The following is a 114900-nucleotide window of genomic DNA, read 5'->3' on the forward strand; positions in this document are numbered from 1 at the left end:
TGCCTCTGTATAGGGTCTAGATCTAAACTGTGAATTCTCCTCACATGCTGTATGGCAATTAAAAAGAGAGTGCTGCCCTCTAGTGAGAGAAAAAAGTATTGTATCATGTCAAACCAAAAGCTGGTTTGACAAGCAATCATCAACTACTCACACTTTGCAGCTTTCCTGCAGTTTTTGAATCCTTTCATCAAATATTTTGAAAACAAGCAGGGTATTAAAAGTAAGTCTAAGGCTCAGTTCACACTACTGTTTCTAGTTTCCTCTTTAAAAAGTTAATAATGGAAATGGAGAGAATTTGTTTTAACCCCTTATCACCGACACTAGTTTTCAGCTCAATGACCAAATGTCAGTTCAAATCTGACATGTCTCACGATAATTGGTTATAACTTCGGAACGCTTTAACATATCCTGGTGATTTTGAGAATGTTTTCTCGTGACACATTGTACTTCCTGTTAGTTATAAAATTTAAGTGATAAGTTTTGCGTTTCGTTCTGAAAAAAAGTGAAAATTTGGCAAAAGTTTGTAAAAATTCTTCATTTTCCAAGTTTGAAATGTTCTGGTTTCAAGACAGGAAGTAAAACTACCCAAAAAGTTTGATAATTAACATTTACAGAATATCTGCTTTATGTTGGGATGATATTTTATGCTTCCGGTCATTTTTCTAGTATGTTATGAGGCGCAGAACTTTAGGTGCGATTTTTCTTATTTTCATGAAAATTGCCATAACTCACATTTTGAGGGACAACTCAGCTTTCAAGTGACTTTGAGAGGCCTAAATAATAGTAAAACCCCATAAATTACCCCACTATAGAAAGTTCACCCCTCAACATATGTAAAACAACTTCTATTAAGTCCATTAACCCTTTAAGTGTTTTACATGGGTTAAAAAATATGGACCTGCGATTTAGAAACTAGAATTTTTTTGGAAAATACATTCATTTAGGCCAAAACTGACATTTTCAGAATAAATTAAATGATGAAACGCACTGCAATGCTTGATGCCCAATTCCTCCCGAGTGTACTGATACCCCATAAGTGGTGGTAAACTGCTGTACGGGCGCACGGCCGAGTATAGAATGAATGGAGGCGCCATTCACAGCAGATTTGTATTGTCACATTGTACGACCTATAAATTTTTATTTTTTTTGGTAATGCAATCATATGAGGGCTTATTTTTTATGGGATGAGATACAATGTATAAATAATTTATTTTGGGAGTCTAAAGCTTATTCATGAGATTTTTTTAACTATTTCAAGGGGGACACAAACAAAATCATCAATTTTTATTTTGGATTGTTAGCATTTTTTTCCCCCCGCTCACCGTAGCGTAAAAATAATATTTTATCTTTATTCTCTGGTTCACTACGATTGCGGTGATACCTCATTTATATAGTTTTTCTTATTTTTGCTCAATTTTCCTGAGCAAAACCAATATTGGAGAAAATCGCATTGTTTTTACTATTGACAACTTTTCAGGGCCATAACTTCTGTATTTTTCTGTTGTCAGATCTGGTTGAGGGCTTATTTTTTGCGAAAACAGTTGTTCTTTTCAGTTGTATCATATTAGGTAACGTAACTTTTTTTGATCACTTTTTAGAACATTTTTTGTGATGGTGTTTGATGAAAAATTGTATATTATGGGAAGTTTTTCGAGTTTTTTTTTACGTAGTTCACCGAGCGGGTTCAATATTGATTTAGATTTATTGTACAGATTAATACGGACGCGGTGATACCAAATATGTACGTGTTTTTGTGTTTTATTTACTTTATTTGCATTTTATGTGTTACGGGGAGATTATGGGACTTTTATTTTATTTATTTAATTATATTATAAAAAGATTTCATTTTTTTTTTTTACTTTTTTACATTTTCTCCTTCTTGGCTTGAATAAGCGATCATCCGATCGCTTATTCAAGCCTTTACACTGCAATACACTTGTATTGCAGTGTATAGTGAAAGTAACTGAGCATGCTGAGCATGCTCAGTTACATACAGCCGGGTCCTGCCAGGAAGGCAGGACCCGGTGAGAAGAGGAGCCGACAGCCCCGGGTCACTCGTCGGAACCCGGGGCAGCGGCAGGAGGGATCGGATCCCCCGGTAAGCACACCGGGGGGGTCCGATCCACGGGGGACACACTTGCACGCCGCGGTCATGCTTGACCGCGGCGTGCAAGGGGTTAAACACCCGGGATCGGAGTTTTTCCGATCCCGGGTGTTAGTGCCGGGTCTGGGCTGTGATATCACAGCCCGACACCGGCACCAGCGAGACCCGGTGTCCCGAAAACTTCTTCTGATGCGCCGCCGTAGAAAGGCGTCGCATCAGAAGAAGTACCCTTAATGACCGCCGTAAAAACCCGATAGGGCGGTCATTAAGGGGTTAAATCCCGTTGAAATCAATGTAAATGTTTATGTTATCCATTGTCATCAGTTGTACAGTTGCCTCCCCATATCCCTACACTTTAACATATAAAACCAGATCATACTTGATAAAGGTCGTGATGACCTAAACGTTGTAAACTACTTCTGATCTGTATAACATATATTTTTCTTATATTCATATATCTCGATGAAGGCTATGCTATGTGATATGTTTTCTGTACAGTTGTACAGTTATTCGTTAATCTTCTGTTTTATTTACGGAAAAATTACAAACTTGCAGTACTTTTTTTCCGTTTAAAAAAAAAACAGATTCAAAACAGATGATGCCAAACTGACCACAACGGATAACATTAAGTTATTTTTTTTTAGATGAAAGAATAGACAGATATAGATAGAGTGCAATAGTTAACCCCTTATCACCGACACTAGTTTTCAGCTCAATGACCAGACTCGATTTTTCAAATCTGACAAGTCTCACGATAATTGGTTATAACTTCGGAACGCTTTAACATATCCTGGTGATTTTGAGAATGTTTTCTCGTGACACATTGTACTTCATGTTAGTTATAAAATTTAAGTGATAAGTTTTGCATTTCGTTCTGAAAAAAAGTGAAAATTTTTCCAAGTTTGAAATGTTCTGGTTTCCAGACAAGATGTAAAACTACCCAAAAAGTTTGATAATTAACATTTACAGAATATCTGCTTTATGTTGGGATGATAATTTATGCTTCCGGTCATTTTTCTAGGATGTTATGAGGTGCAGAACTTTAGGTGCGATTTTTCTTATTTTCATGAAAATTGCCAAAACTCACATTTTGAGGGACAACTCAGCTTTCAAGTGACTATGTAAGGCCTAAATAATAGTAAAACCCCATAAATTACCTCACTATAGAAACTTCACCCCTCAACGTATGTAAAACAACTTCTATTGTTGAAGTTGGTAGATAGGTAGGTAGATACATCAATAGATAGGTAGATAGATAAAAAAGAGAGATACATAGACAGATAAAAAAGCGAGATCAATAGGTAGATAGATATACAGGCGGTCCCCTACTTAAGGACACCCGACTTACAGACAACCCATAGTTACAGACACACCCCTCTGACCTCGGGGTAAAGCTTTTTGAATGCTTTACTATAGTCCCAGACTGCAATGATCAGCTGTAAGGTGTCTGTAATGAAGCTTTATTAATAATCCTTGGTCCCATTACAGCAAAAAATGTTTAAACTCCAATTGTCACTGGGGCCATTTTTTTTTTTTTGTCTGGATCTACAATTATAAAATATACAGTTTCGACTTACATACAGATTCAACTTAAGAACAAACCTTCGGACCCTATCTTGTACGTTACCCGGGGACTGCCTGTATATCATATAGTGGGCTCTGAGTGCCACCTCTGGCACCCGTGCCATAGGTTCGCCACCACTGCCCTATGGTCAGTTTTGTTACTGTTTATTTACCATCTGTTATCTTTTTGAAAAGGAGGTAAATAAACGGAAATCCTGACAGTAGTGTGAACTTAGCCTAATATGGACTTCTTCTGTGAAGGCTAATTTTGCATAATGTAAAGGCAGGGCCGATTGTAGCCTTTTTGCTGCCTGAAGCGAAACTTGAAAATGCTGCCCCCGCACGCCTGATAATGCTACCTCACACACTAGTAGTCAGTCAGTGACACAGAAGTCCCCCCTGTAGCCTCCAACAGCCCCCCGCTCTATGCAACCTCAATAGCCCATGTATACAGCCTCCAGCAGCCCCCCCCCTGTATGCAACCTCCAGCAGCCCCCCTGTATACAGCCTTCAGTAGCCCCTCTGTATACAGGCTCCAGCCCCCTTGTATACAGCCTTGACACTCCAAGAAAATAAAACCTTTTACTCACCTTTGGGCTCAAACCCCAGCGCTCCCCCAGCGCTCCTCGTCCTCTTCTCCTGGCGCCAGCAGCCGAGCCGTACACGCACGCGCGATGTGCTGCACTGCTCTGCCTAGCACTTACATCAGTGCCTCCCTGTGCCCCTGGAGCCAGCCTGCATGCTCACTTCCCTGGCTCCAGCGGCGGTCTCCGCGGTCCCTCCGCTCCAGCACTCGCGTCCCCGTTTCATCGGGCGTGCCTTCGCCAGCTCTGTAAGATTTAAATGGCCATTGCGCTGATAATTGGCGCTGGCTGGCTTTCTGCCCTGATAAATTCCTACCCCTCCCTGTGTCCCCTGCCGGATCTTTGTGCTTCTATGCCTGAGAGAAAGCTGTGTCCCTTGCCCTGTGTGTTTATCCTGATTTCCTATTGTGACCTTGATTCCGTTCCTGACTTTTCTCCTGTGCTGCCTGTCCTAACCTACCACTAAGTCCCCGACTCTGATCCTCTGCTGTCTGTTTCAAACTTCTGCCTATATTTGATCAGGGTTTTGCCTTACGCCTTGGCCACCGCGGACAAAGTTGCACCTGTGGAGTGACCTGGTGGTACCACGCCGCTGCAAGTCCAACCCGCTTTGCTTAGGGCTCTGGTGAAAAGCAGGTACGACTTAGACTCTGCTCCCGCATCCAGCTGGATTAGAATGAGGCCGCCTTCAAGCTACTTTTAAAAAAGGACTGTCTGGTCAGATCAAAGATGCCCTCTCTGCACGGGACCTGCCATCAACCCTGAGAAGGCTGATATCACCCTGGTGACGCATAATCCTATGGCTCTCGTGCCTTCTCCTCCAAGGCTCTGGTGGTGGGTCTCCCAGCTGCTTATATGGACTTTGCTGATGTCTTCTCAAAGAAACAAGCAGAGATGCTGACACCGCACTGTCCCTACGACTTTTATATTCACCTGCTGCCGGGCACATCTCCACGGGGTCGGGTATACCCACTGTCTGTACCAGAAACCACATCGATGTCGGCCTACATCAAGGAGAATTTGCAGAGAGGGTTCATTCGCAAGTCTTCTTCTCCCGCCAGTTCTGGTTTCTTTTTTGTGGCCAAGAAACCATGCATCGACTAATGTAGACTTAATAAGGTTACAGTTATGAATCGGTACCCACTACCCCTGATCACAGAACTCTTTGACTACCTCTGTGGAGCCAAGGTCTTCACAAAATTGGACCTATGGAGGCCATATAATCTTATTTGTATCTGTCAGGGTGTTGAGTGGAAGACTGCCTTTAACATTTAGAACGGTCACTTCTAGTAACTGATCATGTCCTTTGGACTGTGCAATGCGTCTGCAGTTTTCAAGAATTCGTCAATGACATCTTTAGAGACCTACTGTACACTTGTGTTGTTGTCTACTTGGACGATATCCTCCTGTTCTTTTCTGACCTAGACTCTTATCAGGTCCACGTGCAACAAGCCCCAGGCGTCTAAAGGCTAACCGCCTATATGCCAAACTTGAAAAATGCCAGTACCACCAGAAAAGTCTACCGTTCCTCGGATACATCAACTTTGACAAGGGATCACAGATGGATCCTGCCAAGTTGTCTGGGGTACTACAGTGGCCTCGTCCAGTTGGACTTTACGCTATCCAAAGATTCCTGGGCTTCGCTAATTACTACAGGCATTTCATTCCGCATTCCTTCTCCCTCGTGTCTCCCATTTTTTCCACTTTTCTCTTCAAGCTTTCTCCCCTTTGACGAAATTTATTTTTAATCACCGCAACTTCTTTAATATATTTTTCTTTTACCACTATCCCACTGCTTTACCTGACCCATATATCCCTGGTTCTCCTCAAACCTATCTTTAATTTCTGCTTCTATTCTAGTGTGGCAATCGATCTTGTTTAACCAAAAGCTATTTATTTTTCACCTATACTGCTCTTGTTTCTTTTCAGCTCTAATTTGTATAATCATTGGGGAATGATCTGAGAAGCCCTGAAACCCGTATTTCAAATCCTGAATATGTTGGTACATCCATTCATTCCCAGTGCTAGATCCATTCTGGAAAAGCTTATGAATGTCTTAGAATATATTCTGCTTCCCGGATACCTAAATCTCCACAGATCTAGCCACCCTAACTCCTCACACCATTTGCTCAAATTTGTCTTCCTATCCCTACCAATTTTTTGTATCTTTGGGTTGAAACAATCCTTTTCAGGATCAAATACCCCATTTTATAATCCCCTACAAAAAGGAAGGGCAAATCATCCAAGTTATTTCTTTGGACTGTCTCATGAATTTTTTCACACGCTCCGTATTCAAACGGTGGCAGTACATAAATTGATGCATTAACCCCTTAAGGACGGAGGGTTTTTCGCCTCATTTCTCGCTCTCCAACTTCAAAAATCCATAACTTTTTCATTTTTCCGTGTACAGACCTGTGAGAGGGCTTATTTTGTGCGTAACAAATTTTACTTTCCCGTAATGTTATTTATTTTAACATGCCGTGTACTGCGAAGCTGAAAAAAAATTCCAAATGTGGAAAAATTGAAAAAAAACCGCATGTGCGTCACGTTCTTGTGGGCTCAGTTTTTACGACTTTCACTCTTCGCTCCAAATAACACACCTACTTTATTCTTTGGTTCGGTGCGATCGCGGTGATACCAAATTTATACAGGTTTTATTGTGTTTTAATACATTTTCAAAAATTAAACGAATGTGTACAAAAAAGAAAAAAAAATTTTTGCCATCTTCTGACGCTAATAACTTTTTCATACTTTGGTGCACGGAGATGTGTGAGGGGTCATTTTTTGCGAAATGAGGCGACGTTTTCATTGCTACCATTTTGAGGTCTGTGCGACATTTTGATCATTTTTTATGTTATGTAAAAAGGTGTAAAAGTCGCATTTCGGACATTTGGGCGCCATTTCCCGCCTCGGAGGTCACCGCCGGCCGTAACCGTTTTTATATTTTGATAGATCGGGCATTTTGGGACATGGCGATACCTAATATGTCTGTGATTTTTACTGTTTGTTATGTTTTATATCCGTTCTAGGGAAAGGGGGGTGATTTGAACTTTTAATATTTTATTAAATTTTTTTATTTTTTAAACTTTTTTTTTTCTTTTTTTTTTCACTATCTTTTAGACCATCTAGGGTACATTAACCCTAGATGGTCAGATCGCTGCTACCATATACTGCAATACTTCTGTATTGCAATATATGGCATTTTTGCAGCACATTCATTACAATGAGCCACTGGCTCATTGTAACGAATATGCAGCTGCCAGATAGCCTCGTGTCAAAAGAAGACACGAGGCTACCATGGCAACCGATCGCCGCCCCCCGATGACGTTCGGGGGCGTGGCGATCGAAAAAAAGATGACGGCGCCCGCGCGCCGCCGTCTTTTAAACGCCGCCGGCGACTTTGCCGGCGGCGTTTAGGGGGTTAATAGCCGCGATCGGTGCAAGCACCGACCGCGGTTATTAGCGGTGGGGGTTTTGTGCAAAATGCAAAAACCCCCACCTCTGTATGAAGAGGACTCAGCCCGTGAGCCCTCTTCATACATCCCTTATACCTCTGCGCCGTAGAGCTACGGCGCAGAGCGTTAAGGGGTTAAGGCATTCCACCTCCTGGAGTATGCAATGTAAAAGCACAAATCTTCTCTCTCTATCTATCCACTTATCACAACATATAAATTTGAAAGTATTTTTTATCAATATACAAACCCCCCTAGAATATACAGAATATCATGTCATGTAAATCTCCTCAACCCATTTCTCTTTAAGCCAACTCTCTTCTTCTGCTAAAATATGGGTTTCCTGCAGACATAAAATATCTGCATTGTAACAGGCTAGAGCACTAAATACTGCCAGCCTCTTAACCCTATCTCTTAATCCTCTCACGTTCCAAGACACAATTTTAACCATTTACATCTGGTGAGAAGAAGAAGAGAGAGGGAAAGATTGAGGAAGGAGAAAAAAAAACATGCACTTGCCCTGCCTACCCACCCCCCATGCCTCCAATAGTTTAGCCCAATAGTTACCTCATCCTGTAACATGGACTCCCACTCTGACCAGCCCCCTCCCTTCTACTCCGTACTAAAGTTTCCCTATCTATCAGGTGGAAGGTTCATGTCCATCCAACTGTGGACTTCTTCTGCACTAAAGAAGAAATGTGTTTTCTCCTTAAAGATCACCCACAATTTTGGCGGAAACAACAGTGTATATTGCACATTATTTTCTCTCAATCGTCTTTTACAGTCTCTGAAACTACCCCGCTCCTTTCTTGTTTGGGCAGCATAATCTGGAAAAAACCTAATCTCTCCATTATTCCACCTTAACTCTGATGCTTTTCTACTTGCCTGCATCACACAGTCTCTATCCCTAGAGGACATAAATTTAATCAGGATTGGCCGAGGCGGGCTACCTGGAGGAGGGGGTTTAGCCGGAATCCTGTGGGCTCTTTCAATAAACTGCTTACCCCAAAAGAATTCTTTGCCAAGCCATTTTTAAACCAACCTTTGAGGAAACTAATCCCCTCTTTCCCTTCTGTACCTTCAGGAAAGCCCAAACATTTAATATTTGCTCTCCTTGATCTATTCTCCATATCTACCAATTTCTCCTTAAACAATTTGTTGTCCTGCTTCAATTCCTTAATCTCTGACTGCATTTTACCATGGTTTCCTCCACTCCTTTTACCTGCTTTTCAGCTGACTTAAGCATTTCTTTCACCTTATGCATATCATCTCTAATGGTGTAATTTAATTTTTAACCCTCCAACCTCTCCTACCAAGTCCACAATGGACTTATTACAGGTGTCAATTGCTGCCAATATCTTGTCCACTGTGGATATGGACAGCTTCTCTCCCTCCTCTTGCCTCACCTCTTGTGTACTCTCCCCTTCCTTCCCCATAGATCCTACCTCCCTCCCTTCCACCTCTGAGGGGGAAGATACCCCACACCATTTTTCATAAACTTTGTATGACTTTTTTATCCTCTTTAGGGTTCTTCCCCTTAGGTGAGATATTTTTCAATGTGAAAGATCCCAATTTGCAGGCCATCTCTTTCTGGGAATTATTTCCTTTAGGTGTGTTAGCTCCCCACGTCATCATTCCAACATTGACAACCAATATGGAAAAAGAGAGATATTCTCAATATTGGAAAGGAGGGGAGCTACCCTGTGGGAGGGAAGATTACAAGCAAATTTCAGATTTAAATACATAGCCCTTGGAAGAACCCTTAAAAAAACAGGTTATAATTTCCAAAATATGGACTGAAAGCCCAGTTCACCAGACTAACAATTTATAGTTTTCACATTTATAAGCATGGTCCTAGAATAGAAGTGTCCTCTAAAAATAGATTATCTATTACCAAGCTCATACACACAGTCCAAAAAGGACCCGTTCCCCAGCAAGTTATACTTTTCCAAGTCTATGCGTATAGTCCAGAAGAGCATCACACATCCAGAAGTTATACTGTCCAGCTTTATGAATACAGTCCTGAAGAACACAGTTCACATACAGCTTTATGCTTGACACCCGTTATGGCATTGTCCCAACCAAGCAGTTGGTAATCCTTATGCTTGATGTACATAAAACCCTGTTTCACCCAACGATTTTTAACAAAGTCATGGAGGCCACAATTATAGGGGGCACCCCCCAGTGCTAGATACACTCATATGCCCTGTCCTAAATCTGGAGTCCGCGTCACCACCGTTGGCTTACTCAAGTGTCACCTCTAAGGTTAAGCAATCTCCACTCTCTAAAGTGGTCTCCCACCTCTCACATGGGGAGCACAAACCTCTAGTTGCAGGCGGTTATACCTCCCGGGGTGCGTCCGGAGTCGTAGCCCTCTCACTGCATTTTGGGCTCCACCGAGTCCTCTCACGACTCCAGTGTCACCCATGTCTCCTTCACTGTCTGCTCCGGACTCCCGGGGCTTCAGCACACACCGCCTGGGCTCCTGCCACAACGGCCGACATGCACAAAGGAAGGGGGTGTGGCTGCGGCACTCGACTTCCGCTACGCCGCTCTCATGCTCCCACAATTCATATATATACTGCAATACTAATGTATTGCAGCATACTACATACTATGCGTTCTTCATAGGTTGACATTAGCACTGTTAATCTATCCTAACAGGCTGCTACTTATTTGACCTCAGGGTTGCCATGGCAACGATCGGCACCCTCCATGCCCTGCACGAAGGGTGCCGATCGTTGCGGCAATGCACTATAGATGCTTCGGTGACTATGATTTTCACTTGGGCATTAAACCAAGGGGTATTAAAAGAGCAATACATCCTCTGCCCACAAAAGACCACATACCGGGTCTCCTTTAGTACATGTCAAATGGCCGAACGTCGGCCTGAACTATACACACGGGGAGATTTATCAGAAGTGTCTGAGGTAAAGTTCTAGTTGTTCATGGTAACCAATCAGAGCTCAGCTTTAATTTTATAACAACAGCTGTGGGAAAATAAAAGCTGAGTTCTGAATGGTTGCCATGGGCATCTAGAACAGTTCTGCTCTCAGACACTTCAGACTGTATCTGCCATGTTTGATAAAGTCACAGTGATTGATGACTAATACAGTAGAACCTCCACTATGAATGATGACTTTATAGCTACAACCAGTATGGAGCCAGACAATCAGAAGTGAGATAGAGCTGACCACACCCATCGGCTAGGCTATTAAGCCTATTGGGGAGTAGGGAGACAGCGAGTAGCATGTCGTGTGCTATACAGATCCCTGCCTTGGAGGAACATCCTCTAATCCTGGAGGTGCTTCACAGCTCGGACCCCTGTCTCCCCCCGGAGCAGGACCACCAACAGCAGGGAGACCCAGGAGGGAAAACACAGACCCCTAAGAGAAGAGACAGAACACTCTTAGCATGGCTGCGGAAGCCCTTCAAGTGGATTTCCAGTATCCACCATGGAGGGACCTAGTAAATCACAGAGGACCCTGATACCCCAGGTAAGAGAACCTTTACATTTATGAGGACATAGAATCTGTCCTGGTTACCTTAGCAACCCATCAAAGTTCCACTTACATTAACCCAAAGCACTATTCAAAATCAGAGCTGAGCTATGGGGTAATTAGTTTCACCTTTAACCCCTTCCTGCCTAAGTCCTTTTTCATTTTTGGGTTCCCCTCTCTTTGTGCTCCCCTTCTTTAAAAATCCCAATTTTTTTTTATGTTTCATGTACGGAGCTCTAAGGTTAAGCAATCTCCACTCTCTAAAGTGGTCTCCCACCTCTCACATGGGGAGCACAAACCTCTAGTTGCAGGCGGTTATACCTCCCGGGGTGCGTCCGGAGTCGTAGCCCTCTCACTGCATTTTGGGCTCCACCGAGTCCTCTCACGACTCCAGTGTCACCCATGTCTCCTTCACTGTCTGCTCCGGACTCCCGGGGCTTCAGCACACACCGCCTGGGCTCCTGCCACAACGGCCGACATGCACAAAGGAAGGGGGTGTGGCTGCGGCACTCGACTTCCGCTACGCCGCTCTCATGCTCCCACAATTCATATATATACTGCAATACTAATGTATTGCAGCATACTACATACTATGCGTTCTTCATAGGTTGACATTAGCACTGTTAATCTATCCTAACAGGCTGCTACTTATTTGACCTCAGGGTTGCCATGGCAACGATCGGCACCCTCCATGCCCTGCACGAAGGGTGCCGATCGTTGCGGCAATGCACTATAGATGCTTCGGTGACTATGATTTTCACTTGGGCATTAAACCAAGGGGTATTAAAAGAGCAATACATCCTCTGCCCACAAAAGACCACATACCGGGTCTCCTTTAGTACATGTCAAATGGCCGAACGTCGGCCTGAACTATACACACGGGGAGATTTATCAGAAGTGTCTGAGGTAAAGTTCTAGTTGTTCATGGTAACCAATCAGAGCTCAGCTTTAATTTTATAACAACAGCTGTGGGAAAATAAAAGCTGAGTTCTGAATGGTTGCCATGGGCATCTAGAACAGTTCTGCTCTCAGACACTTCAGACTGTATCTGCCATGTTTGATAAAGTCACAGTGATTGATGACTAATACAGTAGAACCTCCACTATGAATGATGACTTTATAGCTACAACCAGTATGGAGCCAGACAATCAGAAGTGAGATAGAGCTGACCACACCCATCGGCTAGGCTATTAAGCCTATTGGGGAGTAGGGAGACAGCGAGTAGCATGTCGTGTGCTATACAGATCCCTGCCTTGGAGGAACATCCTCTAATCCTGGAGGTGCTTCACAGCTCGGACCCCTGTCTCCCCCCGGAGCAGGACCACCAACAGCAGGGAGACCCAGGAGGGAAAACACAGACCCCTAAGAGAAGAGACAGAACACTCTTAGCATGGCTGCGGAAGCCCTTCAAGTGGATTTCCAGTATCCACCATGGAGGGACCTAGTAAATCACAGAGGACCCTGATACCCCAGGTAAGAGAACCTTTACATTTATGAGGACATAGAATCTGTCCTGGTTACCTTAGCAACCCATCAAAGTTCCACTTACATTAACCCAAAGCACTATTCAAAATCAGAGCTGAGCTATGGGGTAATTAGTTTCACCTTTAACCCCTTCCTGCCTAAGTCCTTTTTCATTTTTGGGTTCCCCTCTCTTTGTGCTCCCCTTCTTTAAAAATCCCAATTTTTTTTTATGTTTCATGTACGGAGCTTTATAAGGGCTTATTTTCTGTGTAACAAATTGTACTTTCTTGTGGTCATATTTAATTTTCCATGCTGTGCACTGAAAAGCAGGGGAAAAAATTCTGAATACAGTGACCTCAAAACGCTTTTGTGCCATTTTCTGGTGCGCTCTACTTAAATGGCTCTGTTTTTTTACGCTGCACTCCAGATGGCACCTCCCCTTTATTCTTTGGGTTGGTGCAATTATGAATAAACCAAATTTATAAAGGTTGTATTATGTTTTAAGAAATTGAAACTTTTTGTACAAACAAGTGTCTTAATATTCTGATTAACTTTTTCATACCGTATAGAGCTGTGTAAGGTGTCATTTTTTTGCAGGATGTGATGTCGTTTTTGGCACTGTATGACCTTTTAATCACTTTTTATTACATTTTTAATGTGTTGCAAAGTGGACATTTGTGTGCTATTTTTCTCTACAGGGTTCACCGCTGGGAATAACAACTTTTATATATACTGATAGATCAAGATTTTTGGGATGCAGTGGTACCTTACTGGTTTATGCTTTTTACTGTTTATTTTAGAATAGAATAGAATAGAATGCTTTATTGTCCCCATAGGGGAAATTGACTTTGTCACAACGACAACAGCAACACCTCCATTCATGATCACAATTACACATATATACAAAACAGTAAGATACAACGTACATATACATATAAATAATAACAATTATCATAAAAGAGTCAATAAAAAGTTAAAAAGGAGAAAAACACAATGGTTACAGATATTAATTACTAATTACTTGCCCATGTTAACTAATACAATTGCCCTAGGTATAAAGGAGTTTTTAAAACGATTCGTTCTACATTTAATATGCAGAAACCGGTCACTAAATGTGCTACGTTGACCCATCAATGTGTTATGTAATGGGTTTTTCTCATTACATACAATGGACTTAAATTTGGAGAGCATACGTGCACACAAGATTGACTCCCAATCCTCTGTCCTAGTGCCAACAATTGAGTTCACCTTCCTAATCAGTTTCTTAAATTTGTTTAAGTCAGTCGTGCGAGCATTGTTTCCCCAACATACCACCGCATAGAATAAAACACTTCCAATTACAGACTGATAAAAGGACAACAACATCCTACGGTGATTTTTATATCACTTCTAGGGAAATGGGAGCAAGTTAAACTTTTAGGATTCAGGTAACTTTTATTAAAGCATATACTTATTACAGCAGTAATATACAGTAGTCATAACAGTAACTGTACAAACATATAACATTTCTGAATCATATAATTATTCCCCCCTCCCTCCACCCTAGGTCTGGCCGTTTTACTCCCCTCAGGAAGTACCCCTTATTCCAGTGCCCTACAAATTATCTACTGCAACACCTATTTTTCTTTCCCTTACAATTCTAGCCGTCCTTCAGAGCAAACCCTCTGCCATCTCCATATCAGATCTTCTGTCCCTACACCATTGTTTCTCAAACTTCTTGACCGCGTTTCTCTTCAGCTATATCCCCAACTCCATCTCAATAGTATTATTCAGTAATCTTTTCATTTTTGACATCCTTGGTGGGTCAGCGTCCAACCAGTGCCTTGCAATAGTCTTTTGCACATGGTACAGCAATTTTGCCAGCGCCATCTGTTCTGCCCTAGGGATCTAGTGTTACCACTACAGGCTCGTTTTCAGAAAGGTTCAGAAAAGGTGGAGGTTTATTGCTGTTGACTTAGAGGGGATAAACCCAGACTGATCCCGATGCACCACCGTCCCTACCACTGTCCCCAGTCTGTTAGCCAGTACCTTCGCTAATAGCTTGATATCTGCCGTTAAAAGAGACACTGGTCTGTATGATTCCAGTAGCTAGACATCCTTCCTTTCTTTAAGGAGCACCACATCTGATATCGTCCTTTCCGTGCCTAATATCATATCTATTCGAGATAACGAGCCAAATGTGGAGGACACACACGAATACTGGTGCGTTTCTTCATTGCGTTTCTGCCAGAAGTCATGAAGGCCTATCTCCATACACCACCTCCCCAAAGAAGTCAAAATATTCACCCCTCCACCTCCTCCAATGGTGAACTTGATCTCCCCTCACATAGTACCTTATTGAAGTCCCCCATTATTATCCAGAGCACATCTGGCAATACCGCCAATTTCCCTAGCAACACTTCAGCCTGTCTCCGCAGACAAGCCTTATGAGCGTCCAGCCATTGTAACGCTGCTCTTGGGGTGTCAAAGAAATGAGTGGTGCCAAGAGCCACCACCCTAAGCCGTGCTGGATACAATACAGAATATGAGACCTCCAAGGCCCTCAGGCATCGCTTAATGTCCAAGAATTGCATCCACTTTTTTTGGACTTCGTTTTGAGAAAAGGCAACTCTCACTCCATTTACAGTGACATCACTTTGATCCCAGGCCATACGTACTATCCGGTCATGGTCCTTGTAGTGCAGCAGCTTAATGAGCTCAAGTCGTGCCGGTCTGCCTGGTTGCACTGGTCTTGTGGGTAACCAGTGAGCCTGTTCTACCGCAAATAGTGGAGTTAGGTTCTCTCGCCCAAAGGTTTCCCCTAGCCATTTTCTCAAAATAATCATCCAGATTCTGACCTTCCATCTTCTCCGGCATTCCAACAATTCTCGCATTATTGCGACACAGCCGATTTTCCAGGTCATCAGCCTTCGCCTGAAGGGCTAACACTGCCTGCAACTGCTCTCGGAATTCATGCTGCTGGGGAAGGGGGGGGGGGGGGTAGCAGCTCTTCCAGCTCATGTATTCTATTCTCAACTTCAGTTGTTCTTTCTGCCACTTTATGTATATCATGAGGCATAAGCAGAATGTCCTATTTCAGGCTATCCAAACGGCTTGCTAACTTGAGCAATGTGGATGTATTATGTTGCACTGCTCTGAGAATATCTGCCAGTGTAGTTGCAGCCTCAGGGTCTCAGGGGTTTTCTCTCCACCTTCTGGTGCCTCTGTGACTTCTTCAACTATTTCCTCCTCCTTCCCCGACATTGGCGCTCATTTACTAAGGGTCCGAATCACGCAATTCCGTTGTGTATCCTGCCGATTTCCGATTTGCGCCGAATTCCGACGGGATTTTGGTGCTCGTGATCGGATTTTGGTGCAATCGCGGCGGGTTGCATGGCACGGAAATTGTGGGGCGTGGATGTCGGAAAACCCAACGGTTCGGAAAAACCGCTGTATTTTTAAAAAAAAGAGTTGCTTGACACGCACTTACCTGCACCAAGAAATAGAAGGTGAACTTTGGTGGACCTCGGCGTAGCAGCGACACCAAGTGGATATCGGAGCACGGACCTTAGTGAATCCCGGCCGGTCCCGAATCAGCGTTGGAGAACCCGCCGCTGGATCGCGACTGGACCAGGTAAGTAAATGTGCCCCATTGTGTCTTGCTGCACTGCTTATCTGGAGCCCGGGGACTTACTCGGGGTGTTCCAGACTGTGTGCTGCAACTGCCCCGCCTCCTGACATGTACCGGGCGCTCTCCCTGCTTCTCCACTGGCTTGCTGCGCTTATTGCCGGGCATTTGCGTGTTGGAAGGCTCCCCTGTTCTGCTGCCACAGCTCATCGGAGCTTCTACCCCATTTTCCTTGATCCTGTCACTGCCAGGTGGTTTCCACAGGATCAATAAGGTATTCGTGTAGTGGAGCTCAGGCCCGCTAGGCCACGCCCCCTCCCCCTTGTGTACTTTAACCCTAGGTTGTCTAATTGATCCGACCATATGCTGCTATACTACAGTACTGCAGTGTATGTGGATTTTGAACATGATCTGGGGTACATTGCAACTGATATGCATAAATGACACAGCCTTGGGTCTTATAAAGACATGGGGGCACATTTACTTAACCATCCCGTCACGATCCCCGAGGTACATTGTCTGACGAGGATTCGGTGCTGCCGCAATTCACTAAGATCGTGCTTCCAATTTCCTGCATGTGTCGCTTCCCCACTCAGGTCCCCCGGAGTTCACCATCTTCTTCACAGTGAATGTAAGTGCATGGCTTGTGACACAATTTTGAATGTTAAATCCCGCACTAAGTCCGAATCAGTCGGGTTGTCCGACGGCCAGGCCCCTGATTTGTGTTGCATGAAAGTCGGCGCGATTGTGCCAAAATCTGATCGCGTGCGCCAAAACCCCCAGTTAAATGCGGTGTAACACGGAAAAAGTCAGGAAACATGAGGAAAATGCGGTCCATGGACCCTTAGTAAATGTGCCCCATCTTGTCATAGTGATGCGCTGTAGCTCCCTAATGACATCACAGGAAGCAACAATCACAGCCTGTCCATGCATGTAGTATGTAAAAGTTGTTGATGATGGGTGCAGCAAATATCCAGTCTGTATGGACATGGGCTGAGCCCTCTCCATACACCCATTGCCGTTGTATTATTACGTTGGTTTATTTATCATTGACATTATATTTATCGGCTTCTCAATAGGCGAATCCTCATCTGTCAACAACAGCAAAGTTTCAGAGCTCTGCCCAATACCAAGCACCAGTCAGATGACCGAGACCCCCACTGCAGGAACGTCCACCATTACAATGCCGCTAAATCTCTCCTGCTTTGTGTTCCACCGCACCTTGGGATCTGGAGGCTTTGCTTAAGTCTACCTGGCAACCGACACTATCGGAAGGGAGCAGGTGGCCATTAAAGTAGTGGACAAGAGAAACCATACAGAAAATAGAGAGAGCCTTGTAGAGCGCAACATCCTGATTTCACACAGGAGCCCATTCCTGATCCAGGGCCTGGCAGCCTTCCATAGTCTGAATTATATTTACTGTGTGCTGGAGCTGGCTACCAGATGGGATTTGCTGGACCTTCTGACAAAGACCTTTCCTCTGGACATCGCAGGCATAAGAATGAATTCTGCATTGAGATCTCAAGCCACAGAACCTGTGGCCTAGCTGTGGAAGGAGTCTCTGTGAGCACCAAAGATATGCAAGGGAAAAACCGGCTATGCCGCTCTTGAAATGCTCTTAGGTTTGTCCCACGGAAGAGTTGTGGACTATTTCTCCATTCAAGTCATGGAGCTGTACTATCTATAAGCTGTTTCTGTTCCAGAGTACATTCCCTGGAAAAACCCCAAAAGAATGTGACCAGTCAATCCTTCAGTACACACCAGTCTACCCGGACTCCCTCACTCCAGACACCGTCAGCGTCCTACAAGGCCTTCTTTGCAAAGATCCATTCAAGTGCCTTGGAGTACGGCAGAACATCAGGACACACCAGTCCTTTGCTGAGGTTAACTGGAAAGAGGTTGAAGCCAGGAGAACAGCACCACTGGCCATTCTGACTAGACCTCAAAGTGGAAGAGACCCTGAAGTACACTGAGTCATCATTGCAGCACATCAAGTCTGAACACCAGACAATGTTTAAAGATGTCAGTTTTGTGTCTCCTGAATGGTCTCAGGATTATCATCCAGAAGTCCACAAGGTCAGCAAGGTCACCAAGCACTAGAGATGGCTGAATTTGTGGCACAATGATATAGTGTGGAGGTGGCATCAGTATCAGCAGGAGACCACAAGTGCCACAGCAGAGGATGCCACATTGTGGCACAACAATGAAGTTTGAAATGAATTTGAATTCCAAATATTCAATGTAAATTTTAATTTGTAGATTCAAGACGCCACATCCATAATACATTACAGTTTTCCGGAAAATATCAGGTCTTTGACAAAAAAGAACTGCAAAGGTGGCACCAGCAGCAGCATGAGGTCAGAGGTGTGGAGGTGGCAGCAACATGGTGGCAGCAACATGGAAAGCCACAGAGTGGCACAATGATAGTGTGGAGGTGGCATCAGTATCAGCAGGAGCTCGCAAGGTGGCACAATGATATAGTGTGGAGGTGGCATCAGTATCAGCAGGAGCTCGCAGGGTGGCACAATGATATAGTGTGGAGGTGGCATCAGCAGTAGCAGGAGCCCGCAGGGTGGCACAATTATATAGTGTGGAGGTGGTGTCAGTAGCAGCAGCAGCAGAAGGAGCCTGCAGAGTGGCACAATGATACAGTGTGAAGGTGGCATCAGCAGCAGAAGGAGCCCGCAGAGTGCACAACTCGGCTCCTCTGGTGTCTTTACAAAAAACTGCCACACCGCTGAGGTTGTAATTTTACCACCAACACTCTGCACTAAGCGACTACTACCGCTGCTACCTCGCTGAGCCCCTGTGCCACTACTTACTTGGACCTGCGAATCGGGATTTGTACCCCACAGACGTTTGGCTCCCATCCTCACACTGCTGCCACCCTGCTGACTCACGGCCACAGTAGCGACTTGCTGCCTACTCCGCTGCCTGACGCGCAAGCTGACACGCAAGCTTTCCCTTTAAACTATTTAACCCTGCCTCTTCCTGTTACCCTTGCCGGATCTTTGTGCCTTGCGCCCTAGAGAAAGCTGTATTTGATGCCTTGTGCTGTTCTTGAGATTTCCTGTTGTGACCCCAGTTCCGTTTCTGACTACGCTCCTTTGCCGCCTGCCCTGACCTGTTGCTACGACTCTGACTACGAACCTGTGCTGCCCGTCCTGACCTTCGACCTTGGCTGCCACTGCGGACAAGTCACGCCTGTGGAACGACCTGGTGGTACCACGCCGCAGCAAGTCCAACCCGCTTTGCGGCGGGCTCTGGTGAAAACCGGGTGCCACTTAGACTCCGGTCCCAGGTAGTGGCTCGTGCCATCGTCCGCAGTGGTTCAGAGGATCCACAACCTCTAAGCCTGACACCCGGTCACTGCTACTCTCCTCACTGGTGTCATTATGCAAAGCCTGCCTACTGCAGGAAGCAGCGGAAGTCTTCCCCACCTCTTCACTGCCAAGCAGCTGCTGACTCCTCAAACACTGCGCCCTTTGGGTTGTTGATCAACACACTGCCGCTACATGACAACGGCAGTTCTGGCCTCACACAGTCACCCCTGCTGCGATGTCCCCTTACTGTGCTGCCACCTCTGCCTGCTCCACTTGCCACCTTTCAGTCTGACATAGTGGTTTATAAACTACATGGATTTGACACGTAAATATGGCAATTTGCCTTATACTGTACAGATACACCACAACTGACACTGTAATTTCAGTGAAAATCACTGTATGAACTACGTGGATTTGACACGTAAATCTGGCTGTAAACTATAGCACCAAAAAGGTATGGCGATTTGCGTTATACAGATACCCCACAACGGACAATGTAATTTCAGCGAAAATCACTGTATAAACTATGTGGTTTTGAAAGGTAAATCTGGCTGTAAACTATAGCCCCAAAAAGGTACGGCAATGTGCGTTATACAGATACCCCACAACTGACACTGTAATTTCAGCGAAAATCACTGTGTAAACTACATGGATTTGAAAGGTAAATCTGGCTGTAAACTATATCCCCAAAAAGGTATGGCAATGTGCGTTACCGTTTCGATCCGGCCCCCGACACTTGGCGCGCTAGCGCCGGGCCCCCGCGGCCTTCGACAGAAGGGCAGGAGCCTCCGTCCATCCGGACAGGAAGCTCCTGCCCGTCACTGTATAGTGCTCGGTGTGGCCGGAAACGGCCGCTCGAGCACTATTACAGGAGCGATGTGGCCGGAATACAACCCCGGCGCACATCGCTCCATGAACTAGGATGCGCGGCCGCGTGATGACATCATCACGCGGCCGCGCACCCCTTCCTGCCCGGAAGCGGCAAGAAGATAGAAGACTTAGGTGAGTACAGGGTTTTTATTTTTTTTATTAAAGGGCAGTAAAAAGATTGTGGCGACTGGGGGCTTGTATCTTGTATAGTTAGTTATGAGGGGCAGCTTAGGAAATAATTAATTATGAGGGGCAGCATAGGAAATAATTAATTATAAGGGGCAGCATAGGAAATAATTAATTATGAGGGGCAGCATAGGAAATAATTAATTATGAGGGGTGTAATAGGAAATAATTAATTATAAGGGGCAGCATAGGAAATAATTAATTATGAGGGGTGTAATAGGAAATAATTAATTATAAGGGGCAGCATAGGAAATAATTAATTATGAGGGGCAGCATAGGAAATAATTAATTATGAGGGGTATAATAGGAAATAATTACTTATGAGTGGCAGTATAGGAATAATTAATTATGAGGGGTATAATAGGAAATAATTAATTATGAGGGGCAGTATAGGAATAATTAATTATGAGGGGCAGCATAAAAAATAATTAATGGTGTGGGTATAGGAAATAATTAATTATGAGAGGCAGTTTAGTAATTAATGGGGGGGGAGGCATATTCAATAATTAATGGAGAGAGGTCCCAGTATATTAATTAATTAATTGGGCCAATATATAAAATAGTTCACAAGGGGGTGCAGTACCGGTATATTAAATAATTAATTGAGGGGGGTACCAGTGTATTATGGATGCGGTCACATGTACCGCTATTTATTTTTAGACTTTAGTCCGGCCCTCCAACGGTCTGAGGAGGACAGTGAGCGGCCCCCTAAGTAAAAAGTTTGGGGACCCCTGGTATAAACTATGTGGATTTCACAGGTAAATCTGGCTGTAAACTATAGCCCCCAAAAGGTATGGCAATGTGCGTTATACAGATACCCCACAACTTACATCGTAATTTCAGCAAAAATCACTGTATAAACTATGTGGATTTGAAAGGTACTGTATATTCCGGCGTATAAGACGACTTTTGAAGACTGAAAAATCTTCTGTCTTGTCTGGGGTCGTCTTATACGCTGGTAATTGACCGCCCGCCGTGTATTCACGGTAAGTCTTTGCTGCATATTGCTAGCACCGATCGCGGGTGTTTTCACAGCGATGGCTGCCGGCAAAGCATCTTACCTGGGATTGTCGCTCCCCGTGACGTCATCGGGGGCGGCGATCCGTCTCCATGGTAGCCTCGGGTCTTAACCCCTTCATTACAATGTGCTGACAGCACATTGTAATGAATGAGGAGGAAAATCCCCATATACTGCCATACTGCAGTATATGATAGGATCGATCAGACAGCCTACGGTTAAAGTACCCTAGGGAGTCTGAAAAATAGTATAAATAAAAATAAAAAAAGTTAAAAAAAAAAATTATAATAAAAAAACCTAAAATTTCAAATCACCCCCCTTTCCCTAGAACTGACATAAATATAAATAAACAGTAAAAATCATAAACACATCAGGTATCGACGCGTCCGAAAATGCCCGATCTATCAAAATATGATAATGGTTTTTCAATACGTTTAACCCAGTAACGGAAAATAGCGCCCAAAGTCGAAAATGGCACTTTTTTGCCATTTTGAAAAATATAAAAAAATCTATAAAAAGTGATCAAAAGGTCGTACAGTCCTAAAAATAATATTATTGAAAATATTATCAAATTTCGCAAAAAATGACACCACCCACAGCTCCGTACACCAAAGTATAAAAAGTTTTTAGCGCCAGAAGTTGGCAAAATCAAAAAAATTATTTTTGTACAGGAGGTTTTCATTTTTGTAAATGTATGAAAACATTATAAAACCTATACAAATTTGGTATCCCCTTAATCGTACCGACCCAAAGAATAAAGTAGACATGTCATTTGGGGCGCTCAGTGAAATACGTAATATCCAAGCCCACAAGAAAATGGCGCAAATGCGTTTTTTCACCATTTTCATTGCATTTGGAATTTTTTTCCCGCTTCTGAGTACATGGCATGGAATATTTAATAAAATAAAAATTTAAGGTACAGTATGGTAACATTTACAGTAAAATGGACGATGGTAATGTTGTTGTTGTATGCCTTATGTTTATGAGCGACAGTTTTCCTGCTAAATACCTGCAAGTCATAAGAATTTAAATTAAAAAAAGGACCATGTTAAATTCGAATCTGTTTTTTTTAAAATTTTTACCGGTGTTTTGTATGCGTTGGAAAAGGGGTAGTCTTATACGGCGAATATATCTTAAACTCTATATTTTAACAGGAAAGTAGGGGGGTCGTCTTATACACCAGGTCGTCTTATACGCCGGAATATACGGTAAATCTGGCTGTAAACTATAGCCCCAAAAAGGTATGGCAATTTGTGTTATACAAATACCCCACAACTGACAGTGTAATTTCAGCAAAAATCACTGTATAAACTACGTGGATTTCACACATAAATCTGGCTGTAAACTATAGCCACAAAAAGGTATGTTATACAGATACCCCACAACTGACACCCAGTGAGAGGTCCACAAATCACTACTGCAGATGCATGAATGTGAAATAGATTTCTTCCTATTCGATTTTGTCACTAAATAAAACTGCTATTTGGGGTATATAGATCCCCCTTGAAGAACATCCAGAGATTGTTGCAAGAATCGCGGCTGCACAGTACAGTAGCAGCAGCTAGACGCTACAGACAGCACATCCAGTGTAAAATGCCGGGATTGCAAATGGCCTACAGTTTTATAGGGCTGTGAGCCTGTGTGACATCACATAAGCCTGCCGGTCGCTGATTGGCTTACAGGTCTCTAGATGTCATCGGGGTTGTTCCCTTCTCTTTCCCAGAGTTCTCTGCTCCATGTTACACGCTGTGCTCGCGCCCATTTAGCTGAAAAAGAAGGGGGGAAAAAAATTTGTTCCCGCGAATGAGCGTAAACTTCGGCTTTGTGACGTATCAAATTTTTTGTGAAATTGGTAAAGAATTCTACTTCGTTAGAATCGATTTGCCCATCTCTACCAAGCTGGATATCCAGGATCTTCTCCAGGTGGTCATCACGGAAGTAGAGTAGAGTAGACTTTTTCCCGCATGTGCGCCCAAATACGAACTAGGCGCTTCTCTATACAGCGCTTTTTAAGCGTGCGCATAAAAATATTTTTTGGCGCTGCCTGTGCGCCCAAATTTGAATCAGGCGCTCCTGTATACAGCGCGTGCGCATAAAAATATTTCTGGCGCTATTTGTGTCGCACACGTAATCACAACATCTGACACTTCCGGTGCAGTAACCGGATGTGAACTGAGCAGCCCGCAGGTAAGGGGACTCCCACTGCTGTTATAAAAGCCGCCACACCGACTCAGCTGATTGCTCTCCCCTGATGAAGTCACCTTAGGTGACGGAAAGTGTGGGGCATCACGACCCCCTGGCTGTCTCTGGTGTTGTTTGGTAAACTACCATGATTTTGTATATACACGGGTGATACACAGTGCCTTATTTCTTATGATCATTGTTATGTAGGAAAAGTTTACTATACTGTTGTGTTACCATGTACTTTATGTAGCTGATTCCCTTTGGGAGCTCTTATTGTATATTCATCAACACCAGATAAGATTTGTTGTAGCCAGGGTGGTTTTCTTGGGATGACTTGGACACTTTCTCATCCCATTGAGTCCTGTTTGTGTACTTGTTACACGTTTTAAGTGTTTTTAAATTGGTCAGTGTTTGTCAAAAAATTGCATATGTGTAAATAAAGTTTGATATTTTGTTTATAGTTTGGTTGTCTTGACACGCTTTCTTCTTGTATACAATTATCATGTCAATATGGACCAAAATCTCTGAGGAATGCTTCCAGCACCTTGTTGAATCTATGCCACGAAGAATTGAGGCAGTTCTGAAGGCAAAAGGGGGTCCAACCCGTTACTAGCATGGTGTACCTAATAAAGTGGCCGGTGAGTGTATATCATATGATGTGTATCCGCCCCTTCTGTATGATGTATATCATATGATGTGTGTATCCGCCTCTTCTGTATGATATATATCATATGATGTGTATCCGCCCCTTTTGTATGATGTATTATATGATGTGTGTACTGCCCCTTCAAGATCATGTAAATCATATGATATGTGTACCACCCCTTCTGTATTATGTATATCAGGGGCGTCGCCAGGTCAAAAGATTCGGGGCTCGTGCCCCGGATCTTTTGGCCGGTGCCCCGATCTCCCCGGATCAGCAGGTCACCGGTCCCGCTGTCCAGGGAGATTTTTTCCATTCTCATCTTTATCTGTGTCATCAGGACACAGATAGAAATGAATAGTGTAATGGTGCACAGGACTGTCAGCTCCCCGCAGCACTACACGGAGCAGGAGACATCATTATATGAATACATCGCGTCTCCTGCTTCCTGCAACTCAACACAGCAGCCGGGAGCAGGAGACGCAATGTGATGACGTCACCGCCGATCGTCCTGCACAGAAGACAGGATAAGCAGGGAAGACAGAGGTGAGGACTAGAGGTTTTTTTTGTTTATTAGTTAATAAATTAGTGTGGGCATTACTTTATAAAAGGCATTTCTGTGAACAAGGGGCATTATGTGGACTAGGGGCATTATGTGAACTGGGGGCATTACTATCAACAAGGGGCATTATGTGGACTGTGGGCATTACTTTATATGGGGGCAGTACTGTGAGCAGGGGGCATAATGTGAACAGGGGGCATTATGTGAACAGGGGGCATTATGTGAACAGGGGGCATTATAGTGAACAGGGGGCATTATGTGGACTAAGGGCATTATGTGGACTGTGGGCATTACTTTATATGGGGGCAATACTGTGAACAGGGGGCATTATGTGAACAGGGGGCATTATAGTGAACAGGGGGCATTATGTGGACTAAGGGTATTATGTGGACTGGGGGGATTATAGTGAACAAGGGGCATTATGTGGACTGGGGGCATTATAGTGGACAGGGGCATTATAGTGGACAGGGGGATTTATGTGAACTGGGGGCATTATGTGAACTGGGGGAATTATGTGAACTGGGGGCATTACTTTATATGGGGGCATTATTGTGAACAGGGGGCATTACTGTGAACAGGGGGCATTATGTGGACTGGGGGATTATAGTGAACCAGGGGCATTATGTGGACTGGGGGCATTACTGTGAACAGGGGGCATTATGTGGACAGGGGGCATTAGAGTGGACAGGGGGCATTATGTGAACTGGGGGCATTATGTGAACAGGGGGCATTACTTTATATGGGGGGATTATTATGGACTAGGAACATTACTTTATAAAGGGAGCATTTCTATATAAAGGGGGTATTACTGTGGACTGGGGGCATTACTTTATTAGGGGAGCATTTCTATATAGAGTGGGCATTTCTAAATATAGGGGGCATTTCTATATAGAGGGGGCATTATTGGACTGGGGGGCATTAATGTAGAGTGTGGGTAATACTGTAGCCTCCGGGGAATTACTGTGGGCATTTTACATTGACTGTGGGCAATAAACCGGTCATTACTGAGGAGTTTGGGGGCAACACTAAGGAATGTGGACTAAAGAATGAGGCACTTTTAGGTAGGAGTTCCTTTCAGTGGGCAATGTTAGGACAGGAGCCACAATCGGGGAAGGGGATTATTAGGAAGGAGAAACCACTTGGGGAGGGGGCCACAATTATGGGGCGTAAAGTGTAGGGTCTTTGAGGGGGCATTTGTTAGTGTTAGGAGTCACAGTGAGAGGGAATTAGGTGGGGTATACAAGAATTAAGTGGGTGGCATTATAGCACATAGGCCAAATGTATGTAACATTTATTGGGTAGGTGGCACAATGGGTGTAAGTGACACAAGAGAGAGGCATAATGCAATGTATGGGACCATATACTAGGACGGGTAATTAGATGGTTCATTATAAAATGTGGCTAATGTACAGTGTCTAAAAGTGAATGTGGAGTTAAAGACGACCAGTCACCAGATTTTAACCCCTCTGACTAACAATGCCTGCTGATAAAGGGTTACAAGTCCTCTTCATATCACCTAAAATTACCTGCCAGTGGGTTCCTGTACCATAATTACAGTAATTTTTCTGATATGCAAATTAGCTTTTCTGATTCATCTGTGGCAGCCTTAGAGAGAAGAGTCAGAGATACCAGTGAGCCACGCCCCATGAGCAGGACACACCCCTCTGATGCCAGGTAATATAATATATAAGGTGATTTGAGTGGATGTAAGCCAAACAATGTTTAGCTAAAAAAGGGCCTAAGTCAGTCATTAGAGCTCTATAGGAACCTGTCACTGGCAGTATATGTGCAAATGTGGTGACAGGTTCCCTTTAATGCGCGTGGGTCATTACTAAGTTTGGGAGCCAAATTCAGGACAGTACAGGCGGTCCCCTACTTAAGAACACCTGACTTACAGACGACCTCTAGTTACAAACGGACCTCTGGAATTTGGTAATTTGCTGTACTTTAGTCCTAAGCTACAATAAACAGATTTAATATTTATCACAGGTATCTGTAATTAAGATTTAGTGTTATTCTTGGTTCTTATGACAATCCAACATTTTTAAAATCCAATTGTTACAGAGACCAAAAATATTCTGTCTGGGGTTACAATTATAAAATGCATAGTTCCAACTTACATATAAACTCAACTTAAGAACAAACCTACAGAACCTATCTTATACGTAACCCGGGGACTGCCTGTATACTGCTACAATGTCCCACATTATAAATTGTGGGGGCCACACTGAGGGGGGGGGGGGGGGTGTTATACAGCTCAGGATTTGTAAAGAGGGCTTTTTATGGTGTAGGGCCTGGAATGGGGGGAATTTTACTAGGAAGCATTATTTGTATACTGACACTGGTGCTTAAAAATACTGTTACAGAGTTTTAGGGGTAGCAGCAGGATGACACTGTGGGGGGGCGGGATGTAGGGACAAGAGGAAACTGAATAACATAAGATGTGTTTGTGGTAAACAACACAGGTACAACGCGTTGCTGAAAGAGGATACATGGTGACGCCTAATGCAGAAGATATAGAACAGGTACAATAACCATGATCAAATGGCTGATGACTTATCTGCGCTGCAGACCACAGAGGGTTAGGTTGGGTGACATATGGTCTGATGAGGTGGTGTGCAGTACGGGGGCCCCTCAGGGTACTGTGTTAGCGCCTTTTTTGTTTATTTTATACACTTCGGACTTTAGGAAAAATGATTCGGCCTGTTTTCTACAGAAATACTCGGATGATTCGGTAATGGTGGGCTGTATCACAGAGGGGGACGACGGTGAATACCGAGAGTCAGTGAATACGCTTACCGAATGGTGCAGCTCAAATGGTCTCGTTTTAAACGTAAACAAGACGAAAGAATTGGTTATAGATTTTTCAAGAAAAAAGGGCGTTATGCCCAAACCACTTAATATAGCAGGGACTGAAGTGGAGCAGGTTGGTAGCTATAAATATCTGGGCGTGATCATTGACAATAAATTAAGCTGGCATGAGCATATAGAAAAGGTTTCCAGACGTGCTAATAGTAATCTATTCTTTTTACGTAGACTAAGGGCATTTGACATCCCGAGGACCATGTTGGTCGGTTTTTATAATACGGTTATGGTGAGTGCATTTGCATTTGCCCTAGTGGCTTGGGGCAACTGTATTTCTAGTAGGGATTGTCAAAAGATGGATAAAATAATTAAGAAAGCCTCCTCGATAGTAGGTCTGCAATTTGATAGATGGGAGAAACTTGTACAATGCAGGATAATAAGGAAATTGGAAAAAATTATAAATAACAGTGATCATCCAATGCATGGCGTGCTGCAGGCACAGATTAGTGGTTTTAGCTCCCGTTTTATTCTCTTGCGGTGCAGGTCGGAGAGATTTAAAAAGACGTTTATACCGGCTGCTCTCGTGCTGTCAAATGCCGCAATTGGGGGGAAAATAGGAATGTTTTAGAAAATAAGACTGTTGGAAAAATGGGTTCTATTTTATTACTTTTATAATTTATTTAAGTAACTATTTATTGAATATTGGGTGAAATTTACTTATGTGTATTGGTGTTTTTTACTCTGTTTTATTGTATATGTGTTCTTTTCATGTGAGTTCTTTTTATATATGTGATGTTCTGTCAATTTGATGTATTGCAGAGGTGACACTTTAAGTTCCCGCTTGGGATAATAAAGTATTATTATTATTATTATTATTCAGTGAATGGAATAGGTAGGGATTTCGCCTGTGTTTCCTGTAACTGTATAGGTACAGTTATTGTTGGTGCAAGAACATTTAAGGGGGTTATGCACAGGAGTGGACAGTTCAGAAAATGTGGTACATATGCATTGGGGCCCGTGCCCCGGATCTTTTGCTACCCTAGCAACGCCCCTGATGTATATCATATGATGTGTATACCACCCCTTCTGGATGATGTAAATCATATGATGTGTATCTAGTCGCAGTTTCAGCTCCCCGTGCTGGGAATAGTGTGACGTAGAGTTGCTTTGATATAGATAGACAAGTGACATTACATGAACCTCGTTCTCCATATAGAAGCTAAGCCTTTCCTATGGCTGATGAAGTGCAGCTCAATTCAGCAGTGAAAGGGTTAGCATGCGGGCTGCCCCGCCCCCTCCTGTGCACACGGAAGTGCTGGTCAGCTGTGGAGCAGTGCAGGACGTGTGTGCTCTGTGCCCGGTCTGTGCTATGATGCATGCTGCGGGGCTCCTCTGGAAGTGCTGGCTAGTGACTGGGCTGTGTATGGGCACACAATGGCTACTGGACGACACACAAGGGGCTGCAGATTCTGAGCTGATACCCAGGGCCCTATGGGCAGAGCAGCTTTCTCTATCCCTGCTGCCAGCTTACTCCTTGGCACCGGATCCCACCCCGGATCCGTCCCAGTGCATCCCACTGTTACATGAATTCGCTAACAACAGTGCCATCCTCAGTAACTGCTTGGTGAGCATGGCAAGGCCGGTGCGCCTGTGCCAGCACTGTTACAAGGAATATGCCCAGCTCCAGGCTACCATGCGCAAGATTGGAAGTCCTGTCCAGGTGTGTAGAAAATGGGGCGTCTTGTGATTTCTCTATTCATGCATATATGTGTAATGCACATGGCCCACAAATAAGTTTGGTCCCATAAACTTGTGCATGTGGGATTTACCGGACCGAACGTGACCCAAACATGCTAGCCGAGATCCGATCAGTGGCTGCAGTAAGTGCTACAAGCATACAGTGCAGCATTCAGACCACTTCACATTTTATACCCTTTGTTTCATTACAGCCAATTAGTTAGATCAAAAAAATTATTTGTTTTGCTCATTAATGTACAGTCTGCCCCCATCTTCACAGAACAAAAACAGAAGTGTTTAATAAATTAGTAAAAAAAAATCTACAAGAAAGCCTGAAATATCACATGGTCATAAGTATTCAGCCCTTTTGCTAAGTATTAGGTAGAAGCAGCTTTTGATCTAGTACAGTCATGAGTCTTCTTGGCTATTTTCAAGTCTCTCCAGAGATAGTCAATTTGGTTTAGGTCCGGGCTTTAGCTGTGCCAGTCAAGAATGGTCAGAGGTGTTCTGAAGCCACCGCTTTGGTATTTTAGCTTTGTGCTTGGGGTCATTGTCTTGTTGAAAGGTGAACCTTTGGCCAGTCCAGAGCACTCTGGAAGAGTTTTTAATCTCGGATATCTCTGTACTTGGATGCATTCCTCTTTCCTTTAATTGCAACCGGTCCTCCTGTCCCTGCAGCTGAAAAACACCCCTGTAGCATGATGCTGCCCCCACCTTGTGTCAGTGTTAGGATTGTATTTTGCAGGTGATGAGCAGTGCCTGGTTTTCCCCACACATACCGCTAAGACCGGTGCTACACGCACCACTTTGTCTGCGTTTGAAAACGCAAACACAGTCAAAGCCGCGGCCCGATCGCATTGGCGTTTCTATGGAAATGCCTGCGATCGGGAACGAGCCGCCGGTGTTTTGCGTTAATTTAATGCAAAACACCGGCGGCTTGTTCCCGATCTCAGGCATTTCCGGTAGGCACGGCTTTGTTTGCGTTTTCAAACGCAAAAAACCCCATTTTTGGGCCGTTTTTAAGCAGTCCGTTAAAAACGAATGTGTTTTTGATGGACTGCTTAAAAACGGGTTCAAGAACCCACGTGTGCCGCTGGCCATAGAATTAACACTAAAAAGTTCAATCTTCATCTCATCAGACCAGAGAATCTTATTTCTCTCAGTCTGGGAATACTTCATGTGGGTTTTTTTTTTGCCAAGTGTATGCAGGCGTTCATTGCAAGTCTTGCACTAATCTTGGGGTGGTCTTTACCTCTCTCAACAAGACTCTTCTCCCACGATTGTTTAGTTTAGCTGGACAGCCAGGTCGTGGAAGAGTTGACATCCCAAACTTCTTCCATTTAAGGTATCGTTCACACTTTGTGTTTCGTTTGCGTTATCGCATGCATTTTCCAACATGTTATAACAGCTGAGAAGAGATTTACCTAATTACGTTGCTTTTACAGAATGCATGTGTTAATGCAATGTTAACGTCCATGTTTGTTAAACACAATATACACAGCAATTAGGCAAATGTCAACTTCTCTGCTGCTCTGATAAGTTTAAAAAAAGTTTGAAAATGTGTGAATTCAGCCTAAGGCCGGTGCCGCATGCAGACAAAGCCGCACCCACTGGGGCGGCATGCAGACACCGGGTGCCACACGCAGACAAAGCGGTGCGCGTGGCACCGACCTAAGCTGGCCAGGGCCCGGTGTTTTGCATTTAAACAATGCAAAACTCTGGGTGCTGGTTGCTGATCACATACGTTTCACTGTAAACACCTATGCGATGGGGCTGAGGCCCGCCCCCGAGCACTAGCATTGGGTTTGTAAATTGGGGAACGTTATGGTGAGCAGCTATTTGCGTTGTGGAACGTCACATGGATTGCACAGGCTCAGAAGAAGAGCCTGTGCGATCTGTGCAGGAGGCTGGCTGTACGTGACAGCTGACCCTCTGCATAAGCAGCCGGGATTGCAATAGTCGCGTTTCTGGCTTTTAGGTGTCACGGTAAAACGTGACAGCAGCATCTAAAGGGGTTGCCCACCTCTCCTCCCTGCGAATTGCCCCCCCCCCCCGTCCTCAGTATGGGGGTACCAATCGTCTCCATGGCAGCACTGGGGTCCGATGAAGGACCATACAGCTGCCTTAGGCTGGTGCCACACGCACCGTGGCCCGATCGCATCAACGTTTCTATGGAAACGCCTGCGATCGGGAATGAGCGCTGGTGTTTTGCATTAAATTAACGCAAAACACTGGCGGCTCGTTCCCGATCGCAGGCGTTTCTCCTGTTAGTGATCCTGAACACATAGGGGGACATTTACATCTACAGTGTCGGTGTCTGCATTGGCTTTGTTACCGACCTGCTCTCGGTAAGAAGACACACATTTAATATTGTGGAGCTGTGCAGATAAATTTCTGGCGCCAAGACCATTTTCTGTCCCTGGGACCAAAATCTGTCCCGAGAACCAGAAATGTGTCCTGCTAGGCCAGTTTACAGCGTCCAAAAATGGCTGTGACACATATTAGTTGTGTCTGAGTTTCCACTCTGCCAAAGCCACGCCCCTTTTCAGAGAAGAGTTGGGGCAGGCGGAAAAAGTCATTGGGGGACATTTACTATGGCGTTTCCGCCAGTTTTGTGGCGCTCTCACCACATGTTCTGCTCTCCGACCTATTTATTAGCTGTCGGGGACAGAAAAAATGCCTTTTTCCGTCTGCTCCGACTCTTCTCTGAAAAGGGGCGTGGCTTTGGCGGAGTGGAAACTCAGACACAATTAATGTGTCGCAGCCATTTTTGGGTGGTGTAAACTGACGGAAAGTAGACCAAAAGAAAACTGGTCTAGCAGGGACTGTTGGACACATTTCTGGTGCTCGGGACAGATTTTGTCCCAGGGACAGAAAATAGTCTCGGCGCCAGAAATGTCTCTGCACAGCTCCACAATATTAAATGTGTGTCTTCTTACCGAGAGCAGGTCGGTAACAAAGCCAATGCAGACACCGACACTGTAAGTAAATGTCCCCCATTTTTTCTGTCCCTGACAGCTAATAAATAGGTCAGAGAGCAGAAGATGCGGTGAAAGCACCACAAAACTGGCGGAAACACCATAGTAAATGTCCCCCATAGATTTCTTGGTCAGTATGATTATTGGTGCAGCTCTCATCGGTCATGTTGCCCCTTTATGAACCCGTCCTTGAGCAATGGTAGAACTCCCCACTTTGGGTTAACATTTAACTGTCGGCCTATAGGGATTAGGAATACAAATATGCTCAGTGAGGTAAAGGACTATATAGTATAACTCGACTCACAAGTTGTTGGATACTTCTTGGATTCTGAAGGCCTGTTTCACATTTTCTATCAGTATTTGTTCATCATTATCAGGAGTTGATCCTATACAGAGGAGCTATATTGTAAAGATGTTTTGGAACCATTGCTGATCTTGTTTTTCCAATAGTATTCAAGAATACTGCTATGTTGAACTGACCTTATACTGACTGGTTTTACTATTTCGGTAGATGATACAGCCAGCTATCCAAAATGATGAAATGTGGTTTATAAATAGTTTCTTTAAATTAGTCTCCACCTCTTCGCAACATATTGTATAAAAAATTTTAAAACATTACCATATCCACAAATTTCAGAGGTCAACCTACCATCAAATAAGTATGGGACCTTCTAAATTTCCTTCGATGGTAAATGCTTGGGCACAAGATCCCTGAGGGCGCGTTCACACGTTGCACTTTGTTCGCGTTTTCATTGCTTTTTAAAATGCATTATAACGGCTGAGGAGAGGTGGTTTGCCTAATTACATTACTTTTTACATTTGTTAATGCTATGTTAACACATGTGTTAACATTGCATTTACAGTGTGTTTTGTAAACGGAAACGTTAACAGTAATAAAATTAGGCAAATCACCTCATTCCAGCTGTTGTAATGCGTTTTAAAATGCAATGAAAACGCAACCAAAGCGCAACGTGTGAACGCGCCCTGAGGGTCAGTTCACATGTGGTGTTATGATGCATGCAGGTTAACATTACCATGTGCTTGGCTTCATTGAAGCATGCGTTAGAACGCCACGTGTTCACATGTGGTGTATTGGGGATGCATTTTTAAACATGTGCTTCTGAATGCATCCGTTTTACATTTTAACATGCATTTTGTTGTTTCTTCTTCATTTCTTGAAGTGTAAGCAGCTGTGAATGTGAATACAGCAGCTTACACTTCCAGCAATGAAGAAAAACACTTTAAACGCAGCCAAACGCATGGTAACATGTAAAATGCATCCCCAAAATGTCATGTGTGAACTCGCCCTTGAGTGACTGGCAGCAGAGGTTGGCTTTTAATAGATTATGCGGCATCCTGCGTTTGCTTTTATGTATCGGAACTATGAAATGTAGCTTTCTAGGCCCCACGTTTTTTTTTTTTCTTAGAACAATATTTTCCTGTGAGGCAGATGAATAACACAAGCAGCTATTTATGTTGTGCAATATTCCAGTAGATCACACGGAACATTGTGACATGGACGCTGGGCATTCCTGCTGTTAAAGAGGAAGTCTGCTTTGGGAGAGTATTCTATAATACAGCTGCACACCAATAGTTCAATAGAAAAATGTGAGGGTAAAAAGGCAACGTTTCAGTTCCTATCCAGGAACCTTCGTCAAACAATGTGATGGTTACAGAGTGATCTCATCCGTACAGTGTTTTACATCATTCAAATTTTATACAAAACCAAATTATCAACACAGAGCGCAAATCCGGCAGTGATTCCGCACCGCTTTTTCTCAATCGAACCCACTCCATAAACTACATCTCAATCCAAAAAAGCATGTATGGAAACATCTGCAATGTGTTCTTCACACACATATATAGTGTTCTTCACATACTATTTTGTTCACACCGTTCCGCGTGTATCTCCCGACAAGTAAGCAAAACGCTAACGTATCTCCCGACAAAACGCTAATGACTCCAAGGAAAAATGGAACAAAAACGCAGCCAAAAACATCAGTTTTTCACGCATTGCACCCTGACGTGAAATGCAACGCTACTGTGGAAGGGGCCTTAAAGTGTTCTGAAGTTATAACCAATTATTGTGACAAATGTCAGATTAGAAAAATCAAGTCTGGTCACTAAGCTAAAAACAAGTGTCGATGTTAATCACTGAGCTATACTACTGCGGTCATTATATTAATTGTACACAAATCACTTTTGCTACTATAAAATTTGAATCTCAATCCAAAAAAGCACAAGAGTGAAAACTGGTTCCTACCAATCAAGTCTCACAAAAATTTATCTTAAAATATTCAATTTTTTATTGAAAAATATTTAAAACAGACAAATAATTTACAACATTTTGTGAATATCTGCAGATTATTAGTTTAAATTGTTCCTGAAGGTCCAAAAAAAAAAAAAAAAAAGTCCATCACTACAATGCCAGTATTTGTAATTACATGAGACACATATCTATATATGTAATGTATTGGCTGCCAGTCTTAAGTCAGATGCAAGGAGTGCTAATGAGGAAGCGGTGGCACGCGAAACGCGCGTCGGGGTTTTCCACGCTACATACCATATATCATGGGTAAGTGATTGCACACCTGATCCCTTCTTTGGATACATAATTATTGCAACTTTGCACCTTTACTATACCCACTGATATATATAGAATCCCTTTTTTTACATGAGCACTTTTTGTTACTTGGGCTAAGCAATAATTGATATTAGCACTCCTTGCATCTGACTTAAGACTGGCAGCCAATACATTACATATATAGATATGTGTCTCATGTAATTACAAATACTGGCATTGTAGTGATGGACTTTTTTTTTTTTTTTTTTTTTTTGGACCTTCAGGAACAATTTAAACTAATAATCTGCAGATATTCACAAAATGTTGTAAATTATTTGTCTGTTTTAAATATTTTTCAATAAAAAATTTAATATTTTAAGATAAATTTTTGTGAGACTTGATTGGTAGGAACCAGTTTTCACTCTTGTGCTTTTTTGGATTGAGATTCAAATTTTATAGTAGCAAAAGTGATTTGTGTACAATTAATATAATGACCGCAGTAGTATAGCTCAGTAATTAACATCGACACTTGTTTTTAGCTTAGTGACCAGACTTGATTTTTCTAATCTGACATTTGTCACAATAATTGGTTATAACTTCAGAACACTTTAAGGCCCCTTCCACAGTAGCGTTGCATTTCACGTCAGGGTGCAATGCGTGAAAAACTGATGTTTTTGGCTGCGTTTTTGTTCCATTTTTCCTTGGAGTCATTAGCGTTTTGTCGGGAGATACGTTAGCGTTTTGCTTACTTGTCGGGAGATACACGCGGAACGGTGTGAACAAAATAGTATGTGAAGAACACTATATATGTGTGTGAAGAACACATTGCAGATGTTTCCATACATCTGCAATGTGTTCTTCACACATATATATTGTTCTTCACATACAATTTTGTTCGCACCGTTCCACGCGTATCTCCCGACAAGTAAGCAGATGTGCCGAACATCTGCAATCTATTCTTCACTGTGTTTTTCACTTAAATGATCCTGTGTTCACTGGTTTTATTCTATTCTTCACTGTTCTTCACTGTGTTTTTTTTAATTAAATGCTCAATCTCGAGCAGGGGAAATACTCGTCCGAGCAAATACTCGCTCATCTCTATTCATTACTTTTATTCATCTCACCTAGCAACCCATCCGTTTAAAATGCATTGCACTCGCAATGCTTGCGAGGGCAATGCGTTTTTGATGCGTCTCCATAGACTTGAATGGGGCAGTAAAAAACGTGCGTGAAACGCAAAAGTAGAGCATGTTGCGATTTTGACGCGCATCAAAACAAATGCACGTGTGGAAAAAAAACGCAAATGAGGAAAGGCCCATTGGAAACAATGGGACAGAGTGCAATGCAAGTTCTGCGCGTCAAAAACACGCTAGTGTGGAAGGGGCCTAACACATCCAGGTGATTTTGAGATTATTTTCTCGTAACACATTGTACTTCATGTTAGTTTTCTAAAATTTTTGTTACAGCCGAGTCCTGCCAGGAAGTCCACGGTGTGCACCCACTGTGATTGCTGCTGCTTAATACCTTTCGACAATAAATTGTATGATAAAAAATACAACTTGCTAAATATCTGATGATTCTTGTATCAATTGCTCTTTCTTTTTGTCATTTTCTTGAATCTGCAGAATGGCACAGTCAGCTGTTCGACGATTCTCTTGCGATCTGACCGGGTCCAGGTCATTGTTGAGCTAAGTGATTTCTTTGATGATATGTGGAGTTATTCCAAATGTGAAAGTAAGTACAGTCTGAAGTGTCATTTACTATTAGGTTTATAGCAATTGCTGAATAAATAAACTACTTAAAATTTCAGTTTAGTTAAGGGGGGGAAGGGCTTATTTGATATCATTTTAGAATATAAAAAGGTTTTAATGTACTGATCCTTTTATTTTTGGTTGACTACAGGGTATCCATTGGAATGGATATTTGGGTGCAGGATACTAATGTTAGTGTGCATGATTGAAACAAAGCTGCGATTGTCTGCACAGCTGCTACTTCTAGACAGTGTACACCTAAACAAATAAGAGGAAACTGCTGAAGTGTCCCTGCAAACAGCCAGGGTGTTCCTCCTGGGTCAATCTTGCCCCGAGATAAACTGCCTGAGAATAAATCGTTATCCTTAGGGTGCTGTCAAGCGGTGCATTCTTGGTCAGTTTGGGGTGCGTTTTTAAATCCATGTGTTTTTTCTATGTTGTTTTACCAAACATTTAGCTGGTTTGAATGTTTGAAGTATTCTTAATTTTTGGAGGTTCTTCTTTTAACTTATGTCTTGTGTATATATACACTCACCGGCCACTTTATTAGGTACACCATGCTAGTAACGGGTTGGACCCCCTTTTGCCTTCAGAACTGCCTCAATTCTTCGTGGCATAGATTCAACAAGGTGCTGGAAGCATTCCTCAGATTTTGGTCCATATTGACATGATGGCATCACACAGTTGCTGCAGATTTGTCGGCTGCACATCCATGATGCGAATCTCCCGTTCCACCACATCCCAAAGATGCTCTATTGGATTGAGATCTGGTGACTTTGGAGGCCATTTGAGTACAGTGAACTCATTGTCATGTTCAAGAAACCAGTCTGAGATGATTCCAGCTTTATGACATGGCGCATTATCCTGCTGAAAGTAGCCATCAGATGTTGGGTACATTGTGGTCATAAAGGGATGGACATGGTCAGCAACAATACTCAGGTAGGCTGTGGCGTTGCAACGATGCTCAATTGGTACCAAGGGGCCCAAAGAGTGCCAATAAAATATTCCCCACACCATGACACCACCACCACCAGCCTGAACCGTTGATACAAGGCAGGATGGATCCATGCTTTCATGTTGTTGACACCAAATTCTGACCCTACCATCCGAATGTCAACTCAAATCACCTTTCTTCCCCATACTGATGCTCGGTTTGAACTGCAGGAGATTGTCTTGACCATGTCTACATGCCTAAATGCACTGAGTTGCCGCCATGTGATTGGTGATTAGAAATTAAGTGTTAACGAGCAGTTGGACAGGTGTACCTAATAAAGTGGCCGGTGAGTGTATATAATTTATTTATATATATATAAATGTGTGTGTGTGTGTGTGTGTGTGAACCCTCAGGCTCATTTGCATAATTTTAAAGCCTTTTTATCTTAAAACAAGGGCATAGGAAGATTAAGGAACAGTGGATCCTGCCACAGGGGGCACACACCTGTATGTCCGTGTGCTTAGCTTACAATCCTTCAACCTGATAGTAGATGTCCTTTAAGCAGCTGTGAAAAAGTAACTACAGCTGCTTAAACTTCCAGAAACAAAGAAAAACAAATTCAAGCAGCCAAGCTCACATGCAAAAAAGTTCCAAGGAGGGACCAAGGACTGACCTGACGTGCGTTTAAGGGTGCTATCACACAGTGAGTTCTTGCACAGTTCCTGGTGCATTATAAAACACATGCTGTTTTGCATGTTTACCATGCAGCTGTTAAATTGTTAATACAGCTGCTTCCATTTACAGAACTGAAGTAAAACAGATATAGACCAGCCAAACAGGTGGTAAACATTTAAAAAACACTTGCGTTTTCAGTGTGTTTTACAACTCGCAAAGAACAGACCAAGAACGCACCGTGTGACAGCACCTTAACGCTTGCATTTCAAAACTCCTGCTTTCTCGCCATGTGTGAATGCATCCACTTTTAAGGTGTTGTCCCAAGTTTGTTATCTTTTGAGAATAGGGGATAAAGATCTATTTGGGGATAGTCCAACTGCTTAGAGCCACATGTTTATGAGAACAGGGGTACTATTCCCCCAATAGTGGAGTATTATGTTTGACTGTTTGTGGCAGTCTTATAGACTTAAATGGTGGTCCATGAATCAGGAGAAATAAAACCAACGTCCTTGTAGGGGTGGGACCAGTTGTACTCCCACTGTTGAGGTAATCCCCCTATGGGTAGGTATAGCTATGAATAGAGATGAGCGGGCTGGAAGTTTGGGTTTGGCGTTCAGAACCCCTGGCCAATCACTTCCATGGCTAGTTGCCAGGGGCATTAATTTGCCGGGTTGGCTGTTTGGCCTGAAACCTGTAAGCAAGCCTTGTTCGTAGCTAGATATGAGAAGACACAATCAGGATGTTGGACTTGTTTTAGGCACAGAAACACACTATACATTTTGTAAAACCTACTGTAGAAAGCTATGTTGTTTCTCCATACTGTAATAACATGTGACTCACTTTAACAGATTGCTTGGAGAAGAACAATACAGGGATATTAAACAGCACATCTAAATTCATGGATTCATTTGACAGCTTGATCCAGTGCTTCAATAACACAATGAGGGTAACTTGTTTTCTATAGTTTTAAATTAGTTGGTTTCATATGATAAACAGTTTTTTTTTTTTTTAATATCTGTCTCTCTCCACTGTTTATAGCTTTTGATTAAATACAAGATCAAGAATTCAGTGGTATTCTTGTGATTACCACATTCTTCTGATTTATTTCAGGAGCCACCTATCCTGTCACCACAAGGCAATTATTCACGTGTGTGCCACAGTTGTAATGAGAGTTACCGACAACTGAATGATTTGTACAATGAGTTGGAGCATAAAGACGCCTTGTGTATTGATTTAGAAGATGCAGTAAGTTTGTATGAAATGATTTATAAACTTTCAGTCTGCAGTCACTTTGAAGGAGAATGGAGCTTGTGGGTGCATGGGAACACTTATCTTCTCAATAAAGGGTTGGGGATACGAGTAGGAAGAGTTGTGTATGTGTGTATATATAGATAGATATATCGTTACGTGCTCTTCACAAGGAAACCTGTCTGGGACTACTTCAGTATTCAGTAGCAGCCGTTATTTCACTGCTAAGTAAATTATTTATTTGTTATTTCAGATGAACAGTACTCGCAAACTTTGGAGCAAAACCTTCAACTGCACATTACCGTGTACTGACACCGTCCCGGTGATTGCAGTGTCAGCATTCATACTCTTTCTACCGGTAGTTTTTTATCTTAGCAGCTTCCTTCACTCAGAGCAAAAGAAGCGAAAACTCATATTGCGTAAGTATTCAGTACAACTGGCATGGAAATGGCAATAAATCCAAGATAAAGATTCCAACTGTCCTATGAAAGCTGATCTCAGTTGTAGTCTTTTCTGATCTCACTTCCTCATCCTGTGTAGAATTATCTAGCGATAAGGCGTACCAGACCCTTCTTGGGTGCTCTTGCTGCCTGTACAGTGATTCAGTGAAGCTGAAGTACTACACCCCGGCTTCTTTGCCACTACACACCCCACCCAGGACATTAAGACCTTAACCCCTTTATGACTAAGAGTCATTGATGCCTGAATGTCAAGGTCAATTTTTACAGTTCTTGCCTGCGCTTCTTTAAATAACAATATCTTTGGAAAAACTTCACATACCATAAGAATTTTTACTTGTTTTTTTTTTAAATGACACGTGAGACTTTGACTTTATAGAATCATTTTATTTATAACTTTTTTGTTTATAAAATAAGCTTTTTTTGTAATTTAATTATTTTTTTTGTACATAAACATTTTCTTACATATTTTTTAAATATGTACAATATCAATCCATCAACATTTTAGAGGGTGTATGTACTTCTGCAAAGTGTCTTTTGCAGCTCCTTATGCTATCTGCCGTCTGCTGACAGGTTGGAGGATGTGTCACTTCAAATGGTCATATCTTCTAGACTGTGCCGCACAGAAACACAAAGGGGAGAGTATGTTCATTAAAAGAATAGATTTGTGTTTCTACGTGCCACAGTTCAGGAGATATGATCGTTTTAAGCTGGGAAATTGTCTTGTATATATATGGGCTATATGGGTCATGTGCAAATAGGAAGTGTATGGCAGTCATGAAGAGGTTAATGACAAGGAATTTAAAGCCTTTATCAAAAATTATTAGCATTTTTGCTGCTGTAATGGATCAATGGACGTAACTTTTTTAAAAATCTGTTATACTTACTCCTTTTTAATAATGTTGTTTTTTGTTGTAACACATAGGGCTAACGTTATAATTAACACTTAACATAATTTACAGCGGGGGGTGGGGGTGTCATTGTTTTCACTATATACAGGCAAAATGTTGTGATATTTTTTTTATTTTTTTTTTAATTGGAGAGAAAGCATGCAATGATAAGTGTAAGGGGAGGAGGATGGCAATCAAAAGAGAAACAAAGGCACAGAACAGACATCTTACAGCAGTGATTTTTTTTTTCTTAAAAATAAGGGATCAGTGTCTTTTCTCTTTTCCATCTGTCATGTGTTGGGGCTCACAGAAATAGCCCAGTATAGAAATGTCTCCAACGGCAATGCATTTTGTGGTGGTAGTGGTAGAGGGCAGCCTCGTACCCATAATTTTTTTGATCAACAGGTTTAGATTAGACACCAATAATTATGGCGGGGACTGAATGAATATTCATGCAATACCATGTATTTCTTTATTTATACTACTAAATCTTTTACTAAATGTGTAAGCAGTAGTGTAGTTACAGGAGGTAAAATAGATGCCATTGTTTCTTTAGTCCCTATTGCTGCTCAGTGATGATCTGTTGTATTGGAGGGTAAAAGGGGGTGTGTGGGATACCAGGAGTGTAACTACAGCGGTAATAACAATCTTTATATAGTGCCGTCAAATTCCGTAGTGCTTTACAAATCATAGGGGACAAATATAATATTATATTACAGAGTACAGACAGTCATATGGAACAATAGGAGTGAGGACCCTGCTCGCCAGAGCTTATACTCTATGAGGATGAAGGGGTTGACACAAGAGATAAAAAGAGATTGTATAATGGTCCAGCCATTCTTTATAAGTGAACAATATAAAATTTAATAAATAAAAATTCTTCTGCTTGAACCAGCCATCAGCTGCCATCGTATAGACATAGTCCAAGGTGAAAGTGACTGCAGAGAAGCTTGGAGTTTGGTAACAGACAGGAGAAAGGACATAGGATGGATAAGTAAAGGGAGAGTTGACATTTCATGCAGTTAGCGAGTATGATAGGCTTGCAGTCATAGCAGCTGCAATGGGGCCTGCAGTGTCATGGGGCCCTTGCATCTTGGGAGTGTATTTGCTGTATGTTTGTATATGGTATTGTATGTTTGTGCATATGCAGCATGGGTGGATATGGCACAGTAGTTGTGTATGTGTTGTATGCATGTCGCTAGCAGAACCAAACTGGCCTCAGTCATAGGCCATAGTGAGTCTGTGATGTTGACAGCACTGCAGAGCCTCTGTATACCAATAGAAACCAGCGGGAGGCGTTGTGCTGCACCTCAGGTGAACGCATGGACAAGTACAGATTCTTTTGTTGTCTTATACCAGCCTCTGCTAGTTATACAATAAATGTATCCTGGACAAAACATTTAATGATTAAACCCACAAATAGTGTTGATCAGACTGTAATACGCTGTGTACATTCAGTGCAGTTAGTTTTTTATGTTCAATCAATTTTATTTAACAAAGATACATTTACAAGCAAAATAACAATAACAAACCATAGTTGTACAATTTCAAATCAGTATTGGATCAGTTCCGCAAGCCATAGAAGGAGCAGTATGTGGTATAATGATGGAAATCTCTGAAGGCAAGTCAGTAAGACAGTCCCAGAAGGATGCCATCGATTCCAGGGGGACTTGTGGATATGAATTTTGCGAGCACTAGTGTTTGTGTTCCTGTAATCCCAAGGTTGAGGGGAGGATCAGGAGGTAAATATGTAAACTGTAGGTAGATGCTTGTTCCATTCCTTCCCATGTGTGGTGCGTTTTGTCAGCATAACCTGAGAAGTGGACAAGAGTTGATGGAGCTCATCTGGCTTATATTACTGTCTATACCCTTATTGAGTGAATGAATCCCTGGGTATATCTGTGGCTACCCTAGTGGTCGAATATGAAACGGTAATCATGGAGACCGGTAAAGGAAAACATATTTGCAGTTGTACAACAAACTGGACACAGAAGGGGACATGGGAGGGGTTACTGATTGGGCAGGGGAGGGGAAAGACATAAGATATGGTACGGTGGGGTGATAGTGACATGTCATTATAAGGAAACGAAAAAGGGGGCAGACTGAGCCCGGCTCCTACCTCTCCTACAGCAAATATCGGAAGGCCTCTGTGTCTTGAAACAAGAAGCACGGCTGCCATAGCTTAAGGAACTTTTCAGAGGAATTATGGATATCCGCCATCGATTCTTCCATGAGGAAGATCTGGATTAACTCTTGCAGCCATTCTGACCTGGGGGGTGATCTGGCTGCGATCAGGCAGAACCTGAGCAGGCTGGGTTTCTGAGCTCCTATCGACCCTGATAGAATCGAGAGGAGTGACATTTCTGGATTGCATGAGACATGAGTACCTGTTATTGATTGGAATGCCCTTAACACGCTATCCCAGAAAGGTTTAATTTAAGTTTCTTTAAATGAGATGCGTGTTGCCAACTGCTATGTTTCACTCATTTTGATTTTATATTAGAAGTGAGTTAATGGATTTCTGCTGTATAGAGGCTGCCGAAGCCAAAGGGAATCTACCACCTCGCAAATATAGAGCACTTTACAAGATTTATCATATTAGAAAATGTAATTTTTTTTTTTATGTGCTTCTTTGTGCACCAGGGAAGATGCTTTGCCTGCTTCTGCACATGTTTTCTGCTTTCTAAAACTACTACAAGGTCTATATTTTTAAATCGTTGGTTCAATACGCTGCAGTAGGAATGGAAAGTTTTTGTCAGTGTCGTGGCACACATATATTTCCATTAAACATTATGACCCAATCATGTAAAGAACATAATCGAAAGCTGTGTCACCAATAGTAAATTTCCCTTATCAGAACGAAGGAATGTATAGTCTGAAGAACATGTATAGTGCCCTACACCATGCTATTGGGAGGTGGTAGTGGACTAAACTACATGGCTTTCACTAAAAGATCATCCATATATATTATAATCATAGGTATTCTGATATCAGATTTTATACAAGATATCAAGATTTTCAGGTAGCTAACCTTGGTAGAACTAAATTCTTGGAAATTAAATGTCTGTTTATTTTCCCTTTATTAAAAAGCCATTACTAAAATTATGAAATCCATTACACAATATAGGCACTATCCAACTGAGCATCAGAATTGTATGATCCTATGATGAATTTACTACAGTGCCTTGTGAAAGTAGTCGGCCCCTTTAACTTTTTTGACCTTTTGCCACATTCCAGGCTTCAAACATAAAGATATAATTGTAATTTTTTGAAGAATCAACAACTCGTGGAACACAATTATGTAGTGGAAAGTTTTTTAAACTTTTATTAAAAAAAATAATAAACTGGAAAGTGGGGCTTACAATATTATTGGGTCCTCCTAAGTTAATACTTTGTAGGATCACCTTTTGTTGCAAACGACTTGGGATATGTCTGTTTTGCATATCGAGGGACTGAAATTTTTGCCCATTCTTCCTTGGTAAACAGCTCAAGCTTTTGTGAGGTTGGATGGAGAATGTTTGTGAAAAGCAGTTTTCAGCTCTTTCCACAGATTCTCGATTGGATTCAGGTCTGGAATTGGCCATTCTAACACCTGGACACATTTATTTGTACCACTCCATTGTACATTTTGCTTTATGTTTGGGATCATTGTCTTGTTGGAAGATAAATCTCCGTCCCAGTCTCAGGTCTTTAATAGATTCCATCAGGTTTGCTTCCAGAATAATCCTGCATTTGGCTCCATCCGTCTTCCCATCAATTATAACAGTCTTCCCTGTCCCTGCTGAAGAAAAGAAGGCCCAAATCATGATGCTGCCACCACCATGTTTGTAGTGGTGATTTGTTCCACTTCACAATTGTGTCCCACTTGTTGTTGATTCTTCACCAAAAAATTTACAATTTTATATCTTTATGTTTGAAGCAAGAAATGTGGCAAAAGGTAGGGAAGCTCAAGGAGCCGAATACTTTTGCAAGGCACTGTATATTTACTTTTTGTTATTTACAAGCATAATGTGTCTGTTATGTTGTCTAAATTTTCTGGACACGTTGTAATATTTATGAAAATATTTTATTTTTTATATATTTCAGCCAAAAGATTTAAGTCTACTGCCAGCATATCAAACATACAAGACAAGTGTAACTGAAGTATTACCAGCGAAGAAAGGAAGATTTGCACTTGATGATACATAAACAGTTTTTTTTTACTGTAAACTGATTTATTCTATGCAAGACCAAAATATTTTGTTTTTAATCATGAGTGTTTCAAATACAGTGGGTCTTTTATTGCTGAAGGAAGAAAGGTTACTTCATTTGTGTTTTCATGATGTTACGTATTGTATTTTCTTTGAAAGGCACAGGGACATGTATTTTACATGTATTTTGTTGGGAAAAAATGGCAACAATTCAAAATCTTTGAGTTGGCCTGGCTGTTCTTCAATGTGTGCTGCTGGGAGAGACCGGAAATGATCACGTACAATGTAACCCATCCATTTCATTTTCCCCAAAAATATCCATCTGCCATGTATATGACTAGCTTCACTTTCCATATACAGGCGGTCCCCTACTTAAGAACACTCGACTTACATACGACCCCTAGTTACAAACGGACCACTGGATATTGGTAATTTATTGTACTTTAGTACAATACATACAACTTACATACAAATTCAACTCAAGAACAAACCTACAGACCCTATCTTGTATGTAACCCGGGGACTGCCTGTACTTGGGCTTTACCATATCTGTTGGTACATTCTTAGGCTTCTGGTGTCGCGCTTCTCACCCCTCTCCATAGCAAGGCATGGCGCCGTCCCGCTAACATAGAGCATGCACTATATTTTCCTATCTTTTTCCTGCGTACGGTAGCGTGTGTGTGTGTGCGCGCCAACCGTACCATGGCCGGGTGCCATAGGCATTTATGGGGGCATATATCTATACATCCCCACCTTGTCCATGTGAAAGGGGCCTTAGAGTAATCTCATTATAACAGTAAAGATGGTTATAGCATATTATTGTACCTTGCTAGCAAGAATTTGAAACCAGATCATTGCAAGGTCTGGAGTTACTGTGTTGACATCCACTGTGCTCCAATTTCAGCTCTCCTGGATTAGCCAGGCTGCTGCCTACCAGTATTACCTTGATTTGGTGAATCATATGATTGAGAGCTGTTCAAAGCAATCTTTCATTTATGCTAATAAAAGCCGGTTTACATCTGCCAAGTTACAGAATGACAGCTTTGATTCCGTAATCAGTGGCTTTTTGAGCACATTCATGCTAAGTAGGGCTGAAAGTCATTACTACAGGATAGGGCAGTTAAGAGCTTTAGTGGTGAAGCAGCTTTCATTTACTTTCCTGGCTTTGCAGCCAATTAAAATCATTCAAAAAGATTTTTGAGATTTTTTACATAAAGAAATTTTCCAGTATTTTGTAGAAATAGTTATTTAGTTAAACTATTGTTATCTGCAGTGTTAGGTTATTATATGCTTTTATTGTGATGTGATTTTCATTTTTGCATGTACAAAATAAATATTTGTAGCCACTAAGAACATTTTACAGCTATTATTCATAACCAGAATTGATTTAACAGTGTATAGAATATATCCCACATAGTAAGAATGGCATAATCAGTGGTTTCTGTGATGGCTTTTTCTTATGAGCTGGATCAATAGTGGGGAGGATATATCTAGCCCTGCATTCCACACATCTGGATCCAAAAAGTCACAAATTTGGGTTTAGGACTTGTTGCCATACATGAGGATAAAGTTGAAGCCACTCATTCCTCTTTAACAACCTCTTTAAACATCAGATTTACTAAATCAACTTTTTTGTTGCAAAAATTATTGAAATTACAGATTTGCACCATTTCATACATTTGCTACTGCATTTCTTCTTGATATATTGCCCACAGTAAGCTAAAATTGTGGCCATTTTATTTTATTTCTAGTTTGCACTGATCATATGTTGTCATGGTCTTGAATTGACAAATGAGAGCTTGATGCCCCTGGACCAAGTAGCACTTGCCCATGGGTCTTTGTACTTGAATTCTGAACCTGTTTTAATGTGTATGATAAAGAGACTATCTTTTTTTTTGTATAGTCTAATATGTTTCTTATATTTGTAACATACTTTATGCTACTAGGAGTTATAATAAACATTTTAAATCCACTCATTTGTTGACTTGGTTTTTTTTTATCTATGCAACCCAAAATCAAGGATTGGAAAAACACATACAAATATTGATGTTAATTACTTACCGACATGTGACTTATTGCAGCAAACACCCACTGGTAACACCCGTGGTCAGATATTAACCCTGTAAATGCCTCTGCCAAAGCTCAAGGGGTCACCTGGCTGTCTGGTTTTCATCTAATCGCACTTTGTAACGAATCATGAGGAAAATCCCCATATACTGCCATATAGTAGTATGGCAGGATCAATCAGACAACCTAGGTTAAAGTACCCTAGGGGGGGTCTGAAAAATGGTAAAAAAGAAAATAAAAAAAAAATTATTTTTTAGGTTTTTAAAATCTCCCCCTTTCCCTATAACTCATCTAAATATAAATAAACTGTAAAAATCCCAAAATGTCCAATCTATTAAAATATAATAACGGTCATTCCTGACGTTTAACCCTGTAATAGAAAATAGCACCTACGGTGCTATCCCTGTTATCGCACCGAACCAAAGAATAAAGTAGACGTGTAATTTGGGGCACAGAGTGAAAGCCGTATAAAAACATGCCCACAAGAAAATGGTACAAATGCGTTTATTCAACATTTTTCACTGCATGTGGAATTTTTTTTTTTTTCCTGCTTCCCAGTACATGACATGGAATAATAAATACCATCAGTTGTCCAATTTGTTATGCAGAAAACAAGTCATCACACAGCTATTTAAATGGAAAAATAAAAAAAGTTATAGATTTTTGAAGGTGGGGAGTAAATAATTTAAATGCAAAAACAAAAAAGGGTGGGAAGGAGGTAGAGAGGCACTACATTTTGCAAGGATCAGATATTGAAAGAACACACCATGTTGACTGTAAAAGCCATTTTTTTATGTATCCATTGATTTCCAGGAGGAATAACCTAACATATAAATATAAGAAATTATTACATTTTTACTGGAATTTTAACCAATTCAACTATCAAAACTGAAAAGGAATTTTTTTTTCACGTTCTGTCTTATAAAAGCCATTCCTTATAGAACCATAAAAGGCCTTCTGTTCTGCTGGACAAATTGTGCTTCCTATTGGTACCATTTATTATTGAGCACCGTGTACTAGGAGGCTGTAGAAAATCCAAATCCAATGGAATTAACAAAATGCAATGTTTCCTCATTTGCATACACTATTTTTTCTTTCCTTTTAATTCAGCTTTGGCTGTGCAATCCAAATTACACATTCACTTTGTTTTTTGGGTTGGTACAATCATGGAGATACCAAACCATTAACCCCTTAAGGACGCAGCCTGTTTGCGGGTTAAGGCTCGCAACTTTTTTTTTGAAATTTGACCTGCGTCTCTTTATATGGTTATAACTTTTGAAGACTGTTACTTATCAAAACGATACTGAGATTGTTTTTTCCCCACATGTTGTACTTCATTTTAGTGGTAAATTTTGGCTGATAAGTTTTGCGTTTATTTACAAAAAAAAGAAAAAAATGATGAATTTTTAGAAAAATTTGCCATTTTCGAAATTCAAAATCACCGCGTTTTCAGGCAGATAAATTTACCACCTAAATAACTTGCAGAATAACATTTCCCATTTGTCTACTTTACATTTTCATAATTTTTGAAATGTTTGGATAATTTATTTTGACGTCACGCGGCCTACAAATCGAATAGCGATTTTCCGTATTTTCGGAATTGACTAGTTTGAAATCAAATTTTACATATTTAGCAACAAAACCCCCTATATAACCAACCCATTTTCAAATCTGCACCCCTCAAACTATCAGAAACCGCATTTACAAAGATTGTTAACCCCTTGAGATCTTCATAGTAATTGAATCAAAATGGCGGTGAAATTTAGAATGGTCAAATTTTGTCGGTTATACGTTCATTTAGCCCTAAAATTTACACATTTCCAAAAGATAAAAAGAGAAAACTCACCATAAAATTTGTTCTACAATTTCTTCTGAGTGCAGAGGCCCCCCACATGTGGACATTACTTGTGTTATGGGGGCACAGAAAGGCGCAGAAGGGAAGGAGCACCCTGCAGCTGCCAGGATTTTAGTTTTCTGGTTGCCCCCTTTTGAAGGCTATAACATTTTCGCTTTTCCGTTATTTGGGCCATGTGACGGCATTTTTTTTGCGGGACGAGATGCTTTTTCCAGTGTTACCATTTTGGGGTTGGTATCACCTATTGTTGAAAATTTTGGAACTTTTTTTTGAGGTCATGAGTAGAAAAGCATCAATTCTGTACTGGATTTTTTACTTTTTTTTTTTTTTTTGTGTTCACCGTATAGCCTAATAATCCTGTTATCTTTATTCTATGAGTCGATACGATTACGGGGATACCAGACATGAATATTTTTTCTTATGTTTTACTAAATTTGCCAAATAAAACCCTAATGTGGGGAAAAATCTATCATTTTTGCATCGCTGTCTTCCAAGTGGCATAACATTGTTACGTTTTTGGCTACAGAGCTGGTTGATGGCTTGTTTTTTGCGGGACATGTTGTTCTTTGCAACAATATCATTCTGGAGTACATATGTTTTGTTGATCACTTTTTTATTGCCTTTTTAGTGGGATATAATAGGTAAAAATCATAATTTTTGGCAGGTTTTTAACTTTTTTTTTTTACGGCGTTCATCATATGGGTTCAATAGTTATTTAGTTTTATTCTATGGATTGTTACGGACGCGGTGATACTATATATGTGGGGTTTGTGTTATGATTTAGACTTTTTTGAGTGTTATATGTCTCTTTATATGTTTTATATGTTATTTTTAGTGATTTATAAAGTAATTTTTTATTGAAAAACATTTTTTTTTACATTTTTTTACATGATCCACCATGGGATATGAACAAGCAATCATCTGATTGCTTGTTCTTGATAATACTCTTCAATACTAATGTATTGCAGGGTATTATCACTGCCAGCCTATGCAGATGCATAGGCTGACACTTTGCCTTTAAGATGACGTCACAGACGCCATCTTAAAGGTAAACCCTCCAGGTTTCTCTGGGGTCCCGATCGGACCCCAGAGGTGCCAAAACAGCGATCGGCCCCCCCGAAAACGGTGCGGGGGGGCCGATCGTGGGGTAAAGACCCCCAGAAGGCATGTTAAATGCAGCGGTCGCGTTGACCGCGGCATTTAACGGGTTAAACACCCGCGATCGGAGCCCACTCCGACCGCGGGTGTTAGCCGGGGATGTCAACGGTAGATTACCGTTGAAATCCCGCGGCTAACGATGCCGGTTCGGCTGAACCGGCATCGTCTCTGCGCAGTAGCTGTACTGCGCTGAGCGCTATTCGCGGGACTCAGCGCAGTACAGCTACGGCGCAGAGCGCTAAGGGGTTAAAACTATTTTAAATCTTTCCAAAAACAATAATAATAACATATCGCCACAACTTTTTATATCTCAGTGTATGGACATGTGTACGGTGTCTCTTTTTTAACAATTCGGGGGACTTCTGACTTTTGTTCAAGGAGGAAGTGGTAAAAAAAAGGTAGATTTTGGTATTAACTCATTTGGGCATTCACAATATGGGATAATTAATGTTATATTTTACTACATTCAGAATTTTTGGATGCAGAAATACCGTATGTTGATTTTGGGGAAAGGGGGTTCTCTGAGTTTATACATATGATTTTCAAGTGGATGTCAAAAGATTATGCTCCCTTATTGGATAAGTTATACAAATTACCGTATATATATTAATAAACGGTATAGTGGTGATATAAAGGGGATAAATGCCGGAGGTTCTATACAGCAGAAAAAATGGTGGTCCCTCTGCTTTCAGAAAAATATGAAAGCTTGTTATGCTAGAATAATTATGTAAGAGAAAGTTCTGGAGATGGTTGGGGGGCAGGGGAGGTGGTAAGAGCGGGGCACAGATATCCAGTTTATTTACGGTATTTTTTTCTGATTGGGTGGGAGGGGCTAGTTTGTTGGGGATAAATTAGAAAATAGGAATTGATTGTCATGCACTTGGAAAACTGGAAAGCATATTAAGATTTATCCTGTGTGATTCTACTTTTGGAAACAAAAGTTTGTATTTGTAATCTATTATATATAATTGTTTTAACTTGCAAATATACAATAAAATTCTTTTACATGCTCTGTTTCTAATTTGCAGTTGTCTCTTAGCTGGAGGGTGGAGCTGTGCCCTGCAAAATCACTGTAGGCAGGGCCCCCGGGCAACAGTCTTAGATGCCCCATTCCAGTGACCTCATGTGTCAATATGCAAATGCAGAAATTAAAGACGTATATGGCTGTTTCCTTAAAGCAGACGGAGTGTCGGTAGTAAGAAAATGGGGTCAGGCTGCAGCAGGCCAATGTAAAATATGGGACTATGGGGTACAGCAGTCCTATATATAGAAATGCTGCAGCAAGCAGGGCAGTTTTAATCATTGGGCGACTGGCCAAAAGCAACAGGATTCATGGTCAGCAGGTTTTTGCTGGCAATGGTAAGCCATTGTAAAGTTCTATCTATATTCTAACATCTATTTGTGCATTCTTGTCTATTTTCAACCTGTCCAAATAGGTAATTTGTTTCAGAAACCTTTTCTTAAAATTCTGTTAAAAAACAACAAATCACACCACTTGTGGCTTGTGAAGAGCCGTCTTCTCCAGCTGTTGATGTTTGTCCAGCCTGTCTCTCTATCAGGCGGATGTTTTATAGAGCGGGTCAGATGGAGCACAAGTGCCTTGCTTGTTACTTTGATTAGTAAAAGTGATGGCTACCCACGGATTCCAAATTTGATTCATTTTGTGCTGTGAGCTCTGCAGGCTTTGCATGGGCTGATTGTCGCTGAAGAGCTTTGGCTGGAACAAAGACATAAGTCATATAGAAAAGGTTTTGACATGTGATCTTAAAGAGTTGATGTCACTAACAGCTGACCTATCATAAGACCAGCGGACGGATGCCAGAGAGAGTCTTATTTGTTCCTATTCTCCCCGCTATTTTCCACTAACTCACATAATGGATTGATTTTGTAATCTCTTATAATACCATAAGCTTTTGATCCAGAGACTTTGACCCCTCACAGGTATAATGACCCTTTTATTTATTTGCATAGGGTCTTTAGCTATAGTTTGAAGACTAGACAATTTCTTGTGGTCTATCTAAGGGTCACTTTAAAGATATTGCCATTAAAACCACATTTTTGAAAACATTTGATTTATAAAAAAGAATCCTATCATTTATATATTAACCCCTTGCTGACTGAATACCTGAATTTCCCGGTCAATTTTTGCATTTGTTACACGCTTATTTAAATTACGATACAAAAAAGAAACAATGTTCTCTAAAACATGAAAAGTAAAAACAGAGCTTTTATTGAAGCATATTAAAAATGTGGTGTAAATCCACATACAAAAATCTGTGGAAAAGCTTTATATATCGTGACAATTTTTCCTTTTTTTTTTTTTTTTTTTTGAGACCTGTTTTTTTTTCAAAAAGTAGTAAAACTGAATAATCTTTTACCAAAAATGTTATAAATCTGTACAGTGTCACAGTTCGGAGGGGACAAACTGTCTTAGGGTCTCTTAGGCAAGGGTTTGTGGACCCTCTGGACCACCACGGGAGGTGATGGAGCTAGCCGTAACCCAGGACCAGAGTCTAAGTGGCTTTGCCTGAGCAAACTGGGTGCCACTAGGTCATTCCACGGGTGTGACTAGGCCTGCGGTGGCAGCCAAGGTAGTACGGCAGGAAACAGTCCAAACCAAGGATCGCGGGTGCATCTGTGACATACAGCATCATTCCATCACTCTTTCCCAGGTTAAGAGTTTCAGAGTGTGCATTTACTTCTGCAAACTGTAAGCTCGGGCCGCAGTCGCACACTAATGCTAGTGCACAGTGGGCGGGCCTCAGTTCGATCACATATGCATTTCCAGGGAAATAAATGCAATTGTTAAAAAGACCCTGGTTAAAGAGTTATTATTACATCGCCTCCCTGTTGTCTGGTCCATCTGCACCTTAGCATCATCAAGGGCCATCTTGCCAGAGAGAAGTATAATGGTATGGCCCGGGGGAACTACAGGTCCAAACTGCTGATTGCCACAAACATTAGTGCAGCCCCCGAACAGAAGAGACCGAGATTGCAGGGAAGCGTCAGAGTGATTTGTTCCTGTGGAAGCCCTCGTTCTGACCTGAGACTACGACACAACCGTGTATATGATTATACAAAAGGCTTGCTCTGAGAGTTTCGGATTGGTCAGTCAGGCAGCATGCGCATAGGGCCATTGAAATGTGTATAATTAGCACTAATTAGAGGAGCAGCCAAGAGGTGCGGGGGTCCTCTGGAGGAGCTCCCCATATCTACTGACTTTTTTTTATAAAGATTCCTGAAATTTGTTTTTATATTTTCAAATTGTTTTTATATTATTTTTTTTTGTATTTACTTTTACCCTATTCTTCATTTTACATTATGTACAATTACATTTTTAATTCACATGAATCAAGATTATAATATTTTATAAACAAACTCAGGTCATAGCAGAAGAAGATTGAAGCAATTGAGGGTCAAGTGCCAGAAAGACCATTTATACTACCAAATCCTAGTATTTTCAGCCTCAAGATACAAAGGCTCATGAGTAGCACTCACTATTCTCAATAAGTTCTGCCCAGCTGATAAGGTGAAACCCTGTAACTGGCATTGCTGAGTTTCTGAATCCTTTGACCCACTGTTCACATACATATACTACAGTCAATGGTTGGGGTTACATGTTTTTATGTCTGAAAAATGCACTTTGCAATCATCCCAGAGAAATATATAGGATTCATTGTTTGAGCTATTGTAATCAATTATTGACAAAATTAAACTGTGAACACCAGTGTGAACTTTGCCAGAAATAATGCACGAGTCCATTGAAGTGACAAGAGAACAAACATTTCTAATTATGTAAAATATGTTAGACTTTGTTCATGTAGGGGGTGTTGGTAGGTCCGACTTTCATATGATCTACTATTGCCCTCTACTGGCTAAAATGGTAAATCACATTGGAAAATGTGTGTTAATGGGAAACTGTCTCCAGGAACCTCATTTTCACTAAAGACAGATTGTAAAAGCCCATGACACCTGCAGTGCAAAAATGCCTCTCTGCCTTCTCTAAGCATTTTCATTACAATATAATTGTGTGTTATAGCTTACTCTTGAATCCTGACAAAATCCTCTGAAGTCACAGGGACTAGGCTTTGGTTTGGATGCATTACAAAAAGCAACATGTGACTTGTCTGAGCTACAGGCTGCCTCCATCTTTGTGCTCCTGTACAGCTCTGTCCCTCCCCCACTGATGTCATCTCACCAGGCTGTGACCTCTGAGAAGGAGCAGGAGGTGGAGCTATATAGGAGCACAAAAGGTGGGGGCTAAGCTCTGAGGAGGGATTAACACAGACAAGGCACATGTTTTTTTAAATCCATCCAAACCAAAGCCCAGCCCCTGGGACTACCACAGAATTTTGTCAGGGTGCAAGGTAATTTATAACACACAATTATATTGTTATGCAAATGCTCAGAAAAGGCAAAAAGGCAGATTTGCAATGCAGGTGTAATGGGCTTCTGCAACCTGTCTTTAGTGAAAATGATTCAGCAAATTTTGTGGTTGTGGGCACGCTCAAAAAACGGTTTCAGAAATGAATTATATACAATTTTAATTTCTAACGAAATAACAGACAGTTAGTTCTTTTAAAATACAAGAAACAGTTAGTTTAAAATTGTGACAGACAGTGTAGCGTTATCCACAAATGTATATTGTGTACACCTTGGTGTCTTAATTGTGGGGTGCAGGGACTTAGTTGGTCCTTTTCTTATAATACCCTTCCTCGTGGAAACATATGTACTGTGTAAACCTATACAATATAAATCTAAACTTATACAATATAATGTCCCAAATGTCTTTCTATTATTTTGTAAGCGATGATTGTGGTAGGTCTGGTTCTATAGGAGTGTTCAGATTCTGTAAGAGTGTTAGGATTCTTGCAGCTAGACGCGTTTCGAAGCGCAATGCTTCTTCCTCAGTAGATTTTTTGTTGTGAAAACCTCCTCAATGTTGCACTTTGTTAAATACCCATTTTGGGCTAAAAGTTGCCTGACCTGGATCAGTACAGGCTGGATCGGGCTGTGGAAAACCTGACCTGGACCAATTTACTTAAGTTCTTTGTAAGATGGTGTTTCGCATTTATGATGTATGTGTCACAATAAATCATGACTGCAAACGATAATCTGGGTTGGTAAAAGATATATGAAATATATAAAAATTTATAAAAAAGGTCAACGGTGAAATGAAAGTGTGACTAAACTATAGACTCATATTATTCAAATTGATAAACATATTCCACTATGTAAAATGGCAGACATGTTTCAGACATATGTACAGAAAACCAGAAGTATGAGTACAAAAATGAGTACAAAAGTAGGCATAATCCGATACATATTTCCTCGACAATAGGGAAAGAATGGGATTTTCTTTCCAACAATAGGGGGCATTTATTCAGGTAGCAAATTAATTTGTATATGTATAAATTATATCTAAAGAGGTTGACCCCACAACAACATACATACAAGACATCTTATTCTTATATTTATATAGATTTTGGGTGGGGGGGACCGGAAGGTAGCCACATGTGCTGGTATACAGCCGGACGAATGTGGTCAGTGTTACAGTGTTACGGTTGTTGGGTGAAAAATGTAATACAACAACAATACATTTAATCTACATTTTTCACCCAACATAAGTAAAATAAGGGTAGAAATTTTGGCTGGGGTTACAATTATTGCAGTTATACAGTTCAGACTTGCATACAAATTCAACTTAAGAACAAACCTACAGAACATATTGTGTACCTAACCCGGAGACTGTCTGTACAGCCTTGAGCCTTCTTGGGAATGATGCATCAAGTTTTTCACACCTGGATTTGGGGATCCTCTCCAGTTATCTCAGGTTGCATGGTGATTGTTAGTGGAAGCCATTTTCAAGTCTTTCCAGAGATGTTCAATTTGGGTCTAGGTCAGGGCTCTGGCTTGGCCAGTCAAGAATGGTCACAGACTTGTTCTAGAGTCACTGCTTTGTTATTTTAGCTGTGTGCTTAGGTTCATTGGGGCACATTTACTAAGGGCCATGTGCCAGTTTTCTGGCGGGCTTCGCATGTTCTTTTAGGTGCAAAATGCCAGGTATTTAAAAAGTGCCTGTGCCACATTTGTGTTGCATGCAACTGTTTTGTGGCGCGACTGCACTATTCTTCATGCGACACAACTTTCTGCACTAAAATCAGCGTTCCGGTACTCAGTCGGACCGTGCCAGATTTAACATGCATAGTCCGACAGAAGTGTGTTGCATGACCAATGTTAAAGATGGCGCCAGATTCATGAAGACCGTGCACCATAAAACATGAATCTGGCCCACTCTGTTTGCACTGTTCTTGATAAATGTGCCCCATTGTCTTGTTGGAAGGTGAACCTTCAGCCCAGGAGGTCCAGAGCACTCCTGACGAGGTTTTCATCCAGGATATCTCTGTACTTGGCTGCATTCATCTTTCCTTCAATTGCAACCAGTCGTCCTCTCCTTGCAGCTGAAAAACACCCTCATAGCATGATGCTGCCACCACGTTTCACTATTAGGATTGTATTTGGCAGGTGAAGAGCAGTGCCTGGTTTTCTCCATACATACCATTTAGAATAAACACCAAAAACTTGTTTCTCATAGTTTGGGAGTCCTTTATGTAACGTTAGCAAACTGTATGCAGAATTTCACATGTCTTGCATAAAAGAAAAGTCGGCACACTCTTCCAAAAAGCTCTGACTGGTAAAGGGCTGCAATGATAGTTGACTTTGGAACTATCTCCCACCTGCCTACTGCACCTCTGGAGCTCAGCAACAATGATCTTGGTGTTCTCCCTTATCTCTGTCACCAAGGCTCTTCTCCCACAATTGCTTAGTTTGGCTGGATGGCCAGGTCGAGAAAGAGTTTTAAGGACTATGGAGGCCACTGTGCTCTTAGAAACCTTGAGTGCTGCAGAAATTCTTTTGTAACATTGGCTAGATCTGTGCCTTGCCACAATTCTGTCTCTTTGTGCTCCCTGGGCAGTTCCTTAGACCTCATGATTATAATGTGCTTCAACATGCGCTGTGAGGTCTTATATAGACAGGTGTGTGGCTTTCCTAATCGATTTGAATCCATTTAATTAAACACACCTGGACTCCAATGAAGGAATAGAACCATCACAAGGAGGATCATAAGGAAATGGAAAGCATGTGAGTTAAATAAATGTGAGTGGCACAGAAAAGCGTCTGAATACTTATGACCATGTAATATTTCAGTTGTTTAATAAATTAGAAAAATATCTACATTTTCAGTTTTTTTCTGTCAAGATGGGGTGCAGAGTGTACATTAATGAGCAAAAAAAAAAACTAAGAGTGAAAAATTTAAAAGGGTCTGAATGCTTTCCGTAACCACTGTGTGTAGTAAGAGGATTCTGGACTTGTAGGGACTATAATTCATACAGCTCCAGGGCCCATGGCACTCACTCTTAATTCGCCTATGCTTACATGCAGTGATGGATAAAGTAGACCAGGGTCCCCAACCCCCTTCTTCCTAGCGTCACCCTGACACACTACCTATCTATAGACAATGTCAACTTTCTGTGCTCAGAAGTAAGTCAGGAGTTGTCTGTTGCGGTGCACATACAGGTTGATAATCTCGGATCACAGCGCGTTTCAGAGTAGCGAAGACTTTTCTCAAATGGTGTGAGACTAAAGCGTGGGAAGTAAGGATTCTGTCCCAGTAGCTAGATGTCTGTGGGACAGAATACTTACTTCCCACGCTTTAGTCTCGCACCACTTGAGAAAAGAGTCTTCGCTACTCTGAAACGCGTTGTGATTCGAGATTATCAATAAATGTTATCCTTAATATGACGTATCCTTTCTGAACCTGTGTGTGCGCCGCAACAAACAACTCCTGACTTACTTCTGCATATCCCGATCGTGACCGTCCTGGCAACAGTGTTTCGATATCCACTGTCTGAATGCAGCACCTCTACACTCACCGACGTCCAAGCAAACGTTAATTAGTGTTGTGCCTAACATAGCACAACCTTATCTGGTGAGCCTCAGTGCAATTGTTTTCATCTATCAACACCACCCATGTTCGAATAAGAATACTATTCTATGAGCGCTATTCGGTCTCTGCTTGTTTGCCTTTCTATCCTCTCGAACTTTCTGTACTCAGTAGTTTACTTTTAAATAGCTTCAGTCCAAACTAACTTTAGGTCACAGTTTTACTTTGGAATCTATGGGGGGGGGGGGCAGTATTTTATTTCACTGATGTGCAGACTATGTGAGAAAAATTGTAGCATGTGTGAGAAGGATATTTCTCTACAGACGCCATTTTGGTCTAAACAGACGCCATCTTGTCAAGCCATGTCATGATTCAAACATCATTTTGTGTGAACTGTTTAGAAATCACTGTGTCCTTGCTGTTGTCTTTCTGTAGCTTCTCCGCTTGAAGGCCATGTTGTGACTTATACAAAGCTAACACAAGGACAATTAGTATAAACATTCTGTTTATATGAGAACAAGGCCTATGGAGGAAATGGTAAGACATTTTGGAATAATGGAAAGATTTTTATCCCAGCTCACCTCCTGGATCACATGGATGTCGGCACGGAACCCGCCTTGTTTGCAAAGGCAAAAACACTTTGAGTAATAAAGTTGATGGTCCAGCCAGCAAAAGTGATCTTTTTAGACTTTTATTTCGTCAATCATTCATTTGTCCATAGTGTTACTCCAAAATTCCTACGCGTTTCAAGCGAACTGGACTAAGAGCGACCAGTTCGCTTGAAACGCGTAGGAATTTTGGAGTAACACTATGGACAAATGAATGATTGACGAAATAAAAGTCTAAAAAGATCACTTTTGCTGGCTGGACCATCAACTTTATTACTCATTTTGGAATAATACCTTAAATGGGAGGTTTTGATATATTCAAATTGACCTATACCATTGCACTATTTTATCACCCTTTCACGCCCCTATGCAGATGATTTTCTGTGTTTTATAGCACACTAATAAAGATTGTGAATCTGCATTTTCTAAGAGACTGCTGTGTCTTAGTGTCTGCTCTCATAACGGTACCAGTAGCCATTTTTGGCTAAAAAGAGTTCAATCGAAAGTCACCTTACAACTGATAAGGGCGATAACGATCTTCTACACATGTATCATTTTTTTCTCACATACATTCCATGGACCTTAATAAATTGACAAAAAAACGGCACACAGATGACGACCGTATGGTTGTAAAAAAAAACATTGCCATTCGGATATGAACAAAAAACAGATGCTGATACAATACAGCCTGTACATGGATATCACACATCCAAATTTTTTGCAGACATGCCACAGACAGGCCTGTCTGAATGGGCCCTTGTACAGAAATCACCCACCTCTGTGGTGTAGATGCTGTGACATGAGCAGCCCAGATAAGAGAGTAACCCTGCTGACCATCAGTCAGTACCAAGAGCGTCTACTGTGTTCCTTTCCCTAATAGCTTTTCCCAATTGTCTACTGTGTGTGCAGAATAATAGACGAAGCTTTATAAATTCGTTTATCATTTTACAAATCGTCAACTGTTTGTCCACGTGACTGTTACACATAAAGTTTCTTGAAATGTCCTGGCATGTACAAAGTGTCATGTACTAATAAAGTTCATTGATGAAAATAACACGTATTCTATAGTTGTCGTCGCGAGAGTTGCTTGGTGGTGATGCGATGTGTGGGCGTGCCACGGAGGAGGTGGGCGGGCCCTTCGACGGGTAACGGCCGTCGGTCGGTCGGTTTTGCTGTGTGGTGCTCTGCTAGGGTCCCGGTTGCGGGCAGTGTACCCGGCCAGTAGAGGGAACGGCAGCCATGGCTGGGCAACAGTTTCAGTATGACGACAGTGGCAACACGTTCCTCTACTTCCTGACCTCCTTCGTAGGGCTGATTGTCATCCCGGCCACATATTACCTGTGGCCCCGTGACCAGAACTCGGGTGAGTGTGATGGCGGGGGCGAGATGTGCAGCAGATGTGTAGCAGATGTGTAGCAGATGTGTCATGTACTATGGGGACCACCTGGCAGGAGTGACCTCCTCACCTCTGGGCACACATGTGAGAGGCCCATCACATCCAGGTGGGACCTTCATAGTATATAATGATGGGTCCTACAGATGATAGAATAGCAAATAATAGGGGAGTTTTCCCACCAATCCCATTTTGAACCAGAAGTCTCTGGACAGGATCACAATGGTTTGCGTAACATTTCCATACACTGGTCTGTGCACGAGATACAAGTTGGGTGTTATAATGTGTATGGGCAGCCAGCTGATGCCACCCCGGCTATGTTGTGTTCACTACCGGTGTATGTCTTATACCCCTCATGTAATCAACATCACTTTTTTCTGCAATATCTGCATGTGCCAGCTGCTTACATCAGTGGTTATACATCTGTTATGAGTTAAGTGCCCTGACAACCACCGCCATCATTGATGTGTATGCGTTATTTTCTTTTTTACAGGTGCTGGGGGGGGGGGGGGGTTAAGGCGTGTTGAAAAGATCTACCATAAGGATGCACCAAAAACAATGTTAGCTATTCATCTGAAACATATTTATTGCTAGCTTGAGATAAAAATGGTTAAAACTTCTCCATTTTTTGATGTTCTAGATCAGTTTTTAGAGACTGAGTGCCCAAACTACAACCTGAAGACACCAATACAGTACAAAGATGGGGCAATGCGGATTATTATTGTAGATTCCCTCTAAGGTCCCTCTAACAGGATGAATTGCAGGCCCTGAGAAGGGGTGTCAATGATAATCCAGCTCTGTCCACTCCTTTTGTACTTCAAGTCACTTTAATAGTGCTGAACACGGCACGTTCTGGGCTCCCTGTGACTGCAGGAGGAAGAGTCCTGAATGGTGATCTTTGTGCTGGGTGATGGCCGGGGTGCCCACAGAGAGGGCTCAGAGTGCCACCTCTGGCACCTGTGCCATAGGTTTGCCACCACTGTTCTAGATCTTATCGGCTGTGGTGATCACTCTGCTTGTGAGACCTGTGCCCAACATCGCCCAACTAACATATCCATGAAGTCTTGGGTGACCAGAGCTTTCCTCATTTGTTCCGATTTTGTGGATGTCCCTGCTATTGCAGCCCAGTCCTGTTCCTTTGAAAGGCAAGAAGGTCAGTGATTGAGTGACAAGATATCACAGTCCTGAAAAAGAGCCACAGTGTTTACCTTTATGGCCCCTGCGATCACTAGCCACTGCCTTGCACTCTTCTATTAGATGATCTCCGCTGAGAACAAAGATATTGAGCTGATGAAAACATATTAATTCTTTAGCTGTGCCATGATCAGCAGGTTAAGCCACTGCTAGTCAAAACTTCAATTCTTAAAAAAAGGGAGAAGTTATAGAGGTATTATGTTCTGTGTGTTCCACAACTCCTAGCTATGGCAAAAAATAACTTAAAGGAAACCTACCACCAGATTTACTGGTGGTAAACTGCCCCCACTGGCTTGTTCCCTTAGGGGGTACAGGGCACCTTTTTTAAAAAAAAAAATTTCAAGCAAAATATGTCAGCCGCGCTCCTGACTCTGGCCACTCATCAATTATTCCCACCTTCATAATCAAAATTCATTTTCTGTCCTCCCTGCTAGCACTGCAGACTGCCAGAGACGTCACCTGGCAGTCTGCAACTCTCACTTTGCTTCTGCAGCCGGCTGGAGACCAGCCGGGTTTCCATGCGCTGTTGCGCTGTTCTCCAGAATGTGGTCATAGGGGGAGATTTATCATTAGGCAGCTCTTTGGGACAGTTCTATGTTTGTGTTTGGAGCTTCGCTTCCCGTCAGATTCATTAAAGTGGCTTTGGCCCTATAATAAATGGTCTTATGCTCTGGTAATTTTCTTTCAAAAATGCATAAAAATTTGCAGCACATACATCAGTAGGGGGCAGGAGTGACTATGCAACTTTTTTCAGTCATGTATCATGAATAAAGTCATGAATCTTGCTAGCAGTAGTTCCATATTGAAGTGGGGGGAATAGTCCTGTGTGATTTTTGAGCAACGAAAAGTCGCACCTTTTTGTGACTTTTATTCGCCGTAAAAGTCCAGCAAAATCAATGATAAGTCTTCCCCATAGTCTTTACATTTATAACATATCCAGAACATATGCCATAAATGTCTAATAGATATAAAGTAAAGGGAAGATATTTCTGTCAAGACTGCTCTCACAGTAGCTTGAGGTCACTATCAATGGCTGCATTGCAAAGGACATGGCATCTGGTGTGCTATGGTCCGAGGTGCTCATTCAGATACAAGTCCAAGATATGCAAAAATAGAAGAAGTGTAGCACTCAACGGAACTTGCTGCAGAGATTTTTATTGTGAAGGCGACGGGCGTTTTGCGTGTGGAGACGTGCTTTCTCAAGCCTTCTTATAGATATGACTTGCAGCTTTTTGTATATAATGGTTGAAACTTGACTGTACGTGTACTCTTCTCCTTCTGTGAGACAAGTCTACCTCTAAAATTGTATGAAAAAAGCCACTTACCTGCATGGCCTCCTTTCTCCATTGTCCATCTGCTAAGGGGCAAAGGTTAAAGGGGTTTTCCCACAAAAAGAAAATTCTCACATCTCAATCCCCTAGTGATGTTCACACAATAACGATAATTTTGACCCCTTACTTTACAATGTTACTCAGTTTTATTACTGTTTTAGCTCCTATGATTCTCTATGCTGTTCAGTGGGTGGGGCCTCTCTGAGCAGACACATTACTGTATTATCCCCCTAGTGCTTTGAGGTATAAACCTGTACCCTGATAATCTAACCACATTGTCAGCTTACAGAACTAGAGGGATCATAATGGGGCACATTTACTAGTCGCCAGTTTTCTGCCAGACTTTGCACGTTCTTTTAGGTGCAAACTGTTTGCACATGTATTTAAGTAGTGGCTGCGTCATATTTGTGGCACACATGACCTCATCATGCAACACAAACTAGTGGGCGTTCCGGTGCACAGTCAGATGTGCGCCAGATTTAACATGCAAAGTCTGACAGAATTGTGTTGCATGCCCCATGTTAAAGGTGCACCAAAAAAAAAAATGGTGCACTCTGTTGGGGCAGTGCAGGGAGCACTAGATTCGTGAAGAATGGGCACAAAAAATCCTGAATCTGGTACACCCTACACTATACGGAATTTAATTTAATAAGTGGTACAGAATTTCATGGTGCTATATAAGTAAAGATTATTATTATTATTATTATTATACACAGGCAAACTGCATTTAGTACAGATTGCCATGCTCTTCGTAAATGTGGCCCATTGTGTCTGCTTAGAGTGATGGGTGGAGGTTTTGTAACAGCAGGTATTGTTAGTCAGGTTGGTAAAATTCTACCGACAGGTCTTCTTTAAAGAGGACCTGCAAAAATGTCATTAGGAGCTGCTACAACAGACACAGCATTGTTACACTGCTAGCCTTATTGGAAATCGCCAATAAAGCCAGCAGACACTGCCACGATGTACACTAGAAACGACGCATTGCGCTGTAAGCGGTCTGGTGTATTCATAAGGGGGCAGAATTAGGGGTTGTGACTGCTGCATGAAGCTCGGCAGTCACCGCTGGCTTATGGAGTGAGCGGGGCGGACTGGTGAAGAGCCCAGCGCCTTGGACCGCCCCCTCATGAATACGCCGGACTATTTATAGCACGATCTAACGTTTCTAGTGTATATTACGGCAGTGTCTGCTAACTTTATCGGAGGTTTCCAATAACGCTAGTATTGTAACACTTCTGCGTCTGTAGCACTTACTAAAGTAAGCAGCTCCTAGTGCCGTTTTTACAGGTGACAGGTCCTCTTTAAGACTCACATGGACATGTTTAGGTGCTTCTATTGTGATCACAATTGTAATGACAAACCTTCTAGTAATGGTATTGTGGTTGAGCCAGAAGGGTACTTTCAGCTATAATACCGACACTGAATTGTGGTTGATAATTCTAGTGACATCTAGATATTGGGATCAAACCAATCCAAAAATAGATTTAGTGATAAATGTTGGAGCTGCTTCACTTTCGGCTCATGTTTATCAAACACTATGGTAGTGGGATTAGAATACATGTGGTTTGTAAAGGAGAAATCACAACACCAGATGTTTTGTAAAAGGAAATAATGTACAGAGGAAAGGCCGTGGGTTTGTAATAGTTGGGGGCTCATCTTGCGGCCCAACACGTACTAGAAAGTAGGGTTAATTCTGCTAGTGGAAGTTTGGCCTTGAGAGAGTCTGCTTTCTAAACCGTCAGTATTGGCTAATAGTTGTATTTATTTCTTTTGACTCATTGTTTAATGCTTATGTTTTGCTTCCTTTCAGAACAAGTCAGACTGAAAAACATCCGTCATGTATATAGAAGCTGCTTATGGTATCAGCTAAAGTCTATAAAGCCACAGCAGAATATAATTCCTACTGTGAAGTAAGTAGTTCTCTACTACACATGTGGTTTCTCTTGGTGTTGGTACAGTGCACTCATTCCACCGACAATTGGGATGTGAACATTTTCACGTTCTATAAGTCCAGCCAGTAGACTCCTCTTTACATGTCTGAAACCACTCGAAATGGGGCAACATTCCTGATTACATTTGTTGATATTCTTGACAAATAATAAAGGTAAAATCTTATCTGACTTGTTGAGGTTGTTGATATCATCAGAGGAAGAGGATAAAAAACTTGTTAACCAAAAAACTTTGTGTATGGGAAGAGGAAACATTTTTTTTTTTTTTTTAATTGACTTAAATGGAACAAGTAAAACTAACTGATGACAACGGATGCGTTTGCACAACTATTAAAATGAATGACTCATCTCTGATGGAACAGTACTGAAAGCTCAGGAGAGTAGCACTTTCAGCCTAAAGTCTAAAATGGAATGAATGTCTGAAGGCATTGGGGGCTTGCAAGCTTTCGTATATAGTATCCTTTGTGTGTATATCACTGACAGTTGTCTGTAAATGAATGCACTTGACTAACCATGGAAGTAGTTGCTGAATTATTGCTGTCTGGGGATCTGATGTCTGCAAGGGTTTCTATGTAATTACAGCGCCAGCAATGAACATACTAGGAAGATGTGGTCCTAGATTCATGACTGTGGAGGTTTTATTTTTTTTATTTTATAACGAAAACCTTTTTATTCTCTTCATGCCATGTTGTAATGGGCAGTGCTATTTTCTTTTTTTTTCCAATCTTATGAGATTTGTTGACACAAGAGATCTCTGTTTGCTGGTCTGGTTTTAAATTAGTTTTAGGAAGCTAAAGGGAACCTGTTAGGAAAAATTGGGATTTTGCAAAAAAAGTACCATACAGCTACTGATGTCCACAGAATCTCCCATGTATGCATGCCAATTCACCACTACAAGAAATGTCCTCTGTGACTTCAGGTACTTAAGTCATTCCTACAACAATGGCTCTGTGACCTGCAGCAAAAAAAAAAAAAAAGGCTCACAGTAAGACCACTTTCACACACACGTTGTGGGGGCCAGTATGTGGCCGCACAATTTTCAGCCAAATATAGCACCCGCCCGGGGTATGGTGACCACACACGTATCACCGTACTGCCCACGGGAAAAAAATAGAGCATGCTCTGTCTTTTCCCACATGTATGGCCAGGCACCATGAGCAGCGCTCAACCCCTCCTCTCTCCAGCCTGGGCAAGCATGCGTTTGTTTAAAGGGACCTAATAATAGTTACAGCACTGGACCTAGAGGATCATCACCTGTAGTTTGGTACCTTTACTTTTACAGAGCAAGCGTTGCTGACCAGTGGATGTTTGGATACTAAGAGGGATTCTTTGCCAGCCAGCCCTTTCCACATAGTAGGAAAACATGCTTGTTAGCGGATCACTACCATTAGATCACTGATGATCACTGATCTGTATATGAGGGCAGCAGACATTCTACTTCGGAAAGGAAAAAAAAGGAGCATTCCCATCTGATATTTCTATTTTAGCAAATTCTGTATTCCCCTTGAGTAGAATTGTGTATTATATTTGTTATGTATCCTGAATATATATTAACGGGACGTGTTACAGTCACTAGGATGCCTTCCCACAGAGCGAGCATCAATTTCATGTTTCAATTGCATAGCACAGAGTTGTTAAAATATATGCTCCTTCATAATAGTTGTATAGGGAATACGGGAATGGGATCTTTGGTCTGTCTTTATAATATGTTATTGAACATCATGGCATCATATTATATGTTTTCATACTCTGCACTCATGGTCTAGAACTCAAAGCAAACAATGACTGCTAATAAACTTCTGCCAGATTTCTAATTTGCTGTATATATTTATACAGGAAAGTATTACTGCTGCTTGGATGGGCATTATTTCTATTTCTCGCCTACAAAGTCTCCAAAACTGATAAAGAATACCAAGAATACAATCCATATGAGGTTTTAGGTATAGATCCGGTAAGTAACACGTTCATTGCTTATCCATTTATCACAACAATAAACAATCCTACAGTTGTTCAGTTTTTTTGGGAAAAAAGTGTTATTATTTGTGTAAAGTTTTCCAATATAATGTTTCAATTTCTTACTAAATCTAGATCTCTGCTTGATGTCATGTGGATAAATATACAAGTGTATAGCCTGTTGCAGAGCAGTAAGCAGGACTCTGTTCACCTATCACATGACCATGGACTGATTTTTATCCAAAGGAAGCAATAAATGACAGCAAGCGGTGATCTATAAAACTGTCAATAATACATACAGTAAAGCTTAAAAAAAAGATTATTATTATTATTATTATGCAGTATTGGAAAATTGTAGAGATTATTATACAAACAATATTTATTTGTTGAGATTAGACCACATTTTTCAGGATATTTTCTGTCACTGATGTTTCTCTGCATAATTTTTTTTGTGGAAAGGGGGCCACTCTGACAGAAATTAAGAAACAGTATCGTCTACTCTCTCTGAAATACCACCCTGATAAAGGAGGAGATGATGCCATGTTTATGAAAATAGCGAAAGCATATGAAGCGTAAGTATTATGCATTACTTATCCATAAGAATTGCATTGGTGGAAATGCACACCTACAGCCATAGTCCTCAGGAAAAGATAATTGACATATAGGGGATGATATAAAGGTAGCGAACCTGTTGGTTGCCCTAGGCAACTGTCTAGCACTTTTCCCTTATACTAATATAGTGAGATTATCAGTTTGTGTTATACATTTCTGTTTCCTTGTAACGTGTTTACTTTTGTAGTTTAACAGATGATGAATCCAGGAGAAATTGGGAAGAATATGGCAATCCTGATGGACCACAGGGTAAGTCTCTTCATAAATTCATGAATAGCTGTCATTCTGGGTTTATTGAATAAGGCTATTAGTATGTGTGTACACTACATATTACACTTGTATGTTACCTACTAAAAACCATAAGTGACTTATTAATTCCTTCTTCTTTTTTCCCCCTCAAAGCTACACATTTTGGCATTGCATTGCCTGCATGGATCGTGGACCAGAAAAATTCTATGCTGGTGAGTCTGCTTGAATTGGAATTCATAAGAGATGTTCTGCCACGACTGAAACTGTATTGTGCTTGGTGTAAAGTATTGATAAATGCTGCACACTATTCCTACAGGTTCTACACACAATATCATTAGGTTATCGTTTTCCTAAGAATCCTGTAGTGTCTGCTTTGTCCCTGAAACCTGCTGCTGCACCTTTCCAGCTTTTATTTGATGTGACTTGTTCTTTTAATTCTTGTTTTAGGTGTTGCTGGTTTATGGGCTAGCTTTCATGGTTATCCTCCCAGTTGTTGTGGTAAGTAACCCATATCTGACAACTTTAAGATTGGTTTACTAGAGGTAAAATTGTATAGATAACGTCCTCAACTTAGTAGTGAAAGCAGCAGAGATTTTGTTTTATGTAAATCGGGGCAGTTGGCAGACATTTTAGCAGGCAGCTCATCTGCTTCCATAACTTGCAAATCTGCTTTTACCACCCCAAATGTTGCGGCAGTAAGTGCACCAGCTAAATTTAACACTCTAGACCATTTCTGTTATCATTTTGTGGCAAAGACTGGACTGCGGTCCAATACAGAATGACAACTTAAAATATAGCAGAAGTTACTCTAGGAGCCACAGCTTACAAAAATATTGCACCTGTATTTGTAGTTAAAGGGGTATTCCGGGAATATGAACGTCTGATACAAGAAGCCATAATGTTGTAAATAAATGAATCTAAAGTTATCACCAAGATGGCTGCCACTTAAAACTACAAGTCCCAAGATCCTTTAGTTCTCAGTAACTCCTCCTCCCTCTTATGCTCTGCTCCCACTGATGATGTAACAGGTTTTCTTGCACGGTTACCATAGTAATGACGTGTAACTGCCATCACCAAAACACCGGCCATACTGGATGCACTGCAACCAACCGACTACAGCCAAACATAGTGGTGATCACATGACCTGCCCAGGCAGCTGCAAGACATGTGAGGTGGACATCTTCTGTGCTGTGTATGCTCTGCAACGGACCGTGCAGCATAAATTAACTGATTGATTAAAGGGCCAGTAACATTTTAATTCTCCATTACAGTGTATATCACCAGCATTTTCTGCTAACGGGAGCAACATTTTAAATAACTAATTACTTAGCTTATATTTTAAGGACCCCTTTGTATATAAATTATGATGATTCCTGGAATACCCCTTTAAACAAACAGTTACTTGCTGAAATTGGAACACCCCTTTGAGGAAAGTTAGAGATTATATGCACATAGTGCTCCTAAGTGTATGCTTAACATTTTCCTTGAACTGTTTATTTTAGGGTTCTTGGTGGTACAAATCCATCCGGTACAGTGGTGACCAAATCCTTATTCGCACAACGCAGATTTACACATATTTTGTTTATAAAACACGGAATATGGATATGAAGCGTGAGTAAACTTTAACTTTATCTGTAATTTTTGGATTTAAAAATACTTCTGTTAGTCCCCAATTTGCTACCTTCTTCTTGTCTCGTCCTACTGAATCCCAATACATAATATTAATTGCCATGTTAAATGTAATACTGTTACACAATACAAGGCCTTTTTCAAATCTATATCAAATTCCACAAAAAAGTAAAATGGACCCAATTATAGTTGCCTTTAGGGCTCATACACTTGAACATGTATTTTTATCTTGCATTTCTTAGCGATAGTTTTAAATGCTCAATCACATTTCCCGGGAAGCATTACAGATCTGAACATTTTTTAAAATGATTTCTAATCTAGACTAATTCACTTTGTTAGAACATCTCTAACCATCAGCAGATTTGGTTTTCTGTATCCTCTATATTCTGATAACACCCAATTATATACTTCTACATATAACCTCACTCCTACCTTACTACAGAACTGCAGTTTCTCTACTATCTCTAACATCGTATCCTCTCTCTTCGTGAAACATAATGTTTCCAAAAGGGAAGAAGTTCTTATCTTTCTGCTATCTACTAACCAACTCAACCCTGTCTGTGATGTCCCAATAACCCGAGGCAGCAAGCATGGGTTTTGCTGGACTCTGACCTCTCCTTTGCCCTGTTTATGCACTTGCATGTTCTTAACGCATTTCTAGAATTTGCGCATTTCTTACTATTGAAACCTCTAAAATGCTAATTGTTGCTCTGATTCGCTCTTGTCTTGACTACTGTAACTCCCTACTAATCAGTCTCCCTCCAAATGCAGTTTAAACTAGTCACCCTCATCCTCAAAGCTATGCACAGTGTTGCACCTCTTAATCTCTCAATCCTCATGTCAGTGTATTAGCCGACCCGTGCTTTTTGATCTGCCAGTGGTCTAAGATTATTCTTCTCTTCCATTCTAATCACTCATTCCTGGACTTCACGTGAGATGCACCAATTCTCTAGAAAGCTCTTCCCTGGTCTATCAGACTAAGGCTACATTCATACAGCCGTATGCCTGCCCGACCGCAGCTAGGCGGGCATACCGCTGGGCGATGGAGAGGAGGAGGTGACCCCTAAAAAGAGAAAACACAGACACGGCTGCACACACAGGGAAAGATAGAGCATGCTCTATCTTTTTCCCCATGTACGGCGCTGACCGGTGCCACACATGTGTGACACTGGGCCCCCATTGCCATCTATGGGGACGTATATGTGGCCACTCCCAGACGGCCATGTGAATGCACCCTAATATCTAACCACCAAAGCTACAACCGTTCTGTTATTACCCATCTGTTCATACAGGCCTATCACAGTTCCTAAATGCATAATACTCCAACTCTCTTTTTACTAACTGACCCTGTTTACTCCTTCCAACTGTTATCTGGCTAACACCAGATACCAAGCTCCAGGCTTCTCGGCCGTCCCATCGAACATACGCTCTGTATATAAGATGGCTGATGACTGGTTCTAGCAAGATTACTTATATATTTATTAAATTAGATTTATTCCATTCCCTTATAAAGAAATTCTTGTGCCCCCCTTCCTCCTCCATAGACTGTAAGCTCTTGAATATGATGGTGCTATATAAATAAAAAATATTATTTCTAAACTTTCATACTGAACGAGCTGGTTGATGCGCAGTTACAGCCTTACTGGCCAGAGGTATTCTTAGCTGTTGTCTTTCTCATGTGTTCGTGCTGTTTTGGTTTACATTGTGTGGATAATACATTTGGGAGTTTGGATTTCTTATAGTCGGACCATTGATGATTTAGAGCTGTTTTTATTTTTCAGGGCTTATTATGGTCTTAGCTGGGGCATCCGAGTTTGACCCTCAATATAATAAAGATGCCACTAGCAGACCTGCAGATAATATACTGATTCCACAGGTAAACTATATTTAAATATACTTTGTCAAAATAAAATTTAGTAAATTAAATATATTGCCATGTGCTAAGGACAAGTTTGGTTTTGTCTCCATGGCTTTTAGCTGATAAGAGAAATTGGTGGTATCAATCTGAAGAAGAATGAGCCTCCACTAACCTGCCCTTACAGCTTAAAATCCAGAGTTCTATTACTGGCGCACTTGTCACGGATGCAGATTCCTGAAACACTAAAAGAAGGTAAACTAGGTCAATGTGACCATATTTTTTTTATATTGGTATTCTAAAAGTATTAGATTATTAATAGTTTGGCTTGCTCATCTTTGTTGACTTTGTTCTTTCAGATCAGCAGTTTATTCTGAAGAAGTGCCCAGCATTGCTTCAAGAAATGGTTAATGTCATATGCCAACTGATCATCATGGCTCGTAGTCGTGAAGGTAATGCACATGGATGGATGGAATATATTTTATTTCACACTGTATTATCAAAAGGGTCATCATTTTACTTTGTAAAAGCACGCTTTTGACCTTATGCACTTTATGCGTTTGTTTTATGATCACTCGGGCCAGGAAGGGAGCTGTTTACTCCTCTGTTATATATACATTGGCCAGTTACATTGGAATTGCCAGTCCTTTGCAATTATGTGACTTGCAATGTCAATTACAGATGGGAGGAGGACTTGCCTCAAATGCCAGAGGAGGGCTTTGCTGGCTCACTTCACAATCATTGGTTTATTTTGTGTTTCTTGCTCTTTCTGAAGAGAGGGAGCTCAGGCCACCATCATTGGCCTCTCTGGAGAACTGTATGAAACTATGTCAGATGATCGTGCAGGGCCTCCAACAGTTCAAATCTCCCTTTATGCAGCTGCCATTTATTGAAGAGGATCATCTAAGACGAGTTTTTAACCATAAGAAGGTACATGGGTCCAACTCTTTTATTTATTTTTTAGCAGGATGCAGATTATATGTGTTCCCTGCTGTTTTTATATACAAATTACATTGATATGTGTAACAGGCTGTCACACTCTCTAATTCAGCATTGCGCTAGCTACATGTGTGACCTTAACCTCAGGGTGTTTTCCGCAGATCAGCCTAAAATAATGTGAAAAAACCTCATGGCAAAGAATTCTTCCATAAGGCATCAGTAAAATCCTTTAAACCCGCAAAGTGAGGAAAAAAATCTGTATGTGTCCAAAATCACTGCTGTGGAAAAAAATGCCAAAGTGAGTCTGAAAGGTGCAACAATGCAAAACACATGTTGCTCGTTCCAGATTATAAGTGTTTTGGTCGTAACGTATGTGCGATTAGGAGAGTCGACCTTCCTGCTGCGCTTGAGGCTGTGTTCACACTTTACGTTTACATTGTGTTTTGAAACCCAATACAAGAGCTGAGAAGAGGAGATTTGCCTAATTACACTGCTGTTACCATTTGCGTTTACAAAATACAATGTTAACGGAAGTGTGACATTGCATTAACAATGTCAACAAAACTCAAATATTAATGCTATGTTGACTTATGAGTTAAAACCGCAAATGTTAACAGCAATGTAATTAGGCACATTTCCTCTTCTCAGCTGTTGTATTGCATTTCAAAACGCAATGTAAACCTGGCGTGTGAACGCAGCCTGAATTGTGTTGCTAAATGCGGACCCCGTACCAAAAAGCATTAAAAAAAAAAAAATCTAACACCCCTAACCATGTTTAGGAATCATATTCTTAGACAACCCCTTTTACACTGCTTCAATAAAATTTTTTGTATTTAATCTAGACTATTGTTTAAAAAATGTAGCAAAAGATCTTTTATTTATTATTTTATATGGCTACAAAGGACAAAACATTTTCATGCTGAATTGTTATGAAGTACACTTTTTATCTCTGTGCTTATCTAATATATTTGCAAATATTATAATTTAATTCATAGTTTAAAATCAAGACAATCCGTGATTTGGTCAGTATGAAGGAGTCAGATCGTCGCCTGCTCCTCAGCTTTCTTGAAGATAACAGCTATGAGGAATTGGTGGCAGTTCTTGGCAGTATTCCACATGTTACTATGGAGGTAAAACCACAAGGTAGGAGCCTCTAGTATTGTTTTATTTGCTATTTGATCATCTTGGTTCTTTTTACAGCAGCTAAGTATTGTATTTTTATTGGAGATGTTTTATCAGTGTTTTCAATACCTATATTGCTTGCTATTAATCTTTTAGATTATATTACTACATCAACTTTTTCAGTTGGAATCTAGTCCGTCTGACTCCTCTGTGGCCACAAGGCCACATTCACACGAAATGTTTAGATTGCCTTTTGAAATGCTATTCAAAGGCTGCGGAAAGGAGCTTGGTGGGATCATATATGGGATTACACTGAAAAACATTGACCCAGATTTATCAAAAGTAGTGCAAACTGTACTTCGTGCAGTTTGCCTCACTGTGTGGGATGCGCCAAATTATTAAATACTGGGGCATGGTCGTCATTAATCTGCAATCGAGAAATTAAGTATTCATGGATACCATGAGTAGGGCTTAGCATATAACAGAAACGCGTAGGTGTTTGTACCCATATGTACTCCTATGGACATTTTAACGAATTATGAATAAAGGAATTTGATTTTTATCCTGCATGTGCTACTGAACACTTCATTTCTCAATTGCCTTTGCACCAAGCCAGCTACACGTGTGCGCACTCCCTGTATGTAAGCCTCTACCATCTCAGGACAAGCCTGGGTATGTGAAACATTTTTTACTACTTGTCAACATTAATCTGGTTTGCCCTGAACTGCTCAGGAAGTTTGCACCTTTTTACGTACACCGTACAACACAATTCTGTCAAGTCGATATAATAAATGTGGCGCATGGCCGAATCTGCAAAGGAACACCCTTTTAGGTGCACACAGTGCACCAAAACCGGCACAAACACTTTATTAATACATGTGCAGGCAGTTTGCATGTTCTTTTCAGTGCTAAGTCAGACAGAAAACACTTTAATAAATGAGGACCTTTGTGTTTTTACTTGCAAAACAAGTGGTGCCCTTTCCCGTTTGCATGTGTCTCATCTGAAAAAGCCTAACACCAGGCTGAAATTTTTTATAGTCCTGTTTGAGAAAGGCCATGAAATACAGGCCATATTTCATGGAACGAAGCATAATTGCACAGGGAGGTAGGGACTCCAAGTATCATGAATATTTATTATGCTGGATATTCCGCTTCCTGTACAGTCTAGAGGTCCAAAAATACAGTCTAAATACAGTCTAAACGTGGCCATACACTGATTCACTGTCAGAAACGCAGCCATTGTGTGAGTATATCCCTAGTAATACAAACCACAAGGGGAGATGTATCCTTAACTACTTGGCCATTTTGCATCTTCCTGATCTTTTTTTCCCCAAATCTGACATGTCACTCTGTGGTTAGAACTTTGTAACCCTTCAACATATCTAGGTGAATTTGAATTTGTTTTCTCATGACACATTATACTTCAAATAAATAAAAAAAACTGTGTGAAATGCTTTTTTTTAAAATAAAAAACATAAATTTGGCATGAACTATTGTTAGATGTATGACGTAAGAGTCACTGCCACCTGTACAGTACTGTTACATCCCACATCAGGAATGGGTTAAAGAAAATTGAAGTTTTTCAGCAGCCAAACAATTTCTGCATCCCTAGTGGTTACTAGTGATGGGTAACCCATTTTTTAAAAATCTGCACAAGATTGACTACATTTCCCTAAAGTCTTCCGTAATGTAGCTTCATTTACGAGGACGGTTCAATAAATACCTGTGTTTGATGAGGAAAGTTGGTGTTATCTATCAAACGACAGCAAAACAAATTGCAGACTGATTGATGGGTTAGATTGGATTTGGCAGCCATTTGAGTAAGACGTGTTTTGTGATTTTCGCTAAGATGGAAAAAGAGCAGTATCGTTCAATAATATGCTTTTTGTTTTTGGATGGGAAAAAATGCAAGGAGATGCAAGCAAAGTTAGATGCTGTTTATGGGGGCACTTCACCATCTATGACCACAGTTGGATATTGGTTCAACGAATTTAAAAGTCGGCAAACATCCGTTTTTTTATAAGGAGCGACCAGGAAGCCCGGCAGACGTGGTTAACGAGAAAATCATTCAAAAAGTCCACGACATGATACTCGCTGATTGACGCACAAAAGTGTACGAAGTAGCAGAGGCCGTAGGTGTGTCGACTGGAACGGCAATTAATATTTTACATAAGGCTACATTCACACTACCGTATGCGGGACGTATATACGGCCGATATAAGTCCCCCATAGACGGCAATGGGCGCGCGGCGCCCTACGGGAGCGGTACAGTGCAGTACACGTGCGGCACCGTACCGCTCCGTACCCCGTAAAAAAATGGGACATGTCCTAGCTTTCTCCGTAGTACGGTACCGTGCGCCATAACTTCCTATAGACAGTGGCGGGGGTGAGCTGCACTCACCTCCTCCTCCTCTCCCCGTGCACTGCCGTTGCCCGCTACGGTACGGGCAGGCAACGGCAGTGTGAATATAGCCTAAGTTGGCAGCCGCATTTGGTGAAAAAGAAGGTGCTGTTTCACCACGATAACGCACCAGCACATTCATCCCGAGTTGTCGCCGCCAAACTGCATGAATTGCGTTATGATCCATATTCAACCGATCTGGATCTCTGCGACTTTCTTGTTACCTAACATGAAGAAATGACTTGCAGGAAAAAAAACTTTTTCTCGGCGATGACTTCCTCGTTTGAGCTAGAGGCGTATTTTGGAGAGTTTAGCAAATCCTATTTTTTGGAGATGGCAGACTGTTGGTAGAAGCGTATCTTTCTTAAAAAAAAAAAAAGATAAATAATTTTTAGAAGAAATGGTGTCTTCATTTATAACACGGGTACTTATTGAACCACCCTCATACACAGTTTTCATTGTACAATTTTATCCTATAAGATTTACAGTCCTGAATTCATTACAAAACTATTTTTTACAGTGTTGGATGATGAAGACAGTAACAACATTACAGTTGGTTCCCTGGTCACTGTCCTTGTCACCCTTAAACGACAAACTATGGCGGTAAGTAAAAAAGAAATAATTATACTATGAACTATAGTAAGATGCATATTTATTTTTAGATATGGAGGGTTTACTTGGGGGGGAAAAATGTATTTAAAGGAAATCAACCACTCAAAAAACACATAAGCTAGAAATACTCACCTCTGCTCCTTTTCATCTTGATCGCTGTTCGCCCCTAATCTTGGCATGTCGGGATCGCCTAGAAAAGAAAGTTATAATTAGGAGCGCAGAGACAAGATGACCGCTGCTTTGGACTGCCAATAATGCATGCCCACGCACCTTCCTCTCCTGTGGCAGAGGGAGGTGATGTCACGCGAGAGGACATCTTGCCCCGCCAAGATTAGGGAAAAACAGCGCCTGGATCAAGATGAAAAGGAGTGGAGGTGAGTATTTTCTAGGTTTTTTGAGTGGTTGATTTCCTTTAAAACTATAGAAAACCATTTACGGTTGAGTTCAGACTTCAAGCTTCTAAAAGTAATGTACAGTTGTTCGCTCATTTTCATTTCTTTCATAATACAGGAAGTGTTTGAGAAGGAACAGTCTACTTGTTCTGCCGAGGACCAGCCTGTTGAAGAAGGGGTATGTTTAGTGTACTGTGCTATTGCCTTTGTGTGTCTACCTTCTGATTACATTGTGAAAAGTGTCACAGTATACCAACCTAATAACATTATATATAATAAATATGCTAAACAGATACTTGTAAAAACTTATATAAACTTATAAAAGCTTCTACCAATGGGACAAAGGTCTTGGGCTTTGGAGGGGACCAATATCTATGAACAATTTAGGTTCCTTTCCTTTCCCACTCCTAATGACTGAAAATGTCTTTGCCCATCCTGTGACATGTCTGGAACAAGGCTGACTACTCACTGTTGTATTATTTAGTAGGAAGCACATAATTTTGTGACCCTCGCAAACTAACATTTTTATTACGGATGTGTGTACACATGTTCACATTTACTTTATTGGGCAATTTGTCATCCATTTTGTCGGATGTATGGTGCGGCCGCCTGGCTTCCTATGGAGAGGGAGCCTAGGTACGGCCCGAGTGAGCATGCGGCCTTGTGCAAGGGACCTTAAGTAGTAGGTTTTTTATATATATTTTGGAAACAAAAAAAAAACAAACTTCATGCCTGCTGGTAAACAAGATTGGGAAAATTGCTGCAGTATACCATATTTCTGTGCATCTTTCTCACGGTGCTAAGATAAAATCCATTATATATTTTTTTTTTCTTCATATTGATAGTGAGTTTAATTTGAAAGATTTCTAAAATATTCTGCTATAACCCTATTTACGATGAAGCTGTCTGAACCGTAAAAGCATCCTTGATATCTGTATGAATGTTTGCATTCCATGTGCTGGTTGAAGTGATCTGTGATTTCTGCCAGACACATTTCAACGTGATTGGCCTTGTCCCTGAATGTATCAGAAAGCATATCAGTGTAAGGCTTCTTCTGATTTGCGCTCAGAAGATGCAAAAGAGGCTTAAAAGATATCATGCTTGATTTTGATGATCGATAAACCAGGGGCACTTACTCATAGATCCAGGCATTGTGACTGTGATAATTTTGTTATATTTGTTATCCTTGACCTCCTTCCTTCTAAAATCAACCTTTTAAATTATGCTGGAGGGCTCTGGGAGAGTTACCCAAACCCCTCACTGTTGTAGCTGTGACAATTAGTATAATTTAAAATTTGAATTTAGAAGACAGGAGGCTATAGATAACCAATAAAAAAGTATTGCCACAGTCTGGATCCATGAGTAAGTGTCCTTGGTTTATCATGATGGTTATGGATGGTAGATTTCCTTTAAATGGAACCTGTCACCACATTTGCACACATACAGCCAGTGACAGGTTCCTATAGAGCCCTATTAACTGACTGACGGCTTTCATTTAGCTAAAAATTCATCCTTATAAATCATCCTTTTTATCTTATATTCCATGGGATGCCTCCTTACTATTTAGCAGTTCATGTCATGTGACCAGAGTGACATCATCTCAGGTCCTATAGCCTCTTAACAATAGCAAACTGTACCCTATGTACTTATCTGACCACTTGAAGTCATAGCAGCCTCCATGGACGCCTACTCCTCACCATCCTCCTTGGAGGCTGCTGTGATTTTATGTAATCACATACATGGTGTACAGTTTAATAATAAAACTTCTGTATTTATATTACACACACAGATTATGTGGCCCTGCACTAGAGCTTTTCAAATCAGTCCCTGTCCCCAATGGGGCTCACAATTTAATCAACCTACCAGTTTGTTTTGGATTGTGGGAGGAAACTGGAGGACCCAGAGAAAACCCACGCAAACACAGAACATACATACATACTTGAATAAATCAGTAATTGTCCTGGAGAGCATCCTGCATCCCGGCAGTCATTATATTAATCCTAAGGGTTTTCACTGTTTTTATGGCATAAAATGGGAAATGCATCCCATACTTTCTTCCCAATAGTACAATAAAAATCTTTTCACTATGTATGAACAAGGGAGCTCAGGATATTACAGAATCCGGAAACTCATAACATGAATGTGATTATACCAGGGATGTCAATAATAATATAACTGATACATTAGATTCATGAAGTCACCGTATAAAAAAAATTGACACAATATTTCAATATGTACTTAGAGCATTATATGTCTGTAGTTGAATATTAGCAGAGAGTCCCTAAGTACAAGTAGACATAGCAGTGATTTGAAGAGACACAGAGCTGTCAGTCAGAAAAATGGGGCGTGTCTCACTGCCAGCCTGAGAGAGAGCAGAGTCGCATATACCAGACATGAGTCAGAAAAGCTTATTTGCATATAAGAATAATGCCTGTAATTAAGTTACAGGGCCTCACTGGCAGCTAACTTTGGGTGATATAGGGAGGACATGTAAGCCAGCAGGCATTGCTAGACAGGGTGGTCAAATAGATAAAAGGATAGCATGTTGTGGTGTTCTGATTGAGTTGTCCTAGCAAAAGTTGTTATACAATATTAAGGCCTCTTTTGAGTGAATCTCCCTCTATATAGTGGGTCAGTTTTTCCTGTAAAGAAAAAGTTTATCTGCTCTAAGGATTCAACAAGAACAAGTACAAATATGCATCCAAAGTGAAATAGTAGTTTAATAAACAATAACTCTTATTGTTTTGTTTTCAGCAAGGGGAAAGTGGAAAAATAAAGAACAAAGGCTGGCAGCAAAAAAATAAAACCACAAAAAAGTCTTCCAAATCCAAGAAGAAGAAACCGTTAAAAAAGAAGCCTGCTCCCGCTCCTTCAACACAGCAGAAACCAGGAAAACCGAAGCAAGCCAATGATATCGCTGCAAACGTGAGAATTGTCAGCATTGTTTGCAATGGAATATATTTCAGAATAAATAGTCTATTAGTGCATAGAGACAGGGTTAGGCGCACTATTCATGACTAAGTATTGGCATACAATTTTACTAGTGAGTATAAAATAGAGAAAATGTGTGGATTCATTTTTATGGAAGTCTATACCCACTAATTGACTGGCCACTTTTTGGAATGTTATTCGGCACCCTAAGCTAGTGACCCCAACTTGCCCCCCTGCTTAACCACAGTTCTTTGGCAAGCACATTCTTAAAATGATCCAAATGACATGATAAATGCAGTGCAAAACATGCTCACCATTTGGTTGGTTTGTTATTTGCTTACTGAGCATGAAATCTGCATTTATCTTGGTTGTTTTATATGGATGTTCTTTTCTTTTTTTAATTTTGTATGTTACATCCTTATTAATATTGATTCTTAACTGCAAAACATAATTATATATTGCATTGATATCTCTTTATTTCATTAGGATGTTGCATCAAAGGAGGAGGATGATGATTCCGACAAAGGTAGCGATTCTGAAGATGAAGATACAAACAGGGATTCCCAGAGTGATGGGAGTGACAAGGATTCTGATAAGGAGAATGATGAGAAGCATGGAAAAGATGATGAAGCGGTAAGGCCATTTCATGTCCAATTTATCTCTTGTATTTGGAGGCTACACTTGGGGAAATGGGGGGGGGAGCCTAAATGTACAAAGACGATATGCAAAATACACTATATGACAGATAATGGCTGAGCAGCTATATCATTCAGTACATTGACAGGTGGAGTAAAGCATACTGACACTGGAATTTTTTTTTTTTTTAAGGAATGAGGAATTGGAGGTTTTGTGAATGCCCAGAGAATGTTACCTGTCTGTCTGCATTGTGCTGTGGTAGAGGAGGGATAATGCAAAAGACTTTTTCCAGAGGTTGACTTGGGAAAACTTAAATGCTTAACTCCTTAGCGCTCCGTGTCCGATATATCGGATGCTGAGCGCAGTGACATGGCGCTCAGCATCCGATATATCAGACGTAAAGCGGTTCCTGGTTCTCTGACATCACATTGTCCCGTGACAGGGTGATGAGTGTTAGGGGTGGGTAGGGTCGCAGGACTATAAAAAACTATAAAACTATAAAACTATAAACCTTCTAAAATGTGTAAAAATTTATACAATATGCAAATTAGCCTGCTGTAATGTAAAAAAAAATAACTGAAGAAGAAACATCTAAATGATAGCTTTCATTATTTTGTTATTTAAAAACGGACTCAAAGTCATAATATCGCTAGGTACAACATAAAGTGCCAGTGTAGGTGTTGGCACATACTTGATATGAAGTGCTAGGGTGGCACCAATGCCAGAATTTTGAGTGTGATACAATGCCTGAAAAAGCATAACGATACCTGATACCAATACAATACTTCAAACAAAAAGAAAAACGGTATCTGAAATGTTTGTTAAAACATTGGTTTTTGCAACACCATCTTCCTAAAGTCATAACTTTTACATGGAGCTAGTTGAGGCCTTTTGGGAGGGGAAGGTGTCATTATCGGTTTCTTTTTTTTTTTTCTTTTTTTTTTCTTTTAGTACTTTTCGGGGGTTTGTGCAACATTTTGTAACTTTTTTTTTTTTTTTTTTTTTTTTTTTTTTTTTTAAAGAAACACTGATAAAAACACAGCATTTTTTACTAAATTTGTTGGGGATTTTTTTTACAGTGCTCACTAAACGGGTTAAATAATAGATTATATTTATAGATAGTGAGTTACAAACCCAACGATAACAATTATGAGGGTTTTTAGGAAAAGTTTTATTTTTTATTATAATACAATGAAATAAAGGGATATTATTTGTTTCTTGACATTTCTAAACGTTCTTTTCTTTTTAAAACTTTATTTTGTCCCAGGCCAGGGAGTAGATGCATAGAACTGGCATTTCTAAGTATAGGTTGCATCACCAGGTCACACTGTTGCAACCCTTTGCCTGGGGTCAAACGTGCCGGCAATGTTGTGTTTCATAACGCAATGTTAGTGCATGCACATATTGCATTTAAAAACAAGACACCGGGGTCTAGTTACCAATTGCATGTGTTACCCTGTAAACGCATATGCAATTGGGCTGACGCCCCTGTGCACTAGCTTTGCATTATGAACGTAATACTAGCAGCACGCTTGACCGTGGCCTTTCACAGAAGAATCAGTATGACCCCTTCAGCCTCACTTCCAGATCTCTCTGAGGGTTAGTTCACAGGTGGCGTTTTTTTTTTAAAAAAGAACCCCTGAAACGCATGCGGTTTACCTGTTACTATGCATTTGGCTTGTTCAAGTGCGTTTTTCTTTAAAGGGATTGTTCGAGATGGTAAAAAAAACAAAAAACATTAGAAGAACACCTGAGGGTGAAAAAGTCCGGCTCCCCCAAAAGGAGACAATCCCAGCTTCCCTGGTCTCGGCCTCGGTGCACGCTACCACATCCACGCCATAGGATCCACGCAATGCAAAAGGTTCGGCACTCGGAAGAAGCCACCAGGATTAATAAAATGTAGTTTCTCTTTATTTCGGTCTCAGGAACATAACAGCTGATCATCATGACTAAGATGCGCTGCGTCGAAATGCGTTGATCGTATGCACCAAAGCTGTTATGTTCCTGAGACTGAAATAAAGAGAAACTACATTTTATTAATCCTGGTGGCTTCTTCCAAGTGCCAAACCTTTTGCTTACCTTTTGCAACAAAAAAACATTGGTGGCCGGGTGGAGGTGCTTAAAAGATTAAACCTGTACACTCGCCCCTTCCGGCGCCCCGCGCTGCCATCTCTTTGGTCTGTGCCCCATGTAAACAAACAAGGGCATGGAAGCCATGCTGTGTTCAGCGTCCGACCGGAGGAAGTGGCCGGCCACGTCTACCCATCCCTCGTTGGGAATAGGGATGGCCGGGCGTGACCGGCCACCTCAGTCGGCCATAAGCTGAAAGCAAACGGGGGTGCAGTCCAAAGAGATTGCAGCGGGACTCTGGAGTGGACCGCGGAAGCAGTCCCCTCCTGGCCACCTTTTTGTTTTTTTGTTTTAACGGTCTCGGGCAACCCCTTTAAAACAGCTGCTAAAACTTCCAGCAATAATGAAAAATGCATACTAGCCAAACACCTAGTAAAGTATAAAAGGTATGCATCTTTGGGAGGCGTTTAAAAATGCATCCAAAAAAAGCAACATGCAAGTGCTCATCGAACAACAAGGAATACTGGTATTGAACCGTTTGGCCTCTTTTAAAACCAAAAAGGCACCAAAATTTTGATTCATTGTGCAACCCTAAATAGTTCTGTTGGTACCATCTATACTTGAACCATCTATACTTGGCTTAATGTGTGGCCCGTATAGGCAGGTAAATGGTCAAATCGCAGCATGGTGACAAAAGTCGGGAGGATAATTGCGTGGATGACTATCTGCTGTAATGTCATTTATTTACAACCCTGTCACTGGTTCTCCTTTCAAATCTTGTGCTGGGCAGCAAGCCAACATTGCTGGAAATGTTATTCTTGTGCATGCGCAAGATTTTAACGACCGCTACGCTACCAGCTGAGGCCCAGCGCAAGATTTGAAAAGAGATCCGGTGACAGGCTCTACAGAGCACCACAGGATAATTGTAGCATATGGTATACATTTTATTTTTCTCAAATGCGGCCATACAAAGTTATAGGAAATGAAGCTTGCTACAAGCGGGGAAGGAGAGGTACCGTATATAAAAATGTGCTGAAAAATGTCCCCTCGGCTTATACACGAGTCAATATTAAGTAAAAATATTAAACGTAAAAAAATATTAATTAAAAAATAATCGTATATACTCACCCTCCGGTGGCCCCGATGTGCAGCGCTGCTCCCCCGATGTCCGCGCTGCTCCCCCCGATGTCCGCGCCACTTGTCTTCAGGTTTCCGGGCCGCTTGTCTTCAGGCTTCCACGTCCGTCTTCTTTTTTCTGCTGGGCGCCGCCATGTCTTTCCCCCGGGCAGTGCCTAGTATGACGTCAGCAGCGGCGCGTCATACTAGGCGCTGGCCAGGAGAGTGCAATGGCGGAGCCCAGCAGAAGAAAGAAGACTGGCGCGGAAGCCTGAAGATAAGCGGCGCGGTCATCGGGGAAGCAGCGCTGCACATCGGGGCCACCGGAGGGTGAGTATATAAGTTTAATTTTTTTAAATGGGGGTCAGCGCTGTATACCGCCGGGGGCAGGGCTGCATACCGCTGGGGGCTGGGCTGTATACCCCTGGGAGCAGACTGGCTATATACTGGGGGGGTCTGTGACCAATGCATTTCCCACCCTCGGCTTATACTCGAGTCAATAGTTTTCCCAGTTTTTGGTGGTAAAATTAGGGGTCTCGGCTTATACTCGAGTATATACGGTAAGTAATAATTACCTATCTGTTGGTAGATGTCCTTTTTAAAGCAAAACTAAACAATTTAGATAATTTTATTTCAGAAATGAATACAGCAGATAATAACAGTAAATGTTTTATTATACTTGATAATAGAAATCAGTTTAACTGTTAATTTTGCTTCTGAATTCTTTAAAATCTCTGAGGACAGGAGGCTAAAGAGTAAATACATGCTCTAAGTATGTAAAGAATTAGAGTGCAGCATCCTAACTTCCCAACACTTTTATTTATAAAGCATAGAGCAGGTTGTATTTCTTTTCTCCATGCCCATGAAAGAAAATTCTCAAATTTTTAACCCCTTACTTTACAATTTTACTTAGGAAATAAAACTGCAATAAAACTATCACTCAGTGGTCAGTGTAAGATTCCAGAGTGTCGGTGGGGTCTAAACAGACACAATATGATCCCTGTAGTTCTGTGTGGTGACAATATGGTTAGATTATCAGGGTACAGGTTTATATACACTTTCATTTAGCTCCTGAACATTGTACAATCTCAGCCTTACTATTACAGGCATAGCATACACAGCTCATCTATAACACCTATAACACAGCTGCTGGCAGGAAGTCAGTGTGTGAGCTCATCCTGGAATGTAAGGGTGGGTGCTTGAGGGAGAGAGCAGCGTCAAAAAGAAGAGCAAGATGGCTGCTGACCCCAAACTCGGACGATATAGGGTCTGGTCCAGGGCAACCAAAATTGTGTACATAAGGACTGATAGACCGGTTGGAATTATATCTGTAAAATGCCTTTATTTTTGTCAATAACAGTGAATTAAAGAGGTGTTATTTTGTTATCCTGCATAAATTTAGAAAACTTGTCTTCGTGGGAATACCCCTTTAAAGGCGTATGTTTGAAGGCCTATGTTAATCCATATGTAACAAAAATAATTACATTGATTTTATTAATCTGGGTTTTATAAACTTGACATGTTTTTGATTTTTTTTATGTTCTTATCTGCTTATTTTAGGAGTGGCAAGAATTGCAACAAAGCATTCAACGTAAAGATCGAGCTCTTCTAGAAACCAAATCTAAAGTAACACATCCTGTATATAGTTTATATTTCCCAGAGGTAATTTGTTTCCATCAAAGTCAACCTGTAATGTATTAAATATTCCCTAGTTTCTTTTATAAATCAATAGCACAAATGCCTATGCAAAAAATTGTAATGATCTTAACAGAGGAAAGTACTTCTTTCCTTTTTTTATCAGCCTTTTTCCCTCCTCCCTCTGTCTCTCTTTAATTCAGAATGTTATGTTTTTTACTGCAAAGTGTTCATTGCTTCTCTTTAGTGTACTATTACATATTACATATAGAAGAGAAAGCTGCTAAAAAATACATCATATATTGATCATAAAAAATGTTTTATTTTTATGTTCTTATTTTATGTTAAGTTTGTTTAAAAACTTAGATGCACTGGATTCTTTTTAGATTCTGTTTCTCACAGTTGAAGTATACCTACAATAAAAATTTCATTCCTCTCCATTCTTTGCAACTTGCAAAATCGTATGAATTGTATGAAATATTTATACCACTGTAAATAGCATAACCTTTACTCCCCCAGTCGTCTTTAACAATGTTACTTCCCAGAGGTCTTGATGAATTGAGTTTTGAAGCTGAATCTCTTGTTCTGCTGAAGAGTCCTACTTTTGTATTTCTGTTCTTAGAAACTTACTGTGCAGCATATAAGTTGTACTATTTCCCTTTTACTGTGTACCTTTTTATTATTAAAACAAGTTTAAAAAAAGAAATTACCTCAAATGTAATTTGATTTTTTTTTATATATTTTCTACTCTAGGAAAAGCAAGAATGGTGGTGGATTTACATTGCAGATAGAAAGGATCAAACCTTAATATCTATGCCCTATCATGTGTGTACACTAAGGGATCAGGAAGAGGTGAGGTCAATGCTGGTTGAGATGTCTTGTAAGTGTAGACTTTAATATGCAGTACCCATAGCCCAGTTGGGGTACAAGCCATGTCTCTAGTAACTCGCAAACTGTAACCTAAAACAGGAATCCCAGTAATATCTAGGGACACTTGCATAGTCCTCATAGAGGCTTTTATCTGGTGGAAATTTATCTGTACCCATTGCTTACAGATTTTCAGTAACTGTTTTTTTTTTAAATTATTATTATTAATTGAAAATGTTTTTTAACATGTTTTTCTTGAACACACAAAAACAAGAGCTGTGAAACCGAAATAAAAAATATACATTACGATGCAGAACTACCCAAAGCCTAGCCCTCTCCCCCCACCCCATGCTGATATTTAAACGCGCGTTAAAAAAATGCGCGAGTGTGCATGAAAACGAATGCAAGTCTGAAAAGACCCATTGATTACAATGGGTCAGAGTGCAATGCAAGTTCTGCGCATCAAAAGCATGCGCAAAAAACTCGCATGAAAAATACAAGGAGTCTAAGACCCCTTTCACACTTGCATTATCATTTGGTAACGGAAACTTCCACGTAGATCCACAAGGGCTCTAATCGGGAGCCCCGCCATATCCAGTTTTTATAAGCATACTTCCAATGGCCACCAAATTATCTTTATCCCTTTCGTTGCCTGGGGATTTAACCCCTTTTCATTTTTGCATTTCCATTTTTTACTCCCCACCTTCAAAAATCTAACTTTTTTATTTTTCCATGTAAAGAGCTTTGTGAGGGTTTGTTTTCTTAATAACACATTGCACTTTATTGTGACAGTACATAATATCCCATGCCATGTACTGGGAAGTGGGGAAAAAATTTCAAATCCAATGAAAATGGGGGAAAAACACAATTTGCGCCAAATTCTTGTGGGCTTGGATTTTATGGCTTTCACTGTGCGTCCCAAATGACATGTCTACTTCATTCTTTGGGTCGGTGTGATAGCGGGGATACCAAATTTGTATAGGTTTTTTTTATTTTTTCCATACATTTACAAAAATTAGAACCTCCTGTACAAAAAAAATTTTCATTTTGCCATCTTCTGGTGCCAATAAAATTTTCATACTTTGGTGTAGGTGGTGTCATTTTTTGTGACTTTTGATATAGTTTTCAATGCTGATGTTTCCACTGTAAGGCATTTTGATCACTTTTTATTGAATTATTTTATATTTTTTAAAATGTGGTATTTTCAACATTGGGTGCTATTTTCCGTTACTGGGTTAAACGCCAGGATTAACCATTATTATATTTTGCTAGATCAGCCATTTTGGGACGTGCAAATACCTAACATGTTTATGATTTTTACTGTTTATATTTATATCAGTTCTAGGGAAAGTGGCGTGATTTGAATTTTTAGGTTTTTTTTAATATAACTACCGTATTTTCCGGGCCATTAGGCGCACCGGAATATAAGGCGCAACAGTCCGATGCGCCTTATATATGTAATAATTCCATATATAAGACGCATCGGACTATAAGGCGCAGGGTCGGGGGTGTGGCGGAGGTCCGGGGGCGGAGCGGAGACCTGACGGGACGCGACGCCGAGAAGAGACGCGGAACGCGGGGAAGGTGAGGGGGAGGTGGAGAATGGAATACTTACATAGGTCCCCGCTACCGGAGACAGCAGATCTCCAGCAGGAACTGCAGACCACGCGGCAGAAGTTGTTCGTGCCGCGTGGTCTGCAGTTCCCGCTGGAGATCTGCTGTCTCCGGTAGCGGGGACCTATGTAAGTAGGGTCCGCTGCCCTTATATAGGGCGCACCGGACTATAAGACGCACTTTGGATTTCCAAGGAAATCCAAGGCTTTTAAGTGCTCCTTATAGTCCGGAAAATACGGTAACTTTTTCTAACTATTTTTCAGACCCCCTAGGGTTCTTTAACACTAGGTTGTCTGATTGATCCTACCATATACCGCCATTTGTATACGGTCTCTTCAGCACGTACTGATTGACCTTGCTTACACTTGTTACCCCTCCCCCCTTCCAATTTTTTAAAGCAAATTGACGGCAACAACCGCAGTTGTTACCGGTGGGTGTTTGCTGCAATATGCCCCTGAGCACTCTCCATACATTCGCAGCTGGCATGTGCCGTAATACATGTCGGTTAAGATAAAATATTTTGTAACTATTATGTCATGTACAAATAAACACAAAGAAAAGTTACACAATATCCCAATGTACTATTTGTATCAATTCAAGGCTTTATTGTTTACTTCCTGTGGATAATTACCGGTCCATGGTCACCTGACATCACATGATCATGCACGTCATGGGTTGGCTGCGGGTGCATGGAGAGGGCTCACGAGCTGAGCCCTCTCCATAGCCAGCAAGTTTTTGATGTCATCGGGGAGCGGCGATCCGTTGTCATGACAGCCTCAGGTCTTACGAAGACCCGAGGCTGTCTCATTTTAACCCGGCAAATGCGTTTTTTCACCAATTTGACTGCATTTTGAATTTTTTTCCTGCTTCCCAGTACAGGCAGTCCCCGGGTTACATACAAGATAGGGTCTGGAGGTTTGTTCTTAAGTTGAATTTGTATGTAAGTCGAAACTGTATATTTTATAATGGAAGTTCTAGACAATTTTTTTTCTTTTGCCCCAGTGACAATTGGAGTTTCAAAATTTTTGGTGTAATTGGACCAAGAATTATCAATAAAGCTTCATTACAGACATCTTACAGCTGATCATTGCAGTCTGGGACTATAGTAAAGCTTCCAGAGAGCTTCACCAGAGGTCACAGTGGGCAGAGGGGTCCGTCTGTAACTATGGGTTGTCTGTAAGTCGGGTGTCCTTAAGTAGGGGACCGCCTGTACACGCCATAGAAGAATAAATACGATCACTATGAAGTGCAATTTGTTACGCAGAAAACAAGCTGTCTCAGAGCTCTTTACTAGTGAAGATTTACGTGTATAGATTTTTGATTGTGGGGAGTGAAAAATAAAAATGGAAAAAAAAAAAAGGGTGAGGTCCTTAAAGGGTTAATGTACACAAAGTAAACAATTAAATATATTGTTAATCTGTAATTGATTCAGAAAGCAATTGGAAAATTGTATATCACTTTTCTTTTCATTACACAAACACACAAACATATTGGTGTGCTAAAATAGGGTGAATACAAGTCAACGATACCTTACCTTACATGTCTTACTGTTTTGTTTTTAAGGTGGAGCTAAAATTTCCAGCACCAAGTAAACCTGGAAATTATCAATACACCGTGTTCCTAAGATCTGATTCTTATATGGGTTTAGATCAGATTAAACCACTGAAGGTAAGATAACCTTTTACTATGTATATAGATTCCTGTCATCCAAAAGAACAAAACACTGGACCACAGAAAAAAAAGTCAATCATTGTAAATTTTAGTCACATTAAAGTCATGTTTTACCATACAAATCTAGAGAGTAGTGTATGGCAAGTATTTGGGGCAAAAGTTCCAGCCTGCCTGGATACAGATCTAGCATGAATACACACTAGTGGTAATCCATTCTGTTAAGGACGAGAAATCCTGATGGTACCTTCACCATCAGTATTTCTCACTAATTCCCTTGGACACCTCTTTCATTTGACAGAAGGTGTCAATGGCAGATCTTAATATAAGTATGAGCCCTATATACAGATTGCAAGAACGCTATACTCCCCTACGGCTGCTTCTTCCCGTGGCTCAATCTTCTCTTCCGGGCCGCACACATGACACTGACAGGCTTCCGCCTCTTGATATATTGGGCAGGTGTTTATGGTGTAGAAATAAACGGAGCCGGCGACTTTTCACATGTGGACAGTAACACCCCGCACAGGCCCAATCTCGGTTGTCAGTGCCCTCCTTCACGCCCCACTGTCGTGGAGGTGGTGGATTGGGGCAAATAATCGCTGGTGCTAGCTATAAGCTAGCATTTGCGATTATTTCAGGGCACAGAGGTACTATGAGGTAACTATGCTCCAAGGTCTCTAAATTATTTCTTGTTATTCAATAAATATATTTTTGGCAAGATGGGGATTTGAACTCACAACCTCCACTCTCTACCTGCCATAGAGATACTATGGGCTTACTAGTCATCAATGAAAGGATTTTATTTAACGAAGAGCTGCACTAGAGCTTCCATAGGGTTACAAAAGCTTAATGCACTGGTATGTAGAGATCTACTTCTCGGAGATCTTTCTATCTTTCTAAAACATTGGGGGAGATTTATTGTTGGTTTTCCTGGGCTTTTTTGGTGTTCAAAAGTTGCATGGAGGTTTTTTGCGACTTCACTATACTGGTGTAAACATATAGAGCATAGGAACATTCATTAAAGGGCCAAAGCCACTTTAATGAATCTGATGAGCAGACAAAGACACACAGAACTGTCCCAAGGAGCCTGCCTTAAATCCCATTATTCTTTTAAAAAACACAACAAAAAAAATTAAGACAATTAAATTGAATAAAAATGTATAAGACACAAAATAAAGGCAGGTGTATCCTCTGCACATCTGGAAAAAAATGTGGAGCCATGATGTCCAGTCAGTATGGTATCAGCATCCGATTATTATTATTACATGTCCAAGTGTCATCAGTTTTTTTTATTTTAACAGAAAAAAAAACTTTTTGCCCTGTCCAGTTGGTTGTCCAGCAACATTTGAGAAAAACAGGACTGCATATTCATGTCATGCTTGTGTCGTCCGTGTTTTTGGCAGATCCATTGAATTCTATGGAGGTCCGATGTCTGCATGTGAGAAAAGAATAGTGCTGCAATTTTTTTTTCTCCGTGCACATCCCTGAAAAAAAAAAATGACACGTGAATAGATCCACACGAATCAATGGGTCAGTTTGCAATCCGCTAAACAAATGGATAGCATACGGACATCAAGAAATATACGTTTTATATTAACATTACCAGGACAACCTTTGCGATATATATATAATAAACTGTCAAAAAAAAACTAAAGCTTCTCCTCACAAAGCACTAGTTGACAGCTACTGATCACATGCATTTCAATTGAAACGCACATGCAATCAGGCTGAGTGCCATCCCAGGCGTTTGCGTAGCATTTCTAAATGCAATGTAAACACCTCATGTGACCGCACTCTAAATTTTCAGATAATACTTTTTTTCTTTCCTTGAAAATATCATACCAGGATTGTGATACTTCTTAAGATATGGTATCACACTCAAAATTCTGGTATCACTTCAACCCTACCTTACAGCCCTGAATTGCTTACAAATATGCAGCCTTTTGTTGGGTGTGGAGTCGATAATCCAAACATCCGACTGACTCCTCGATTTCCCAAACCTTGACTCCAGCTCCACCAAAAAGTTCACCGACTCCACAGTCCTGTTTTCCTAGTCACTCTAGCAGTGCCAAGATAAGTGTGCTTTTCATTCCAGTGCCTTATTCCTCTGATATACAGCAGAGGGGCTTTACTCCTAAGCATATACATAAAGTGCAACACACATTCATCTCAACTAAAATAGGGATCAGGGGTACACAGGCTGCATGTGGCATGTCCGCACCCTGATGACAGTCCAATGAGCACTTCCATAACTCAATGGAAGTGGTGAGTGCAGCTGAGAGGTTCTCACTTCTCCTGCTGCTCTGTGTTTTGACTCCTGACCCTGGTTCTATGCATCAAAGTCGGGACCCAGAACAGGGCGCCCCAGGAGCTGGAGAGGAGTGGTAAGTTCTTGTCTGCTGTACTTCACTGCTTTCAGGTTCTCTCCTGCTCCATGTGCAGCTCTTCTCCGGGTCCACATAAAATCAGAACGGGACATGGAGCAGGTGGTGCATCTAGGGTGATGGTTAGATTATGAATAGGAAACATATTTAAAGGAAAATTCATTATTTTTATAATTTATTGTATGTTTGTGGAGTCACATTTATCACAACTCCAACTCCACAGCCCTGGATTTGATGGCACTCTAAGAAATCTATAAGAATGCCTGCATGCCCAATATAGAAAAGTTGTATATTCTAGCGAGTACATGGTGTTGATGCTGTAAAATATGACTTCTACCACCAGAACTTATAGTAAAAATTTCCCTTTTTCTATTTACTCACACAGCTGGAAGTTCATGAAGCTAAACCAATACCTGAAAACCACCCTCAGTGGGATACCACTATAGAGGGTGATGATGACCAAGGGGACAGTGAAGGTTTTGAAGAAAGCTATGATGAGGAGGAGGAAGAGGAAGAAGACGATTAAGTTAAATTAAATAAACAGACTTAAAAGATTTGCACATAGTTGTCTATCTGATATCGGAGCTATTCCAATTGCCAGAGCCACAGAGTAGAAGTTTTTTGAGGAAATTGGATTATTATTTTTTTTAATACTCTTCATAATCCTGAGTGTATTGTGATGGTTGGCACTGAATGTCACACAGAGCTTGGCTATGTGTAAAGTCTTGGTGATCTGGTGAAGCCAACTGGTGCAAAGGAAAGCATTTACTCTATCTGAAACAAAATAAAGATTTTTATTCAAAAGATGATGTCTTCAATTCACAAAGTGCTCATCTTTGCCAGCTACAATGTCTACCACACACAGCCAGGACTTAGTTTGTCTTCTCACAAACAGCCTGATATAAGTCTACAACTTTCCTGCCATTTACTTAAATGGGTATTCCAGGAATAAGCATAATTCATATTTAAGTGGGTCATTAAAAGCCAATGTGTAATTAGCTGTTATTTTGCCTCCCTTACCAGAAAAATGTGGACATCTAATGTAATGAATTAAAATGCTATTGGCCCTTTAATCAGTCTGTTAAATTTGCTGCACTGAAGGAAACACAGGATTAGAAGATGGCCGCTGGTCACATGTCCTGGATCTGCCTGGGCAGGTCATGTGATTATCACTATGTTAGGCTGTAATTGGTTGGGTGCAGTGCATCCAGTATGGCCAGTGTTGTGTTAGACGTCATGTGCAGTGATGGCAGTTACACACATCATTACTGTGGTAACAGAGCAAGAAAGTATGTTCTATCATCACAGGGAGCAGAGCCTGAGAGGAAGGAGCTACTATTGAGAACTGAAGGATCATGGGACTTGTAGTTTCATGTGGCAGCCCATAAAATTTTGTAAATCATAAGAGTAAACTATTTAAGCTCCATTTTGTGATTAATAACATTGAGATTTGTTGTATTCACTTATTTATGCCATTATGGGATTTTGTAGCGGACTTTCATATTCCCGGAATACCCCTTTTAATCATATTTCCATGTACTATATATAATGTTGTATCCTCTAGTTCAGTTCTCCAAATCATTCCTCCAAATTTAAGCCTTACAAAGGCACATATAACGTCATGCTCTCTACAATGGCAGTTTTTTAAGAAGTTATACTTCTCCTTATTATCACTAGTCTCACTAGGAAAATGAATGGCTCTGTAAATCATGGGACCACAAGTTGTAGTATGTTTGTGGTTTTTATGCAAAGATGCCTTTTTTTGTAATGGACACATTGAGAGGCTATGTCACTTCTGCAAAGTCTTAATGTCAGGATAAGTAGTGATGTGCTCTGTGACTGTACCAAGATGAGAACCTACCAGCCTTCAATGTTCTTCGGAGCAGTGCCAAGCTGTATCTATCTGTCCTGATGCCGTGGTATCCACATAGGCAATATCTGTGCAGTTATTTTTGTGTAGATTCACTTGGCTTTCTGCAAAGTTGAGGGTGAAGATAGAGGCATGCACATAGGTGTGTAACGCACAGTAAACTAGTACACCATCAATGACTGTTCTGCATTTGTAATGTGTACTTCCACCCCCTTCCCCAAAGAAAAATAATGGTTGAGAAAAATCTTCATTTTCTGAATATTTGCTATTATACTGTAAATAGCATTCACATAGTTAGTGCTCCTGTATAGTATATACCTGTTTCTCCCAGGTGAATATTTCGTACTACAGAAATGGGTAACTCTCAGTTGTTATTGCAGAATGTGACAATAACAGGGTGCGGTTGTTACATCAGGGATTTTTATGGTTTGTGTAATACTAAGATTTGGAATGTGTAGAAAATGGCTTTCCAGCACTTTTTACCCATTATCCAATTTATGTGGCCAATTGGTTGAAACAAAAATTTGCCATGTTTCTGAAAACGGGTTGTTCTATAAATGCAAACTGACATTGAAAAACTCTTTGTAATGCGATAGTTGCAAATAAAATTCAGAGGTTAAATGAGATTTGCATAAGTCATTGTCTTGCATTATTTTATAAATTTTTTTTTTTTTAGAGCGGTCTATACAGCTTTATAGTTTTGACTGATAACCCTGTAGGGGTGTATAGCGAGGGCTCACTGACTAAGCCCCATACACAGTGGGTGTCGGCTGCATTGCACAGCTGCCAGAGTTGTTGGTGGCAGTTATCCTGTTGGATGCCATGGTCATACCCGATTGTGGCACCACATACCGTATTTAAATGCCAGTGCAATGACTGCTGGGCGCATATTAAAGTCTTGCATAGCTGTCATCAAACAGATTGTAATCTAGAAACCCTAGAGACTGGAATATAGAAGCTGTGTATCTATGGTTTACTGAAATACAGTTGTATTGCAGTATATTTAGAAGTGATTTGACCCCTTAAGGATCAAGTAACCTGGGGGTGGGGGAGTGAAAGATTAAAAAAAATAATAATAATTTTTGAAAAATCTGAAAAACAATGAAAATCTCCTTCCTTTAACCATATTGGTCTCACCATCCCAAAATGTCAACCCCTTCACCAAACTGTGACATAATGGTACTGCATTGGGTGTGGTGTGACTTTCTGACCCATGCAGTACTGTTACATCTTGAAGCTGTGGGTGCACACCCTGCTGTAACACCCACAATCAGAGGTACCTTCGATCATGGTGGTGAACCCTTTACATGCCACAGTCAAGTGTTTTTGTTGACAAAAACCAATACATATTTGGTATCAGTGTGTCTGTAACAATCTGTTAAATAATTCTGAATCATATTTTGGATCCATGCAGTGAATGCTATAAAGAAAAACCCTAAAAAAAACTTGGTTGATATCTTCATCAAATCCCACCTCAAAAAATTCAAGCATGACAGCGTGTAAGGGTCTACCCCCTATGGATCGCATCCCCCGTGCCGCTTACCAGGGGATCCGATCCAGTTCTCGGCAGCCCCGAGGTCTGCCAAGTGCCCCGGGGCTGCCCGATGTTCTATGCAGTCAGACCCCTTTCGGTTCTGACTGTAAACTGTCTGCGTATGTGTCTGCATGCTCAGACAGTTTACACTGCTCTACAATGAAGAAGTATTGTAGAGCGGTGTTTTGGACTTGAACCAGCGATCAGGGCATCACTAGTTCAAGTTGGAAGAAGTAAAAAAAAGTTAAAACCATTCTTTATTCTAAAGTTTAATCAATCTACTCACACAACATATGATTAAAAAAGGCCTTGAATACAGATATCATCATATGTTGTGTGAGTAGATTGATTAAACTTATTACTGAATTTTAAACTCAAAAACTTGCTGCCCCATTGCGTCTTCTATGGGAGCGGCGTGAGCACTACCAAAAGTGCGACGGAACAAAAAGCAGGAAGGCACGAGGTTCCAGTCGGAAGACCGGACTCGTGCAACCGGACTTGGCCTGCGTTTGAGAGCTCCGTTCACAAGTGCGGGATAGTCCTGGGAAGACGAACAGACAAACAACTAAGGAATCCTTACCCTCACCTGCGTGTTGCGTAACATAAGGAGAGAGAGGTATTTGAATGCTTCGGCAGAATTGTTTGCCATACTTTGTGACATTTGAAAATCTAGTTGGAAAGACGTTGATGCGGCGAAAAAACTTTGTTTTGTATTTAGGAAATGTAAGTTATGAAATTTTTTGGGTGCTATGACCATCTGCATCAGAAGTTGAGAATTTAGAACGTTGAAAATAAAGAATTTATCCAAATTTTTGCCAAATTAAATTTTTTTCGTAACTTAACACAAGATATCATCCAAATTTTTAAACTAATTTGAAGTACAACGTGTCACATGAAAACAATCTCAAAATCCCCTGGAAATATTATAGCTTTTCGAAGCTAAAACCACTTATAGTGACACAGGGCAGATTGAAAAATGGGGCTGCTTCCTAGAGACCAAAATAGGCTGATTCCCAAAGGGGTTAAATTAAAACATTATATACCGGAGGAAATGTTACTAGCAAAAATTATAATTATTCCAAAACCGATAGAGATCCCTCGAAGGTAGAGAATCATCATCCATATCTCTGCTTAATTGTGATCTAAGAATGTTTTCAGCATTACTGTTGGCAAAGACTAGCTTAAGTCATCACGTTTATCATTTTAAAAGACCATTCTGGATTTATGCCAGGGAGTCAAACCAAAGATGCAACACACAGGAATTTATTAACTTAATTCAGACTGCCGGGATAAGTGGGGTTCCCAGTGCATTCCTGACGATTGATGCAGAAGAAGCAATCGTCGGCGTCCACTGGGACTTCCTGAAAGCCGCCTTACTCAAATTTGGGTTTTTACCAAACTTTATAAAAAATCAACTGGGGCTCATTTACTTACCCGGTCCAGTTATGATCCCACTATGCGTTGTCTGCCGAGGTTTCGAGTTCTGCTGGGATTCACTAAGGTCGTGCGCCTGATATCCAGCAGGTGTCGCTGCTGCCCTGAGGTCCGCCGGAGTTCACTTGCTTCTTCCCGGTGCAAGTAAGTGCTTGATCTTGCGACACATTTTGTTTTTTAAATTCCGCGTTTTTTCTGAATCCGGGTTGTCTGACGGCCAGGCCCCCATTTCTGTCGCGTGAAAGCTGGTGCGATTGCGCCGAAATCCGATCGCGTGTGCCAAAATCCTGGCAGAATTCAGCACAAAACGGAAAAATTCAGGAAACCTTAGTAAATCAGCCCCACTGTGTCTATATAATAAACCCTCTGCCTTTATAAACAGCCTGGGATTTTTGCAGTCTGAGACTTTTGCAATCACAATCATGGAGTGTGACAAGGCTGCCCACTTTCCCCCTTATTGTTCAACCCCTTCCCAACATTTAACATAATAGTACTGCATTGCGGGAGGTGCTTTCCCACATTTTGCAGTACTATTAAGTCAAGCTTGTGGCACCGGCTCCTGAACAGAGACGGCACCAGAAGCTTTGGATGTTGGATGTATATTATAGCCGAACACCCCCTATCAGGCGCTTGACTGCGTCGTGTAAGGGGCATCACAAGTGAATGCCTCCCCTCCTGCTCCGATGGCAGCCCCGGGGACTGCCAGTGCCCTGGGGCTGTGCAAACATCTCCTGGGAGTCAGGTCCAGCCTTCTAGCAGGACCCCGCTGTAATACACTGAGCATGAGCTCATGAGGAGGGGTTGTGGGAAACCAGCTGATCTTTTACATTTATGGTGGAGCTGCCCATGTCTAACACACTACTGGGCACAAGTGGTAAATTTGTTTGAAGGAATATGCAAAGCTAAGACACCAGTCTCCCCTGAAATCTTTTTACATAATATATTAAGTGACAATACTATAATTAGCTTAAAATACAGGGTTTTTTTCTATTGATTATGTTCAATTGCTTGTATAGAGATTCTAAAAAAAATGGAAATCTGATTCATGTTATTTATACTCAGGATAAATGAGTTAAAGAGGACCTGTCACCCAATTTATCGGCACTAGGAGCTGCTTACTATGGAGCGAGGGGGCGGTCCGGGGAAGAGACAGCGCCTCGGACCGCCCCCTCATGAATACATCGGACAGCTTTGCAAGCTGTCTGATGATTACACTGTACCCGCCGCAGTGTTTGATAGCGTTACCGGAGGTTTCCGGTAACGCTATCACTCTAACACTGCAGCGTTTGATCAAGCACTAGGAGCTGCTTACTTTTAAAATTTAGGTGACAGGTCCTCTTTAAGGTCTACTGAATTACTTATGAGTGAAGGAGGGGTGATGCCCTTGAGAAAACTGCCTTGTGACTATGTTTTGATTTCCTGTTGTTTCCCCTGTTCTGTATTTGACTTTGATCCTGTTCCGCCTGCCCTGACCTGTTCCTTCGTCTCTGTCTCCAATCCCAAGCTGCCCGTCCTGACCTCCTGCCTGTCCCTGACCACGATCCTGCTTAAGGTTTGTGTACCTCGCCTTGATTCCCACGTTGGACAAAGTTGCACCTGTGGAACGACCTGGTGGTGCCACGGTGCAGCAAGTGCAACCCGCTTTGCGGCTGGCTCTGGTAAAAAAACGGATGCCACTTAGATTCTGGGCTCAGGTGTTGGCTTATGTCATCGTTCGTGGTGGTTCAGTGGATCCACTACCCCTGGAGCCTCTGGATAGGGAAAAATAAATAGAGGAGACTGTGTAAAGAATTTAAGGGGTACTCAAGGAGATTGAAACTATTTGGTATTGTAAAATACCGACCTCCTTCTTATGATTCTTATGATTTTATTTTGCTGCACCCCTATGCTGCCCCCCACCGTTAATTATTTCCTATGCTGCCCCCCACCATTAATTATTTCCTATGCTGCCCTTCATAATTAATTATATCCTATACTGCCCCTCATAATTAATTATTTCCTATGCTGCCCCCCAACATTAATTATTTCATATGCTGCCCCCCACCATTAATTATTTCCTATGCTGCCCCTCATAATTAATTATTTCATATGCTGCCCCTGACCATTAATTATTTTCTATGCCGCCCCCACTATTAATTATTTCATATGCTGCCCCCCAACATTAATTATTTCCTATGTCGCCCCCACCATTAATTTTTTTCATATGCTGCCCCCCAACATTAATTATTTCCTATGCTGCTGCCCACCATTAATTATTTCATATGGATGGGGGGCAGCATTAATTATTTCCTATGCTGCCTCCCACCAATAATTATTTCATATGCTGCCGATTATTATTAATTATTTCATATGCTGCCCCTCATAATTAATTATTTCAAATGCTCCCCCCAACAATAATTATTTCATATGCTGACCCCCACCATTAATTATTTCCTATGATGACCCTCATAATTAATTGTTTCCTATGCTGCCCCTCATAATTAATTATTTCCTATGCTGCCCCTCATAATTAATTATTTCCTATGCTGCCCCCCACCATTATTTATTTCCTATGCTGCCCTCCACCCTTAATTATTTCCTATGCTACCCCTCATAATTAATTATTTCCTATGCTGCCCCTCATAATTAATTATTTCCTATGCTGCCCCCCACCATTATTCCCGTCATCAAGCGGCCGCACATCCAGGTTCAAGGAGCGATGTGCTGGGGTGGTCTTCCGGCTACATCGCTCCTCATGCAGTTACAGTGCTCAAGCAGACGTTTCCGGCCGCATCGAGCACTATACAGTGACGGGCGGAAGTTTCCTGTCCAAACGGATGGAGGCCCCTGGCGAATTTATGTTATTGGGGGCCCCCAAATAATAAATACGGATTCGGGGGCTCGGCGCTGGTGCTCCAAGTTTTCGATGCAACAAGGGCCAGATAGAAACTGTCCGTGGGCCTTAGTTTGGGGACCCATGGGCTCACTAATTAAAGGCGTTCACCACATTTTCCTGTTAAATGTTTATATTTGTGTGTTTTATCTTCATAATCTACTGACGCTCAAATAAAGTCTCTTATGCATTAGATTTTTTTTTTTTTATTTAGGCCTTATTCAGACAACAGTTGTCTGTCCAAAAATCAATGCCCCTTTGCTTGCCATATTTACCAGAACTCAGGGAACAGGACTTGCAACACTATTGTTATCTATGGAAATGTAACTCCCCTGCTGCCTAATTACATGATGTCCGGAGGAGTCAGGAGGAGGCTAAAGACAGGAGGCTGGAGGACAGGATGCTACAGGAGGAGGCAGTCTGTAAGCTAAGGTGCACGGATGCAAGTACATCTGCCCTCTTTGCTGCAGGAAAGAAGAGGAAGCCGTGGGATCGCTGGGTGAGGTGAGTACACAGTTTGTTTTAGTTTCATATTTTTTACACACAGAACCACACACACAGCTCAGCAGAACCACACACACAGAACCACACACACAGAACCACACACACAGGCCAGCTACACACAGAACCACACACATAGCACAGCTACACACACAGAACCACATACACAGCTCAGCTACACACACAGAACCACACACACAGCTCAGCAACACACACAGCACAGCTGCACACACAGAACCACACACACAGCACAGCTACACACACAGAACCACACACACAGCCCAGCTATACACACAGAACAACACACACAGAACCACACACACACACAACCACACACACATATGCAACACCCTCGCCGATGCAAGGCAGAGGGGTTGTTGCGAATACGTCCCGCCATGTAGCTTGCAGCCTGTGTAGAGTCTGATCAGCCCCACAGCATGTCACTACATAACAACTACATAACACAGATGAGCACTGCAGCGGTAGAGCCTGCCTGGTAAGGCAGGAGTTAATTGTTTTATGTGATTCAATTCCAGCAACCAATCACATGTGTTATACTTTGTTTCTGTGAGCTGAGATGTAATTGGAAGAGTAGCTACCACCTGACCAGTGGGAGTAACAAAACCCCTGGTCAGGAAACTTCTAGAGTTGAGAAGGGACATAGAAGAGTCCAGTGTGAGGAGAGAGTTCACTCTCTCAGATCAGAGTAGATACTCTGAGGAGTCAGTGCCGCCAGCACACCAGACCAGAGCAGGAGAGCTCAGCTCCCTGCCTGAGTGTAGTGAGTTAGTCAGTGAGGAAAGGGGTATCATCCTACCTTCAAGGGTGATATCTGAAGCAACCCAGGACAAGCTGAAGCATCCTTCCAGGACACAGCTATCTTCCAGCCTGCCATTGCATCCAGGCTGATGATCCATTCTGTGGCTCCCTCCAACTGCATCTCCCAGTATTCTACCATTCTGTTAAGGCACCTTGCTACTGTTCCTGTCGGTTCCAATAAAGAACTGTAAGTTATTTTTGTTCAACGTCTGCCTCCGTCTGGTCCCTGCTACTATGGCTGTCACCATCACGGGCACCCTATCCACTACACAGGGACTCATACTCCAGACCCCAAAGGGTTACCGCAGGGAGAACTGCTATAGCAGCCTCTCCCTCATCATTTCTTGCCAACACCACCCTGCTGGAGACCTACCAGGCTGTAGGACAGCCCTCTGGTTCCCCATACCATGCACCATGACACCAGCGTGCCTAGGCCGCAACCGCCAGCCACTCAGGTACTGCGGGCCCGGCTGACTCCAGGCCCCAAGAAAAGACTAGGCCCCGGTGGGGGATGTTGCAAGTGGCGTCACGAACAGGATTTATACTTCTGTGCCTTATACTGGCAATATAGACTGTCCTTTATTACAAAGACTGTGCTGCCTAACCCTGCTACCATTCGGGTTTAGGCCCAAGTGATTGTGTGCATTTCACATTGAACTGTGCTACTGCTGCCACATGCTGTCGAGCAGGTTAAACCCTGCAAAGAACTTTGTCAGCTACACCCTGTACCCGCTCACAGAGGAACAGAAAGTGGGCATCCTAACCGGGCAGTTAAAAGGACCCGCTCTCCGGGAAGTCAAGTCTTGGCCCCGAGAACAGCGCCAGAATGTGGTCCAAATTCTTGATAGGCTGCGCAACACCTTTGACAAGTGTCAGGCTAGAGAAAGCTCCGGACGGCGCGAAACGGCTGTCGCCTTGCTTGATCCCCTGCTTCTACTTCTGCCCCACTTTGGCTGAACTATGTCGGACTGATTTTATGTGAAACTGCAATAAAGAAACCTTCTAACGGGTGAGTGCCGCAGATGTCTCTTCTTTGCACCGTTTAGTGATACCTGCACCTTCTATGCTGAGCACCACCCTCAAGGACATTCACCATTCTCACACCATCTCTGAAGATATGCACTAACTGCTGGTCTATAGGGAGTAGCGGTAGTGCCCCCATTGTTCCCACTTCTTTGATTATTGCTTAACCTTTGACAAGTGTACTGCCTCAGAGTTGAAGCAGCAATTCTTCGGGAAAAGACAGAAGCCCAAAGAGTCCCTCAGAGACTTTGCCCTCTCCCTACAGGAAACATGGAAGGCCATAACCCGTCTTGATCCCAAAGACGCTGAAACCTCTGACCAAACCCTGAGGGAACAATTCATTAATGGACTTGTTGATAGAAATCAAAGGTGTCAACTAAAGATCATCTCTTCTCAACATGCCCAGGCCTCCTTTCTTGAGTTTAAGGAAATTGCCATTGACATATTAGGGGACCGCCCGCCTACTGGACCGCAGAAAGAGCCTGAATCCGTGGAAATGGAGGACTGGAGTCAGAAGGAACCCCGCCAGCGGTGCAGCTACTGCCGTAAATACGGGCATGAAGAGGATGGATGTCGTCAATTAAACGACAAACCCTTGGAGCTAAGGGCCGACCCCCAAGGGAAGAACCTCTAAGTCCCCGAGATGCCAACTGGATGCCCAGGTTCGTTTGGACTCGCCCCATGGTTCATGTAACCATCAACAGAGTTACCCTACCGGCTCTCAAGTGACCACCCTCCAGAGTGCTACCTTCGAGAAATGATGTGGAGGAGCATCCTTAGTCCAGCCTCCCAAGGCTTACTTGAACATTATTGCTACGAACAGAAAACCTGTACCCATCCATGGCTACTGGGATCCCACACTAACCATTGGAGACACTGAGTTAACCAGACAGGGTGTAGTGGTGACACAAGTGCCCGAAAACGTTAACTTCTCCCTGGTACTGGGTACCAACGTCCTTCGCAACTGCTACCCTGAAGTGCTGAAGGCTCTCCACGACTCCCTGCCAACAGTGCCCAACGGTTCCCGGAAGGTAATTCAGGAGACTATGCAGGTTCTAGCGGCGCAACAGAAGTTTGCTGGCCCTAATGGAGAAATCTGCAGAGCCTGGATCAAAGATCCACAACCTGTCCGTCTTCAACCTGGGACTGAGACGTTAGTATGGTGCCGAGCCTGCATGGGCGTCCAAGGTCAAGACTACCAGGCGATAGTAGAACCTCTACCAGCTGATGAAGACCTACCCATCCTAGCCGCCAGGAGCCTAGTCACTGTATCCCGAGGACAAGTACCCATTCGACTACTAAATGTGGGAGACTCCCCAGTAGATCTGAGAAAATATCAAGCTGTAGCCACTCTCTTCAGCGTCCATCCTGAAGACTTAGTGGTAACCTCTCTGTCTGCCTCCCAACAGTTGGAAGTGAAGCAAAGTGCTGAAGGTGAGCCTGCCGAGCAATCCTGGTGGCTTGAGCTCAATATTGGAGACGACGATTTTACTCCTGCAGACCAAGTACAAGGTGTCCTGGATGTCGTTATGAAGCACCACCAGGCCTTTAGCAAACACCCACTGGAATTTAGGCAGACTGCCCTGATCCAACATACCATCCCTACTGGCTCTCATCCTCCTATCAAAGAGTGATACCAGCCTATACCTCCAGCCCGCTACCAAGAGGTGAAAAATCTGGTACAAGAGATGAAGACAGCCAACGTTATCCGGGAGAGATGGTCCTTGTGAAAAAGAAGGATGGAACCCTTCGATTCTGTGTTGACTATAAGAAGATCAACAATATCACCCACAAGGATGCCTATCCGCTGCCTCGAATCGAGGAATCCCTCGCAGCCCTAGGGTCAGCTGCCTACTTCTCTACCCTGGATCTGACCAGTGGCTACTGGCAAGTGGCCATGGCGCCGGTAGACAGAGAGAACACGGCTTTCACCACCCCAATGGGCCTGTTCGAGTTCAACAACATGCCGTTTGGGCTATGCAACGCCCCAGGCACATTTCAACGGCTGATGGAGAGATGTTTGGGTCATCGAAACTTCGAGAACGTCCTGCTATACTTGGACGACATCGTCATCTACTCCAAGACTTATGAAGACCACCTCCGCCATCTGGCTGAAGTCTTCCAAATCCTGACCCAACATGGGTTGAAGGTCAAGCCATCCAAGTGCCACCTGCTACAACCTAGCGTCAAGTACCTGGGACACGTGCTGAGCGCTCATGGAATTGAGCCAGATCCAGAGAAGATTGCAGCTGTCCACGACTGGCCTACCCCATCAACCATACGGGACATCAAAAGCTTCCTGGGATTTGCCAGTTATTACAGGCGTTTTATCCCGAAGTTTGCCCAGCTGGTGGCTCCCCTGCAAGAATTCCTAAGGGGCCTGCCAAAAGAGAGCCAACGTCCCCGAGTATCCATTGAGTGGACAGCCGAACGAGAAGCTGCCTTCCAGATGCTCAAGTAACAGTTGACTGAGCCTCCGGTGTTGGGATATCCAGACTACAATCTGCCTTTCACCCTATACACCGATGCCAGCAAGCAAGGCCTAGGGGCTGTACTATCCCAGCTCCAGAACGGAACTGAAAGGGTCATAGCCTACGCCAGCCGTTCCCTTCGAGAACCGGAGCAAAACGACCAGAACTACAGTCCCTTCAAGTTGGAGCTTCTGGCGTTAGTCTGGGCTGTGACCGAAAAGTTCAAGGACTACCCGGCTGCATACTTCTTCACTGTCTTCACAGACAATAATCCCTTGGCGCATCTGAACACCGCTCGTCTTGAAGCACTGGAACAACGGTGGGCCTCCAGACTTGCCAACTTCAACTTTAGCATCAAGTACCGGGCTGGCAAGACCAATGACAACGCCAACGCTCTGTCCCATCTCCCTGACCAGTGGGAGGGACCCTCCACAGATGCTCAGTGGGAAGATGTGGAGATGCCAGCGTTCTATGCCCGGTTTGTGCGCCAAGATGCCCAGAGAGTTTACTCCTTACCGTCAGAGGCAACGCCAGCTACTCCTCAAGAAGAGTCAGAGCCCCCTGCGGAAAAGGACCTCTGGATGAGTCTTCAGGCTGATAGCCGCGCCATAGGAGAAGTGATGGACTATCTCTCTAGTGGGCGAGTGCCTGAAAGAATCCACCGGAGAAGAGCTGATGGAGAACTGTCTCAATTGTGGCGCCAGAGAAAGACTCTGAACATGCATCAGGGTCTGCTAAAGAGAAGAACTCTGGACCCTATCACTTATGACCGGCTGTATCAAATTGTGATTCCCAGGAGGGACGCCAAGATAGTACTGGATATGTACCATGACCAGTCCGGACACTTTGGTGCTCAGAAGACTGAAGCCACCCTCCGAAGGCGCTTCTACGGGGTCAGCATGAAGCCTGACATTGAAGCCTGGTGTCGAGAATGCCCAGCCTGCGCCATCGCTCGAGGAGAGCGACACAATCAAAGGGCCCCTCTACATCCCATTGTGAGCCAACGTCCCTTAGAGATCCTGGCCCTGGATCATGTGAAGTTGGAGCCCAGCAGATCCAGTCACACTTATGCTCTCACGATCATCGACCACTATACCAAATTTGTGGTTGCAGTACCCGTATCTTATGCCTCAAACCGAAGCTTCGTAAGTGGGGGTAGTCCGTACACTGCGGGTCCTTAGGGGACCGGGGGTGTTAAAGATGTAGCACCTGGATACCACTCATACAAGGGTAAGAATGTCAGTCGGCACGTACTTGTACATCGTACAATGTCTTATTGTGTCCCATGAATAAGGATACAGAGTTTATCCGAAACGCGTAGGCATTCCAGGGACCCTTCCCGCTACCCATGCCAATCCGTTTTATCATGTTATCTGTATATCTTCAATAAAAGTCTCTTCGATTTTACCTACCTGGATTGAAGTTTACTTTTGAGCCGGAGTTCCTCCTCCCTCTCCTTGATACTATTTTTACGGTATGGTATACGGCCAAAAAAAAACCCACAAAAAATGTTCCTAAAAATTGATTTTCATTTCCTCCACCAATAAAGAGTTAATGAAATCTCACCAATTAGCTATAGATGCCCCAAAATTATGTACCAGAAAAGTGCATCTCATGTGGCAAAAAAATAAGCCCCTATGGGTCTACAATAAAAAAACAAAAAAATTATAGCCTGTACAATGTGACATAGCAAATCTGATCTGCATGGTGCCTCCTTCCCTTTTAGCCCAGCTGTGCGCCCATACAGCAGGTTACAGAAAACGCCAGCTCACCCTCAAGGTATACTTCAGTTCAGCAATGATTAAGTCAGCATGACGAAACGCGTAGGTCTGATGTGTACCGTTCCCACTTTGCTTTACCATGGATTTTAAAAGCTTGAAAATTAAGAATCATTGATTTTACCGTATTTTCCGGACTATAAGGCGCACTTAAAAGCCTTGGATTTCCTTGGAAATCCAAAGTGCGCCTTATAGTCCGGTGCGCCCTATATGAGGGCAGCGGACCCTACTTACATAGGTCCCCACTACCGGAGACAGCAGATCTCCAGCGGGAACTGCAGACCACGCGGCACGAACAACTTCTGCCGCGTGGTCTGCAGTTCCCGCTGGAGATCTGCTGTCTCCAGTAGCGGGGATCTATGTAAGTATTCTATTCTCCACCTCACCCTCACCTTCCCCGCTCACCTTCCCCGCGTTCCGCGTCTCTTCTCGGCGTCGCGTCGCGTCCCGTCGGGTCTCCGCTCCTCCCCCGGACCTCCGCCACGCCCCCGGACCCTGCGCCTTATAGTCCGATGCGCCTTATATATGGAATTATTACATATATAAGGCGCATCGGACTGTTGCGCCTTATATTCCGGTGCGCCTAATGGCCCGGAAAATACGGTATCTGCAACTCCCGTGAAAGTGCTGGATTTGTTCCTGGATGTTACAGCAAGTTACCACCACATAATGGCATCATAAATTGGTTATCACACTTTGTGGAGCCTTTTTTCATTTAATTCATTACAAATCTTTAATATTCTACCCAAAATGAATGTATTGTCAAAAAATATTACAATTTGTAGACCACACCTCCATCTTGTTTTAACCCCTATAAAACACCTAAAGGGTTAATAAACTTCTTTAAAGTGGTTTTTCATACGTTGAGGTGTGTAGTTTCCATAATGGGGTCATTAACAATTCTAGCTATTATTTAGGCCTCTCACAGTCACTTAAAAGTTCAGCAGGTCCATCTAAATATTAGTTTTGGTGATTTTTCCAAAAATTTGAAAAATGACCCCCGAATTCTGAGCCTCATAACATTCTAGTAAAATATCTGGAATCTTAAAAAAACATGCCAACATAAAGCAGACATTTGGGAAATGTAAGTCATGAATTTATTTGGGTGCTATGACTATCTGCATCAAAAGTAGAGAATTTAGAACTTTGAAAATAAAGAATTTTTCCAAATTTTTTCCAAATTTAGTTTTTTTCATAACTAAACACAAAATATATCATCCAAATTTTTAAACGAATTTGAAGTACAATGTGTCACGAGAAAACAATCTCAAAATCCCTTGGATATCTTATATTGTTCCAAAGCTTATAGTGACACAGGGCAGATTTGAAAAATGGGACTGCATCCTAAAGGCCAAAAGAGGCTGAGTCCCGTAGGGGTTAATAAGAGCTGCTGGAAAGTATATCAATAAGGGAAGCTGCTGGGCAATACATATAAGGTGCATAAGGAGTCTGGTTCTATGAGTATAATTAATTGTAGCATATATGTGTATTCTCAAGTGTAATGTGCGGGACACGGATGGCAGGAAGAGTTTAAGTATATGGGGATCCAAAGTCTGCACCAGGGCCCAGTAGAGTCGTGTTACACCACTGTGTATGATACTAGTACATAAAAGTTAACAGAGAATGTCTGTGTCTTTTTAAACCTATTTTTAGAATTCTTCGTTTTCTATATTTCCTGGTACAACCCTCTACATTTTGGCTAGCGTTATCATGAATGACTCACTTGATGTTTGAAATAGTAATGCAAAAGAAAAGCAAGTGTGAAGATACCAGTCCAGATTTCTGTGTTTTACTTTCATTTTGAATCACATAAAATAACTATAGTGAAGCCAATATGTGTGTCAGGGTCTGGGGTAGTGGACCCACTGTACCACTGCGACCACCGGAATGGCCTGGCCTGTCTTGGTCTTCATGCTGGTGGACCCCTCACAGATGACAATTCATCTCTTTCTCACAGGACATCGCAAAACAAAGGCCCTAAAAATACCACAGATACTTAAAGTATAATGTCACCTGAATTAAAACTACATCCTAATTTATATATGGCACCCATTCATTTTTATAGAACACTGACATCCCCTTCCAGACATGGGACATAATAGTATGCCACAGGCTGAGGTAACTTCCCGACCTGTTCCGTACTGTTACGTCCCGCTGGTGCAAGAAGCTGTGGGTGTCCACTGTAACATCCATGACCAGAGATCCCGCAGATCATGGGTGTTAACCCATGACAGCGGCGTGTAAGGGGCTTCCGATTTGGATCGTATTTCAGATCAGACCCTATTAAATTTTTTTACTATTTGTTTCATTGCAGCCAATTGTAACCATCTAAAAAATTCTTTTTTTTTGCTCATAAATGTATTGTGAACCCCATCTTGACAGAAAAAAAAATGAAATATAGATATTTTTTGTTAATTTTTAAACAAGAAAAACTGAAATATCACATTGTCATAAGTATCCAGACCCTTTGCTCAGTGTTGAGTAGAAGCACCCTTTTAGACTAGTACAGTCATGAGCCTTCTTAGGAATGATGCAACAGTTTTTTCACACCTGGATTTGGGGATCCTCTGCCATTATTTCTTGCAGATTCTCTCCAGCTATCTCAGGTTGGATGGTGATTGTTAGTGGAAGCCATTTTCAGGTCTCTCCAGAGATGTTCAATTGGGTTTAGGTCAGGGCTCTGACTGGGCCAGTCAAGAATGGTCAGAGAGTTGTTCATTGTAGGGTCATTGTCTTGTTGGAAGGTGAACCTTTGGCCCGCTGTGAGGTCCAGAGCATTCTGGAAGAGGTTTTGATCCAGGATATCTATGTACTTAACTGCGCTCACGTTCAATTGCAACCAGTCGTTCTGTCCCTACAGCTGAAAAAGACCCCCATAAAATGATGCTGCCACCACCATGTTGAGATCGTATATGGCAGGTTATTAGCAGTGCCTGCTTTTTTCCACACATAACGCTTAGAATTAACACCAAAAAGTTCAATTTTCATCTCATTAGACCAGAGAATCTTATTTCTCATAGTCTGGGCGTCCTTCATGTGTTTTTTTGCAAGCTGTATGCAGGCTTTTATATGTTTTTCACTGAGGATAGGCTTCAGTTAGCACACTCTGCCATAAATACCCAACAGGTGGAGGGCTTCAGTGGTAGTTGACTTTGTGGAACTTTCTCCCATTCCCCTACTGCATCTCTGGAGCTCAGCCACGGTGAGCTTGGGGTTTTTCTTTACCTCTCTCACCAAGGATCTTCTCCCATGATTGATTAGTTTTATTAACAGTTTTGGTTGTCCCAAACTTCTTCCATTTAAGGATTATGGAGGCCACTGTGCTCTTAGGAACCTTGAGTCCTGCAGAAACCTTAGCCAGGTCTGTGGCTTGCCACAATTCTGTCTCTAAGCTCTTTCAGCAATTCCTTAGACCTCTTGATTCTCATGTGCTCTGACATGCACTGTGAGCTGTGGACAGGTGTGTGCCTTTCCTAGTCAAGTCAAATCAGTTTAATTAAACACAGATGGACACCAACGAAGGAGTAGAACCATAACAAGGAGGATCAGAAGGAAATGGACAGCATGTGAGTTAAATATGAGTGTCACAGCAAAGGTCTAAATACTTATGACAATGTGATATTTCAGTTTTTCCTATTTAATTAATTAGCAAAAATATCTACATTTCTGTTTTTTTTCTGTCAAAGGGGGTGCAGAGTGTAATGTAAAAGGGTCTGAAAACTTTCCATACCCACTGTATTTGTTATGACCTTGTCCGGAACAATCTGTACAACAAGTCAGAAACATTATTGGAACCGTTAAAAAAAAACTTGCCAAAAATGTTAATTTTTCATCAAATACTTAACTACTTAAAAGTGATCACAAAATAATAAGGAAAGCAGAAAATATATAATACAAAAAGTGGTAGTAAGCTTACATGCAAGATAAAAAAAAAAACGGGGGGGAGACAGGACTCGTAAGCTCCGTAATAGGGAGATGTATTGGATCCTGAAATTAGATACACGGACACCTACTGGCCTCAATAATAGAACAGACACTATGTATTTGTATTAATGGAAGATAACATGATTGTTTTGTTTTTTTTTCTACTTTGAATGCATTTTCTGTTTTGGCATCTGTATCGTAATTTATATGTTTACCTAAATACACCTGCAAACACTACACATGCGTATCACACGCTTACTCACGCCCACAACCTGTTTAAAAATTCCTCTTAGCACAGAAAACGCTAGACCATGACTAAGGATGAAACGCGTAGGTCCATCTGTATTTTTTTTTATCTTGTATGTAAGCTTACTACCACTTTTTGTATTATATATTTCTCTATTTTTTAATGAAGTTCAAATAAAGAAAATGGATTTTTAACCTTAAATATACGAGTGCTGGATCTCCAATTTTCCTATTACAAAATTATAAGCCCTCAACCAGCTCTGTCAACTGAAAAATACTAAAGTTATGCCTCCGCAAAGTAAAATTGTAAAAATATATATAAAAAATATATAAATGAGGTATCATCATAAAGCATAGTGATTCATAGAATAAAGATAACATATTATTTTTATGCTACGGTGAATGGGCCAAAAAAAAATGCAAAAAATCAGAAACCAGTATTGATTTACTTTTGCATTATACATTCTGGTATTTTTTTATTCAGTAATAAAATCTCATCCATAAACTAAAGACTAAAATTAAGCATTTTTGAAATGCATCTAATCTCACACAAAATAAGCCCTTATACAAAAAAAGACTGTACTGTATAGTTATATGTCAGTTATATGTGTGTCCAAAGTGTGAGCTGTATCTGTGTTATATATTTGTGGCATGTTTCTAATGTGTATGTTGATTGCTATATGCGTCCAGTGTGTATGCTGCACTTGTCTGTTATGTCGGACACATATGCTGTGTACAACTGATGTGCATATAGGGGCTAACTGCTTGCACTGTATTTCTCATTGTAATACACTAGCAGGTAATAATGGAATTAATGATGCTCTAAAAATAAATAATAACAATCATAAATTATTGTAGCTCCCTATCAATTTTCTGAAAATAGTCATAAAAGGCTGTGAACCTACACCTACTGTGTGTAAACACAGATTTCAAGAGGTGTCAGCATTTGTTCCTAGTGAGATATTGTTTCAAAGCCTTCAAGGATGTTAGTTCAAGCAAAATGGCTTTTACAGCAGGGGTGAATTTTACAAGGCATGGAACGATGCGGAAATATGTTTACTGATAAGGTAGGAAGATTGTTAGTTGGAACCTTTCTAATTTAAAAAAAAATGGCAAAAGCTATATATGATGTGTGTAAATGTGTGCTTTATATGTATATGTATACCCTATACACAGACAAATAACAGTTCTATGTAATGCTCAAATTGATACTGCTATTTAGTGCTGAAACAATACTACTATACAATGCCTTAAGAGTCTAATATCCAAATATTATTAGCATATAGTAATACTACGCACAGAATACATCATCTTATCATGTAGTCTATGGCTGTCTACAAATCCCATACACTTGCTGTGAAAAAATTCTGTAGCATGTGTACAAACATGTCATATTGTTGGAGGGGCTTATTGCAAAATTGTACATTTGCAATGCATGGTCAGTCAGGACCAATGTTCGAATACACTGCATTCAGGACAAAGATTTCCTTAGGAAAAAATTAAGATATAGGACACTTTACCTTACTTTTGTAATGATAAAAAACTGAGGATTTGCAACCCTTGATCTAGTAATTAGTGGGAATTTTTGGGAAAGGAAGAGGATCTCTTATGATCACTGTTATTTATGCAGTTTACGGGTACATTCACACAGCGAATATTTGCCTGGGCTGCAGCCCTTACAAACATAGAAACATTCGCTGGGAAGGTGAGCTGCTTACCCCTCCCCTCTCCATAGGGAAGTGAACGGCTGGCGCCCTAGCTTGACAAAATATAGGACGTATCCTTTATTTTGCCATGCACGGTCAGCGTGCAGGGATACAAGACAACTTGTGCTCACCGCACAGTGACCGGGTCCAATAGACGTCAGTGGGAACCGATATGCGGCCACAAATGGTGCAGCCACATATCAGTTCCCATTACGTTCATGTGAATGAGACCTAAATTCCTGGAAAGTATGCATTGTATGCGAGTTTATCACTTAAACTTTTTGGTAATTTGGGTGGCTATCAGCACTCTAGAAGTCTTGGGCCCCAGGCTGCTGCCAAACTGTTATGCCCATGTTACAATCTGCAACTGTTGTTGGGGGATCCAGTGGTTGATCCCTAACTGTTCAAACATTTTGTCTCACAATGTCTTATAGTCAGGGGGGATGAAGTGATTTTGTGATGTGAAGTTCATTGTGATGTCTATTATTGTTGTGATAGTAAAGAGAGAATCGGGAGATACTGCTGAGTAATGCAAGTCATGCAAAATGTGAAAACTCTAGTAACCACGAAAAAGGAAAGAGGGGGAACAGGTGGATGTGAGCAGACACTCCTTGTCTTTGATGGCTACGTTAATGGCCCCCACAACTGGACTACATTTTTGGAAATGAGCCAGGTTCACTTTTAAACTTAATTTTCTTCTCAATGGCACATTTTTGCTTTGTGTCGGCTTATAAACGTACAGGAATTCATTAGGTTCCATTTAATTTGCCAATAATAGCAATAATATACTTGATACAACTGACTAGGCATGTCGGCAGGGATGCACTTGCCGTGAAGTGACTTGAGCCACTTGCCTCAGACGGCACCCCTTCTAGGGGTAGCCTCTTGGGGTTTGTATGGTATTGTATTGGGCTGGTTTCATCATGGGGGAGGCTGGATGTGTGTGGAGAGGAGTAAATGTGGTAGGGACTAATTGTGTGAGGAGACAGGGAAAAGTCAGGGGACTAACTGTGCAACCAGAAAATATGGGGGGCTGACTGAGTTGAGAGTGGGGAAAACATGAGGAAACTATTTGTGTGATGAGAGAGGGAAACAATGGGGAGGCCTGGCTGCGTCAGAAGAGGGAAAACATGAGGGGGCTAGCTGTGTGATAGGGAAACCTTGGGGTCGGCTGAATGTTTGAAGAGAGGGGGAAACATATGGGGAACTGGCAGTGTGAGAGACAAACATGGGGGCTGATAGTGAGAAGATGGAGAAACATAGGGAGATGGCTGTGTGAGGTGGGAAACAAGGGGAAATGGTGAGTGAGGGGACTGTGTGAAGAGAGGGGGAAACATGGGGGCAGGGGCATTTCTAGGGTCGTAAAAGAACCAATTTTCAGTAATGCCCACTCCTGTACATAACCCCCTTTATGTGTGATTGGGCCTATAGCTATTGTAATTAACATGCACAGCTACAGATACCAATGGAGAAATCCTTACTTGTTACACCCAGATACTGCTGGTGACGTGTTCTCTATCTTCTCCATTAGGCCCGGAATCACCATGTCTCCTCTTCAGCTACATTTCCCCCTGTGGAGTTTACCACACAGACATCTTATGTTCTTCATTGTCCCTACATCTTGGTCTCCTGCATGGCTGGGGATGTGGTGGGTTGACCGCTCCTCACATTTTTACGGAAGATCGTTTTTTTCCGGAGACACACAAGTGCACTTACCTATGGTGGCCATATGTTAGCTGCTGTTCATATGGCTGGCATATGACCACCATATACGATCAAGTGAAAGGGTACATGAGATACACAGAAAGTCACCCTGAAAATACCATGTCACCCACCTAATAATGTTTCCCAAACTGCAACAAGCAAGATTGCAATCTATACTTAATACCTGTGGGCACCCACTAATTTGCCCTCAATGTGAACCTAAATTAAATGATGCCCTGCATAATCATGCCTCCACTAAGTAATGTCCCCACAGCCCCCATTAAGAAGTTCCCCACAGTGCACAATTACGTTCCCCACAGCCCCCCAATCTTCCCCACAGTCCCCAAAAAGAATTCTCCAGAGTCCCCTCTAATGTACCCCACAGTCCCCCTGGAATGTCTGAAGAGTCCCGTATAATGTCCACAGATCCCACTCTAATGCCCCCCCCCCCCTGTAATGTCCCTCACAGACCCCACTAAGAAGGCTGTGTGCAGCGAGGCATAAGCATGGTGTGGGTTGGCTGTATGAGAAGGGCTTACAATTGGGGGAGAGTGACTGTGTGAGGAAAAGGGGGAAGACATGTGGGTGTTAATTGGGTATGAAAAAAGGGACAGGAGGATACAGGCCATGGAAGAAGGAGAAGGAAATTGGGATGCATTCTGTGTGAGAAGGACATTGGGGTGTAGGCTGTCAGATGGAGGAGAATACAGGCCTAGATCAGGTCCCTAAAGAATAATTTATTTTCCATAAAGAGAAAATCAATAGACCATCAATGACATCCACAGTAAAGGGATCCTATCAGCAGATTTCCCGATTTGTGTTTCAGGAATGATAAACAGGACTCTTCTGAGGGCTGTAGGAGACAGATGTAGCAACACTTCAACTGCTTCCTCCGTCTATATCAGGACTGCTACATATCTCCACCGGGGACATTTGTAACAAACTTGAAGTGCGCAGCGGTAGAAGAAATGAGGTTGTAAATTGACTTCTTGCAAAATGACAAAACCAAAGTTAGGTATCACCACATCCCAATGCCCATTCTATGAAAATTTAAAACGTCCAAAAGTGGGAATCCTCTCTTTCGCCACCTATAAAAAAAATTGGATAAAAAGTGATCAAAATATTGTAGAGTACAGTACTCAATAAAAAAAATCAATAAAAATGACAGCTTTCCTACAGACAATTATACCTTACACAGTGAGGTACACTGAAGTATGAAAAAGTTATGGATGTTAAAATATGGCAACACAACAAAAAACTATTTCGAAAGACATACATTTTATTTTAAAGGAATTCAAACAAAACAATATAAATTTCTATAGTTCACCTCTGGCAGTAGAGAGGCTAGGTTTACCTCTACATGCTAGGCCTATTTCTCTACCATATACCTTACTGTGGCAGCTGTCCATCAATAATAATAATAATAGTGTCATTCATATGGAACAATAGGAGTGAGGGCCCTGCTCACAAGAGCTTACAGTCCATGAGCTAATGGCTGCTCTTCACCAATAATTTGCACAAAACAAATCCTTATTATTTTCAGTAAA

At 41.6% G+C, this 114900-nt stretch overlaps 2 protein-coding genes across 2 annotated transcripts; both read left to right on the plus strand.

Moving 5' to 3' along the window:
• Positions 1-29138: 29138 nt before the first annotated feature.
• Positions 29139-47261, plus strand: OSTM1 (osteoclastogenesis associated transmembrane protein 1). Its single transcript, XM_072141838.1, has 6 exons — positions 29139-29585; positions 36769-36877; positions 39352-39449; positions 39614-39748; positions 40005-40170; positions 45186-47261. The coding sequence occupies exons 1-6, from the start codon at positions 29142-29144 to the stop codon at positions 45239-45241; spliced, it is 1008 nt and encodes a 335-aa protein (XP_071997939.1). The 5' UTR covers positions 29139-29141; the 3' UTR covers positions 45242-47261.
• Positions 47262-59998: 12737 nt separating this feature from the next.
• On the plus strand, positions 59999-93967 carry SEC63 (SEC63 homolog, protein translocation regulator). The gene is made up of 21 exons (XM_072141839.1): positions 59999-60285; positions 64648-64747; positions 66623-66737; positions 67199-67311; positions 67539-67600; positions 67754-67812; positions 68048-68098; positions 69103-69211; positions 71011-71105; positions 71207-71339; positions 71444-71536; positions 71860-72014; positions 73019-73166; positions 76067-76149; positions 76669-76728; positions 79305-79475; positions 79968-80114; positions 84864-84965; positions 85692-85790; positions 88983-89087; positions 91857-93967. The coding sequence occupies exons 1-21, from the start codon at positions 60162-60164 to the stop codon at positions 91995-91997; spliced, it is 2265 nt and encodes a 754-aa protein (XP_071997940.1). The 5' UTR covers positions 59999-60161; the 3' UTR covers positions 91998-93967.
• Positions 93968-114900: the final 20933 nt, after the last annotated feature.

This window comes from Engystomops pustulosus, chromosome 3 (genome assembly GCF_040894005.1).
Source record: "Engystomops pustulosus chromosome 3, aEngPut4.maternal, whole genome shotgun sequence".
NCBI classification, from domain to species: domain Eukaryota; kingdom Metazoa; phylum Chordata; class Amphibia; order Anura; family Leptodactylidae; genus Engystomops; species Engystomops pustulosus.

Excerpts from the sequence above, each read along its gene's own strand:
- SEC63 (XM_072141839.1), top strand. The coding sequence starts at position 60,162 with ATGGCTGGGCAACAGTTTCAGTATGACGACAGTGGCAACACGTTCCTC. Across the intron at positions 64,748-66,622 it reads AATATAATTCCTACTGTGAA|GAAAGTATTACTGCTGCTTG; the intron begins GTAAGTAGTTCT and ends ATATTTATACAG. Across the intron at positions 67,312-67,538 it reads ATAGCGAAAGCATATGAAGC|TTTAACAGATGATGAATCCA; the intron begins GTAAGTATTATG and ends TTACTTTTGTAG.
- OSTM1 (XM_072141838.1), top strand. The coding sequence starts at position 29,142 with ATGCGGGCTGCCCCGCCCCCTCCTGTGCACACGGAAGTGCTGGTCAGC. Across the intron at positions 36,878-39,351 it reads GAGTTATTCCAAATGTGAAA|ATTGCTTGGAGAAGAACAAT; the intron begins GTAAGTACAGTC and ends TCACTTTAACAG. Across the intron at positions 39,450-39,613 it reads GCTTCAATAACACAATGAGG|GAGCCACCTATCCTGTCACC; the intron begins GTAACTTGTTTT and ends GATTTATTTCAG.